At 43.5% G+C, this 144,179-nt stretch overlaps 1 non-coding gene across 1 annotated transcript; it reads right to left on the bottom strand.

Annotated features, from left to right (window-relative positions):
- Nucleotides 1-3,065: 3,065 nt before the first annotated feature.
- Nucleotides 3,066-3,138, bottom strand: Trnae-uuc (transfer RNA glutamic acid (anticodon UUC)). Its single transcript has one exon. It is a non-coding gene; the product is annotated as a tRNA-Glu (tRNA).
- Between the last annotated feature and the right edge of the window lie 141,041 nt (nt 3,139-144,179).

The following is a 144,179-nucleotide window of genomic DNA, read 5'->3' as shown; positions in this document are numbered from 1 at the left end:
ATAAATGTAAGGGACAGAAAGTCTTTTTTGAAGGTGTTTATCTGTAGTATAAATATGGGACTGGAGCGTGGACGATAAGCAGCCCAGACAAGAAGAAGAGAGAAACTTTTGAAGTACAGTGCCGCAGACGAATTCTGAAGATTAGATTGGGAGATCGAATGACAGATGAGGAGATACTAAACCGGACTGGGAAAATGAAAAAAGAATTTTACGGTACAACTTGACTGGAACAATGGATCAGATGGTGGAACACCGAGTGAGGCGTCAAGGAAATTTCTATTTCGTTATGGAAGTAAGTATCGGCGATGAAATTTGTGAGGGACAGTAAGACTTGAAATCACGAATGCAGTAAGCAGGTTGCAATGAATGTAGGTTGTGGTAATTATACAGAGGTGAAGGGGCTGAACAGGACTGTAAGCACAGAGAGCTGCATCAAACCAGTCTTCAGACTGCAGACCATGACATATGTTTCGAAAATCGCGTTGAAAATTTGAAACTGACTAATTGACTAATTGTATACATCTCTATAGTGTGTCTTAGTTCTTCAGTAATCTGCCCTTAATTTTAATTAGAACCAGAGCTACCTTTTTTCATAAATACACGAAATTTTCAAGTTTGGAATGGTTTTCTACATCAAAACTGGCGGGCATAATGCTTTTCTCGGCGGAATTTGGAACAGTGTGATAGGGATGGAAAAAATTAACCGGTTAGAACCGATACCGGTACTTTAGTTCTGAATAACCGGTATTTTTCGGTATTTCTTTGCTTTCGGTTATAACAACTGATTTTATTTTTTTACTAATAACGGGGTAGAGAAAAACGAACTATCCATTAGACGCAGCAGCAGTGCTAAAATTTTTCGCTTTAAATCAACCTTTTATTAGCAGCGAATAATTTTTATCCGAAAAATTAGCACTGCTTTGAAACATTACGTTATTACAGGAAACTGGAAAAGCGATCAGTATTGTTTTAATAAAAATGGTGACAGAAACGAGTAGGAAACGCGTGGCATAAGAATTCGTACAGCACTACTGAGATGGTAATGCATGTGTTACCATGTGGTCCGGCCTATTAGATGGTAGATGCGTACATGTAGGTGCCAGACTCGCCCCATCTGGTCTATACGGCAGTTTGTCACTGCCGTCGCCATACATAACTTCTATGACGGAATGGCACCATACCTAGTCTGGAAGTGTTTTATGAAGTGCGGTGTCAATTGAAGCTCAGTGCTGTACTTGCTTTAAAGGATTGGAACCGGGAGGAGTAAAAACAAACTTGCGCCATAATCTAAGGAGAAAACGTCAAACTTAACAGTTCATTTACAGATTACTAGTTTAGTTTCCTGTGGCTCTGAGTTCAGTTAAACTATTGACAGTTTTCTCGGAAGGCTGAACATGGAATAACACTTCAATCAGATTATTAGTTAGTGTCCCGTTTTTTTCTGAGGTTTCCTCTTGTAGCACTAGCAGACTGATTTCCTTGTAAACTTTCTGATTTTTCCTCCAGTGATTCGTGTAGGACAGTTTCATACTGAACATCCTTTGGACTTGGGTTGCCCTTTCCGGATTTTCCCTTCCCTTGTTTACGAGCTACATTCCCATTTGGTTGCGTTTTTATTTTACTTCGCGGCTAGTCTGGAGCAGCAGCAGACGCGTTCTCAATTTCTGTTGCTGGCGCATGCACTGCGGTGTTGACCGTGGTTTCATTTTGGTCACCACTTCCTTGTTCTTTATTAATATCACTTACTTCCTGATCGAGGGAAACAAATGGAAGCGGCAGTTTTGCAACCTCTCCTCTGCGTTTGTTTACTAACAGATAGCTGCTGATCTTTGCAATCAGCTACTTCACCTGTTTTTTCTTGCAAATCAATACTGACAACACCTCCTTCATTTTCTGGTACCGTATGTTTATTATCCTTCTGTTCATCAGTTTCCATTCGCATTCTGCCGTCCGATTTCTCTGCTTCCTCATCGCACTGTTTTTGCTTGCGAACTGAGGGAGTTGTACAGGACAGCTCGTCCTCTGATCAACCATCTGTTGTCTCCAGACGTCGTTTTTTCAGCTGCATTTCAGTTTCACGAGTAATGGTAACAGGGTTTCCCTTTGTTGTTAACGGGGGAAACTGACTGTTATCGTAAAGGGGGACATCAGCTTGGCTCGCTGCGTTAACATCCTCAACCAGGTGATCCGGGCTATTCTTTGGTAACAGATCATTTAAGTTAAGTTTCTGACACTGTATCAAATTACTTTTAAGAACAACAGTTCTCCGCGGACATTCCTGACTGAAGTGGCCGGTTTCGTTACATATATGACACGTAGTTTCCTGACATGTATAAACAATTTGTGCCTTATACCCACAAACAGTGATGTGAGACGGAATATTTGTCTTAACGTCTATCTCTACACAGCGGACCCCGTTGAAGCATTGCAGTTTAAACTAGGCGACCATCTTTCATTTGCAATTGATTTAACGTCTCCGTAGTGTGAAAGACCTTTCTTAATCTTATCATTTTCAATTTTAAAGGAAAGATTCAAGACACGAACGATTTTGTAATCAGTGTCAGCTCTATAGATGCAAACCTTATTTTTATAACCATTTCTATGCACAAAATCTTCTTCATAGCCCCTTTCGTAACACATTATCAGCAGTCGCAGGACTGATTAACTTGACAAAAACGCAGTAGTTTTTCTGATCCAGCTGCGAGGCATGGACGGTTTCAGAATTGAGACCAGTTACCTGTGTAACCCAGTCATCTATGTCCAGGGATGTCGGCTGAACAGGGCGGGATTCCTTGTCAAAAACAAATAACAGAGTATTCTTCCTGAGGTTTTGTAGCCATGGTTAATCCAGCGACGAAATTTCGGTTAAACAATCTAAATTCCAATTAGCAGCAGCACGACCAGAAGAAGCGATCAGATCACAAGGAATGTGACGGAACACGGATATTAACGGATGGACAGCACTGGCGAAGCACAAGTACAGCGATGTAAACAGGGAAGGGCAGCGCAGCAGTAAACAATGTCGATTTACTAGCGCGGCTGAAACAGAACTGTGTATTAATTTTCGTCCGGACAGGGACATGAACCCGGGACCCATTGGTTGAAAACCTACCACTCTACCAACTGAGCTATCCGGGCCCACAGGCAAGCACAGTATCACTCAGCTAAGAACGCGGAGATGCAACGATGGACGGCCTATGTTTCTTTTATTTGCCTGTATTATTTAATATTTTGATTCTATGTGTCTTGAAACTGAAGGAGTCAAAATTTTTCAGTCTTTGCTCGATTTCTACATTTATTACAGGATCTAACAGGAATAAAACGCTGAAAATGGATGATTTCAGGAACCGGTTTCTTTGAGCGGCTTTAACAGTCCGATTGAACTGATATTGAAAAAAAAAACGATATAACCGAAAACCGGTTGTTTCAGCGATAACCGCCATCACTACAGTGTGGCTGCCAATAATACCAGGTCCCCAACGGCATACGTCGGTTATTCGGGAAGTAAGGAACGGAAACCACAGTGAAAATCCGTTGAAGTTTTGCACAGGTGTGTTGGGCAGTGTCTCTAGTATGCCCGTCGATCGCGTTACGTCGTTCTTTTTAGTTCTGAGCACACAGGAAGCACATAAAGATACCTAGAACAATAGTGTCTCCCGCCAAGTACGAGGGCCTGGTGAGAAATTTCGCCTGAAGCTATGCAACCAACACTACATAATTGTCGTGTGTTTTCTTCTTCAAGACAACTCTCATCTGCATTCTGCAGGGGCAATGAAGGTGCTCCTGCGTCGTTTTCAATTGGAAATGTTTGATTACCCACAATACCGCCCGTAATTGTCTCCCTCTGAGTTTCATCTCTGATCACATGAACCGCTGGCTATGAAGACAACATTTTATCACAGACAACTAACTGTAGGCCAGCATAGAGAATTGGCGGAAAGCACTGTCTTCTATAACGAGGGTATTGGAAAGCTGGTACAACGCTACGACATATATCTAAGTCGGATCGGCGACTATGGAGATAAGTAGCTGGAAGTTGTAGCTAACTGTTGCAAATAAAACAGTTTTGATTTTCATTGTGGTTTCCATTTCACGACCTATCGTTTATTACTTTCCGAACAGCCCTCGTGTTATTGGGGGAGCAGTCCAGATGACTCTCTGTCAAATGCCAGCTGTTTTAAATCTGATTACAGCACCTGTCCAGTTTAAAACAGTTGGCATTTGACAGCGGGCTATGTGCCCCCCTCTCCCCTCCGCTTCCCCTCCTCCCCCCCCCCCCCCCACAATGGACCATGGACCTTGCTGTTGGTGGGGAGGCTTACGTACCTTAGAGATACAGATATCCGTCTCGTAGGTGTAACCACAGAGGGGTATCAGTTGAGAGACCAGACAAATGTGTGGTTCCTGAAGAGGGGCAGCAGCTTTTTCAGTAGTTGCAGTGGACAACAGTCGGGATGATTAAATGTTCTGGCCATGTAACTTAAGCAAAACGGGCTTGCTGTGCTACCACTGCGAATGGCTGAAAGCAAGGAGAAACTACAACCGTGATTTTCCCAAAGGGCATGCTGCTCTACTTTATGGTCGATGAGCAATTGAACGGGATGGACAGTGTCTTGAAAGGAGGATACAAGATGAACATCAACAAAAACAAAACGAGGATAATGGAATGCAGTCGAGTTAAATCAGGTGATGCTGATCGAATCAGTTCAGGCAATGAGACACAGTAGTAAAGGAGTTTTTCCATTTGGGGAGCAAAAATACTGATGATGGTCGAAGTAGGGAGGGTATAAAATGCAGACTGACAATGGCAAGAAATGCTTTTCTGAAGAAGAGAAATTTTTTGAGATCGAGTATAGATTTAAGTGTCAGGAATTACTTTCTGAAAGTATTTGCATGGAGTGTAGCACGTCTGGAAGTGAAACATTAGTCAAGAAGAGAAGAGAAGAGAAGCTTTTGAAATGTGGTGCTACAGAAAAATGTTGAATATTGAATGGGTAGATCACGTAACAAATGAGGAGGTACTGAACAGAAATGGGGAGAAGAGAAATTTGTCGAACAGCCTGACTAAGAGAAGGGATCGGTTGGCACTACACATTCAATTGAACAGCGACATATGCTGGAGATAAGCCTGGAGCGTAAAAATCGTAGAGGGGGGCCAAGAGATGAATACAATAAGCAAATTCCGAAGGATGTAGGCTGCTGTAGTTATTCGGAGACGAAGACGTTTGCACAATTTAGAGTAACATGGAGAGACGCATCAAACCAGTATTTGGACTGAAGACCACAAGAACAACAATAACAGTGCCAGTCATTTTCAGCTGAGATTGGGACGGGCTCTGGACGAGGGCAATGAACAGCTGTGGCAGTAAGGAAATTCACTGTGCCGCAGTGAACACGTGTCTGTAATGAACTGTGTTGATAACAGCTCAATAGCTGGGACCACCCAGAGAAGAGGCGTCGTGGTCGGTCCGAATGCTCACTCACCGCTCGTTAAAATATAATCAAGGCGATTAACATGCTATTAGTGGCTGCGATCTTCGCCTTACAAATTAAAATGTTTACCCCGTCTCAATCTCACTCATAAAAGGATCGTCAATGTCTCTAATTTTTCCGTTAGTGACTAGTGCAGACAACGATTAAGCTCGACGTAATGAGCGCATTGTGCCGACTCTACTGTTTTACCTCGTTTACCGACAGTTTATTTGCTTATAGGACGGTATCAGCTTGCCAAGTACTTGAAAGCGGTTACCATTTTTTCGTCGGAGCCGCCTCTTCCTCCGGACTCCTCTTCCGCTGTACGTGCGGCGAAAATTGGGTTTTAATAAAGGACTTCTTTTGTGCGGCGGCGGACGGCGTACAAAAAACGGCCGGGGCTGGCGAGCGTGCCACACACGAGGCGGCCGTAATGTATTCGCCAGCTGCATAGCTTACGGTTTGTAGACACGGCTTCTTTACATACTGTAACAAATGGCCGCGTGTATCGGGAAATCGAGCGGCCGCCTTATCGAATACAGTTTCCGCGCCGCTCCAAGCCGCTGACGTCCTCACCTGCCGCTGCCGAACTCGCGTCAGACGCCGCCTGTCGACAGATGGTGGACAGTGGCTGGACATCCCGTCTGGTATGCGGGGAACCGTGGCAAGCTCGTTGACACTTTACATGTGTATTCGTTACTGCAGGAAAATAGGACGAAAAGTTGAAACAAATGAAAATATGAGGGGTGTTCAATAAGTAACGCAACGTCTTCTTTTCTCGGCCAAATTTTCTGTTGAAAATATTCGAAATTTGTTATGGGACATCGCGGAATATACCCTAAACGGCTTCTGTAGTTTCATGAAATTCCGACAGGTTGTGGCGCTATACTTAGCCTTCAAAATAGCATCTGTAATGGTGGTGCGTTCCAAGTGGAGGACGATCATTGAGTTTGTTTTGGAAGAAAAACAGAGCACCACCAATACACTACTGGCGATTAAGATTGCTACACCACGAAAATGACGTGCTACAGACGCGAAATTTAACCGCCAGGAAGAAGATGCTGTGATATTCAAATGATTAGCTTTCCAGAGCATTCACACAGGGTTGGCGCCGGTGGCGACACCTACAACGTGCTAACATGAGGAACGTTTCCAACCGATTTCTCGTACACAAACAGCTGTTCACCGGCGTTCCCTGGTGAAACGTTGTTGTGATGCCTCGTGTAAGGAGGAGAAATGCGTACCATCACGTTTCCGACTTAGATAAAGGTCGGATTGCAGCCTATCGCGATTGCGGTTTATCGTATCGCGACATTGGTGCTCGCGTTGGTCGAGATCCAATGACTGTTAGCAGGATATGGAATCGGTGGGTTCAGGAGGGTGATAAGGAACGCATCGTACCACTAGCAGTCGAGATGACAGGCATCTTATCCGCATGGCTGTAACGGATTGTGCTGCCACGTCTCGATCCTTCAGTCAACAGATGGGGACGTTTGCCAGACAACAACCATCTGCACGAACAGTTCGATGACGTTTGCAGCATCATGGACTATCAGCTCGGAGACCATGGCTGCGGTTACCCTTGACGCTGCATCACAGACAGGAGCGCCTGCGATGGAGTACGCAACGACGAACCTGGGTGCACGAATAGCAAAACGTAATTTTTTCGGGTGAATCCAGGTTCTGTTTACAGCATCATGATGGTCGCTTCCGTGTCTGGCGACATCGCGGTGTACGCACATTGGAAGCGTGTATTCGTCATCGCCATACTGGCGTATCACCAGGCGTGATGGTATGCGGTCCCATTGGTTACACGTCTCGGTCTCCTGTTGTTCGCATTGACGGCACTTTGAACAATGGACGTTACATTTCAGATGTGTTACGACCCGTGGCTCTATCGTTCATTCGATCCCAGCGAAACCCTACATTGTAGCAGGATAATGCACGACCGCATGTTGCAGGTCCTGAACGGGCCTTTCTGGATACAGAAAATGTTCGACTGCTGCCCTGGCCAGCACATTCTCCATATCTCTCACCAATTGAAAAGTCTGGTCAATGGTGGCCGAGCAACTGGCTCGTCACAATACGCCAGTCACTACTCTTGATGAACTGTGGTATCGTGTTGGAGCTGCATGGGCAGCTGTACCTGTACACGCCATCCTAGCTCTGTTTGACTCAATGCCCAGGTGTATCAAGGCTGTTATTACGGCCAGAGGTGATTGTTCTGGGTACTGATTTCTCAGGATCTATGCTCCCAAACTGCTAGAAAGTGTAATCACATGTCAGTTCTAGTATAATATGTGTGTCCAATGAATACTCGTTTATCACCTGCATTTTTTCTTGGTGTAGTAATTTTAACGGCCAGTAGTGTATGTGTACATACACTGTCCTTCCGTGATGTTGTTACAGACTTTGTATGATGATGGAGAATCTCAGGAAAGAATCCCTGTACCGGAAACGAATGAGTTGAAAGCTATAAGCGAAAACGGAATTTTAGAAATTTGTGGTAACGTCTTATGGGACCAAACTGTTGAGGTCATCGCTCCCTAGGTTTTGACACTACTTAACCTAACATAAACTGACGCTGAGGATAACAGACACCCGTGTCTGAGCGAGGAGTCGAACCTCCGACGATGGGATCCGCGCGAACCGCGGCAAGAACGCCCAAGACCGCGCGGCTACACAGCGCGGCAAGCGAAAACCTTTCTGATACTTCCAGCAGTGGAATTCATGTACTGGTACTACTGTCGGTAACATTTTAGCCTCGGCATCTTTCAGAGGAGACAGTCTGGGACGAAACAAGGAAAAATGTCCAGTAAACATGGACTCTAAAACACATAGCTGAGGAGCTGTGAGCACTTGTTCGTCTTCGCTATTTTGAAAGACATCTCTCTATTGAAGAAGTGCTCATAACTCTTAAGGTATGCGTTTTGAAACCTATGTATAGGCCTTTTTCTTGGTTTGGTCCATACTACCTCCTCTGAAAGCTGTCAAGCGTACAATCTTAGCAACAACTGTAACGTTACATGTATTCCACTGGATACATTCAGCATCCATCCAGTGTGATAAAGCTGCCAAAAAAGTGACACACTTACAATATTTCCGTTGCTGTCACGGTTGGGCGGGCTTCTTGAATGAATGTGAGCGGGCGACGACCTTATCGTTTCCAGAACGTCGTGCAAGGTACTGAAAACTGATCCGAGACTGATGTTCACTTTTTCCACTATCGCACAAATCAGCTATGCCGATCTTCGGTCCCCACTGTTTTAGCTTTCCTTGCGGTTTCCGGTTCATCACAGAGAGATTGACTGCCACTTCCTCCTCCGTCATTCAGACTTGTTTGACCATACTGGAAGCTTCTGCGTGACCTAACTACTATTTCACATGACAGTAAACTTTGTCATTCACTTTAACCAATTCGACATGGATTGTTCTAGGGTTGTTCTCCTTGAAAAGCAGAAAACGAAGTACCGTACGATATTCCACAAACATTAAGAACAACAGCTCTTGCCTTATGCTTTTCTGCAGGAGAGTATGCTAGCCCAGTGTGGTACAATTCAGTACATGCAAAGCGGTTGATGTAGCCTTAAATGACAGCTGTAGGATTGTTACAGGCTGCCTAAGGCCAGCCCCCATGGACAAACTTCAATGTCTCGCTGGGATTGCTCCATATGACATCAGAAGAGAGGTCGCCGCTAACATTAAGAGTCATAAATCAAATACAGTAACCTCACGTCCAGTCTTTAGACATCAACTTGCCAAGCCAAGACTGAAGTTCGGGAAGAGTTTCCTAACAACTTCAGAGCTTTTAGAAGGATAAAAAAAATGGTTCAAATGGCTCTGAGCACTATGGGACTTAACATCTGAGGTCATCAGTCCCCTAGAACTTAGAACTATTTAAACCTAACTAACCTAAGGACATCACACACATCCATGCCCGAGGCAGGATTCGAATCTGCGACCGTAGCAGTCTTGCGGTTCCGGACTGAAGCGCCTAGAACCCCACGGCCACCGCGGCCGGCTAGAAGGATCAGCTGTGGCTACCCGACTCACCAAGTGGAAAGAAAGATGCCAACAACCGTCAAACTGATGACACCACTAGAATCCCTGCCGCCTGGACACATGGAGAAGTGGGTCATTTGGAAGTCCTTGAACAGACTACAGACCGAAGTCGCAAGACCGAGGGACAATCTTCTTAAATGGAGCTGCCAAATGCCAACACAACACTGGCCGAATGCGGTGAATTGCAGACAACCCGGCATCTCTTCAAATGTAACTCATGCCCAACCAGCTATAGCATGAAGAACTTAACGTCTGCAGCACCCAATGCTATCAAAGTTGCCCAATTCTGGGTGAATACTGTATAGTTTTCTTTGTATGTATCGTATATGTGTTCATTTTAGTGTACCTCTGACACGAATAAAGAAAGATTCCACATTATCGATGGCCTGCGCTATTTTGTTGTGGATCCTCTAATGGTGCGCCACGGTACTGTACCAAGACAACAGATATAGGCCTACATGCAAACAATAAAAAAATTAGCTATACGTAACTTCATGTTTCGAAGAGATTATTAAAACTTTACGACAGCCTCTAGAATACGTATTGTGATGTTTACTTAGTAAGAATGTTTGCTTAGAGGAGGAGAGGGCATCTGGCGGTATGATCGATAGCGCACAGCAAGAGACGTGTGGGCTTGCGGCAGCAGCAGTTTTAGTGAGATCTCCACAGGATTTGTAAGAAGCTTGCGAATGGTGCTTGAAAATGTATCTCCAGGACAACAGACAAAGAAAAAAGGGGGCAGGATAGGAACTAACTGGTCGCCGACATCAACATCATTAACGATGAACCGCCATGTTGGACAACGATGGGGGAACATTTTACGGCATCGGCGGCAGTGAAACCTGCCTTTATTTGTAAGTTTCTTATTTCTTTGGCCAGAGATTTCATAGCTTTTCGCTGCATTTCGGTTCAGTTTACCTGAATGTTTATTTCACTTTGGAGAAAGAGTAGAATGGATGTCCTCTCTTCCTTCATGTTTCGGTCTGGAGGATGAATGATGATACGTTAGTACCTGCCATTTTTAGGAAGCCAACACAGACTAATTAGTGTCGTCCAGCTAATAGGTGTCACCATGCTGCTCAAGATGAAGTGATAATTTGTACATTGTCGTAAGGTCCGAATCATCTCAGACCCTGAAAGTCTGTCAGTTGAGATCGCCCATCTTGAAGTAACTTTTCGCGTGAATGGGTGTACTGAGAGACGAAATACGCTCGTATTGCGCTATCGACTAACCGTGAAAAGGGTGAGTGATGACAACAGTAAGACGCTGTCCAAATCTACAGCTTTAGTGTCTCACGCAGGTAGTGTTACCAGTAAGAATGTTCTTGTTCTGAAGAAATATGGTGTGGGTCCTGGTTTTCACCCACTGTCTAAGATTAGGGCACTTTTATGGTTTGTAAGTGTAGCTGTTTGTGTGTGTACGGCGGCTGTCTACAGTATCCCACGCAGGTGCTGCACGTCACAGGTCTATGGAGGACGACTTTATAGAGCACTGGCGTCACACACGCTTACAACAGCTGAGTAAATCTGCATCTGTAAAACATTGGTGTGGTACCGATCATGCTTTGGATTGTAACAACTCAGAGATTCTGGTGGACATCTGAATTTTCTTGTATAGGAAGCTGTCGAGAGTAAACTGAGAAGTGGCCTTATAAATAGAGAAGGAGGTTTTTGCTTAAATTTTTGGAATCCTGCCCTCTCTCTCTCTCTCTCTCTCTCTCTCTCTCTCCCTGGTCAAACAACATCTGGACAGACTTAGCTCTACATGCTCACCATCTGATATTCATTATCGACTAGCGTAACGCCTGACATTGATCGTCATTCGTTGTGTGGTGGCGCTTTTTCTTTACGGTGTGTGTTGTCTTTCTCCAGACATCCTTTTCTGGTTTCTGCCTTTATCCCTGCACATTCAAAGTCCGAGGACATCGACTTGCCAGAAAGAATAGGTCGTACTGGATTGAAAGAAGTAAAAAGAGTGAATGAATTCTTAATCCACTAGACGGCTTGTTATTCTGATTTAATTTGGTTGATGTGGATTACTGTGGAAGATAAAAGTAGATCATATGTGTTCACTAATACGAAAAAGAAGTGTTATGTTAAAGCGCCAAACTGTTTTGCACCTTGTCAATTATACATTTCAGTCGATATGAATACTTTAACTCTGTGTGCTTCCATCAATTTATCTTCATTTTATATGGGATACTAGTGGAGAAACTCGGCCTTGTCCAGGTATTCATTTACAACAGTGTGTCCACGCGTGTACTACCCAGCGTCTCGCCTTGTGCTTAAGGTTTATGACGTCATCTATCCTGAAATATGTGTCGTAAAATGATAATTTTGTAGGTACATTCAGTGGCATATGTGGATACCGCCTACGGAACGTGTTGCGAATGGAGTTAGTAGCAGCGAAGTAATAAATTTAAACGTCATGAACGATGCGGCAGTTTTTCACGCATCTCAATGTTTATGACTTCATATCTCGTGAACTATGTATCGTTCAGTGATATCATACTGCACTTACATTCAGTGGTATATGTGCATACTGTCTGTATCATACTTCGCGAGTATAGAATGTAGTAAAAAAATATTAAAGTATGCCGTGCCTCATTCGCTACCTTTACCGCATGAACAGCGGAAAAGAAGTGAGCGATAAACATTTTTCCTCTCGTCATTTTTCAGAGGCTTTTTGGCGAGAAAAAAATTCCCGAAGGTTTGAAATTATGTATATTTGTTGCAAGTTGCTAAGTACTCTCATTCTCAGATACTCGGTGAATAAAGTCTGCGAATTCACGAGCCGCAGGCTATGCTTTATATCACCCGCAACCCCACACCTTATGTGTGTGTGTGTGTGTGTGTGTGTGTGTGTGTGTGTGTGTGTGTGTGTGCGTGTGTATGTGTGTGTGAGTGGTGATAGGAAAGTAACGAGGCTGACAACATTGCGAGCGATCCAGCAACGCTGTGTTGTTCTACTAGTGTAGACCGGTATGTTCATCCCTTCCAGATACACCGATCCACCGCCCGAGTTTCAGCTCCTTACAATCATCACGTGCCGGCAAGGGTGGCCGAGCGGTTCTAGGCGCTACAGTCTGGAACCGCGCGACCGCTACGGTCGCAGGTTCGAATCCTCCCTCGGGCATGGATGTGTGTGATGTCCTTAGGTTAGTTAGGTTTAAATAGTTCTAAGTTCTAGGGGACTGATGACCTCATAAAATAAGTCCCATAGTGCTCAGAGCCATTTGAACCAATCATCACGTGATTTTTGAGAGCGCCATCATGAAGTTGTGTGTGTGGTTTAAATACTTTTTCGGCGCGTACTCATCCCCCATCTCAATATTGAAATGTCAGTTATGACGATACGAATGTAAGGGCAACACAGCAACCCGGCCCCTAGGGGAGAAAATCTTCTACCCGGTCAGGAATCGAACCCGGGCAATCCGCCGCGCTGAGCGCGCAGCATGTTGTGTCTCAGCAGCATGTTACGAAAATGGAACAGGGGAATTTAGAGCAACGTTATGCAATCGAGTTTTGTGTTTAACTTTGGGAATCAACGAGTGAGACCTTGGACAAGTCGAAACCGGCCTATGGGTAACGTTCCTTATCAAGAGCACAAGTTTTTCGCTGGCACACGCCCTCTCAGGGACACCTTCAACTACTGGAGCGCACGAAATCATCGAACATGTGCGTGCTCTTGTGTGATCACACCGACGTTTAACAATAAGGATGATGGGTGACCTCTTAAGCGCTCTAACCATACATCAAATTTTAGCCGAAAACTCGCACGTGGGAAAGGTTTGTGCCGAATTGGTGCCGAAAATCCTCACAACTGAGCAGAACGAGTATCGCAGAAATCTGTGCGTTGATCTTTTTGAGAGGACTGCCACTGACCAGGACTGTTTCAGTCACGTTATCACATCCTTGATTTTTGATTATGATCCTGAGAGGAAAGGGCTAAGTGAGGAGTGGCACAGCGAGACATCTCTTCGACCGAAAAAAATATCGAATGAGCAGATCAAAGATCAAAACAATACTTATTTGCTTTTCTTGACGTTTTGGATATCGTGCATTAGAAATTTGATCCTCCAGGGCAAACTGTTTTTACAAAGATGTCCTTGAAAGCTTCAGGAAAATGGTGAATCGAGTGAGACCGGTCATTGCACACACAAGTGGATGCTGCATAATGAGAACGCCCCATGTCGCACGGCAACTTCCATTGCGTAATTTTTGACCTCAAAGGGATTCCTGTTGTTCCACAGCCCCCCGCCCTCCTATTCACCTGATTTGGGCCCTTGTTATTTTTTTCCAGAAACTGAAAAATTTCTTAAAAGGATATCTAAAGGCTGTAGCAGCTGAAGCCTTTTTACACAGCTACCAGGACTGGGAACAACGACTGCGCCGGTGTATAACTGCCGTTGGGAACTAATTGCCAGACTACAATATTGTTAAAATATTGTTTCGCAGGAGAGCTCGTGTGAAGTTTGGAAGTAGGAGACGAGGTACTGGCGCGAGTAAAGCTGTGAGGACGGGTCGTGAGTCGTGCTTGGGTAGCTCAGTTGGTAGCTGGCACAGTATCTCAGCGTGTTCGGTCAGAGAGCTGGCTGGTCTCTGTAATAAAAAAATAAAAATAAAAAAACTGAGTGAAAGGATCAACAAAAACTTCAACGGATGTCATATGACGTCCGCTGTGACAAAATACAACGAACAATACCGAACAAAATTAAAAGAAAAGTTGGTAGAGCAGTTGCCCCCGAAATGCAAAGGTCCCGAGTTCGAGTCTCGGTTCGGCACACAGTTTTAATCTGCCAGGAAGTTTTATTCGACAATATTGTTGTTTGAAAAAATGAAAACTTTGGTGGATGAAAAAATCAGTCTCATTACATTTCTCACACACCTCGTCCAAACATCCATTTTTATTATGCGAAATGGTTCCCAGAGACAGCCATTGTCAGACAATCGAATAGCTCCCTTAACAGCGAGCCGTCGCCATTATAATGTCTCTTACACCCATGAAATGTAGGTAGTCGCTTGGGAAGAGAAATATTTCTTACAGGCAAGGCCTCTGACGGATCTTGGATGAAACGCATATGAGTTCGTAGAACGTAAGTTTTTGGAGGTAAGTGGGGCGGCCAGCAAGCATAATTTGGGAACATTTGATGGTATTACTTACGGCTTATGACGTAGGACTAACTGAAATAAGGAAAGGCTCTTTAATGATAGTGAAGAATTTATCACATTTCTTATAAACATTCGTGTTGCACACTCTCTAGCCCCACAGATCCATCTGCTTATTCGATGTACGGCACGTAACTTGATTGTGACATCTCGTGATATCGTCAGTTCGTGCGGGATGAAAAGCGGAAATTATCAGACGGCTTGTGCAGCAATTCGGGGTTATCTTAGTTGGAGGCATTTTTCCTAGAGAAATTTTCTATGGAATTAAGCACAGTTGATTTAGTGGGCCAATCTAACTGCAGTGGGGTGCCTGAGTCTTCGTCAAACCAGTAACATAGACGTACATTATCATCTTGGAAGACGCAAATGTTTGCAGCATACTCAACACTGAAAGGGCAACATGAAAAGGAAACGCTTGATCAGCGGGAATACTGACGTATACCTTCTCGTTCATGTTCACGGTGACCTAAAGTAGTGGGACCAATTCATGATACAAGAAACAACTGCGGAACCTCAAAATAGCACTTCCGACCTGAACTACATGTTCGATACACTGCAAGTTGTAATGTTACATATCCCTTACTATATAAATGTTCATAGATGTAAAGAAAGTAGATATCCTACGATGAACTAAGTGTTCTGATGTTGTCAACGTTTATGTAATTTCATAAGGGCAGAAACATTATTTTAGCAGATAAGTGTTACTTACCTCGGTATGACTGTCTCATTGTCTAGGGTGTAGGTTCCTGTTTATGCTTTCCAATTAATAGGTCCAAGGTTTCTTGTTTCGGTAAAAGTCGCTGCTTTTTGACATCATCAGTATTTATTTATAAATTCTTGACACTTTCTACGCCACCACTTCTTAAGTAAATGCATTGTGCAACATTTCAACAAAACACGAAGAACTTGATAGTCATTTTGACCATTCTAGATAACAATAATCTTTGGTGTGACGTCATAAGCGAGTGACTGCGTGTGAGATCGCTCTCTAAGTTTTCATATATTTTTAGGTTCCAGATACATATTTTAACGGTTTTTGTGATAATATTTACTATATAAGTGACGTATTAGTGGTTTCTTCATTCAGCTCTGCCTTTCTTCTGTTGTGACGTGATATTTGTGAGTGTTTCGTATCGAGCAACTTAACCTCTTGCCTGTGTTTACATTCCGCGCTGACCAGTTGCAGCTGTAGCGGCGCATCGAAAGCTAAGTACTAATTAATTGTTTGTGCATAGTGATTTATTTAGGAACTTTAGTAGTCTTCAACCGGTGTTCGTGGTGTTTTCTGGTGAAATAATTTCAGAAGAACCTTTTGGGAACTGTTTACAGCTCGTTACTGTGTGATTAGACGTTTGATTCTCTTTCTGTATTAGTCTTTTGTTATATTCACATTTGTTGTTTATTAATACTGTTAATAATAGTAGTTACTTCCCTTGTAGAGTAAGTTTGTGATTATTGTAGTCAGGTTTTTAGCATCTTCTTATTGTAGTAGCGGAACTTAGAAAAAGTAAAATTTTACCATGAGTGAGAAGTGTGGGCTTTGCCGTAGGTTCGTGAGTAGTGGATTGCGGTGTGACACTTGTTCGAAGTATTTTCACTGGGGGGAATGCAGTGGGGAAGCCAGTGGGCATTCTGGTGAGATCCTCTCCTGGAACTGCAGGTTATGTAGCAAGAGTAAACTGATAGAGGAGCAGGAGCGTAAGATCTGTGCCCTTCAGGTGCAGTTGAAAAACGCACAGGAGGAGCTAGATAGGATGAGGAGGGAGAAGGGGGTTGGGGAATGGGAGCTGGCTGTTGGCAAGAGATCTGCTAGGAGAAGAAGATTTTCAGATAGTTTTACTATTGGTGTTTACAATAGATATGACCAACTGTCAGAGTCTAGTGGAGAGGAATCTCTAGTAGCTGTAGATGTAGGAAGTATGCAGCAGACCTCAGTAGTTACTGTGCCTAGAACAGTTGCAAAGTCGAAGAGGAAGAAGAAGGTTCTGCTGTTAGGTAGTTCACATGGCAGAGGTGTAGGCCAGCAGTTGCAGGAAGTGCTGGGAAGTGAGTACCAGGTCACCAGCATTGTGAAGCCTAATGCAGGGTTGGCTCAGGTGACTGTTAACATAGGGGGGTTATGTAGGGATTTTACTAAAGAGGATCAGGTAGTGATTGTGGGTGGGGCTGGTAATAGTATTGGTAGGGATGGGGAGTATAACATAGATGGTGACCTGGAAAAGATAGCCACTCAGACTGGCAACACGAATGTGCATTTCGTGGAACTGTTTCAGCGTCACGATCGGCCTCATCTTAATACAGCCGTCAGGCGTAATAACATGAGACTTGGGGGTGCGCTGATGACAGAAAGCATGGGTCACATTTCAGTGGTGTCGGTGGAGTCTATCAGCAGGACGGGTTTCACTAGACACGGCCTGCACCTCAACAGGTATGGGAAGGGGAGGTTGGCAAAGCTTATAGGTGACAGCATAGGTGGGGTTGGTGGGATCACTCATGGGAAAATTCCTGCAGTAGTGTGTGTTAGAGCTGCACCTTTTTTAGATTGAAGTCAGCTGATAGGTATTCCTGCTTAAGGGAAGTCTCTCTAACAAGGGAATCACTTTTGACAAAGCTTAGGTATCCGAGTAATGAGGGAATTAGTATATTTCATCAAAATATACAAGGTATTAGGGATAAAGTTAGTGAACTGCTTATAGATGTTGACTCTGAAATTATTGGTATATCTGAACACTTCTTAAATAAGGAGATAATTCAGAGGCTTCCTTTACCAGGTTACAGGTTGGCTGGCTGCTTTTCGAGGAGCTCTTTGCGGTGTGGGGGAGTAGCCATGTATGTGAAAAACGGCATCGCATTTGAGTCAATTGATGTTTCAAAGTACTGCACTGAAAAGGTGTTTGAATGTTGTGCAGGTGTGGTTAAATTTAACGGAGTTAAACTTGTAACTGTTGTTATTTATAGATCCCCAGACTCCGATTTCACAGCATTTTTGCTAAAGCTAGAGGAGGTTCTTGGTTCACTTTATAGGAAATACAAAAAGTTAGTTATATGTGGTGACTTCAATATTAATTGTATAAGTGATTGTGCAAGGAAGAGGATGCTGGTAGACCTCTTTAATTCATATAATCTTATGCAAACCGTATTCTTTCCAACGAGAGTGCAAGGGAACAGTAGAACAACCATAGACAACATTTTTGTTCATTCCTCATTACTAGAAGGGCATTCTGTTAGAAAAAAGGTGAATGGCCTTTCAGATCATGATGCGCAAATTTTAACTTTAAAAGATTTTTATGCTGCAACTCGTGTTAAATATAGTCATCAGCTGTTCAGGAAAGCTGATCCGGTTGCTGTAGAGACCTTTGTAAACCTTATAAAGGAACAAGAGTGGCAAGATGTTTATAGCGCTGAGACAGTAAACGATAAATATAATGCTTTTCTAAAGACCTTTCTCATGCTCTTTGAAAGTTGCTTTCCGTTACAACGTTTAAAACAGGGTACTAGCACAAACAGGCAGCCTGGGTGGCTGACTAGAGGGATAAGAATATCTTGTAGAACAAAGTGGCAATTATATCAAAACGTTAGAAACAGTCAAAATCTAAATGCAGCAGCCCATTACAAACAGTATTGTAAGGTGCTTAAAAATGTTATTAGGAAGGCAAAAAGTATGTGGTATGCAGATAGAATAGCTAAGTCTCAGGATAAAATTAAAACCATATGGTCAGTCGTAAAGGAAGTTGCTGGTCTGCAGAGACAGGTCGAGGATATAGAATCAGTGCGTAGTGGGAATGTCCGTGTTACTGATAAGTCGCATATATGTACAGTATTTAATAATCACTTTCTGAATATAGCAGCTGAACTAAATAGAAACCTAATTCCAACAGGGAATCATATAGCGCTCTTAGAAAAAAGTGTTCCGAGACTGTTACCTGAAATGCTCCTCCATGATACTGACAAGAGGGAGATTGAGTTAATAATTAAATCACTAAAGACCAAGAACTCTCATGGATATGACGGGGTATCTAGCAGAATACTGAAGTATTGTTCTATGTATGTTAGCCCAGTACTTAGCCATATCTGTAACTTTTCCTTTAGGAGTGGTCGGTTTCCTGATCGATTAAAATACTCGGTAGTGAAGCCACTTTATAAAAAGGGAGACATTGATAATGTTGACAATTTTAGACCTATTTCTATGCCATCGGTGTTTGCTAAAGTTATCGAGAAGGTTGTATATACAAGGTTACTGGAGCATTTAAATTCACATAATTTGCTGTCAAATGTTCAGTTTGGTTTTAGGAATGGTTTAACAACTGAAAATGCTATATTCTCTTTTCTCTGTGAGGTTTTCGACGGATTAAATAAAAGGTTGCGAACGCTAGGTGTTTTCTTTGATTTAACGAAGGCTTTTGACTGTGTTGACCACAAAATATTACTGCAGAAGTTGGACCATTATGGAGTAAGGGGAGTAGCTTACAATTGGTTCGCCTCTTACTTTAAGAACAGAAAGCAGAGGGTAATTCTCCGCAATATTGAGAGTGGTAGTGATGTTCAGTCCCAATGGGGCACTGTTAAGTGGGGCGTTCCCCAAGGATCGGTGCTGGGGCCACTGCTGTTTCTTATTTATATAAATGATATGCCTTCTAGTATTACAGGTGATTCAAAAATATTTCTGTTTGCTGATGACACCAGCTTGATAGTGAAGGATCTTGTGTGTAATATTGAAACAGTAACAAATAATTTAGTTCATGAAATAAGTTCGTGGCTTGTGGAAAATAATTTGATACTAAATCACAGTAAGACTCAGTTTTTACAGTTTCTAACTCACAATTCAACAAGAACTGACATTTTAATCAGACAGAATGGGCATGTTATAAGCGAGACGGAACAGTTCAAGTTCCTAGGCGTACGGATAGATAGTAAGCTGTTGTGGAAAGCCCATGTTCAGGATCTTGTTCAGAAACTAAATGCTGCTTTATTTACCATTAGAACAGTATCTGAAATAAGTGACACTTCAACACGAAAAGTAGTCTACTTCGCATATTTTCATACGCTTATGTCGTATGGTATTATTTTTTGGGGTAATTCTTCTGATTCAAAAAGGGTATTTTTGGCTCAAAAACGGGCTGTTCGAGCTATATGTGGTGTAAGTTCGAGAACCTCTTGTCGACCCCTATTCAAAAATCTGGGAATTCTGACATTGCCCTCACAGTATATATTTTCTTTAATGTCGTTTGTTGTTAGCAATATTAGCCTATTCCCAAGAGTTAGCAGCTTTCACTCAGTTAATACTAGGCAGAAATCAAATCTGCATGTAGAATGCAGTTCCTTGACTCTTGTGCAGAAAGGAGTGCAGTATTCTGCTGCATCCATTTTCAATAAGCTACCACAAGAACTCAAAAATCTTAGCAGTAGCCCAAACTCTTTTAAGTCTAAACTGAAGAGTTTCCTCATGGCTCACTCCTTCTATTCTGTCGAGGAGCTCCTGGAAGAGCTAAAAAATTAAGCAAATTCCAGTGTTACATTGTTGATTGTCTTCATTTAAACTTATGACTTGTCACCTGAATATGTTTTTTTTTTCTATATTTCATTTTATATGTTTCTAATATCGTGTTATAATTTCATGTATTGACTCGTTCCATGACCACGGAGATTTCTCCTTAATTTGGTCCCACGGAACAATAAATAAATAAATAAATAAAAACCGAAACTATTATGGCGCGTTTGTCTTCTAAAATTTCTAAACTGTTACGTACATAGCATCCAGATGTAGTTGAAAAGAATTTTATTATGACTATGTGAATTGAAATTACTTTTCAGGTGTAATTTACATAATATTTTCTGGAGATAAAGATTTACGTTCGTAATAATTAATAATGACGGTGACAGATTTTGACAATGTAAAAACTTCCTATCTACGTATAGTTGTCGATTGAATTAACGGTAATAAAATTAGAAAAATTAGAAATGAAACAGAAAATTTGCTTATATGAAAACTAAAGAATAATAATATTAGTTGCAATGTAATGTGGTTCTTGACTCATTTAACTTAACCATCGTGATTACTAATTTTCATGGTTCGAGATAGATGTTGCTAAATGGATCGACTTGAAAAATAAAATTATATTAACAGACAAATAGTGTTTTAGATATGAAATATATGCAAAATTATCCTTTAGGTATGGAATATATAATTTAAGGATAAAGATCAAGCCAAGCCGAAATGTATGCAGAATCGAACATTTCAATTTGAAGTACAAAAGTTATGAGGAGGCAAGATTCATTACAAGGTTAAAAGCGACACTGTGCTCTCAACGCCTTGCATCGTTTGACAAGAGGGGGAGTCTCGACTCGTTAAAATACACTACACGCATCTAATCAGCTACGTCCAGTTTCTATGTCATTTGGGCCAGTGATCCAACTTTATGTGCTGCTGTAAGCAAAGGCCTTATGCGAGGAGCTAGACTTCAAATTTTCAATGCATATTTTCCCGGAAACTGCTTAAAATAGTCCTGTATCCGCCGACTGTAGCAACTGCTGTAGTGTCTCAAACCAGCTGTCAGTAATAAGGTGGGACGCCCCTCTCCCCAGCAGGTTAGGATACTTTTTACGACCACTGTCCTTATGCCTTGTTACATAGTTGCTAGTGGTACACCGTTACTTGTAGACACGTTGGATAGTCCGCATAGATTCACCAACAAATCTGGCAAGTACATTCGTAATTTGGTCAAGGGCACGTCCAAACACAACAGGCTACATCTGCCATTCTGTCAAGTTTTCACCACGGTCCATCTTAGTACGTTGATTTCAGACGACCAAGTGGCACATAGAAATGGACGCAAATACGGAAACACCATGAGAAATTCACGCTTGAACGTAAATGCTGATGTTACCCAAGTCTGCGAGTTGAGCTCTTTTTGACTACAAACGGCACCTATAAAATGTCATCATCACCTTGCAAGTGTCAGTTGTGGTCAGAATAGTGTTCTGTGTGGTTGGAAGTACATTACTGTTAAAGCTAAGTAGATTCGATAGTGAGCGAATTGTTGGTGTTCGTATGGTAAGTGCTTCCGTAACCGAGGGAGCCAAACTGTTCGGTATTTCAAGAGGGACCGAATCGAAGATTTTTACCGCATACAAGAAAAGCGGAAGAACATCACGCGGATCAAACTATATGTTAAGTGAGTGTGATGGACGATCATCGACGAGATTTGTCACGAAAAATAAGGTGACAGCTGCAAAATTAACCGTAGGACAAAATGTTGCACCCACGAACCCTGTAAGCAACAAACCATCGCGAAGGGAGCCCCATAAGCAGGAAAATGCAGGGCTAGCTGCAATTCCTTTCTATATATTCGCAATACGTTACATTTGTCTATGTTAAGGGTCAGTTGCCACTCCCTGCACCAAGTGCCTATCCGTTGCAGATATTCCTGCATTTCGCTGCAATTTTCTAATGCTGCAACTTCTCTGTATACTAAAGCATCATCCGCGAAAAGCCGCATGGAACTTCCGACGCTATATACTAGGTCATGTATATATATTGTGAAAAGAAATGGTCCCATAACACTTCCCTGTGGCACGCCAGAGGTTACTTTAACGTCTGTAGACGTCTCTCCATTGAGAACAACATGATGTGTTCTGTTTGCTAAAAACTCTTCAATCCAGCCACACAGCTGGTCTGATATTCCGCAGGCTCTTACTTTGTTTATCAGGCGACAGTTCGGAACTGTATCGAACGCTTCCGGAAGTCAAGGAAAATGGCATCTACCTTGGAGCCTGTATCTAATATTTTCTGGGTCTCATGAACATATAAAGCGAGTTGGGTCTCACACGATCGCTGTTTCCGGAATGTATGTTGATTCCTACAGAGTAGATTCTGGGTTTCCAGAAATGATACGCGAGCTAAAAACATGTTCTAAAATTCTACAACAGATCGACGTCAGAGATATAGGCCTATAGTTTTGCGCATCTGCTCGACGACCCTTCTTGAAAACTGGGACTACCTGTGCTCTTTTCCAATTATTTGGAACCTTCCGTTCCTCTAGAGAATTGCGGTACACGGCTGTTAGAAGGGGGGCAAGTACTTTCGCGTACTCTGTGTAGAATCGAATTGGTATCCCGTCAGGTCCAGTGGACTTTCCTCTGTTGAGTGATTTCAGTTGCTTCTGTATTTCTTGGACACTTATTTCGATGTCAGCCATTTTTTCGTTCGTGCGAGGATTTAGAGAAGGAACTGCAGTGCGGTCTTCCTCTGTGAAACTGCTTTGGAAAAAGGTGTTTAGTATTTCAGCTTTACGCGTGTCATACTCTGTTTCAATGCCATCATCATCCCAGAGTGTCTGGATGTGCTGTTTCGATCCACTTACTGATTTAACGTAAGACCAGAACTTCCTAGGATTTTCTGTCAAGCCGGTACATAGAATTTTACTTTCGAATTTACTGAACGCCTCACGCATAGCCCTCCTTACGCTAACTTTGACATCGTTTAGTTTCTGTTTGTCTGAGAGGTTTTGGCTGCGTTTAAACTTGCAGTGAAGCTCTCTTGATGATGTGTTGCAAGACGAAAGGGCCCCTTTTCTCATTAGGCAGCAGTGGTTTTCTGAGCACGAGGATGAATTGTCGCATCTCCCCTGGCCCCCACAGTGACCAGATTCAATATGGTTGAGAGTTTGCGGTCAACGCTGAAGAGAAGATTGCGTGATCGCTCCATCGTGGTTACCTGAAGTGGCAGGAAGAATGGTAGTAATAAGATTCCCTTGAAGACCACGCAGAACATGTACGTATTCATTCCGAGACGACTGGAGCTATTTTGAATGCCAACTGTTTTCCTACAACTTATTAGGCATGGTAATGTTTTGTGTTTCCATATTTTAGTCCACCCCGTAAACACCACCTCACTGCCTTGACACTTGTCAGCGGTGCTTGGTCGCTACCTGGTATCAGTTCTACACCATTAACAGCCGATAATGTGGCCAGTGTACTTTTTTTTAAAGGAGTGACTGATATTATGTTTGGTGAGCTTACAATTTTTGTGACAGATTAAGTAGGAGAGATGACACTCTTTGGTCGCGGTAAACAAAGTAAACAGTTACGTTCTCGAAATAAATAGAAGCGTTGAAGGTGACTTTTCACTACCAGTGTACAACTTATGGTAAAAAAAATTGAAATCGATAAGCTGGGAATCTAATTGTTGTTGTCGCAATCTAATATTCTATTGTATAGCTGTTTGCCACAGTTCCAACTACGGATTTGATATGATTTGATTTTAACAGGAGAGCTAAAACAGCTTAGGTCCAACCCGCCACTGCCCGCACCGAAACTAGTCCCTCTACCAGTTTTTTGTTAGACACAATTTCCTCGGGTCTAGTTGTTCCGAGGATTCTGTATCTTTTACTCTCCAATGCCATGCATTCAAACATTAGGAGTGGTGCAGTTTCTTCACCCTCATCACAGATCCTACATTTAGGGTCCTCTTCCATTATACCCATTGCGTGTAGGTGTTTTTTGAAGTTCCCATGGCCGGTCATCAGTCCAGTCATGAGTTTGATCTCTTTCCTGTTCAGTCCCAGAATTACAGAGTTTCTTTTAAAACATGGCTTGGGCATCATTACCTTACCATGTTTTTGTTTGTGGACCTTAGTCCAATATCCTATGTGCTGTTTCCTCAGCCAGTTCCGTAGTTCTAATTTGATCATAGCCTTGGTGATTGTCAGGACAGGTTCCGGTCCAATAAATGTAGTTGTTGCCCCCATCCTAGCCAATCTATCGGCTTGTTCAGTGCCACAGATCCCTGAGTGGCCAGGGACCCACACCAGGTACACCCTATTGCTTCCCCCTAGCTCCACCAGCGCCCTGTGGCAATCTGCAACAATCTTACATCTTGTTGCAGGAGCTGCCAATGATTTCAGGGCTGCCTGGCTGCCTGAATAGATGTAGATGCTACGATCATTGTAGCACCTACTCATATTCTCCTCCACACATGCCCTGATTGCAGTAATTGCGGCTTGGAATACAGAGGCCAGTTTCCCTAGAGAGATGCTGCTCTCCAGTCTTGGCTGTCCAACTACGGATACTTTTTCGTAATAAGTAAACGAATAAAATATCAAAATAATAAAGTGCTGGTGTTCCTTCATTTCAGTTTTAGCAAACGTAGCAGCAACATGGGGAACACGTAAATGAAGAAGAACCGATATTTCCTCTGTTTGCGGTCGTCTTTTGAGCCACATAACCTACACATTGGGTTTACTCTGACACATTTCTTAATTTTATACTTGTACAGGGGTAGCACACTTTAAGCAATCTGGTCCCTCATAAACCGACAGCGGTGGTAATACTTCGGTAAGGCATTTTAAATGCGAATGTATTGCGAGAAGTTCAGTATAAACTCTGGCAAATGCGAAGGTTTGTGCACATCACACGCGAGCGACGGCACTTTGAAATTTATCGTCAGCCACACCCAGGTAAAAGGCGGGTAAATCACGCGTCCAGCACGGCACGGAATGAGTTATTCGCTCCAGATAGCTATTACAGGGAACAAAGGGTAATACAATAGCGTAATTACAGCCCTGCTCCAGACGCGACCTGTCGGCCCGATCCTGTGTCAATGCTATTTATTGTTTTATTTATACTATACGTTTTCACCTCCTGATCGGTATCGGCGATATCTCGGCGCCGACATAAAGAAACACGTGTTTTTGGGCTAATTATATTTGTGAGATAAGGTGTTCATAAGCGATCGCAGATACAGGTGCGCGAGTTTTTGTGGCATCTGGAGGAGGTGGAAGCCGATGATTGGTGGCGCCGCGTGCGGACAGCAAGGGGGGTGAGGGGTGCAGGGGGTGAGGCGAAGAACAGCAGCCGGCAGTCGCAGGAGCTGCCGGGGCGCACGCACGCACGCAGGCCGCGTCGCCAAATCGCGTGCGCGTCTCAGCCAATCACTGCTGCTGCAGACACTCTCTAAGAAATACACATTGCTCTGCTGTTACACATGTTCCTGACACAAGTGGTCTACGCGGCTGAGAGAAATGCTATCCGCTTGCTGAAGTCCCTTTTTCGCATCCGCGGTCATTCATCAGCATCTGAGGGTACAGGGTACAGGCAAAATAATGTGAACCGTGGTAGAAATGGGATGGCAGTGTCTGACGGTCAAGGCAGGTAAGACATACGTCGCGCTGGACTGTGCGTGTTCAGTACGGACTAGGCATCAGTGCAGGTTGTTTACGAGTAGTGAACACTTCGTACTTGCATTCAGAGGCCGAGGTCGACGTGCAATGAAAGACCTAACAGAGTCCATGCATCAGCACGGCTTTAGAAAGCATCGCTCCTGCGAAACGCAACTCGCCCTTTTTTCACATGATATCTTGTGAATCATGGATGAAGGGTATCAGACGGATGTCATATTCCTTGACTTCCGGAAAGCGTTTGACTCGGTGCCCCACTGCAGACTCCTAACTAAGGTACGAGCATATGGGATTGATTCCCAAGTATGTGAGTGGCTCGAAGACTTCTTAAGTAATAGAACCCAGTACGTTGTCCTCGATGGTGAGTGTTCATCGGAGGTGAGTGTATCATCTGGACTGCCCCAGGGCAGTGTGGTAGGTCCGCTGTTGTTTTCTGTCTACATGAATGATATTTTGGATAGGGTGGATAGCAATGTGTGGCTGTTTGCTGATGATGCTGTAGTGTACGGGAAGGTGTCATCATTGAGTGACTGTAGGAGGATACAAGATGACTTGGACAGGATTTGTGATTGGTGTAAAGAATGGCAGCTAACTCTAAATATAGATAAATGTAAATTAATGCAGATGAATAGGAAAAAGAATCCTGTAATGTTTGAATACTCCATTAGTAGTCTAGCGCTTGACACAGTCACGTCGATTAAATGGTTGGTTGGTTGGTTGGTTGTTTCGGGGAAGGAGACCAGACAGCGAGGTCATCGGTCTCATCGGATTAGGGAAGGACAGGGAAGGAAGTCGGCCGTGCCCTTTGAAAGGAACCATCCCGGCATTTGCCTGGAGCGATTTAGGGAAATCACGGAAAACCTAAATCAGGATGGCCGGACGCGGGATTGAACCTTCGTCCTCCCGAATGCGAGTCCAGTGTCTAACCACTGTGCCACCTCGCTCGGTCCACGTCGATTAAATATTTGGGCGTAACATTGCAGAGCGATATGAAGTGGGCAAGCATGTAATGGCAGTTGTGGGGAAGGCGGACAGTCGTCTTAGGTTCATTTGTAGAATTTTGGGAAGATGTGGTTCATCTGTAAAGGAGACCGCTTATAAAACACTAATGTGACCTATTCTTGAGTACTGCTCGAGCGTTTGGGATCCCTATCAGGTCGGATTAATGGAGGACATGGAAGCAATTCAGAGGCGGGCTGCTAGATTTGTTACTGGTAGGTTTGATAATCACGCGAGTGTTACGGGAATGCTTCAGGAACTCGGGTGGGAGTCTCTAGAGCAGGGCTTCACAACATACGTGCTCGCGGAGCAAGCTGTGAGCAGCAAGGCGCGAGCACGGAGCAGCGCGAGCACGCTACCCCCACTACCGGATCAGAGCGGAGAGTGGGGAGAGTCATTTGGGGTACACAACAGCTGCCGCCAGTCAATGTAAATCCACGGCTACCTGCAGGGATATCACTAACGAATTATTACTGCGACAAATGAAACAAATAAAGGAGAATGTATATGTGTCACATAATTTTATTAGCTTAGTGTATGCCTCTACCATCTGTAGACACTGAAACTAAAGAATTCCACGACAATCCTATATTTTCAACACTTTCTTCAACACTACTTAAAATATCACCTCCGGTTGTAGTGTTCTTCATGGCTACTACATCGAGGAGCTCCTCCCTCACCTGAAGATTTGTATTAACACCTCTAATAAATATGGCAAGCTGCGCTGTTCCAGTGATATCAACACTTTCGTCCAGAGCTAGAGAATACGCCATAAAATCTTTACAGATATTTGCAAGCTGGCTCTGGACGCCGTCTGCCATGTCCTGTATGCGACGCATAATGGTCATGTTAGATAATGGCACAATCCGAAACTGTTCAACTTGAGATGGACACAAATGTTCCGCTGCAACTTCCAAACATTATTTTATTAAATCGCCATCAGTGAAGGGGCGCAGGGATTTTGCTAAAAGCAAAGCAATTTTGTAACTCACTCTGAGAGCTGCCTCAGTTGATTTTTCTTCGTCGTCCAGATGTTCTTCGGATAGCTTCCTTTTAAGTTTAATAACTTCCTGTGCACGATCTGGTCCATCACATTTTCCACGTCCGTAGTCTTTCGCTTGGTACGACATATAATGTCGCAGCAAATTAAATTTCGTAAAAGAATTCAGCGTTTTGTGACATACTAAACATTTTGCAACACCATCTTTTTCTGTAAACAGATAAAATTCCTCCCAATGGGGGTTGAACTGCGAAAGCATGGTTGGGGTTACACAACGGTCACTTGACATGATTCTTAACCAGCGAAGTGACTGTTAGAGCTGATCGTAGTACTTTAAACGTTACACAGTCGGCGCGAATTCAATAGGCACGCAGCGGCCCTATTCAAACGTGCGCGCGCATTTCCCCTCCCTAGCCTCCCTCCGTACTCCGCGACCATCCACCTGCTCGCGAGCACGCGCCTGAGCAGACGCGAGTACTCGCGCTCAAAACGGGCCAGTTGTTAAGCCCTGCTCTAGAGGAAAGGAGGCGTTCTTGTCGTGGATCGCTACTGAGGAAATTTAGAGAACCAGCATTTGAGGCTGACTGCAGTACAATTTTACTGCCGGCAACTTACATTTCGCGGAAAGACCACAAAGATAAGATATGAGAGATTAGGGCTCGTACAGAGGCATATAGGCGGTCATTTTTCCCTCGTTCTGTTTGGGAGTGGGACAAGGAGAGAAGATAATAGTTGTGGTACGAGGTACCCTCCGCCACGCACCGTATGGTGGATTGCGGAGTATGTATGTAGATGTAGATGTAGCTCCAGAGAGGGCAGATTGTGGGGGGGCCCGATTAGCTGGAGCATCACTAACGGAGACAGCCAACTTATTGAATGTTTCAAGAGCAGCTGTTTCAACAGTCACTACAGCGTACACAAAACATGAGAAGACAGAGACCGTCGCACGCTAACACGAATTGTGTCAAAACAACACAAAACTACGGCGGTTAAAGTGACTGCAGAGCCATCTTCGAAACTCCGTGTCCATCGATACGGTCCGCCGAGAGCTCCATAAAGCGAATATTCATGAACGAGCTGCTATACCGAGACCATTAGTGATCACAACCAACGCAAAGAAGCGTAAAACATGGTGCCAGGAGCATAAAGCGTGGCCGCTGATCAGTCATATGACGAGTCAGTGTTTTCGTTATTTCAAACATCGGGTTATGTTTACGCCAGGATAAGGCCATAAGAAGCCTACAATCCTGATTGCTGGTTCCAGCAGTTAAGCAAGGAGATGGAAGTGTGATGGTGTGGATGGTGTGGACTGCCATATTATGGTATTCCCCTGGGCCCACCATTACTCTCAAAGGCCGTGTTTCAGCCAACAATTATGTGAACATTTTAGGTGATCAGGTGCACCCCATGATTCAAATGTTGTTCCCAAACAATGATCCCATATTTCAGGACGATAATTAACCCATTCACGCAACCAGGACAGTACAATCGTGGTGTGAGGATCATGCAACTGAACTGCAGCTTCTTTCCTGGCCGGCACAGTCCCCAGACTTGAACACTGTCGAACCCTTGTGGGCGGTACTGGAGCGCAGACTCCGGAGCAGATTTCCGCGTCCCTCGTCACTACAGGAATTAGAAGAGGTGACGTAACATTCCACTGGAGACTGTATAATCATTATATGCCAGTATTCCAAGGAGAATCGCAGCTGTATTACAAGCAAATGGGGGTTCACCTCTTTATCAATAAACCATTTCCAAGTAAGTACAGGTGCTCACATTATTTTCTGAATAAGTTTAATCCGTTCTTTACGGCACACTCTTGACGACAGGTTCACACGTGGCCTGAATATTCGGCTGCTGAAACCCACTTTGAAACACTGCTGCTAATTAACTGCCGAAGTTCTTTCAGTACCAGTTGCGGCGTCTTTTTAACTCGAGGTCAACAAACATATCAATTCGGAGTCCCTATACTACTACGTCACAAATCTGTATTATGAATTTCATAGAAAATCCACGAAGAATCAAGTAAATTGGCTGTAGTCCGTTCCAGGAGGTTGGTCCCAGAGTTCACCGTGTTCCTTGTACAAAACAGTAAGTCAAAACCTTTCTCTATATAACGGCATTAATAAGGTGAACAGTTCACAAAGGCCGGCCGGGGTGGCCGAGCGGTTCTGGGTGCTACAGTCTTAGGTTAGTTAGGTTTAAGTAGTTCTACGTTCTAGAGGACTGATGACCTTAGAAGTTAAGTCCCATAGTGCTCAGAGCCATTTGAACCAAGTTCACAAAGATAGTCACAATAACAACAAGCGTCGTCCATGTTTCCTCAGTGGCGCCGTCCTATGGTAGGAAATCACCAAAATAAGGAATAGGTGATGTAAAGACCTACCCCAGCGCCAAACGAGTGTGCCGTCTCTTAAAAATCTACGTATACATAGAGATGTCTGTTCCCACCAATTTAAGTGATGTGAGGTAGCTTCATAGTAGAATTAAACTGCTTGTTGGGTAACAGTATTTTAATTTATGTGAACTTCAAGATAAGAGAATTTGCCTTTTGTATATTAAATTGACCGTAATGTATATTAGTGTGATAGTAACAATACTTGAGTCAATTATTTCTTCCATAAATCGTTGAGCCATCACCTCAAAATGAGATAAAAGTTATTTTTACAAAATTTAAAACGATAGTGATATAACGTGTAAAATGAATCATCATAAAGGTAATTTTGTGCTAATTCCAAAAAAGGTCTTAGATTTTGCGAGTCTCTAATATTTATGAAATTATGGGGAATTTAAATTTATGATTAATATTTTATTGCTGTTAATTCACCTGATGCACTTGGGTTACAGCTGCGTATGTAACATACTGTCTTTTATCCGCTAGCATTAGTTGAATGAACGATAATTTTGAAAACAGCTGTTTAATTGAATTTTAATGTTGTATCCTAAATTCTCTCGTTGATATTTGAAATAATTTTGAAATTAGGCAAACAAATTTGTCCCCCAAGAAACCTATTGTGGTACTCTAATCTTTAGGCGTTATAGATTCGCTGTTCATCACAGTAGACGCTGAGGTGGAGAATTTAACTGGTTTCAATATTCGAAATATGGATTTCTTACATTAACGCTAAAACACAATATCTGAAGGACGCCATGGTATCCATACAATCAGCAAGAATCATCAATGTTGTGCTGATGTTAGAAACAGTTTTTGTAGGAGGGTTGGAACTTCAGTAGTGGCAGCTATTTATTTACAGCTCGTACAAAATAGATACGCGTTTCATAGTTTTACTGACCTTCAAAGTAGTCACCAGCACAGTGTATAACTCGTTGCCAACGATGTGGAAGTCGTAGGATACTCTTAGCAGTGCCAGTTGTGTTGGCAGTTCGAGCGGCGCGGTTCTGAAGCGAATGCCGGGAAGTGTTTCCTTCAGTTTACAAATCGAGTTGAACTCACGAGGGCGTAAGTCAGGGGAGTGCAATAGCTAGTATAGCTCTTAGCAGCCCCATCAGTCAGACAAATCAGTAACAGCTTGCACTGTACGTTCTTGAGCATTGCCCTGCAAAATGATGGTCAGGTCCTGCAGAAAGAGTCATCAGTTCTGTCTCTATGCTGTTCATTTTTGGGACACAGCCTACGACCAGCTTAGAGACAGAAGTGATGACACTTCCTGCAGGACATGACAATCATTTTGCAGGACAATGCTCAAGCACGTACGTACAAGCATTACTAATAGTCACGACCGACTATGTTTTGATAATCGAAAGTCGACTATGCAGTCATGTCTCACAGCCATAAACAATTTAAAAGCCCTTTTTTGTGCACATTATTTACGTTAACGTCCTTTGCTGGGAAGAAATATTGCACATGGCCCTTCGTCCCAGTAAACACGCGGAATGGGAAAGAGACTGTCATCACTGTATGACTGGTGATTTAACGATTCATTGAGCATCTGGTGTTCACATGCTCACTGGAAGACGAAGCTAAGAGAGATGAACCCTCTTAGGACGAAATGATTTTTCTAAATAGGAATGCTAACACATTCAAGTTACTGAACATAGTCAGAAACAGTATATTTCGGAATGAATTAAACAAGTTCAGAGTAGGTATTTGATACAGGAATACACGTATAAGAGACATTGACAGGAGATAGGGGGCGACTGAGAAGGAATATGCAAATGATGAGTAGGTAAGAAGGGACGGCGGTAGTGACGGTGGTGAGGAAATTACGAGGGCACTGAATAGGTAAAGCAACACATCTTTTTATAGACCAGTTCGGTTGAAAAAACGCGGAATTTGTTGTGGACCATCGTGGAATATTCTCGTTTTGTGAAGTTCCGTTAGGTGGTGCTGCTGCTGTAACAGCCTTCAAAATGGCGTGTAATGGAGGTGCGTGTCAAGCAGAGACCTGTCATTGAGTTTCTTCTGCGTAAAACGATGGCATCGCAAATATGCATAGGTGCTTTTAGAATGTTTAGGGAGATCTAGCAGTGAACAAAAACGCGGTGAGTCGTTGAGCGAGGCGTCTGTCGTCATCGCAACACGGTCGCACAAACCTCTCCGATGTCCAGCGCGCCAGTCGGCTGCACACAGCTGTTAACTCCTGCAGTGTTGGAACGTCCGGACACACTCATTCGAGGTGATCGACAGATCAGAATCAAATACCTCGCTGCCCAACTGGAGGTTTGTATTGGTAGTGCTTATACACTCGCCCTCCCTCATGGTGCAACGATAAACTCTGAAACGTATTGTGCTACCCTGAGGAAATTGAAGAAACGAATTCAGCGTGTACCTGACAATGCGACCTTCTCCATGACAACACAAGGCCACACACAAGTGTGCGTATTCGAGAGGAGTTCGCAAAACTTTGCTGGACCGTTCTTCCTAATCCACTCTTCATTAAGGATCCCGCACCTGCCGACTTCCACCTGTTTGGCCGAATGAAGGATGCACTCCACGGGAAGAAGTATGTGGATGATGGGAAGTTTATTGATGCTGCAAGACGTTGGCTCTGATGTCGACTAGTAGAGTGGCGGCATGTGCACATTCAAATGGTTCAAATGGCTCTGAGCACTATGGTACTTAACATCTATGGTCATCAGTTCCCTACAACTTAGAACTACTTAAACCTAACTAACCTAAGGACATCACACAACACCCAGCCATCACGAGGCAGAGAAAATCCCTGACCCCGCCGGGAATAGAACCCGGGAACCCGGGCGTGGGAAGCGAGAACGCTACCGCACGACCACGAGATGCGGGCGTGCACATTCAGGTTCTCAAAGTAAGGTGGTGCAAGGCCATCGCACTGAACGGAGATTGTGTTTAAAATAGGGTTTTGCAGCAGAAAGACTAGGAAATAATACAGTGTATTGGAATCCTGAATAAAACCAACCAGCTTTCAGAAAAAAAGCGTTGCATTATTTACTGAAGGGCACAAGCAGCGTAAAAATATTGTGTGAGCAATGCAATTATGTGTTGCGTTGCTTAATAAGAGTGTATGACCTGTAATAAGCGTTGTTTCTGCCAAGTCACTGAACAGCCGGAGAATAAAATGTAGCAAATTTACCAACTCAGTGCAGGCAAAACTCGAAGATGCATCGAGGTAGCCGCAAACCGAAGATCAGCTAGAGACGTTTACGTATAAAGTAAAGAAATACATTTATTTATTTTGTTTTACTTCATTACTTACCTTCGTTTTGTGTTTATTGTAACTAATTATGTCTTCTTTATACATATGAGATCTGTTCCAATAATTCCGCAACTTTATCCACAAAATTTTTCTACGCTTATCTTTTGCATACTGTGCATGGTCTCCTTCGAAATATTTTCTTCTACAATTGAAACACTGCTCCCAACGCCGTTTCCAAATGGCTCTGAGCATTATGCGACTTAACATCTGAGGTCATCAATCGCCTAGAACTTAGAACTAATTAAACGTAACTAACCTAAGGACATCACACACACCCATGCCCGAGGCAGGATTCGAACTTGCGACCGTAGCGGTCGCTCGGTTCCAGACTGTAGCGCCTAGAACCGCTCGGCCACCCCGGCCGGCCGCCGTTTCCACTTCCGGAATCAGTCTTGGTACGCCTCCTGCTGGATCGCATGAAGCGCCGCCTGCCCACTTTCTTTATCTCGTCTATCGTTGCAAATCTTCGTCCTTTCAATGGGGTTTTCAACTTTGGAAATAAAAACAAATCCGCTGGCTCCAGGCCTGGAGAGTATGGAGGATGAGGCAGTACAGTGATTTTGTGCAATAGTCACGCACCAACAGGGATGCATGTGCGGATGCGTTATCATGATGCAACAGCCATGAATTGTCTCGCCACATTTCAGGCCATTTCCTTCTCACATTTTCTCGAAGACGTAGCAGCACGTCCCGATAGTACCATCGATTAACAGTTTGTGTCTGTCGCGCAATTCATGAAGATTCAGTCCTCCAGAGTCAAAGAAAACTATCAGCATGGCTTTGACATTTGACCTGACCTGACCTGACGAGATTTTTTCGCTCTTGGAGAACATTTTCCGACTCATTGTGAAGATTGAATCCTGGTTTCAACATCATAACCATAGACCCACGTCTCATCACCAGGAATATCTCGTTATCATTCAAATATTGCGGGGCCAAGGTCTTTCTGGTCCTGACTCATGAGCAGTGGGACGAACTAGGCGTCGACACGATGCATCCCGAGACGCTGTGTCATGATGTCATGACATGATCCAACTGAAGTGGTACATTCTTCTCCACTCTCTCGGACACTGAGTCATCGACTGGCACGCACAATTTCGGTGACGTTCCTGACATGAGCGTCGTCGGTAGACGTCGAAGGGCGTCTTCAACGAGGGTCACCTTCATCTTCCGTCTAGCCACGTAAACGTGTGACCCATTCGTAACCCCGATTACGGCTTAAGTACTCATGACCCTAGACTTCCTGCACCTTTTGGTGTCTCTCTGTAAAGGTTTCCATGAGTTTCACGCAAAACTTAATGCACACATGTTGCTCCTCTAAGTGTGCCATCTCGAAATCTGCAAATTGTGCGACAAAGCGTTCTGCTCAACACAGCAGTGAACAATAACTAACAGCTATACAACAATGAAACTTCCGGCAGTTACACATTAAACACAGGCATGTGCGGGGATGCCAACCGCATTTCGCTCCAACACATCATTAGTGCGAAATTACAAGTGTTCCGGAATTTTCGGAACAGACCTCGTCACCTCTAAAGTCAGCCCAGTTACTGCCTGCAGAATGAAAATAGAGGGTGCACAGACAGGCTACAGAGCGCCGTCTAATCGCCGATGACCGTGACAAATGAGTCACTAATCTTATAACGCCTCTCTACGCACCTATTATACCCTGGTACCACAGAAGAGGGTCCGTGGGGGTATTGCATTTCTTTTTTCCAGCAGAGTATAACAGGTAGTGTTTTAATATTATTTTAAGTTATTACATGTTATGATTGATTGCAAACTTATATCTCTGCATAATAATAGAAATAATAACATTATTAATAATAAGATTAATAAGTTACAAAATCCTAGGCAGTTAACGAGGAATCTGAGGATAACCATCACTTTACTGCACATAGTAATCTCTACTTTAATTCTGACACCATATTAGGATCCGTCGAATGTTTGCTGCTATACGTTTTAGTTTATGAGTGCCCCCATAGTCGAATGTTACCTTCGTCGCAGAAGGACCCGGGTTCACTCCTGGTACCTCCTCAGATTTTGTTTGAGGTAGGGAAAACTGGTACGAGGTCCACACAGGCCCGTGAGGCCATGTGAGGATCTGCTTGAATCCAGGAACAGAGGTACCACGAGGATGCATCTACTGGCAGTAAAGGCTACAGGGACTGGCAACATACTGGTCACGGGTTCCAGAGTCATAGATCACTCGTCTGTAAATGCCTTGAAGGCAACAGTCGGAACAAGCCTAAGGCCTAATCGGTGAGTGGTGTTTACGTTTACAGTTTACATTGTACTTTTCGTTTTTTAAATTTTTTGTTCTAGGAAACTGTCAACTTTATCAATACACTTGGAGAAATGCCTGATACACATGGTACTGTTTTACAATATATTTATTCACTACCGTTTACGATCATGGACCATCTTTACAGTGGAAAAATATCTATTGTGACAACTTCACGTGGCATAAATGATATTTAACCAGAAAAGTGCCGGCCGGAATGGCCATGCGGTTATAGGCGCTACAGTCTGGAACCGCGCGTCCACTACGATCGCAGGTTTGAATCCTGCCTCGGGCATGGATGTGTGTGATGTCCTTATGTTAGTTAGGTTTAAGTAGTTCTAAGTTCTAGGGGACTGATGACCTAAGAAGTTAAGTCCCATAGTGCTCAGAGCCATTTGAACCATTTTGGACCAGAAAAGTACACACCATCGCTGACCTGGAAACGAAAAAAAATTAATCCTTAACGCAACAGTACCAGCTGAACCAAGCAAAAACCACGTTGAAATCATGAGAACATGTAAGAGCAGTAATTGCCCAGCACCATTTCTCGGGTATACTTTCCTGGTTAAATACAATGTGTGATATTTGAAGGTATCACAGTAGATATTGTTCACTGTGAAGATTGTCCGTGATCGAAACCGGTAGCGAATAAACATATCGCAAGACAGCACAGTGTATATGATTCATTTCTCCAAGTTACGTTTTTTTGTATGCGACCAGTGCGTCTGGGTGTGTCTCAAGGTGTCTGCGTACATTTTTCGTTGGTGAAACAAGAAGTACGTCTACTGTGTTACGTGAGGTCAGTTGAGGCTTTTCTGAAACGAGGAATGGTGGTGGTAGTTTCAAAATCTGACATTAACGGACGTGCCACTCAGTACCGCTGTCCAGCTTTACTTCAGGCGGTGATTCTCGGTAGACCAACGTCCTAGAGTGCTAGGTTGCTTGGTTCGTTATCAGGTAATCAGCGCTAGTTGAGTGAAGAGCGTAAAACCAAATCTTTGAGGAGTAATTGTGAAGAGCCCGTCAGGTTAGCCTTGCAGTCTAACGCACGGCTTTCCGGATTGGGAAGGAGCGCCTGGTCCCCGGCACGAATCCGCCCGGCGGAATTGTGCCGAGGTCCGGTGAGCCGGCCACTCTGTGGATGGTTTCTAGGCGGTTTTCCATCTTCCTCGGCGAATGCGGCCTGGTTCCCCTCATTCCGTCTCAGCTACACTATGTTGGCGATTGCTGCGTAAACAAGTTCTCCATGTACGCGTACACCACCATTACTCTACCACGCAAGCATAGGGGTTACAGTCGTCTGGTGTGAGGCGTTCCCTGGGGGGGGGGGGGGGGGTTACACCGGCTGCCGAACCTCACAGTAACTCTGAAAGAGTGGTTCGGTGTGGGGCGGTGGAGGGGTGAAGTGGACTGCGGTAGTCGTCGTGTGGTTGTGGACCACTGCGGCTGCAGAGGGGACGGAGCCTCTCTGTCGTTTCTACGCCTCCGGTTAACATACAATACAATACAATAGAATTCTGAAGAAGCAGTAGCAATATTAGCGTACTCGACTGCCGAGCGGGTAGCGCTTTGGTTAGCACACTGGATTCGCATTCGGGGTTCAAAAACACGTCCGGCTATCCTGATTTTGGTATACCGCGATTTCCCTACAGCGTTTAAGGCAAATGCCTGGCAGGTTCCTTCGAAAGGGCACGTCCGCTTTCCTTCTCCGTCCTTCCCCAATGTAAGCTTGTGCTCAGTCTCTAATGACCTCGTCGTCGACGGGACGTTAAACAATAATCTCATCCTCCTACTCGACTCTGGGAAATGGAAATTTCGGTATCAGACGTCATCAGGTTCCCCGTCTCGAGAGTCGCATACAGCGCACAGCTCGACTGGCGCCAGAGATCTGATTTTACGCTCTTCACTTAACTAAGACTGATTAGCTGATAACGAACCAGGCAACCTAGCGCTCTACCGCGCGCGGTCCTCGGCAGTCGGCCCCTCGCCGCGGGGAGCCGCCCGTCCTAGCCGGCGCCCATGTGCGCTGACGTGTGACGCAGTGCGTGATCGATTCGTGTTCCCGGAAATGGCGGGCGGCCGCAGCGGGGCGCACGTACACGCGAACCAAAATAATCAACACTTTGGCTCCGCGGTTTTGTGGCCCGCCTTGTCATTAGCGCGTAAATAAAGCAGCGGACACGGTCGGCGCCAACTGATTTACGTCTCCGTGTCCGGGCAACCCTTTGTTTACCGCTCGCCCGCCGTGTCACACGCAGCAGCGCCGCGCACCCGCCGCCTAACTAAGCCCGGGGTGCGTTCCGAGCCTTAAACGGTTTCCCAGCTCGGCTGCCGACACTGCTGACCGACTCGAGGGAAAGTTGGTCAGCGTCCCGCGATGTCGTTGGAAGGCGGAGCGGCAGCAGACTTGGACACGCAGTTTCAACTCTACGGTTCCTGTGCTGCGGAAACACTGGTGAAAATAGGAAAAGAGTGTCATCTAATGATACGAAACAGGGAAGCAGAGAGTGGAGAGTGAAAACCGTCTTGGAGACAGAGTAGACGGTACATACAGAATGTAATGAGAGACAAAAGTTGGAATAATGCAACAGAACCTAGGGACGCTGGGTGTAAGTGCTGCTAAGAGATGAAGAGAACTGTCACAGTAGAGTCGTGGCGGATAACATCAAGCCTGTCGGGATACTGATGACTACCTGCCGCCCCCCTCCCCCCCCCCCCCTTCCCCGCCGCAGCTGAAAAAAGAAATACCAATTTTGCATGGGGAAAACGTAAGATGCGGTCTCGAAATCTGCATCTGCATACATACTCCAGTGCCAATACTAGTCATCCCCTTTCCGACGCTACTCACAAACAGAACTAGGGAAAACGACTGTCTGTATGCCTCCGTATAAGCCCTAATTTCTCACATCGTATCTTCATGGTTGTGGTGTCACCGCTAGACACCACACTTGCTAGGTGGTAGCTTTAAATCGGCCGCGGTCCATTAGTACATGTCGGACCCGCGTGTCGCCACTGTGTGATCGCAGACCGAGCGCCACCACACGGCAGGTCTAGAGAGAGACGGACTAGCACTCGCCCAGTTGTACGGACGACATTGCTAGCGACTACACGTACGAAGCCTTTCTCTCATTTGCCGAGAGACAGTTAGAATAGCCTTCAGCTAAGTCCATGGCTACGACCATTAACCATATCTGGAGAGAGTCTCACTTGTATTATCAAGAGCGATGTACTGCAGAAGTGAATAAAAGTTAAGTATACGAGAAGCTCCGTTCTTTTCTTTCTCACATTCATTACGAATCCTGTTCCAGACTTCGCGCCAGTCGGCGTGTGTGTACGTGTGCCCTTTCGGCTACCCGTCACTGTGGACTGGCTGCCTTGTCAGTCCACTACAATGGTCCTTACGCGAAATGTATGTTAGTGTCAGTACAATCGTTCTGCAGTCAACTACAAATGCCGATTCTCTAACTTGTCTTAGTAGTGTGCCTCGTACAGAACGTCGCCTTCCCTCCAGGGCTTCTCATTGGAATTCCCGAAGCGTCTCCGTAACACTTGGATGTTGTTGAACCTACCGGTAACAAATAAAGCAGCCCGCCTCTCAATTGCTTCTATGTCTTCCTTTACTCGGAACTGGTGGGGATCCCAAACACACGAGCAGCACTCAAGAATAGGTCGCATCGGCGTCCTATACACAACCTACTTTACAGATGAACCACATACCTCCAAAATTCCCCCCCCCCCTCCCTGCTCCTCTTCCAAAAGAAAAAAAAAAGCTCGACCATTCGCATTTGCTACAACAATCGTCACACGCTCGTTCCATTTCATATCGCTTTGCTGTGGTACGCCCAAGTATTTAATCGACGTGACTGTATCCTATCATTACGGGTTTGATTTTCCTATTCATGGGCATTAACATACGTTTTCCTACATTTAGCACTAGCTGCCATTCATCACACCAAGTAGAATTCTTTCTAAGTCACCTTGTATCCTTCTACAGTCACTGAACGACGACGTCTTTCCATACACCAAAGCATCATCAGCAAACAATCGCTGATTGTTGCTCACCCTGTCGGCCAGATCCTTTATGTATACAGAAAATAAGAGCCGTGCTACCACATTTACCTGGGTTACTCCTTACGATACCCTTGTCTCTGGCGAAAATTCGCCATTGAGGACGACGTACTGGGTCCTATTACTTAAGAAGTCTTCGAGGAATCAAAGTATCTGTGAACCTATTCCATATCCCCGTACCTTCGTTAACAGCCTGCAGTGGGGAGCCGTGTTAAATGATTTCCGGAAACCTAGAAATATGGAATCTGCCTGTTGCCCTTCATCCGTAGTTCGCAGAGTATCATGTGAGGAAATGGCAAGCTGAGTTTAGCACAAGTGATGCTTTCTAAAACCATGATGTTTCGTGAACATAAGCTTCTTAGTCCCAAGAAGGTTTATTATATTCGAACTGGTAATACACTCCTGGAAATTGAAATAAGAACACCGTGAATTCATTGTCCCAGGAAGTGGAAACTTGATTGACACATTCCTGGGGTCAGATACATCACATGATCACACTGACAGAACCACAGGCACATAGACACAGGCAACAGAGCATGCACAATGTCGGCACTAGTACAGTGTATATCCACCTTTCGAAGCAATGCAGGCTGCTATTCTCCCATGGAGACGATCGTAGAGATGCTGGATGTAGTCCTGTGGAACGGCTTGCCATGCCATTTCCACCTGGCGCCTCAGTTGGACCAGCGTTCGTGCTGGACGTGCAGACCGCGTGAGACGACGCTTCATCCAGTCCCAAACATGCTCAATGGGGGACAGATCCGTAGATCTTGCTGGCCAGGGTAGTTGACTTACACCTTCTAGAGCACGTTGGGTGGCACGGGATACATGCGGACGTGCATTGTCCTGTTGGAACAGCAAGTTCCCTTGCCGGTCTAGGAATGGTAGAACGATTGGTTCGATGACGGTTTGGATGTACCGTGCACTATTCAGTGTCCCCTCGACGATCACCAGTGGTGTACGGCCAGTGTAGGAGATCGCTCCCCACACCATGATGCCGGGTGTTGGCCCTGTGTGCCTCGGTCGTATGCAGTCCTGATTGTGGCGCTCACCTGCACGGCGCCAAACACGCATACGACCATCATTGGCACCAAGGCAGAAGCGACTCTCATCGCTGAAGACGACACGTCTCCATTCGTCCCTCCATTCACGCCTGTCGCGACACCACTGGAGGCGGGCTGCACGATGTTGGGGCGAGAGCGGAAGACGGCCTAACGGTGTGCGGGACCGTAGCCCAGCTTCATGGAGACGGTTGCGAATGGTCCTCGCCGATACCCCAGGAGCAACAGTGTCCCTAATTTGCTGGGAAGTGGCGGTGCGGTCCCCTACTGCACTGCGTAGGATCCTACGGTCTTGGCGTGCATCCGTGCGTCGCTGCGGTCCGGTCCCAGGTCGACGGGCACGTGCACCTTCCGCCGACCACTGGCGACAACATCGATGTACTGTGGAGACCTCACGCCCCACGTGTTGAGCAATTCGGCGGTACGTCCACCCGGCCTCCCGCATGCCCACTATACGCCCTCGCTCAAAGTCCGTCAACTGCACATACGGTTCACGTCCACGCTGTCGCGGCATGCTACCAGTGTTAAAGACTGCGATGGAGCTCCGTATGCCACGGCAAACTGGCTGACACTGACGGCGGCGGTACACAAATGCTGCGTAGCTAGCGCCATTCGACGGCCAACACCGCGGTTCCTGGTGTGTCCGCTGTGCCGTGCGTGTGATCATTGCTTGTACAGCCCTCTCGCAGTGTCCGGAGCAAGTATGGTGGGTCTGACACACCGGTGTCAATGTGTTCTTTTTTCCATATCCAGGAGTGTATATACAAGGATTCTGCAGCAAAAGGAAGTCAGGGAAATTGGCCTGTAATTTTGCTGATCCGTTCCTTCACCCTTCTTATGTACTGGAGTGACCAGAGCTTTTTTCCAGTTGCTTGGGACTTTGCGCTTGGCGAGAGATTCACGATAAATACAAGCTAGGGGACAATGCTGTAGAGCACTCTTTGTAAAATCGAATTGGGATTCCACCCGGACCTGGTGATATATAGGATTTCGAATCTTTCAGATGTTTCTCTACACCAGGATGCTTATTACTATGTCATCCATGCGGGAGCCCGTCCGATGTTCAAATAACGGTATGTCTATACTATTCTCCTGCGTGAACGGTTTTTTGAACGTGAAATTTAAAACTTCGGCTTTCGTTTTGCTGTGTTCAACTGCCACACCAGACTGGTCGACAAGGGACTGAGTGGAAGTCTTAGATTCGCTTAGCGATTTTACGTAAGACCAGAATTTTCTCGGGTTCTGTGCCAGATCTTGCGCTAAGGTGTGACGGCAGTAGTTGTATGCTTCGCGCTTACATCTTTTCGCAGACGCACGAATCGCTACTAACCTTCGCTAGTCATCATTTGTACGTTCCCTTTCGAACCGAGGGTGGAATAGCCTCTGCTGCTTCATCGTCTTAAATAAGGATCCACGATCATGTACTGAATTTGAAGACAGGAAAGTCAAACATTTATGGCAGATTAGAAGTGCATGCAGGACACGGATCTGAATTTGGACTGTCACATGTTTGGGCAGTGGTCTTGCCGGCTGAGATATCCAGGCAGGAATGACAGATTACCCTCGCAGTCTGACTTCTGCCAGTACCTAAAAAATGGTTCAAATGGCTCTGAGCACTACGGGACTTAATTTCTAAGGTCATCAGTCCGCTAGAACTTAGAACTACTTAAACCTAACTAACCTAAGGACATCACACACATCCATGCCCGAGGCAGGATTCGACCCTGCGACCGTAGCGGTCGCGCGGTTCCAGACTGCAGCGCCTAGAACCGCTCGACCACCCCGGCCGGCTGCCAGTACCTCTTTCCTACTTTTCAAACACCAAATAAGCTCTACTCCATACCTTAAAAGCCGGTCGTTGTGGCCGAGCGGGTCTAGGCGCTTCAGTCCTGAACCGCACTGCTGCTATGATCGCAGGTTCGAATCCTGCCTCGGGCATGGATGTGTGTGATGTCCTTAGGTTAGTTAGGCTGAAGTAGTTCTAAGTCTAGGGGACTGATGACCTTAGAAATTAAGTCCCATAGCGCTCAGAGTTGTAGCATACCTTAAAACGCAGCAATGCATAGTGGTGGACTAGATTGCTCCATGTTGTAGCATACAGCAACATTTCACAGCGATCTGCGTCACGAGAGCCGAGCTTCTGTCACAACATACACAGCCAAAGCGAGTATAAATACTCCCCGCTAAGCTGGCAGCATGTCTTCCGTTGGCGCCATGCATCCGTCCGGCGCAGACTCATCGCCACTTATCAGTCAAATGTGCAGCCAGGAAGTTACAGTTTCACCGAGCAACACCATTTCCCAGAAGAAGCCGCTTTCCTACGAGACATCCCAAGAAAGGAAGTGTACTGTGACTATAGCGGCCGGCCGCGGTGGTCTAGCGGTTCCGGTGCTGCAGTCCGGAACCGCGGGACTGCTACGGTCGCAGGTTCGAATCCTGCCTCGGGCATGGGTGTGTGTGATGTCCTTAGGTTAGTTAGGTTTAAGTAGTTCTAAGTTCTAGGGGACTTATGACCTAAGATGTTGAGTCCCATAGTGCTCAGAGCCATTTGAACCATTTTTTTTTGTGACTATAGCGGGCTGTGGTTTTTGTTTTTTGAGGGTTGAGGGTTTTTTGAGGGAATTAGAAGCGGATCACCTGATGAGAGCGAGCATTTCAGGAATTCGGTAGTACGTAAACTCATGTTGTAGCGTCAATTTGCGTGAAAGATGTAGAAAATAAATCTCGCCAAGTTCGACTCACGTGCTGTGATACGCTTCATGGTAGCGGAAGGAATAATACCTACCGCGAATAAAACCGGTTTACAGTGAAGGTGTTATGAACAGAACGATTGTGTTTAAACTGGAGGGGAGAGGATAGTGGAGTCACAATAAATATTCGTGATGAACAGAGGAGTAGAAGAACTTCCATTTTGACTGATGATAAGCTGCAAAAAATAGAGGAAACTGTTATGAAGACCACGAACTGACAGTGGACCAAATTTCTGCGAAATTTCAACATCTCTCCAGAACTCTCCCATACAAGACACCGGAAACTGTGGGCTAGATGGGCTCCAAAACAGCAGACGGACGAGCATAAGAAAAAATCGGCTGAACAGCGCCCGCGAGTTTCTCGAGGGACTCGAACTGGAAGGTGAGGATTTTCTGAGCTCAGTTGTGACTTGAAATGATACGTAGGTGGCTCATTAGACACCTGAGACAGTCCTAGCTGAAGCGAGACACCAATCCTCCATCTGCTAAAAAATTCAAAATCACAATCTCGGGCAAAAGGGATCATGGCCTTAATGTTTTGGGATCGAAAAACCATACTTTTTGTCGTATTTATGCGCCAGAGGAAGACTAACAATACACAAAGATACTGTGAGACCCTATAAAACTCAAAAGGAGCATTCAAAACAAAGGTAGGGCAGTGGTGACGAGACGAGCGTGCTTATTGGACGACAGCACCTGTCCTCACACAGCCTTGCCACCAAGGCGTGCTTGGACTCATTTGGTTGGGATGTTTTGAATCCCCCACCTCTGGAGGCATCAAACGATCATCTTTTAACTTCCCTGAAGACAAATATGAGTGGAATTAAATTTTAAACTTACGAGCAGGTGCAGAAAGAGGTTCTGAAATGGGAGAAGGAGCTTTCGGGTGACTTATTCGAGGAAGGCATAAAGAGCTATTGCCACGGCTCACCAGATGCGTTGGACAGGATGGCGATTATGTGGAAAAGTAATCAACAATGTATCTATAGTATCATGAATTTTTTTCATATATATTTTTTTCTGAAAAATATATAAAATTCTAGGGAACTTACTTTCTCAACATGCCTCGTATGAGTCTTCAGTTAGCCCTAACAGTTCTGTGCTTCCAACTGGATCCTCCAAGGGGACACCGCCCACTGAACCCCATCACCCGATACTCCAGCCAGTCTTCGAGATTCGCAGAGTTGGCTCGGTGCATCTGATCGCTCCTGCCAGCCGCCTGGGACTGTGCCCATTTTACGCCATTCCAGCTGTAAGCTCGCTGTTCTGCGCAACTGACCACTCGTCTTGCCGTCAGAAATGCCACATCGCCGCCAATTGGGGTTACGCCGTCTCAGCACTGTGAGCCAGACTACAATATAATCAGAAATATTTCCAGGACTGTGTCCACTGTAATTTCTTCTGTTATCCTGAATATTATTTTTTCAGATGTATGACATGCCTCATTCCTTCTTCCTTCAGTGCTCTAAGATATTTACCTTGGTTACCTATGTAGCAGCTAACTGATTTCTTATTATATTACTCCTACAGCCATTGTTTTATTAAATTTATTCTACTGTATGAGAAACGACGAATTTTAAAGAATGTTTTATTGAACCACCATTGTTGACTTCTCGCTCGCCGCGGTACTGGAATATCATCCCATTCCCACAGCCTCCTGCACAGGGTGTTCTGGGGCCAGAAGTGGCCACCCAACAGCACTGATGGTATTTTTACGGTCAATGAAAACATATCACTATTAAGCGTACCACCAACAATTTAGCCGTGTTCAAGGTACATTGTACATTATGTTATTTCTTTGATATGTATTACGAAGTATTTGTTTCATGTGTGCTGGTAGTCATCTCGAGAGAAAGGACGGCTAAACTTACGCGGATTGAGCATCAGATGTCACTGAATACAAATCATGGGTAGTCGACAGGAAGAAGCTGAAGCTACACCAGATCTCCTGCGGCCATTGTGGTGTAACTATATGAAAATTGGTCATGGCCGTAGAGAATGTTGATAATTTTAATTACATGTCAGGTCAGAAAATATATTAGATCATAACAAGAAGCGAGCACAGGGTTTCAAGCAGATGGAAGGGATGGGTGACAAACAGGATGAGATAAGTTCCGAAGCAACAGAAAGCTCAGCGATTGGTCATAAACGCCCGTGGATGTTAGTCTTTACGGTTCACCTTGGTAACGAGGGTCAAGGTCACAGATGTAACCTTCCGAAGCAAGCAGTAGGAGAAATTCGAGTGGGATTTAGAATGTTGGCGAAACATTAAGACGATCATATGTCGAGGAAAGCTTCCTATGGAATATTCGCAATAGGTATTGCAGAGGCCCTTGTGCACACAGAATCGATAAAGAGCGAAATAAAACTCAAAGAGGGACAGTGACATTTGTAGTAGAGTACAGGAGAAATTTGGCGAGTAATCAGAGCGGTTGAAGTGCAATGATGCTCCTCAGCATGTAACGCCGGAAATGCATATCCTCCTATTTCCATGTATTGCACTGCAAAATTTCTTCCTTATTTTGCTACCTGAAGATATAACATTTATGTGTCTTTGTATATTGTAATTGTTTTACTATTTGTATATATATGCATTTATGTCGATGTATAATTGGTTTGTTTTGTGAATATTATTTGTATTTATACGCTGGGTCTAGGGAAAACTATGCTATCGAACGAATACATCGATAGGTCGTGTGGAGAACGAAAGTGTTTAGGATCTTTGGTAGTGTTAACTCTGCCGCGTGGAGCGCGGGCTGAGCAGAAGAGTCTGGCTGGAGTAGTGCGGTGGAGCAGGTGTGTTGTGTGACGCTCCCGCGAGTTGCCGCGCTTTCGGGGTTGGGCAGCATGTAATTGCGCTTGACTTGCTATGTTAGTTTCTGACACGGTGTCGCGGACGGGAAGCATTAGCTGCCGCGCATCAAGAGCCCGTTTCGTCTGGTGACCGTGTCGAGAAGAAGGCGCGCCAACATCCAGCTTCTGCAACAGCGACGGCCGACAATGAGTGACTGTCGCCACCTCCTCGATCGACGGCTTCAAACCTTCAGTCAACCAACAAGGAAGACTGAAAGCACTTAAAGTTTTAGAACTGTATGGCAGACCTCAGCTTTTATAATTGTTGCATCACAAAGTTACAGCAACTTAGCATGAACCTTTGTTGCTCATTGTCCCAATTGCATTGCCAAGCAGGGTCCCTTCCTTTTCCGAAATGAACCCGAGTGTCGTTGAAATTCAAACGCCAGCATTAAAATAATATAATTCAATTTCACTGCCTTAATTTCAAAGTTCAGTTAAAGTATTCATAGCTGGCTACAATATTTAGATTACACGAGCACAAATTAAGAGTGCGAGTTTTGTTAGCATATTTTAGCTTACCTGTGACTGCAGCTCAGCTTGGTACGTACTAAATTTTACTATTGTTAATTGTTCAGAATCATTTAATCAAGTTCGAAGTTAAATCTCTTATTTCTAAATTGCGTAGATTCAAGTAGCTTTTGAAATGATTGTTGAGGTAGCCCAAGACTAACTGTATTTTACTGAATTTCGATATGCTTCAGAAACAAAGTTCACTATTAACTTCAGTCACTAAATTAACTTTCAATTTTCCAGTTTTATTAATTCTTTTGCTAAATTATGTCAGGGTGTAGCGAAATTTATTACTTCTGACAAACTTTCAGTTTTCACACTACACGTGTCAACCTTCAGTTGCCACGCTTCTAGTGCTAATTATATGTGTAATAACCTTTCTTTTTCAGTTACTATAGTAATTGTCCTTAGGACTGGCGACCGTAATTTCCCCCAAATCTCAAATATCTAATTAGCGCCAGTTAATTGTTAACGTGACGACCGCACATTTACTTTCTTTATTAACTTTACCCCTTTTCAAAATTAATTTCCACCAGTTGCATTTGCATTTTTCCTTTCATTTAGATGTAACCCTTTCCTCCCTCTTTACCGACAGATTAACTTCGGTGACGATTGCTTTTCCCAAATTTCCATTAGGTACACGCGGTTTAATTTTTCACTGTCATTAAGGTCGATAAGTGAGGGGGAGGTTACAAGCAGCACCTGATGGAGAAATAGGCACTTCAGCTACGAGAAGACGGTGATAGACTCTGGTGGACACACGGCAACTGCAAGCTAAGTAGTAATTTCCAGTATTTCTTGGATTAGGATTGAACAGATACAGCCTATTTCCGTCTCAAAGAATTAAGATACAGGAGTTTCAGTGAACACTAGGAACAAGCTATTGAATGTTACTTGTCTCTTGTACTATATGGCAGCTGGCTCTTGACTGATAGTGACATATTTCAAAGTGTTGATGATTTACGAACTAGGCCAAATGACCAGTAGTTAGTTGACCGAATAGCAGTGATAGCACTCTTCTCTGATAAAGACCTTTCTTAGTGGTTAAAAGCACTTGATCTTCTGTTCAGGGGTTTTGGTCTGACTCCCCAATAAACAAATGGTTTTGTAGGACAATAAACGAATTGACTAAAGAAAATAACTTTTTGCTTCAGCAAATCAATCCTGCCAACACCACGGGAATTACAAACTTGTTGTAATCGAAAACCCGTTTCAACCAATAAGAGTTCCCCCTTTCGTCTCTGCTATAAAGGCTAACAAAGGTAAGTAAATCTATATTGTCGTTAACGTCCTAACTGCGGCATGCAGATAACAAGAAAACTGGTGTAGGAAAACTGTGCCGAGACGCGACAAATGATTTGCTTTGCAAGAAATTTTATGGCTGTAAAACTGTAGTCTGGGTCGTTTTGACTCTTGTATTGCATAGACGTTTATTTTTTGGAGTACTCTTTCCGACATTTAATATTTCACAGTTGATTGTGTTCTACTGCTGAGGCCGAGTGCATCTGTAGAGTACGGTGAATAAACAGAGTCATTGTGATTCATTGAAAACTTATCAGCTGATTTATATGTGTCGCATGGATTTATAAGAGGAAAACACACTAACGGAAAAAGGTCGCAACACCAAGAAGGTGTTGTGCGACATAAACGAAAATTGGCAGGCGTGTTTCTACATCTGAAAGAATTTGTCTATTCGAGTTACTCATCAGTCGCATAAAAGTGGCGCTGATAGCACCACTATGAGGATGCAAATCAGGTCCGTCTTAAATACACGCTGTAACGTTTGTGACCGTTAGTTACCTCTGAGATTGGTAGTGGCGAGTTGATGATAGTCCAGGATGTTTGTGAGGCTACAAAGACGCCATTATCGGCACCTCACTGGGTTTGAACGAGTTGGTGTAAGAGGGCTACGTTAAGATGTATGTTTATTGCGTGATATTGCGGAAAGACTTGGCAGGAAGCTAGTCACTGTACATGATTGCTGGCAGCGGTGTCCCGAGAACGTACGGTCGCAAGAAGACCAGGCTCACAAGGGGAGGCCGCCAATTGTGAAATTCAGATTCGATTCATACTGCGCATAATAATAGCTCATGGCCAGAGGTGTAATGTGGCAAAGCACCAAGATGCACTTCTCAGCCGTTGTCGAGAAAATCGACAGTTAAAAGAAACCGTTGCGGTGAAATGCTCTCTACGATTAATAATGTTCTACAGCGTCGTGGCGCAGCGGTAGGCGCTGGGGTTCGTAATCCGAAGGTCGCCGGATCGAATCTCGCACCCTGCAACTTTTTTTTGGTATTTGTTTTTTGTAATTCAAATGTGTATATATATATATACACACACACACACACGCGTGTATATATATATATATATATATATATATATATATATATATATAATTCCCGGCAATCAGTTGCAACAATTATGCATATAATAAGTTGTTGAAAGTCGTTTCTCGTGGAAAAACTGGCGACTTCGAACATCATTACGTTTTCCGCAAACAAAGTTGTATTTCACAAATGTTATTAATTGTCTTCATAATGTTAACCACGTATAGTTAACGGAAGACGTAGAAACGAATACGTATAGCGTAAGTCAAACGTTCGAATTAGAACAGAGACCCCACGAACACAAATTTGCTGTGGCAGGTATGAAATATAAACTCCGTTACTCGCTCGTTACACTTGAAGGACAGATGTTGAATGGGCCGAAACGAGCAGCCGCATAACAGCGTAGTTGCCTGCTAACTTCGAAAGAAGGTAGATGCGGTCCCTAGCGCAACTTATGACATCGTCGAAAATCAGTGCGGACGGGAGAGCTTTGGTACACCCTGAAACAAACGGAAAAATGGAGGCGGTACAATTGGAGAGCGATCCGCCTTCACCAACATGCATAAGCAATTCATTAATAGTATATATATATATATATATATATATATATATATATATATATATATATTTGAATTACAATAAACTAATAAAAAAAAGTTGCATGGCGCGAGATTTGATCCGGCGACCTTCGGATTAATAACCCGGGCGCTTACCGCTGCGCCACGACGCTGTAGGACATTATTAATCGTAGAGAGTATTACACGGCAACGGTTTCTTTTAACTGTCGATTTTCTCGACAACGGCTGAGAAGTGCATCTTGGTGCTTTGCCACATTACACCTCTGGCCATGAGCTTTTATTATGCGCAGTATGAATCGAATCTGAATTTCACAATTGGCGGCCTCCCCTTGTCAGTACGACCAAGTGCCACTACGGAGAGGGAAGACCATCGTGTTCGGCGTATGGCTCTGGCGCATCATACTACATGTGTAGCAGCAGTTTGAGCAGCAGTTGGCGCCACAGCGACACAACAAACTGTTACCAATCGGTTACTTCAAGGGTAGCTGCGAGCCAGACGCCCTGTAACGTGCTTTCTACTGACCCCAAACCACCGCCGCTTGCGACTTCAGTGGTGTGAAGTGAGAGCTTACTGGAGGGCAAAGTGGAGGTCTGTTGCTTCCGACGAAAGCTGGTTCCGCCTCGGTGCCAGTGATGGCCGTATGTTGGTTAGATGGTCGCCAGCTGACGGTTTGCAACCAACCTGCCTGCGCGTTAGACACATTGGACCAGGCAGCAGGGCACTCCATCTTCAGTTGAAGATGAAGAAGATCGCAAGGTTTCGACGAGTTTCCTATGTTCAAGCGAAAATGAAGAAGATTTTCGCCTGAGGATGACGAGTAGTAAATTCGTCGAAATGTTGCCGTAACACAATGCCACGTCTCGACTGATAACCAGAGAATATTTCATCAATGAAATTTATCGTGAAAGCCTGCATTCCCTGATTACTTATTTTCAGTCGAAACTGATGTATTCGATGTTTCTTGAAGCATCAGTTACATTCCTAGAGCTTTGTCCAGGGACCAATAAAGTTCACGATCCTGTGACACACCAAGATCTTCAAGATTCTGGGAGAAATACTGGCAAAGAAAGCGGTACTCTAGAATGCTTCCTGAGGGAACATTTTTGAGAAAGAGTCTATTTTTGCGCGAAGAAAGAAAGCGTTACACAAGAGCAAAGAAGTATCCTAACAAGTAAGTTCCATTTTTTGAGGAAGCTCCTAGGCAAGGCAATAAATGTAAGGACAAACCGAGGACGAAGTTTAGTAGAACGCGAGTGGAGAAAGCGGGCCTGTTTGTACTTCTGGCAGGAGAACACTTTCCTTCTACACCTGGTGTCACACGTCGACTTCTTATGCAAGGTCGGTCAAAGATTGCCTCGTGAGCGCTAGTGATAGAAGGTTAGTCAGTCGTTGCTGTTAGAGCATATTGTGCCTTCTCACGTCCACGAGATGAATGACGAGTCACCAGATTCCGTCAATGCACATATCATCTTCTTGGAATAACATTCGCTAAAGCATCTCAGTAGACTCTCGTCTCATTGTTTCATTTGTCTCAAAGTAGTTGATAATGAACATTAAGAAAGTGACACTGAGATTACTATTAACAGATTTTCTAGATTTGAGATGGAGGGAAATTTACACTCCTGGAAATTGAAATAAGAACACCGTGAATTCATTGTCCCAGGAAGGGGACACTTTATTGACACATTCCTGGGGTCAGATACATCACATGATCACACTGACAGAACCACAGGCACATAGACACAGGCAACAGAGCATGCACAATGTCGGCACTAGTACAGTGTATATCCACCTTTCGCAGCAATGCAGGCTGCTATTCTCCCATGGAGACGATCGTAGAGATGCTGGATGTAGTCCTGTGGAACGGCTTGCCATGCCATTTCCACCTGGCGCCTCAGTTGGACCAGCGTTCGTGCTGGACGTGCAGACCGCGTGAGACGACGCTTCATCCAGTCCCAAACATGCTCAATGGGGGACAGATCCGGAGATCTTGCTGGCCAGGGTAGTTGACTTCACCTTCTAGAGCACGTTGGGTGGCACGGGATACATGCGGACGTGCATTGTCCTGTTGGAACAGCAAGTTCCCTTGCCGGTCTAGGAATGGTAGAACGATGGGTTCGATGACGGTTTGGATGTACCGTGCACTATTCAGTGTCCCCTCGACGATCAGCAGTGGTGTACGGCCAGTGTAGGAGATCGCTCCCCACACCATGATGCCGGGTGTTGGCCCTGTGTGTCTCGGTCGTATGCAGTCCTGATTGTGGCGCTCACCTGCACGGCGCCAAACACGCATACGACCATCATTGGCACCAAGGCAGAAGCGACTCTCATCGCTGAAGACGACACGTCTCCATTCGTCCCTCCATTCACGCTTGTCGCGACACCACTGGAGGCGGGCTGCACGATGTTGGGGCGTGAGCGGAAGACGGCCTAACGGTGTGCGGGACCGTAGCCCAGCTTCATGGAGACGGTTGCGAATGGTTCTCGCCGATACCCCAGGAGCAACAGTGTCCCTAATTTGCTGGGAAGTGGCGGTGCGGTCCCCTACGGCACTGCGTAGGATCCTACGGTCTTGGCGTGCATCCGTGCGTCGCTGCGGTCCGGTCCCAGGTCGACGGGCACGTGCACCTTCCGCCGACCACTGGCGACAACATCGATGTACTGTGGAGACCTCACGCCCCACGTGTTGAGCAATTCGGCGGTACGTCCACCCGGCCTCCCGCATGCCCACTATACGCCCTCGCTCAAAGTCCGTCAACTGCACATACGGTTCACGTCCACGCTGTCGCGGCATGCTACCAGTGTTAAAGACTGCGATGGAGCTCCGTATGCCACGGCAAACTGGCTGACACTGACGGCGGCGGTGCACAAATGCTGCGCAGCTAGCGCCATTCGACGGCCAACACCGCGGTTCCTGGTGTGTCCGCTGTGCCGTGCGTGTGATCATTGCTTGTACAGCCCTCTCGCAGTGTCCGGAGCAAGTATGGTGGGTCTGACACACCGGTGTCAATGTGTTCATTTTTCCATTTCCAGGAGTGTATTTTCTGATTTTACCTTCGAAAGTTAGATGTTCCTTAAGTTCAGAATGAATAAATATCATCCCCGGCTTCCGTAGCTGCGTTCACTATCGCACCACAATGCAGCAAAGTTGGACTTGGAGGTAACCGGTTCGTGTGTTGGTGATGGATGGAATTTTCGTCGGTAGTGTTTGGTCGAGAAGAGACAGGAGGATGGAGCACAATTCTCGATTACCGGTCTTTGTGACAAATATCTGCACGCTCTCATGGAGTGAGTGCATTGACATTGTTGAGGGTGATACTTCAGTCTGATTGGGATGTTACGCACGCCGGAACCGTTGATGCTATTCGAGAGGAGTAGGCTGTGTGCGGAAAATAGGTTTTACACCCTCCTTTCCATTCATCAATAAGAACGCAAACACAGCTCCCATCAAAATCTTGCACACATATACATACTTGACACTCCAGAAGAGGTAGGTAGCAGGTAAAGCGTCCGCCCCTGGTAGCTGAGTGGTCGGCGCGACGGAATGCCATACCTAACGGCCCGGGTTCGATTCCCGGCTGGATCGGAGATTTTCTCCGTTCAGGGACTGGGCGTTGTGTTGTCCTTATCATCATCATTTCATCCCCACCGACACGCAAGTCGCCGAAGTGGCGTCAACTCGAAAGACTTGATCCAGGCGAACGGTCTACCCGACGGGAGGCCCTAGCCACACAGCATCACAGCAGGTAAAGCAAAACAACATGTACTACAACTGTGGCCCTGTGATGTGGGTCTCTCTTAGCTGTAACTATCATGAAATTAACCTTTGCTCAAAATCGATTGTTTTGTTAATAAAAGTAACATCATTACATTTCTGCAACTTGTGCTCCTGTTCTTGTTATTCTGTATTGAATATGTATGCTGTACTTAAGTGTACTACCTCTATTATTCCGTCTGATTGGAATTACCACTCTGAAGTGCTTTATGTATATCCAACAAATACACCTAGTTCCATAAGCGCGCTAACATAATGAATCCACCCTCACGATAAATTGTTTCTCCAACGTGTATGTAACAATATCACATTACGAACATGTTGCGCTAGTTTCAGTTTTAATTCTCCATCTGAATTACGAGGGCAGTTCAATAAGTAATGCAACACATTTTTTTTCTGAAACAGGGGTTGTTTTATTGAGCATTGAAATACACCAGGTTATTCCCCAATCTTTTAGCTCCACAACACTATTTTTCAACGTAATCTCCATTCAATGCTACGGCCTTACGCCACCTTGAAATGAGGGCCTGTATGCCTGCACGGTACCATTCCACTGGTCGATGTCGGAGCCAACGTCGTACTGCATCAATAACTTCTTCATCATCCGCGTAGTGCCTCCCACGGATTGCGTCCTTCATTGGGCCAAACATATGGAAATCCGACGGTGCGAGATCGGGGCTGTAGGGTGCATGAGGAATAACAGTCCACTGAAGTTTTGTGAGCTCCTCTCGGGTGCGAAGACCTGTGTGAGGTCTTGCGTTGTCATGAAGAAGGACAAGTTCGTTCAGATTTTTGTGCCTATGAACACGCTGGAGTCGTTTCTTCAATTTCTGAAGAGTAGCACAATACACTTCAGAGTTGATCGTTTGACCATGGGGAAGGACATCGAACAGAATAACCCCTTCAGTGTCCCAGAAGACCGTAACCATGACTTTACCGGCTGAGGGTATGGCTTTAAACTTTTTCTTGGTAGGGGAGTGGGTGTGGCGCCACTCCATTGATTGCCGTTTTGTTTCAGGTTCGAAGTGATGAACCCATGTTTCAACGCCTGTAACAATCTTTGACAAGAAATTTTCACCCTCAGCCACATGACGAGCAAGCAATTCCGCACAGATGGTTCTCCTTTGCTCTTTATGGTGTTCGGTTAGACAACGAGGGACCCAGCGGGAACAAACCTTTGAATATCCCAACTGGTGAACAATTGTGACAGCACTACCAACAGAGATGTCAAGTTGAGCACTGAGCTATTTGATGGTGATCCGTCGATCATCTCGAACGAGTGTGTTCGCACGCTCCGCCATTGCAGGAGTCACAGCTGTGCACGGCCGGCCCTCACGCGGGAGATCAGACAGTCTCGCTTGACCTTGCGGCGATGATGACACACGCTTTGCCCAACGACTCACCGTGCTTTTGTCCACTGCCAGATCACCGTAGACATTCTGCAAGCGCCTATGAATATCTGAGATGCCCTGGTTTTCCGCCAAAAGAAACTCGATCACTGCCCGTTGTTTGCAACGCACATCCGTTACAGACGTCATTTTAACAGCTCCGTACAGCGCTGCCACCTGTCGGATGTCAATGAAACTATACGAGACGAAGCGGGAATGTTTGAAAATATTCCACAAGAAATTTCCGGTTTTTTCAACCAAAATTGGCCGAGAAAAAAAATGTGTTGCATTACTTATTGAACTGCCCTCGTACATTTCATAGGCCATGTTGCTTAGATGTGACACGAATACTGGGAACAAAACAACATTCATACAGTTTGTAGACGATCCCAAGCGAACGTTTATAAGTTATTCTTCATTTCGGAAGCCATCGTATTGTACTGTCGAATAAAGATAATAGAATTTCCATTACAACGGGCATAGACGTTCATCGTGGGGCACATTCCGCATTCGATAACAGAGCAGCTCGTGCGTGATTTACGTCACAGTTATTGTTGATTTCGGTCGGCGATGCTCATAAACGCTATTAAAGGAAGTCAGTTCATCAGAGTGGCCGGGCAAAAGTCGATAAACGAGGCTGGCGTGCTGATGAATAATTTATCATACTTAATTAATAACTGTGATTTCTTCAGCTGCGCTTTGTACTGGACACTTCCGTGAAACGCTGCACCTTAACAATAACGCAACGAGTGCCACTGAAACTAAGCGATGCAAAAGAGAACGGAGAACGCCTGAGTTCCATGCAAGCCATCATAATATGAAACATTTCATGACTTTACTACGACGTTATAACGACACTTCTTTACATATACCTGGAAACGGCGGCATATTGATCATACGTGAAGTGAAACGCTAACTTACAGGCACGCAAGTTACTTGAATACGATAAACTTATGTCGACTCCATCGGCTTCACAGTGTGCACATACCACATTATATCGATTTACAGTTGAAGTGCCCACAATTTATCATAATGGCAAAACACATTATCTCATTTATTTAGTGGCCTATCTGTATCTATCCATGACACAGAGTGATTCACAATAGCCTTCTGCAAGGCATCTATCACCTTACATGTAATTTAACATACTGTTTCATTAAGACACCGCTGGAACAGTTAATTTTAACAACCTCATAACAATCCCACAAAAATTAAATATACAGTATAACATTCTACCGCCAAGTTTTTCAGGACCATAGGGCCTCTCTTAAGCCGCACCAAAACTGGTGAGAACGTCCCTAAAGCCAGACAGGTGCGAAGTTCAACTGGAATGTACGTATTTACAGTGGAGGGGCACTAACGAGCCCCAAATGCCTAGGGACACTTGTGCGTACACAGGAACATTCCCACTGCTAGCAAACGAGTTTGTCGTTGCATAGCAGCCTTATTCACAACTCAGTAATGCAGACAAACACTTGAAGTAATTCTTGGCGGTATTCAAGAAAAGCCGATATGGAAGCATTATACGGAACCCACAGCCCACAATTCTGCAAGATGCAACAGAGTGAGAACAATTGGAGAGTTCCCAGCGACTTTTCTTCGTAGAAGATCTGAATTGTTTTAACCCTGTACATAGACGAGGAGTTGGGATTACACCTTTCGTTGGGCGAGATTCTGTATTGAACCAGACAATGACAAAGACGGTACGGTGACAAATTTAGCTCCCTGGAGACTAGAGCGGGAAAAAAATTTACGAAACTGTTGAGTATTGGCAAGCGAGGGAGGAAAGAAGACGGGAGAACAAGCACTAAGTAAGAGATGAGACAGTCATTGTGAAACCAGATAGCCAGTGGTCAGTTAGTGAGTGAAAGGACGACCCAACGCCTAGGGTGAAATGATTTTTGGATTCTACTTCGCACAAAGCATTCTAATTTTGCCTTCTGGAGGTATGGTAGCCTATTTTGTCGATTCATTTTCCAGAGTTTGAGTTCCATCTCTGCGTTAATTCTGATGTCTATTGTTAGTTTGTGACATATTGGTTTCCACTCCATGTCGCATGGGCTTAATTGCGGTCCGATGCTTGAATCTCCAAGCTTCGACTGTGTCTTCGTTGCCTGATCTCAGCTTCCAAAAGGATGAAGCCACCTTGCATCCTGTAAAGAGCCATCTTCTTAGTACAGTATGATCATCATGGAGAGCGACATTGCATGGGTGCAAAAAGCTACCCCCACTAGTAGCACATATTAAAAGTTAGAGGGCATGAAACGAAAGGGAATAAAATCATGACAAAGGGCCAGGTAACCCTAACCGTGATAGACAGAAATGAAAACATAACCGCCGGCCGGGGTGGCCGAGCGGTTCTAGGCGCTACAGTCTGGAACTGCGCGACCGCTACGGTCGCAGGTTCGAATCCTGCCTCGGGCATGGATGTGTGTGATGTACTTAGGTTAGTTAGGTTTTAAGTAGCCCTAAGTTCTAGGGGACTGATGACCTCAGAAGTTAAGTCCTATAGTGCTCAGAGCCATTTGAACCATTTTTGAAAACATGATTGAGAACTGGCAAAAGTCTCCGCTAATCGCCGAGCCAGGCCAGCGATAGGGTGGACATAGCAAACAGCCCGAGCTCTGACGAAGTAATGGCTTTTGCACTCGTTTTCTGCAACGAGCACCGCTTCCGTAATTGCCTAATAGTCGGTCTTGTTTGGTCCAAGAGCACTGAATTGCCTATGTAAGTGGTTGCACTCAAGCCAAAGCTGGGATTCTTTCTTCTGAAGGAATTAACTGAATCATTGTGGCAACAAGCCAATAAGAGGAATCCTTTCTAAATTAACCACAACGGTGTGGGCTTTCGTTTCGTTAACCTTGGAAATCGGCAGACATGATTTACATGTTCAGACAAAGAAATGATTACAGTTTCAGAGAAATTAGATGACGTATTCAAGAGAAAGAGCTTCACAAATTGACCAAGACAGTAAAATGTTGGCCCACCTCTGGCTCTTATGCAAGCAGTTATTCTGATTGGCATTAATTGATAGAGTTGTTGGTTGTCTTCCTGGGGGATATCATGCCAAATTCTGTCCAACAGATGCGTCAGATGGTCAAAATCCCGAGCTGGTCGGAGTGTCCTGCCATAATGCTCCAAAAGTCATTCTGATCACACGTCCATTTGCCATCAGCATGATGCATTTCTGTGCCACACACGGTGTGTTTTATAGTGGCACGCCAAGTGTTCAAAGAGTAGACTTGCTGACAATCACATAATAAAAAGTTTATTTCTGCGTGTATGTGACCTCTGTAAACATCTGTTCGGCGTAAGTGCATAACAACTTTTTAGACATCCCTTTGTTATATTGTGCTGTACAGGACGTACTCAAGCTGATTGCCGAATTGGTCAAATGCAGCTTCGTGTTGATTTGTAGTAACGCATGTTTGGAATATGGTGCACTGATAATACTACATGAACTGCTGAAGGGTCAGTCTGTCGCATACGTTTACTGTCTGTCTCCAAGCTCAGAATAAGGCCATTGAAATTTTTTACCGCCCTGGCGATTTTAAACGGAGCTGGTAACAAGAGTTCTGTTGATCTACGTAGTGGATCTGAGCACTATGGGACTTAATTGCTGAGGTCATCAGTCCCCTAGAACTCAGAACTACTTAAACCTAACTAACCTAAGGACATCACACACATCCATGCCCTAGGCAGGATTCGAACCTGCGACCGTAGCGGTCGCGCATCCAGACTGTAGCGCCTAGAACCGCTCGGCCACTCCAGCCGGCCTGTTGATCTACGTAAGACACAACTGAGGCCGTCGTGTGCGGAGTTGAAATATGCAACACACTGTGGGGCATTACGTCGGATGTGTATCAGTAGTCTGTCGGTGAGCTGTATTGTGGATCACGGCTCGTTAATCACACGCATCGGCGAACGAGACGTTTTTTCACTGCAGTTACAACTGACGTGCATAGTTCTGCTCGAACGAGACTCAGTGTTTATTGAGAAAACGGTCTGGCCTGCCATTAAAGACACATAGTACTTTTTGTGTCACATTGCCCCTCCGTTTCTTTCACGTCTTTTTAATTCGCCAAAAGTGTATCATTAATGGGTGAGTGATTTTAGGATATGCTGAAATGACACAGGTCTGGCAAATTATAAAAATTCTATCCTAGTCATTCTTTCTTTTTAGACATAACTTACAGTTTTTATCGAGTAATTCGGCGGAATTTTATCTCACTTTTAACCTCAATCGGCTCTATCGTATTCATGTCTTGTGCTGGTATATTTGTGTTACGAAACGGAAACAAAGTTCGTGTCACGTAACTACAAGTTTAAGAGCTTCCGATGAACTGTTCTTCTCGGAAAGTGCATTTTAGTCTACGGTACCGTTTGGATATGTTTCATGTATAGAAATTCCAGTCTTTTCTCTGACATTCTGTCGTTCAACAGTGACATCCTGCATTTAATCCATGAAATACTACAATTTGTTGAATGCCCGATTGACATTTTACATGTACAGAGGAGGCTGCAGAATTCGAACTCCAGATTTGCTGAGCAAATACTGAGTGAGGGCCGCCGCTGCCAGGCAGAGTCCCATCACTTAGCAAACAAAGGCTTAAATGACCAGGCACAGCTTAATATCATTTCCCATCCCCCTAAAAAAAAAGCACTCCGTCTTCAGGCCACGAGAGGCCTTCCGGGACCATCCGACCGCCGAGTCATCCTCAGAGGAGGATGCAGATAGGAGGGGCGTGGGGTCAGCACACTGTTCTCCCGGTCGTTATGATGGTATTCTTGACCGAAGCCGCTACTATTCAGTCGAGTAGCTCCTCAATTGGCATCACGAGACTGAGTGCACCCCGATAAACGGCAACAGCGTAAGGCGGCACGGATGGTCACTCATCCAAGTGCCGACCACACCCGACAGCGCTTAACTTCGGTGATCTCACGGGAACCGGTGTATCCACTACGGCAAGGCCGTTGCCTCTCCTCTCCTAAACTTCACATAATCCCATCTGTTTTTCATTACTTCCCACACTGTAAGTTCCTTCACATTCACCCGTTTCCCTGTATTCATTGAGTTCTTTTATTTATTTTATTGACATTACCAATGTGATCCATATAGTCCGTGGTTACAATTGTTAAGTCTTTCTTTTAATTGGTGCTTGTATTACTTTCCATGTTCAATACCTCTTGAAATTGTCCCATGATGTACTGTTTTTATTTTTCTTTTACTTGGTCCATTTATTGAATGAAAACTATTACAGAGCCACAGGTTTGATTATAGTGTTAATGTTTTTGCTGTTTGATCCTTTATATTTTTAAATTTTTGCAAAAATGCACTCCCACCATACCCTCAAGGATGGCATTTACTGTATGTTCCCAAACATTCCTCCATATTCCTGCATCTATTCATTTCTGTTTACCTTATTGATATTGCTTAAGTTTTTCATATATTCTGTAGTTACAGTGATAATGCTTACTTTTAACTGGTCTGTGTATCACTCTCCATGTTTTATACCTCCTGAAGTAACGTTGTCAACTACTAATTTTATTTTATTTTATTGATTTTGTTTATCGATATAAACTGTTATGTAGGTAGTACCAGTTTTGTGTTAAAAGTTTTTCCCTGTTTACTCCGTTTATATTTATTTACTGTACGTTTCTGCTTCAATCGGAACGTGTGACTTCTTTTCCAATGTCGTTGACAAACATTGTACACTACTGGCCATTAAACTTGCTACACCAAGAAGAAATGCAGATGATAAACGGATATTGATTGGACAAATATATTATACTAGAACTGATACGTGATTACATTTTCACGCAATTTGGGTGCATAGATCCTGAGAAATCAGTACCCAGAACCACCACCTCTGGCCGTAATAACGGCCTTGATACGACTGGGCACTGGGTCAAATAGATCTTGGATGGCGTGTACAGGTACAGCTGCCCATGCAGCTTCAACACGATACCACAGTTAATCAAGAGTAGTGACTGGCGTATTGTGACGAGACAGTTGCTCGGCCACCATTGACCAGACGTTTTCATTTGGTGAGAGATCTGGAGAATGTGCTGGCTAGGGCAGCAGTCGAACATTTTCTGTATCCTGTCAGGCTTGTACAGGACGTGCAACATGCGGTCTTGCATTAACCTGCTGAAACGTAGGATTTGGCAAGGATCGAATGAAGGGTAGAGCTACGGGCCGTAACACATCCGAAATGTAACGTCTACTGTTCAAAGTGTCGTCAATGCGAACAAGAGGTGACCGAGACGTGTAACCAATGGCACCCCATACCATCACGCCGGGTGATACGCCAGTATGGAGATGACGAACACACGCTTCCAATGTGCGTTCACCGCGATGTCGCCAAACATGGACCCGACCATCATGATGTTGTAAACAGAACCTGGATTCATCCGAAAAAATTAGGTTTTGCCATTCTTGCACCCATGTTCGTCATTGAGTACACCATCGCAGGCGCTCCTGTCTGTGATGCAGCGTCGAACTGTTAGTGCAGATGGATGTTGTCTTTTAAACGTCCCCATCTGCTGACTCAGGGATCTAGACGTGGCTGCACGATCCGTTACAGCCATGCGGATAAGATGCCTGTCATCTCGACTGCTAGTGATACGAGGCCGTTGGGATCCAGCACGGCGTTCCGTATTACCCTCCTGAACCCATCGATTTCATATTCTGCTAACAGTGATTGGATCTCGACCAACGCGAGCAGCAATGTGGCGATACGGTAAACCGCAATCGCGATAGGCTACAATCCGACCTTTATCAAAGTCGGAAACGTGACGGTACGCATTTCTCGTCCTTACGAGAAATCGGTTGGAAACTTTCCTCATGTCAGCACGTTGTAGGTGTCGCCACCGGCGCCAACCCTGTGTGAATGCTCTGAAAAGCTAATCATTTGCATATCAAAGCATCTTCTTCCTGTCGGTTAAATTTCGCGTCTGTAGCACGTCATCTTCGTGGTGCAGATTAGATTAGATTTACTTTGATTCCAATTGATCCGTAGTGAGGAGGTCCTCCAGGATGTGGAACATGTCAGAAAAACAACAATACATGACAAATATTTACAACTAAAACAAATAAGCTAATGTACCATTCCACAGGTCCCAAGTGGAATGATCGTCATGTTTTAATGAACACTAAGAGTCATTTTACAAATAATAATGCACTAAATTTAAAATAAAAAAGTTTTTTATTTATTTATAAGGTAATACAACTACTGTAATACTTATTTACAGTGAACACATTACTGCACTGAAATGGTGCAGAAGTTAGATTATACTAACACACACACACACACACACACACACACACACACACACACACACACAAATTTTCAATGAACACATTACTGCACTGAAATTGTGCAGAAGTTATGTTGTACTTATATACAAATCAGTTGGTTTTACTAAGAAATTCATCAATGGAGTAGAAGGAGTTGGCCACCAATAAATCCTTTAGGCTTCTTTTAAACTGAATTTCATTGGTTGTTAAGCTTTTTATGGCTGCTGGCAAGTTATTGAAAATGTGTGTTCCTGAATAATGCACACCTTTTTGTACAAGACTAAGTGACTTTAAATCCTTGTGAAGATTATTCTTATTTCTAGTATTGATTCCATGAATTGAGCTGTTGGTTTGAAAAAGTGATATATTTTTAATGACAAATTTCATTAAGGAATAAATATATTGGGAAGCAGTAGTTAGTGTCCCTAGTTCCCTAAACAGGCTTCTGCAGGATCTTCTTGAGTTCACACCACATATAACTCTCCCTGCACGCCTTTGTGCCCGGAAAACTTTAGCTTGGCTTGATGAATTACCCCAAAAAATAATCCCATATGACATTATGGAATGAAAGTAAGCATAGTATGCCAGCTTTTTCATTTTTATATCCCCCATGTCTGACAAAATTCGCATTGCAAACAGAGATTTGTTAAGACGCTTCAGCAGTTCTGTGGTGTGCTCCTCCCAGTTGAATTTATTATCAAGCTGTAATCCCAAGAATTTAACACTGTCCACTTCTTCTATCTTCTTGTCATCGTATGTTAGACATATACTCTTGGGACACCCCTTACAAGTTCTGAACTGCATGTAGTGTGTTTTTTCAAAGTTTAGTGACAAAGAATTGGCTAGGAACCAGTGATTAATGTCCACAAATATTTTATTGGCTGATCTTTCTAAGACTACACTTGATTTGCTATTTATTGCAATGTTTGTATCATCGGCAAACAAAACAAACTTGGCATCTGGTAATGTTACTGATGAAAGGTCATTGATATACACAAGAAAAAGTAAGGGCCCCAAAATGGAACCTTGTGGGACCCCACATGTAATTAGTTCCCAGTTGGATGATGCCCGATAGCTTGATACATGTCTCTTTCCTAATAACACCCTTTGTTTCCTGCCAGAGATATAAGATTTGAACCATTTTGCTGCATTTCCTGTTATACTATAATATTCTAGTTTACTTAAAAGGATATTGTGATTTACATAGTCAAATGCCTTTGACAGATCACAAAATATACCAGTTGCTTGCAATTTTTTGTCTAATGAATTAAGCACATTTTCACTGTATGTGTAGATAGTCTTCTCAATATCAGAACCTTTTAGAAATCCAAACTGTGGCTTTGACAGTATGTTATTTGAGATAAGATGGTTATAAAGACGACTGTACATTACTTTTTCGAAAATTTTTGCGAATGCTGGCAACAGTGAAATTGGACGGAAATTTGATGCTATTTCTTTATCTCCCTTCTTAAACAGTGGCTTAACTTCAGCATATTTAGGCCATTCAGGAAATATTCCACTAATAAACGACTGGTTACACAGATAGCTTAATATGTTACTTAGCTCAGAATCACATTCTTTAATTAACTTCGTTGATATTTCATCATACCCACTAGATGTTTTTGACTTTAAAGATTTTATGATGGACATTATTTCTGTTGGGGTAGTGAGGGTCAAATTCGTATTATGGAAGTTACTTGAAATTTCTGGTCTAAGGTAATCCATAGCAGCATCTATCGAACCTGACAACCCCATCTTTTCAGTAACAGTTATAAAATGTTTGTTAAAAAGTTCTGCAACACTATACACATGTCACCAATGTATCATTTACTCTTAATGCTATTTGTTCCTCTTCATGTCTGGTTCTACCGGTAGCAATTTTAATGGCCAGTAGTGTAACTTCTTTGGTGACAACAGTCAGTAAATGTCTGAAGATGGCCTTGTAAATCAAAAACCGGTTAACACAATAAAAGCAGTGCTGTAGAACCACACAAAACTAGCTCTTTTCATTTATTAGTACGTACTTTTAAGCACTTGAGTTTTCGGTTTCACTTTTTATTTAGAATTGTTTCTCAGGTGTAACAGTGTGTACTAAGTATGCTTGTGATTTAACCGCCTTGAAGTTGAAGTTATTGGCTGCAAGAAACTGATCGACGGAGGAAAAATAAATGGAATGTTCTGAGATTTCATTGATGCATGTGACTGAGACCAGTGTTTTGTGCGAACGTCCACCTTCAGTAGAGCAGGGAACATACGTGACTGCACTGCACAGCTGTTCCCCCCACATTCCGTAGGCACAGCAAGGAAATGCTGCATCAGTGCTTCGTATAGATTTTAACATACTGTCGAGAATTATTCACTTTGAAGGTGAACAAAGTTATTTTGTTCTTCGTTCCGTTTCTTGTTTGTCTATACGTGCATACCTTTCATCTCTATTTCATTTATGCCACCATCCACCTCAACTTTTTCATGTACGTACGAGGCTCATTCAGTAACAAAACAGTCAAATAACACTACAGGATTTTTTTTAAATTAAACAAATGCAATTTTTTGTCTGTTCTTGCACGTAATCCCCACCAACTTCTACGCACTCCTCCCTCTTCTCATAAGTCTTATTATCTTCTTGGTGAACAGTCCTTTGCCTTGATTTCGAGATCGAATTTGTATTTTTTTTTTCTTTACCTCTTTGTTCGCATTGAGCTTAATTTCGCCCAAATCTTCTTTCATTGGAAGATATAGATAAAAATCAGAAGGAGATTCAGGTAGGAGATCCCAGAACAACTGTGTCTATAGTTGCCAGGGTCAGCTGTGCCGTATGAAGTCGAGCACTGTCTTGAAAGGAAAATAGGACCATGAGCACTTCAAAAGATGATTAACATGACGCTCCATGCTAATGGTTGAGTTTTGTAATTTTTACACACGCGCGATTCAGGGTTTTTCCACTCCATGCACTGCCACTTGGACTCCAGTTCAAAATGATGTATTCAGGTTTCACCAAATGTTAAAATGCTGTCCAGAAATGCCTCAGGTTAGCTACTGAAACGACTATTGAGCTCGGCGCAAATACGAAATCTCTGTTCTTTGGGATGAACGGTAAGCACTCTTGTAATCTAGCAGTAGTTCAGTTTGTTTTGAACGATGGAATGAGTTGTGTCACCACTTACGCGACTGTTTCATCAGTTTGTTTAGCTAGAAGTTACTGGTTTTCTAGGATAGGTGAAATCAATTCGAGCTAGCAACGCCCAGGTAGATGCTGCTACTGCGCGCTGGAAGCGATGCTCGTCGGTTACGCTGTTGCGATCATTTTTTAACTTTTCCACCAACGCGTAAAAACTCGCAAGGCTGGTGCATCTTTATTTGATGTACAGTTTGTTCGTCTCAGAGAATATATCTGGCGGTTGTACACTTTTAGAAAATAAAAGTCGTATCACGGAACGAATATCGATATATTCCTCCCTGAATGTAAGGACATATCTATTATACTCGATACATCGATATCGAAGTCGCAAAATCGAGTGTAAATGTTTTTATGTTATTTTTTTGTTTCGCAATTTTTGGTCAATATTTGAAACTGTTCTTCTGAAATTATAGTAGAACATACTTTACTTTCATTGTGTGAAGGAGTTTTACCACTTTTTGAGCGTTATCACGTCCAGTTTTTCTCTTTGACTTTGCAAAGCAAGTGCAGATGGCACAAAGCCAATTACACTGGACTGTGCGAGGGGAGGGGGGGAGGGGGAAGGGGGTTGGCTGTGTGAATGAAATAAGAAGCCGATGTGAAGAAACAGCACACCTGCGTTAAAAGACAGTTTTCAACGCAACTATTGTGCTATTTCTTAGCATTGGCATTCTTCAAAAAGGTTTCAGAAAATCATGAACAAATATCTAAGTGACAAGATTGGTCCTTGCGGTGGGTGGAGACGCATGACGGGAAATCCTGACGTAATCGGCGATGATGAAACTTATTTAAATATCGATCTATCGGATTCCCGATATTTTTAAAAGTATCGACAGTCCTACTTCAGATGTACTTTATTCAAGCGGACACGCAGTCGTAACTAATATATTAATGTTATTTTTATGTAAATTATAATCGAATGTACGACAAACACTTTTCGCAATGTTGAAATTCAACAATTAACAAAAAATCGAATTGCCTGCAGTAGGAGTTGCATTCAATGTGCATGTTTGTGTGCGTAATTACCGAATTACCCTCATACCTTGCGTTATTATTTTAATAAGTCTGAATTGTGTAATGTTATTTTTAGGAGAAATGAGCAGCTTAACGTTTCATTCGAAAAATTATTCAGAATTAACTTTGACAGGGTAGACCAATAACATAACTCCCTGGAGTGGATAGGCATTTTCAAATTTTCAAAACGTATTGGGAGGGACGTAGGAGTGGTTCCCACCTCGCTGCTCATATGTGCACATTGTAAATATTTCACATACACTGCTTTATTTGCACAAAATGTCAGAAGAAATTACGTACAACTTACCGAATTCTCTCATTTTGAAAGTACTGAATGGCGATCTGTTTTAATTGTAAAAAACCGTTCAACAGCCAAGATCGCATAAAATATTGCTTTATTTAAGACAAACTGTTTCAACACACTATGCTGTGATCTTCAGGTCTGTAAGAAAGTGCATACACAGGGCCTATGTCTCATAAGTTAAGATGTAGCATTTGATATAAAAGTTTTAGTTTGGTATTATAAAAACCGGAAGTGGACATGTACATTTGCATATCTTCAAATCTTTTGTTGTAAAACATACTCGTTTTGCACTTAACCTCACCCACAAATTTTAATAGCAAATCAATGGGAAAGACGTCGTAGAGCAACTGCACGTATCTTGACATAATCTACGATTGAAATAAAATGTAGTGTATTAACAGTAGTTTGAAGATATATGTGGTACAGTTTTCTTGATTTATGTATTAACTGGGCGTCTGTCCTTGCGACGCAAGTAACAAGAGCAAATTCTGAATACACTAAAATTAAAATAATTCTAAAACAGTATGCAATTATATATTAACAAATACACAGTAAAAAAATTATAAGTATAATAAATATACAGTAGAATGATTTACTTCATTTTGCAAGTCTTAATAACAGCAAGGAGTGGGGTACAGGACGTCCATGACTATTTGAGAGAAAAAATCGTGGTATTCAACAGGAATGATGTGGAAAACCATGTAAAACCCAAATACTGCAAAATTCAAGAAAAAGTCGAAGAAAGAATCAAAAAGTCTGCAGGAAAATGATGCAGTACATTACATTACATTTATCGTTTCCCATGGATCGCTTGGAGAGAAGTCTCTGGTATGTGGAAAGAGTCAAAGTTTTTTTTTTCTTTTACTCAGATACATGGATATTGTACAATTGTAATGCAGACAGAGTTATGAGCTATAATCCTGGTAAAGATATTCATCGATGGAGTAGAAAGAGTTGGCCAACAGGAAGTTCTTTAATTCACTCTAAAACCGATCTTTATCACTTACAAGACCTTTGATACGCTCTAGTAAGTTATTGACTGTATGAGTACCCATGTATTTGACTCCTTTTTGTACTAATGTTTTATAGTCCTTATGCAGGTCGTTTTTGGTTCTGGTATTATAATCATGATTTGCACTATTTTGTGTAAAAAGAGACATGTTGGAAATGACAAAGGACATCAATGAGTATATGTGCTGACAAGGGAACCTCCCCATCGCACCACCCTCAGATTTAGTTAAAAGTTGGCTCAGTGGATAGGCATTGAAAAACCGAACACACATCAATCGAGAAAACAGGAAGAAGTTGTGTGGAACTATGAAAAGAATAAGCAAAATACACAAACTGAGTAGTCTATGTGTAAGATTAGCAACATCAAGGACATTGTGAGCGCAGGAGCGCCGTGGTCCCGTGGTTAGCGTGAGCAGCTGCAGAACGAGAGGTCCTTCGTTCAAGTCTTCCCTCGAGTGAAAAGTTTAATTTTTTTAGTTTCAGACAGTTATTATCTGTCCGTCCGTCCGTCCGATGCGAGGTAACTGCGCCGTAGTATGGGGACGCTACACCTAAACAAACATCGAAACACACGACGTCAGTCGACTACAGTGCACGGAAGAGAGAGTATTCCTGCTAACGAGGCTCCCTGGTTGGCAGTTGACTGTTCGCTTCTTTGGACGAGAGTGAGATGTATTCCGTGGGCAATATGAATCCAGCAAATATAGCTCGCGACGTCAATAACTTTGCGAAAATAAACTTTTCACTCGAGGGAAGACTTGAACCAAGGACCTTCCGTTCCGCAGCTGCTCACGCTAACCACGAGACCACGGTGCTCCTGAGCTCACATTATCCGTGATGTTGCCTATCTTGCACATAGACTACTCAGTTTGTATATTTTACTTATTTTTTTCATAGTTCCACACAACTTCTTCCTGTTTTCTCAATTGATCTGTGTTCAGTTTTTCAAGGTCTATCCACTGTGCCAACTTATAACTAAATCTGAGGGGGGTTGCGATGGGGAGGTTCCCTTGTGAGAAGTAGTAGTTACAATACGAAGTTTCTTAAAGAGGTCTCTGCATGATGATCTAAGACTGACACGAGATATAATTTGATGACTCGTTTCTGAATTTTGAAAATGTTCACTTTGTGAGAGGAGTTTCCCCAAAAGATGATTCCATAACACATTAGCGAATTTTTAAATTACCTATTTCTGCTATCATGCGTACTGCAAATGTAGCTGAACTAAGGCGTTTCATTAAGTCTAGAATGTGAGTTCTCCAATTTAGGTTTTGGTCAATTTGTAGCCCTAAAAATTTGACACTGTCTACAGCTTTAATATCATTGTTTGAATACATTATACTTATCGGGTCAGGTATTCTTTGTAAGGTACTTAACTGTATATGCTGGGTCTTGTCAAAACGTAAACTCTCAAAAAGGAAATCGAAACATACAGGTAGCTACATGGGAAGTTGTGCAAACAGGCATAGGTGCAATTGACCGGGATAACTTAGGTACATGCCTAGATCTCTGTGCATACACCCCTTTCAGATCACAACAAAATAAACATTTCGGAAACTGGACGGCTAAAAACTACGTCAGTGCAGTAATTACATAGGTAACTTGAACTAACAGTTGCAAACAACAGATATGTATTCGACCAGTCAGTTGTATGCAGGCAATGTTAATGTAACAATATAGGGCAGAAATAACATGAAGGTTCAACGCTTTGACGACATAACCGATTTCAACAGCATCCAAAAGAAGGCATTTTCTGGTCGTTTCACATGATTGTGTGAACGTTGTTTGCGTTGTACTCAAGTGGGGAGGGGGTAGAGACTTTGTAGAACACCTGAATCATTAAAGCACTATCTTAACGTTTCTCTGTTTTATATCAATCCAGTCTCGGGACTTTATGGACTGACGAAATACTTCATTTCTACCCTTAATGATAGGATGGGTTCTTTGATTTCAGAACCTTATAGAGTTAGGATCACTTCATACAAATACTAGGCGATCTGGTAGTGGGGCAAAGGGAGTCCTGATTCGATGTACAGTGGGAGAGGATTTCGATGTCAAGGTTGGTTGGTTGATTTTTTTGGGGAGGGGGGGGGAGTGGGGGACAGGAGCAAACAGTGAGGTCATCGGTCCCATGGGATTAGGGAAGAATGGGGAAGGAAGTCGGCCGTGCCCTTTCAAAGAAACCATCCCGGCATTTGCCTGAAACTATTTAGGGAAATCACAGATAACTAAATAGAATGGTCGGACGCGGGTTTGAACCATCGTTCTCCCAAGTGCGTGTACAGTGTGCTAACCACTGCGCCACCTCGCTCGGTTCCATTTCAGACATTTGTCTTGTAACCAAGGGATATCTCCCGAAAACTGCCGTCAGTAGGCCTAGACCTGGATCTAAGTTTTAATTTAATTCTGGACAAACAAAGAAAATATGAATCCCTAGTGGATTTAATTATGTGTGTATGGAGCAGAGCGTATGTCACGTTCATTACATAACACTTTCTACACACCAGGAACAGCACTAGAAATACTTATTTGCCAAATCCGGTTTTTGGGTTTATAACCCAACATCAGCGGCATCTGATACGGAGGAAGCAACTGTATGTACATCGATATGTAGAAAATAACAGCTGTTTGTATGGTAGCAGTAGTTCATTTACATTATGTATCTCTATGACGGTGATGTGGGTAGCAGTTAATATCGTAGGATGAACTGTGTCCTGTCACTTAGTATACAAGTTGTCATGTATGTGACTGCGTTTCAAACTCATTACTTGTGAAAGCTTCTATGGGACCAAACTGGTGAGGTCATCCGTTCCTACACTTACACACTACTTAATCTAACTTTAACTTACAACACACACACACACACACACACACACACACACACACACACACACACACACACACACACACACACACACATGCCGGAGGAAGGACTCTAACGTACGACGGGGTGAGCCTCGCGAACCGTGGCAAGGCGCCTTAGACCGCGAGGCTATCCCGCGCGTCATCAAAATCTTTAGCAGTGACAATTCTTGATAATGTTTGACATTACTTTGGGACAGTGTAAACATGGAACTGACAGGCCAAATAGTCTACATTACATATCTTTTGTTATGTTTGACATCTGTGACATGTATTCGTATATGTAAGTTACAAGTTTCCGAAAACTGGTATACGAAGGTGAAATACACAAAAGATATAAAATTGCAAAATAATCCAACATATCACGTCAAACTGGACAGTTTTGCAATAACACGTAGCCTCCAAAACTAAATTCTTTGGTAAAAGCATTGTCGAAACTTTGTATATACAACGTGTTCCATATCTCCGTTCGTTCGTTAGGTGTGTTGTTTTGTTGTTTTGTCACAAGTGATCGTTGGGAGAAGGCTGTAACTCGAGGACAACGTACCTAGGAACACATGATGTTCCATGTTCGGTGTTTGAATCTAGTGGCCGACTTTTACTGGCATGTACGACAGCACACTAGAGGCCTTCATTAGCAGATTCCGGCATGTCTTGCTGCTTTTGTTGATTTCAGACCTGAGTTTGTGTTTTGTGCAGCGTTTGAAAATATTACGAGTTCTACATATCTAAGTGCTGTATAATATATTAAAACTGTTTTGAGGATAGTGTTAATTCTTCGGTTACAGTGTTTTATGGCGAGTAAAACTCTGAATACATCTGAAACTAGTTAAAAAGTGTGTGGACGGCCTAAAGCGCCTTGCCACGGTTCGAGGTTCGAGTCCTCCCTCGGGCATATGTGTGTGTGTGTGTGTGTGTGTGTGTGTGTGTGTGTGTGTGTGTGTGTGTGTGTGTTGTCCTTAGCGTAAGTTAGTTTAAGTTAGATTAAGTAGGGTGTAAGACTAGGGAGCGATGACCTCAGCAGTTTGGTCTCATAGGAACGTACCACAATTTCCAATCTTTGTGTGGACGGTGAAGCCTTATTTCGTCATTCATGTACTTTCTTTACCTTAAAACTGAAGGTCTTTTATTATGTAACACGTAATATCTGCACATGAAATGAGTTTCTTTAATGTCTCAACAGTTTCCCCCGTCTCGAAAGTGGAAATTTGTGTTAGTAGATAGAAGAAATAGAGACGATGCAAAGAAGAGCAGCACGTTTCGTTACAGGTTCATTTAGCAAGCACGAAAGCGTCACGGAGATGCACAGACAAGTGCAGTGGCAGACGTTGCAAGAGAGGCGTTCAGCATCACGGTATGGTGTAATGTTAAAATTCCGACAGCGTACGTTCCTAGAGTCAAGAAATATACTGCTTCCTCCTACAGACACCTAGCGAACAGATCATGAAGATAAAAGTAGAGATATTCGAACCCACACAGAGGCTTACCAGCAATCGCTTTTCCCGCGAACCATACGTGACTCCAACAGGAGAAAGGGGAAGTGATACTGGTACATGAAGTATACTCCACCACGCACCATATGGTGGTTTGCGGAATATAGACGTAGATGAAGATGTCGATGTTACTTGCCGATAGCTTCTATTTCAAACAGTTTTTAACTTTTAACTGGTATCTGATAATCTTCTTAATCTGTCTTCACTTACTAATTACTGGTCTGTAGTAGAGTAATATTGCAACACGTATACCACTAAATACAATATTGACAAGATTTTCTCGATTGCAACGCGTTTAAATTTGAATAGAATATTTTTTGCTAGGTACCTGACCATCTTCTGACTTAGAACAGTTTTCTACATGTGGAAAACTCTTACTTTTCCAGATAATATTTTTGTAATTTTAGAGAAAGACTGCAGCACATATAAAGCGAACGCTATCATTTCAAAATACATTAAGAAAATATGTTGAACTTCTGTTACAGGGCTGGACAGAGGCGAAAGTCTGAAAAGTGTCCCACGATACAACATTCTCCCCCAGATAGTTCCTTCTTAATTCATGCTTTTTAGAATTTATCGTTCACGTTACTATAGAATGCTTCGCATGCGGCTAAAGTGTTGCAAGGTTGGTAAGATGATGGCCGTACATGTCGATGAACAAACGCCTGTCCTCACTACTTGGGCTGAAGTGTCTTACAAATTTTCCTGCGTGCGGCTCTAAAAGCACGGAAAAGTTAAGAATTTATTAGTTATTCTGGGCAATCCGACTTATCTTAAGCACTTCGATAATATTTAAAACACAAGGCAACACTTCTATTTGCATCACAGACTTCCTAGTCAAAGCATTTTAAAGTTCATTTAAGAAGTTTTATTCTGTAAGGGGGAAAATAAAAACCTTTTTATACCGCCTAAACGGACGCTTCGTCGCCCAGTTCGCATTTCGGAGTCGAAGTTCACTCGTTTCTCCGCAGTTATAACTTCCGCTCCGCTGATCACCTCCGAGGTGGTTTCGACATTGTATGTAAATTTTTCGTAGCGCGTAATTGCAGCTCGGAGGAAGAAAAAAAAAAAAAAAGCTCCGCTTCACTCGGAAGAAGATAAAACGCTAAGGTTTCACCGGCGGTGAACATGCATTTCACGACGAAAATGGCTACCTCCCGTGCTGCTTACTTATTCACGTGGCCAAAAAGGCGCATCACGCAATTGGCCAGTTTCCTTTGTACGCTCCGGCGACCATACATAAATAAACCGGGCTGGGCGCAACCCCCTTCGCTTTGGCCACTGCGTTTCTCCCCTCCCCCTGCCACCCCACGCGGGCACACCGACGCTCGCTTCTCACCGACCAATGGGAAGCCGCCGCGACAACGCCGCCTAATGACACCCCTCGAGGCCGCCACGCAGTTTCGACAGTACATTCATTACACAAAATGGAGATTGCTCCTGTGTTCTTCAGGTAAGCAATAATCAATAACGTTCGCTCTTTCTTTTACCCGCGGCCCTCCGTTCTCCCCACCACCACTGCTATACCATTTCCTTTTCGCCGAGTCACCAGCCGGCCGGCCTGCCGCGCTCGCTCCCCGTGTCCGTGGCTGGAAATTATTGAAATTTTCGGAGCCCCGAGTAGTAGGGGAAGACGCTGCAGCGGCCCGGCGATCGAGCGTTGCATGCTGGGAGCGGCGCCGGGGCGGTGGCTAAACTTGCGCAGCGCGTTGCGTGGGAGGCGGTGGCATTACGCAGTCCACGTGAAGTGGCGTCCATTATACATGGCGCCCCCCCGCCGGGCACACGTGTCCCCCGATGAACTATTCACACGCTCGCCGCTTGGCAGATTGCGCAAAAGATACGCCACGGCGCTGAAACATTGAAGCGCTACCGCCTTCCCGCTGAGCTATATAATGTTAATGTCCACGCTCGGAGCGCCTGCTGTCGAGGCGGGGCCAATGACGGGTTTCGCGCGGATTAATCTGTAATAATTCGAGATTCAGAACGAGCCACGTCCGGTCTGTTCCGGTGTACGCGCTCTGGCGATTCGCCTCGCTCGACGTCGGGTGCGGTGAATAATGGACGTTACAATCCGTTCTCTAGGATGCCTAGCGGCAATTCGTTGGCGGAAGCGAACGTTAACGCCGGGTTTGTTTCGGAGAGGTGCTAGAGGTTCGTAGCCGTTTGCATTATAAATGAGCGACGTAGCAGATAACGTCAGTAAGTGTGTAAGACTGGTCGCAGGCGGTACTGTTGTTCAGGCCATGATCTAGATTGCGTAATGCTTGACGCACATACCTGATCTGTACTAGTACTCATTTGATTTCCTTGAGCCATATAGGACAAAACCCGCATCATATCAGGGGTAATTGTAAAGCTTTAATTACCACCTCTTAAAAATACGATTACGTGATTTTAACTGGTATGATTACCGAGTTTCATTCGCATTCTACGTGCAGTTTGACCAATAAGAAACACTGATACTTTTCTTAGCAGCCAAACGAAATCATATTTTAAGTTAAATGAGTGGGAATTTCGAGGGACCCCAAATGTCTAATTTTGGACAAAATTGAGATACGTATGATTTTCTGCTTTAAAAATAAGCCTATCGTGATGTAGAGGATCCTCAGATTTTTGACATTTTCTGTGTTGTTATGTGCCCATTGTATCACCTAAATCAAAGAGAAACCTCTACACGCTCAGAAGATATGGGTTTTCTCAAAAATCTATTTGCACTGTTTTAAACAGAGAGAAAAATCGTTACGTGCCTATAAATGACAAGAGAATCCATGACCAAAGGCGATCACTTCCATTCCTACCAAAAGCAGAAATCATCTACAATTTCTACACCAGAGTTTTCCAAACTTTTCCTGTGACGGAACACTGAGAATCCTTCGATTGACACCTTGTTTATAATAAACTTTTAAAATAAATCTTAATAAAAGTAAAGACATTTTTAAAAATTAGAAAACTTGTTTTATTCAGTGATTACTTCAATTTTAAACCATAACTAATAAGACAGAAATCACGAAAAAAATTTTAAAAAATAAGAAAAATATCGAAAAATCTCCATGTTATTAATAGTTTTTCGCGCAGCGCTTATTCAGTTCCCGCGGATCAACAGCGTAGTGCGGAGCACAGTATGCGAAACCCTGCAATCTACTCTGATGTATACAGTTTGCCACCATGTGTCAAAGAATGAACTACACTCCTGGAAATTGAAATAAGAACACCGTGAATTCATTGTCCCAGGAAGGGGAAACTTTATTGACACATTCCTGGGGTCAGATACATCACATGATCACACTGACAGAACCACAGGCACATAGACACAGGCAACAGAGCATGCACAATGTCGGCACTAGTACAGTGTATATCCACCTTTCGCAGCAATGCAGGCTGCTATTCTCCCATGGAGACGATCGTAGAGATGCTGGATGTAGTCCTGTGGAACGGCTTGCCATGCCATTTCCACCTGGCGCCTCAGTTGGACCAGCGTTCGTGCTGGACGTGCAGACCGCGTGAGACGACGCTTCATCCAGTCCCAAACATGCTCAATGGGGGACAGATCCGGAGATCTTGCTGGCCAGGGTAGTTGACTTACACCTTCTAGAGCACGTTGGGTGGCACGGGATACATGCGGACGTGCATTGTCCTGTTGGAACAGCAAGTTCCCTTGCCGGTCTAGGAATGGTAGAACGATGGGTTCGATGACGGTTTGGATGTACCGTGCACTATTCAGTGTCCCCTCGACGATCACCAGTGGTGTACGGCCAGTGTAGGAGATCGCTCCCCACACCATGATGCCGGGTGTTGGCCCTGTGTGCCTCGGTCGTATGCAGTCCTGATTGTGGCGCTCGCCTGCACGGCGCCAAACACGCATACGACCATCATTGGCACCAAGGCAGAAGCGACTCTCATCGCTGAAGACGACACGTCTCCATTCGTCCCTCCATTCACGCCTGTCGCGACACCACTGGAGGCGGGCTGCACGATGTTGGGGCGTGAGCGGAAGACGGCCTAACGGTGTGCGGGACCGTAGCCCAGCTTCATGGAGACGGTTGCGAATGGTCCTCGCCGATACCCCAGGAGCAACAGTGTCCCTAATTTGCTGGGAAGTGGCGGTGCGGTCCCCTACGGCACTGCGTAGGATCCTACGGTCTTGGCGTGCATCCGTGCGTCGCTGCGGTCCGGTCCCAGGTCGACGGGCACGTGCACCTTCCGCCGACCACTGGCGACAACATCGATGTACTGTGGAGACCTCACGCCCCACGTGTTGAGCAATTCGGCGGTACGTCCACCCGGCCTCCCGCATGCCCACTATACGCCCTCGCTCAAAGTCCGTCAACTGCACATACGGTTCACGTCCACGCTGTCGCGGCATGCTACCAGTGTTAAAGACTGCGATGGAGCTCCGTATGCCACGGCAAACTGGCTGACACTGACGGCGGCGGTGCACAAATGCTGCGCAGCTAGCGCTATTCGACGGCCAACACCGCGGTTCCTGGTGTGTCCGCTGTGCCGTGCGTGTGATCATTGCTTGTACAGCCCTCTCGCAGTGTCCGGAGCAAGTATGGTGGGTCTGACACACCGGTGTCAATGTGTTCTTTTTTCCATTTCCAGGAGTGTACATGTGGAGTATAATTCCAAAGAGAATGGGAAAAAGCATAATTTTTTTGATTTTTGCCCCTGGTGATAAAGTATGAGTTAATTAATAATTCATGCTTATTTATTACAAAATACTGAGAAAGCCCAGATGTTCACTAAATAAATTTTAAGTGAGAGTTGCGAAATCGCATCACGATTTTCTACAGTACACTGGCATTATTCTCTCTACATTGATTTTAACGAAAACTGAGAATAAAACCGGAACTTCAGCATAACTAAGACGTGGAATATTTTTTATGTAACCCAAAGAGTTTAGTTTTTTGGACATGTGTTGTTTCTCAGTATTTTCGTTAAATGCCTTTTGAACTATGTTGAAAACGAGGACGTTATAGTCAATTGTTAGTCTTTTACTTTCTCATGTCACAACAATCGTTTGTTACAGGCTCTGCAGCAAAACATTCTCAGCGAAAGACGAGGCAAGTGGCATCTCGCTGTTAAAGGAAAACTGGAATAAAATCTGTGACGAGGCTAGTACCATGTGGGAATGAAATATGAGATGTATTTAGAAAATCAGTGACAGACGTCGTGAATGTCATCTGTGAAAGAACTTGGAAAAAGTCAGAGAGCATTTTAAATATACAGCACCTGTGTAGTAGCAAAAAATACAAGGTTCTTTGTTTTAGATGAGTGGGAATATTATTATATATTTTCTGTGCTTCTGGGATAAGAGAGATATTAGCAGGTGGAAAATGAAAAGATTGTTCCGCGAACGACGAGATGTTAAAAAAACGATGGGACTGAAAAAATATTGTTTGATGCTGTAAAGAGAGACAGGTATTGTATTTTGTTGGATATTTTACAGCTTTCAAGAGAGAAATAATTTGTTGAGTCTGCTACCGTAAATGAAGTAATTAATTCGAAATCGGGCCACCATACTCCACTTACATTGAGTCGTTTGCGACTCTCTTTACAGGATGCGATGTACCTTCACGCCTTAAAATGAATAAAATAAAAATAAAAAATTTCATAAGCTCTGACTGCTCATGTGTGTTACGTATTGTGGCAGTGTTCATGTACACAGGGTGTCCCTCATGAGATTCGTCAGGAGCATTTGAAACGTCCCCTTAGAAAAATGATTGAATTACTGTGCTGGTAAGCCCCTTACGTTATTTGATTTTCAAACAGCTGAGCAGAACTGAACGTACTCAGACATTTCGCTCTTTACTTATTCTGATCAACACTAAGCTGACACATAATATTTTTAGCGCAACGCAATCTGACATTCAATAATCCCTGCAAAAGAATGGCCCTGACTAACAATAACCTATACCTTTCATGAATCACTTACCTCACAAAAATCTTCGTTACTCGAACTACTGTAATACAGCGAGCACCACTACTGCCAGCTAAATAAAACATTCAAACTACTGAAGGCACTAACTGCTGATAGGCACAGTTAGGAAATGAAAGATTTTGATAGAGGACAATTTATTTACCTTAATAATGTTCAAAAGTCATAATATATATAGCAGTTCATGACATCCAGTCTTACAAATTTACTGTCTCTGATGGACACACGTCCAGATCATCCGTTCACAAAACTCCGCCGTTTCTCTCCCCACATCCACCACTACTGGTGGCTCACCTCCGACTGCGCAACGCTAAGCGCTGTTCACATCCAACTGCCCAACACTAGAATATTCCAACAATGCAAACCAGCCACAGGCTGCACACAGCACAGTCAGTGATTTTCATACAGAGCGCTACGTAACGTTACCAACATAAAAACCTAAACAGTCTACTTACACACTTTCACTGGTGTTTCGGCACTTGTTTACAATTTTCATTTTTGCAGTGTTTACATGGAGTCAACAGAAACAAATACTCATCTTTCATGCGCCTTCCAGTGTCGACGGAAAGTGTCACTTTCTTTCCCGTTATGATACAAATGATCTTTAAAGTGGAATTTTACGTGGCCATTCGATAGAACGCTCCAGGATCAGCCTAGTGTGATATTCGCTTTATCGATAGGTATTAGCAGTGACAGTGAAACACCGTGACTGTCCAATATTCCAACAGTGAGTCGCGCGCCGTTCTCGCCCGCACTGACTGCTACCGCCATGCAGCAGCGCTGCTCAGTCGCTGCTGGGGTCCCGGCTATTCGTCGTGTTTTACTGCCCCTGTTAGTACGTATCGATGAAACGAAATTTACACTAGACTAATTTTGAACCACTCTGTCCAATGGTAACGCAAAATTCCGCTTTAAAAAATCGTTTTATTCGTAACGGGAATGAAACCGACACTTTCCGTCGACAACTAGAAGTTGCACGAAAGATTAGTAGTATGTCAAAGTTTTAATTAAAGTTTGAATCTAACCCAAAAAAATATATCTCTATTCCTTTCGTGGGGCCCATCTCCTAGCAGATCAAACGCCTTCTTCGTAATAAATACAACTGCAACGTTGCATTTTCTACCAGTAATAATTTGAAAAAAGTCATCATTCATAATTTAAAATCAATTCGTTCCCCTTGTCTGCGATACCTGCTTTTCTTACTACACTACTGGCCATTAATATTGCTACACCACGAAGATGACGTGCTACAGACGCGAAATTTAACCGACAGGAAGAAGATGCTGTGATATGCAAATGATAAGCTTTTCAGAGCATTCACACAGGGTTGGCGCCGATGGCGACTCCTACAACGTGCTGACATGAGGAAAGTTTTCAACCGATTTCTCATACAAAAACAGCAGTTGACCGGCGTTGCCTGGTGAAACGTTGTTGTGATGCCTCGTTTAAGGAGGAGAAATGCGTACCATCACGATTCCGACTTTGATAAGGGTCGGATTGTAGCCTATAGCTATTGCGGTTTATCGTGTAGCGACATTGCTGCCTGCGATGGTCGAGATCCAATGACTGTTAGCAGAATATTGAATCGGTGGGTTCAGGAGGGTAAAACGGAACGCCGTGCAGGATCCCAACGGCCTCGTATCACTAGCAGTCGAGATGACAGGCGAATTATCCGCATGGCTGTAATGGATCGTGCAGCCACATCTCGATCACTGAGTCAACAGATGGGGACGTTTGCAAGACAACAACCATCTGCACGAACAGTTCGACGACGTTTGTAGCAGCATGGGCTATCAGCTCGGAGACCATGGCTGCTGTTACCTTTCGCGCTGCATCACAGACAGGAACGCCTGCGATGGTGTACTCAACGACGAACCTGGGTGCACGAATGGCAAAACGTCATTTTTTTGGGTGAATCCAGGTTCTGTATACAGCATCATGATGGTCGCATCCGTGTTTGGCGACATCGGGGCACATTGGAAGCGTGTATTCGTCATCACCATACTGGCGTATCACCCGGCGTGATGGTATGGGGTGCCATTGGTTACACGCCTGGGTCACTTCTTGTTCGCATTGACGGCACTTTGAACAGTGGACGTTACCTTTCAGATGTGTTACGACCCGTGGCTCTACCCTTCATCTCTCACCAATTGAAAACATCTGGTCAATGGTGGCCGAGCAACTGGCTCGTCACAATACGCCAGTCACTACTCTTGATGAACTGTGGTATCGTGTTGAAGTTGCATGTATACGCCAATCCAAGCTCTGTTTGACTCAACTCCAAGGCGTATCAAGGCCGTAATTACGGCCGGAGGTGGTTGTTCTGGATCCTGATTTTGCAGAATCTATGCACCCAAATTGCGTGAAAATGTAATCACATGTCAGTTCTAGTATACTATATTTTTCCTACGAATACGAGTTTATCATCTGCATTTCTTCATTGTATAGCAATTTTAACGGCCAGTAGTGTACATAGGATAAACAGGAGGAGCCTTTACAACCGGATATAGAGAACACCTTCTAAGAAAAAAATGGCTCTAGCCCCCAAAATTTGTCTTTTGCCGACCATCTTCTAAATACAGGTCACGCATCTAAAGCTATTTGCGATATCAACATTTTGCACATCGAGAAGAAAGGACGTAAATTAGATATTCTGGAAGAATTAGAGATTTTTAAACATGTTTCTCGAAGTGATAGTCTCATTCTCAATCAACAGCTGCAGTTGCGTAATAAAAATTTCTTCAACTGTCTAAAAGCGTTACTTGATATTTAATTTCAGGTCTCCTTTTTCAGTTTACCCAAATGTTATTTTTTCCGTCTAAGTTAACTCATAATTTTTCGTTTATTGAAGGTTTACTGGCTGTATTTCATGTTATATCGCTTTCTACAAGCTGTGTCATTCAGCCCTTCCTGTATTTTCTGTAATGACGTTTTTATGCTTCAAATTGTACTGTTAAGCTCTGATGCACAGAAAGTGTTACTTTATCTGTCGCTGTTATACGAAATATTACTTTTTACATATGTACTGAACAATACACATTATAATTTTCGTCTGTCCACACTAGAATGTTAAGTAGCCAAGTTGGACCTGCGGCTACTAGATGGCACTCTAGATGCAACGTCATGTTCACCTGCCCGCACTTGTTAATGCGGGCGCTGCAGTCTATTGCAATCTGTGGCTGTACAAGTACGAGCAGCCCATAATGGCTCTCTTTCACGCATTCCTTTTTATATATTTTGTGACTAAAGCCCTTCTGGCCTGATAATTATTTTATATGTGACATGTAAGTAATGCCTCTGTCTTTTATTGTTAGTCAGTACTTACACTTTTTATATAAAAATGTCTTTTCCTATGAATTTGTAGCCGGCCGCGGTGGCCGTGCGGTTCTAGGCGCTGCAGTCCGAAACCGCGGGACTGCTACGGTCGCAGGTTCGAATCCTGCCTCGGGCATGGATGTGTGTGATGTCCTTAGGTTAGTGAGGTTTAAGTAGTTCTACGTTCTAGGGGACTGATGACCTAAGATGTTAAGTCCCATAGTGCTCAGAGCCATTTGAACCATTTTTATTAATTTGTAACTATGTTATAGGCCATTTTAATTGTTTTAATTCTGACGAAGATACTCTTAGAAGTGTTGAAATAAGACTAAAAATAATTGTGACCGAGGGCTCCTTCGTTTTAATTTTAATTTGAGTAGTATGTGTTTGTGTTGACTCGAGCGACATATTGCAAAAATTAAAATTGTAAACAAGTGCCGAAACACCAGTGATAATGCTCCTGACGATTTTCAGGAGACACACACTGTATAAGGTAATAATTATTTCCTAGAGTGTGACGCAGCCGATGAAAGAACTTTTCTAAAACTTTGGTACATTTTGCTTTACCATCTTCGGGCCGCAGCTTGTTAATCTCGAAGTTACGACGTCAACATTACACCAAAGCGTGTTTCTCGTGAAATACTGATAGTAACTTCGATGATAATTGATTCATTAACACCAACACGCCTTGGTTGTCGGATTCAACACTTTTGGTCGAGACTACTCGTGACTGAATTTCCCACATTTTTATTGCATGCAGTACTTCGTTCGCTTTTAGGAAGAAGTCCGATTTATACGAATGCAACTGCTGGTGTTTCACTTTTACAAACATATCAGTTCCTCTGTACAATCGTGCCACAAGTTAAAAGCCTCACATCGCAGCACAGTACGTGTCGCTGGTTGAGCCAAAATAGAATCACGCAAGCTGCTGACGAAGAAAAACACGCGGTGCGGCGTTTTGTTCGGCTCATCTAGCGGCCTGCTACGGTGTTGAGGTGTGGGGCTTTCAGTGTGTACCATAACTTCACACATTTTCCTGCAAACAAACAAGAAATTAATCAGGCTACTTTATTACGATGTCGTAATGAAAACTGTGTGACCATACTTCGTGCTACACGTATCATTCTTATTTTGTAAAAATTAAACAATAAAATAATTTTGTATTATTTATGGAGAAACAAGTTTGCCAAGATCGCTAGCAATTCTATTTACTACTGTGACCGATTTCGACCGATCTAGGCTGTCATAATCGGATCTTATAACGTTATTAGATACACATGCCTGTTACAACACTGAAAGTCACATAGTGATGTAGCGTTAAATTGTAATAAAATATAGCAGGGAACATCAGCATGTCACAAAAAAACCTCACAATTAAATCATACAACACGTTGTGCTGATGTTACAGCATATATTTCCTACAACCTTTTATTATAATTTGATACAACGTCACCAACTGATTTTCCATGTTGTAACAGGAATGTACCTCTAGTAATGTTACAAGATCCGATGATGACAGCTTAGATCTTTCGAAACCGGTCTTAATAATAAAAAGAATTGCTAGTGATCCTGGCAAACTTGATTCTTTAAGAAACATATACCTTTCAGATCGCCCCCAACGACTGACACAATGTCGAACATATATAAAGTAATTTCACGTGTTCTACTTATATACTAAAATGATTTCTTCGCTTGCAGTTCCAGTCTCGCAACTATTCGATCGTTAAGTGGTGACGAAATAACTTGTTACACTTGTCCGTCGCCCGAACAGTTCCAGTCTCAGTCAACCAATCAGGTACAATGAACATAACAATTTGAGTGCTCAGTGTTCCACACCTGTCAGATGTTTATCTCTGATACACCATGATCTACCTCTATAGCAGTGACATTAGTGTCAGTTAATACGATAGGATCTGAAACCTGTCGTGTCACGTAGTATACAGGTTCAAATGGCTCTGAGCACTATGGGACTTCACAGCTGAGGTCATCAGTCCCCCAGAACTTAGAACTACTTAAACCTAACTAACCTAAGGACATCACACACATCCATGCCCGAGGCAGGATTCGAACCTGCGACCGTAGCAGTCGCGCGGTTCCGGACTGGGCGCCTAGAACCGCTAGACCACCGCGGCCGGCAGTATACAGGTTGTCATGTATCTAACTGCTGTCAAAATCTTAGTCAGTGAGATTTCTTGGTAACGTTTGACATAACTTTGGTATAGTTTAAATATGGTACACACGTCAAGGTGTCTACATTATCTGTCTTTTCTTACTTCTAAGATCATATTTATAAATTTCTGTAACATGCATCCATATATGTAAATTACAACTTTTCGACAATTGGTATTTGAAGGTGAATATACAAAATGTATAAAATTGCGGATTAATCCAACATATCACTGTCAAGTTGGACAATTTTACAACTGGATATAGACTCCAAACTAAAATTGTTCTGTTGTAGATATTATGAAAGATGACTCTGTTTCAAAGATATGGTAATGCGTACTATTTCTCTCCGCCACACGTTTTAAGCAAATAATATGTTGCCCCATGAAGCACACCTTGGGAAGATATATGCGAGCAGTATAAAACGGAAATCTATTCCACTATTTCATCTCTGCAGGATGGAGGGTACAGAAACTGATAGCCTATACACTGTCCATGTGTACCGAAGTCCTTGTTAGCTATCTGGGCCGACTGAGATGAGCTGAGTGTAAAACACTGGAGGCTAGTACGCATGGAGGGAGACTCTAACCATCAAAACAGCTGATGGTTTCCCTAACTCACTGCGGGAGAATACCTCCCCCCCTCATCCCCCCTTTCCCCCCCTCCTCTCTCTCTCTCTCTCTCTCTCTCTCTCTCTCTCTCTCTCTCTCTGCATCCGACAAACTCGTCGTCCACTCTCCGTTAAATTTTCCGTTAAATTCTATTCCTCCTTCCTTTAGTTTTATGGAAACAAACTGCAAATGTTTCTGACAGACAGTGCAGCCTTTCCGTCATAGTGTCTTGCAGTGACGTCGATATTTTAGTAGACAGCCTTTACAGATGTCTTCGATAATTACATCGGCATGACTCTGATATTGAGATTCGTTAAGACCAAAAATATTCTCAGCACTCCTAGAGGAAGTTTTGATATCCTTGAGCTGGAAAACTGAAGAAGGAATACTTGTTAGTGGAACGTATCTCGTGCACTTATCACTTGCGCAGATTTGTACCAACATCGAACAGAATAAATTTAGCAGAGGAAGTTTGTAAGTAGTTCTCTAATAAACTACAATAAGGAGAAAGTGATGTATTACAAAAAATTTAAAACGAAATTATGCAAATTAACAAGTGTGTAACAAAATTAGTAGACGGTTGTTTTTTTCTGGCAGGCGAGAACAGTCACTCAGAGGGAAGCAAAACAATCAGAAGGCTACAAACGGCCTTAATTAAACAGTTTTCAATGCTTAGCTTCTGATGTGCCTCAAACGTGTGAATTATCAGCTGTGACTCGTGGTGTGAGACATGGAATTTTTATACGAACACAGAAAATTGATGACGATTACTATGGGTTCAAAGAACTAAAAATCTCATTCACCTCCGGAACGGAATCGCTATAGACCCTACCCCATCTGTCTGTGTCTAGAGTAAACCAGGTGCAATGGTGAGAACGTTTTCTCAATGTGTGCGTAGCGTGTACCCGAAGCGCGACTTGGGTACCTGTAGGTAAGTGGCTGGCAAGAACTGTGTTGGCCAAGGCACTAACACTTTGGAAAGACATTTAAGGATGTAATGAGATACTGACGGGATGAAGCTGTCGAGGAAGTATGTGAGACGGACCAGTGTGCCAGAATTCAATTTTGTTTTGAAGAAAAGAAAAAAAAAACTTTTACCTGAAAAATTGCATGTCGCAGTCGAGTACTTTTCCGAGTAGTAATTATGTGGCTTTTCACATTTAATCAACTCTGGCAAGAGTAAAATACTTGCACCTCAAAACCAATTATAATCAACAGAGGCAGAATTTTGATTGTGTTTATAACACGACAAGAAAGACCCGACACTAAATTCAGAAATTTATCAAATTTTCATATCAAAGGATGTGATAATCCTTTCCTGGAGATGCATCGTCACAGGCTTTTGTCCGCTGCAATAAAACAGCGCGGCACACTTTGTTGCTCGTTGTATGAAGTGACTATCAAATGTAATTGATCGATTGAAGTAGCTGATTAATATTAAAGTCGATAGGCATATAAAAGCGCATTTCTGAGTAGCACCGGCTTTATGAATCGCCACTGGAGTCTCTCCAAGAACGATAAAGAGCCCAGGCTTTCATGCAAAGGCTAGTCATTAACGGGACTTCCCATGCTACCGGCAGGCACGCTACATTCTTGGCTCACGAAGAGGGGCTGGAAAGCCTTAAGCGGCGGAAACTTTAGAGGGAAAGTTTTCGAAGCATTTAGACGGTGTTCTCATTTGTTTGCTCCTTTTTATTTTGAGGGACTGTCGGTAAAATATCAGGGTATCACAATTCGCAATACTGTTGTCATGTACGTTCGAGAAAGTGTTAATTTTGCTTATCAAAAAAGGAACTGGTTGGATTGTTAACGTATGTGCATTTACTCTATTATGTTATGTAAAGAGCAGATGTGCCCTAGGGCTTACGTTTGTTAGAAAAATAAACTGCACAGCTTACAGCAGAAAACCTTTCTTACTTCTAATCACAGGTGCACCAGTTGGAAGACACGTTCCGTTAGCGTCATAATGCCGTCCGCAAATGAATCATTAAATAGATGTTCTAATTTGTCTTAACACGTTGTCATTTTAATTAAGCGTTACGTTGATTAAACAAATTATTCATCTGATCGTGCTGAAACATGGGTACGTCGTTATTGAAACAATTACGAATGACACCACTGAAATTTGAAATAAATTAACATTATAGACTGAGTTTCTCCTTCACGAATGCAATCTGAAGTAATCAATACTAACTGACTCAGGTCGGGAAAGAGTGAAATAAATGACTATAAATGGTTTTATTACACATTTCAGACACCAGTACGACTGTCTTATACCTCTTATACTAGAAATGCCTTTATATAATACCAAATCGGTAGGTGGAGCGAGGACTGGGCAAACTGACACTTTAAGTACTTATTAAAACCAAACAATCACAAGCTAAACACAGAGTATTAAATTATCGATCATCAATAGTAAGTAGTTTTAAACCCCAGTGGACGAATTAAGGAAATGTCAGATTAAAACGGTTCACAAAGATCTTGAAGCCAGATCTATAGCTGATTCCTTTAAGTTTTCAAGTTTCTGAAAACTGAGTTTGTTCATAGCTGCAGTTCAACAGCTGCAGAATATTTCCACAAGGATAAAAAGTCACTTGTCAGCTGCACAAGGAAACCTTTATTTGCATCACCTTATCTGTTTCAACAGTTTATACTGTGAACTTCAGAACTGAAATAGGATCAGATCATTGGTAAGCCAACTTCAAAATAAGAATTGGACGGTACTGTCTTTTGGTACAAAATCAAGCAGAGTGACAACTCTAAAAATATATGATACGTGCGATGAGTGGCAAACAACTGTCAAATTTCACATCCTACATAGTATGTGTGGGGAAAAGTCAACAGCCAGTTGATGCAAAACTCACTAAGTCCGATTCTTATTTTGTCGTTGGCTTACCAATGATTTGAGCCTATTTCACTTTTGAAGATGGCACTATAAACTGTCGAAATTGGAAAGTGAACCAAATAAAGGTTTTCTTGTGCAGCTGACGACTGACTTTTTATCTTTGTAACTTATTAGAAATTCCTTGGTAAGGAGAATTTAAAAACAATAATAACCTTTTAAGCAACTCGGTCAGTATGGCAGACATGAAGTTCTGTAAACATGGAGATCTTAATTAAAATCAAGAAATTAATAACACTATTTACACAGTTTGCACACAAGGTGTAAGTAGGCTGTTTAGGTTTTTATATTGGTAACGCCACGTAGTGCTCTGTATGAAAATCACTGGCTGTGCTGTGTGCAGTCTGTGGCTGGTTGCCATTGTTGTAATATATGCTGTTGTAGTGTTGGGCAGTTGGCTGTTAACAGCGCGTAGCGTTGCGCAGTTGGAGGTGAGCCGCCAGGTGTGGTGGATGTGGGGAGAGAGATGGCAGAGTTTTGAGAGCGGATGATCTGGACGTGTGTCCATCAGAAAGAGTAAATGTGCAATACTGGATATCATGAGCTGATATATATATATTATGACTTTTGAACACTATTAAGGTAAATACATTGTTTGTTCTCTATCAAAATCTTTCATTTGCTAACTATGCCTATCATTAGTTAGTGCCTTCAGTAATTTGAATGTTTTATTTAGATGGCAGTAGTGGCGCTCGCTGTATTGCAGAAGTTCAATAAACGAAGATTTTTGTGAGGTAATTGATTCATGAACGGTATAGGTTATTGTTAGTCAAGGCCATTCTTTTGTAGGGATATTTGAAAGTCGGATTGCGTTGTGCTAAAAATATTGTGTGTCTGTTTAAGCACAGTCATTTATAATTTTTCTAAGGGGACGTTTCAAAGGGAGGCAAATGTTTTTAAGTTATCCTACAGTCAAATAATAGTGGTGGCAATTAAAAGTTTTCAATAAAATGCTAGAAGCCCAACAATCGGTAATGTAGTTTTTATGACCGAAGCTCTTCCAAAACAATCGAGAGGCCCCAGTCAGCTGCATAGCTGGCAACTTTAGCTGCCGTCATTCACCATACAGTGCCAAAGGGCGTCGGGCTCATTCTAATGACAACAGTTTTTGAACATCCGACGCCCATCCAATAACGTCATATATCAGACATTTTTTAGGTGGTATGGAATAAACCATAATTAGTTACTGGAAAGCAACACGGAAATTCCCAAAGTCGCAAGACAGTCGAGGTGACGGCGTTAACAAGGATAACCTCTTTCTTAAGTTAATTTCCTATAGTAACAACACAGCAGTGTCACATCGTAAGGTAGGCAGTCACATTAAATCACGAGTTTTACGTGAGGTCCTACGCATCAGCATGCAGAGTTTAATCAAAAAGAATCAGATGCTAATAGCAATCACTTCAGTAAATTTATACGTAATTTAATGGTGAAGATACGTATTTTGTGAACTAAAAAACAGTTTTCTGTTTACATCTGCATGGTATGTTTGCCAATGTAAACCGAGCTTTCAGACTCGCGATGCTATGGTACAAACAAACTACGCACGCCGTATCAATCCACCAAGGCGCGGCCTGTGACGATCATAACACTCAGAAAGACTATGGCGGAATGAGAAATTGTCCGAGCTAGCACACGAATAACACCTGCTACTAATACAGTGAATTCCGCGGTACAGTCACAACTGTTCGAAGGCAAGTATCTTAAAAAGTGGAATAATGTGTCCACTACCAGCACACACCGTGCCTTGAGTAACCGGAAATGCAGATCGCTGTTGAATACAGCAGAAGTATAACGCTTAGGAACACACAAGTTGACGTATTGCATCAGTTCCATGCTGGACGTAGGTCTGTCACCACAGTATTTCCCAAGGAAGTCCAATAATATCCGCCCCAAGCCACAGCTATGATATCTCCACACACAAATTACGCCTTCAAATCCGGGTAAGCACTGACGTATCCCAAAATGAACTCAGCGCTGTTCGCCAGACAAGACTTCGAAACCGCCAGCACTGCGTGCCACACCGAGAGCCGCAAACTGACTCCCACTCCATGCTCCTCCGGTTTCGGCCAGCGAGGGCGCCAGCGCCGAGCGTCAAAGAAGCACAAAGCGGCAGATGTGCCTGTAATCGGCACAATAGTGAAGTTAAAGCTGTTGTGTTCAACAATGCCAGAGTTACAGAAAAGTTGCCCGCCCGGTTAGCCGTGCGGTATAACGCACGGCTTTCCGGATTGGGAAGGAGCGCCTGGTCCCCGGCACGAATCCGCCAGGCGGACTTGTGTCGAGGTCCGGTGAGCCGGCCAGTCTGGGATGGCTTTTAGGCGGTTTTCCATCTGCCTCGGCGAATGCGGGCTGCTTCCCCTTATTCCGCCTCAGCTACACTACGTCGGCGATTGCTGCGCAAACAAGTTCTCCACGTACGCGTACACCACCATTACTCCACCACTCAAACATAGGAGTGACACTCGTCTGGTGTGAGACGTTCCCTGGGGGGATCCACCGGTGGCCGAACCGCAGAATAACCCTCAAAGAGTGGTTCGGTGTGGGGCGGCGGTGGGATGAAGTTGACTACGGTAGTCGTCGTGGTGTTATCGACCACTGCGGCTGCGGCGAGGACGGAGCCTCTCCGTCGTTTCTAGACACCCCGTTAACATAGAATACAATACAGTAAAGTTCATGGGAGGATGCACCTGGGTAAAGGAAAACACTCGTCAATGTTAGTATGAACACTGCAGTGCGTTTACTGAGAACGACTATTTAGGAGGTGCTCTGCTCTTGCGTATATCTGACCTGAAAAATGGCTCACACAGCCAGTTGTTGTCGGAACGTGGAGTCTGAACTGTGATGCGGCGTGATTTGTTCGACACACACAAATGCAAGCTCCATTGAGAGAATATTAGTCTGCCCATTAAAAGGGCAGACAGGTGGCACTGAAGCGCTGTAGATCGTGTGAAACCGCTACCAGGTGGTCACGTGACGCTGCACCGCAGACGTAAGTTCAGGGTCCTTGACGGAAGGGTAGAAAGGTTAAGTGCTACACTCATTCTAATTACCTAGGTTTATTTACATATCAAAATTTAGATCCTTAACAATTAAGGCAAAATTATATTTAAATACTCTCATTAATAATTAATTCTGCATAGACAATGGTGGCAACTTCTTAATAATATTTAATTATGGCAACCTGTGCGAACGGAAATCGTAAGAGTCTAACATGAGGATCAGGGGAGAACAGAGGATACATAGCGCAAGTACTAAATGACTGTCACAAAACTAGTTAGCATAGAATACAACTACTGAAGGTAATATGTTATTGAAGGTAACACGTGTCGTGGATTGTGGAAGCAAGCTCTTCATGACTTTGCAGTGTAAATCTTCGGAATGAGGCTCTGAGATTGCCCAGTTATAAATTAACTCGAAATTCCCTAAATCTCACATGGTAGTGGTTCAGTCTCACCACGTATAGTTGCCGATGACTGAAGTACTGCGACTTCAGTCAGTGGCAGCGCCTGTGGCCCTCTCCTGCGGCTAAGGGCTGGATGGACTGAAAATTTTCTAAGTCCCCCAAAAGCAACAAATCAGGTGGTCACAGAAACTGAAAAGATTGCGGAGTGGTAGCAGTATCTGTGACTAGAGGTGACATCTGAAGCTGATTCAGAAACAAGAAGAATAAAGGGAGTGAAGTGATTCCTGTGCGAGGACATCCGACAAGGAAACCTCGCTTTACCACATTTTCAATACGATTGGCTCGGTTATGAATCTTCCAAGCTCCTATCAATTAAAATGTCCCCACAGAGTGCGGGTCTCCTTCTCTGGGCTATGATTTGCTTGGTTAAGCAATGATTCCCTGCCTACCATTCACCTCTGAAAAAAGCACTCCTTCGCTATTGCTATCTCTTTCCTCAGACAATGGGGCGGCTGTTATCCTGCACTGTCGTGCTTCTCTGCCCCTCTGGAAAAAGTTTAGATGAATTAATGTCCATAGGTCATCCGTAGTTAAAGTTTTTTGTAAAACGTACATGTTCGGTGGCATCTTATGGTTATCAAAAGCCTATACTACTGCTCGTTAAAACTGCTACCTAGCATATAAGGCTTGTAAATGGTCTTGACTGAGTGGTGGTTGACCAAATATCCTCAGTATCTAATGCTTGTAGTCAATAACCGTTTCCTTCATGCACATGTGGCAACTAAGCTGTAAGTCCGAATACACTACTGGCCATTAAAATTGCTTCACCAAGAAGAAATGCAGGTGATAAACGGGTAATCATTGGACAAATATATTATACTAGAACTGACATGTGGCTACATTTTCACGCAATTTGGGTGCATAGATCCTGAGAAATCAGTACCCACAACCACCACCTCTGGCCATAATAGCGGCCTTGATACGCCTGGGCATTGAGTCAAACAGAGCTTGGATGGCGCGTACAGGTACAGCTGTCTATGCAGCTTCAACACTATACCACAGTTCATCAAGAGTAGTGAGTGGCATATTGTGACAAGCCAGTTGCTCGGCCACCATTGACCAGACGTTTTCAGTTGGTGAGAGATCTGGAGAATGTGCTGGCTAGGGCAGCAGTCGAACATTGTCTGTTACCAGAAAGGCCCATACAGGACCTGCTACATGCGGTCGTGCATTATCCCGCTGAAATGTAGGGTTTCTCCGGGATCGAATGAAGGGTAGAGCCACGGATCGTTACATATCTGAAATGTAACGTCCACTGTTCAAAGTGCCGTCAATGCGAACAAGAGGTGACCGAGAGTTGTAACCAATGGCACACCATACCATGATGACGAATACACGCGTCCCATGTGCGTTCACCGCGATGTCGCCAAACACGGGTGCGACTATCATGATGCTGTAAACAGAACCTGGATTCATCCGAAAAAATGACGTTTTGCCATTCGTGCACCCAGGTTGGTCGTTGAGTACATCATTGCAGGCGCTCCTGTCTGTGATGCAGCGTCAAGGGTAACCGCAGCCATAGTCTCCGAGCTGATAGTCCATGCTGCTAAAAACGTCGTCGAACTGTTCGTGCAGATGGTTGTTGTCTTGCTAATGTCCCCATTTGTTGACTCAGGAATCGAGACGTGGCTGCACGATCTGTTATAGCCATGGGGATAAGACGACTGTCATCTCGACTGCTAGTGATACGAGGCCGTTGGGATCCAGCACGGCGTTCCGTCTTACCCTCCTGAACCCACCGATTCCATATTCTGCTAACAGTCATTGGATGTCGACCAACGCGAGCAGCAATGTCGCGATACTATAAACCGCAATCGCGATAGGCTACAATCCGACCTTTATCAAAGTCGGAAACGTGATGGTTCGCATTTCTCCTCCTTACACGAGGCATCACAACAACGTTTCACCAGGCAACACCGGTCAACTGCTGTTTGTGTATGAGAAATCGGTTGGAAACTTTCCTCCTGTCAGCACTTTGTAGGTGTCGCCACCGGCGCCAACCTTGTGTGTATGCTCTGAATAGCAAATCATTTGCAGGGTGACCAGACGTCCGGATTAATCTGCACATGTCCTCCTTTTTAGCTCTTTGTCCGGGATCGGGGCGTAATTTTACAGTGTCCGGCATTTTCGCAAAGTTGAGCGTAAAAAAGTAAAATTTACAATTCGTCCCGTTCTATTGCTCTTTTCTTAAATACTGTAACTACTGGCACAGCCTTCGTGATAAACACACACGAAGGCGGTCTTAGTAGGTGGCACCAGGATCGTCGATGTTATCGTTTGTCGACCTATAAGCGAATGCAAATATCGAATATTTACAATTTTCGTTTCGTATCTTCGCTTTGTATTGGCTTGGCTTCCTGTAGTGCAGTTGTGAGTTGTGAGTGTAATTGTTAACCGCGTGAGTTACGTAAAATATTTGGCTATGCCTAAAGGAAAGTGTACATTTTCTGATGTCCTTTTCTGCAAATATTCAGCTTTTAAGAAAGGGAGAAATGAATTTGAAGCGGAATGTAAGATATGTGGAGCTGGAACGTGCGTCTTAGTGAGTGGCCAATAAAGGTAAGAAATAACTCGACAGATTAACTGTCATGGTTTTATTTCATTGTTTCACAGTCGTTACATTAATTTGTATTCGGAAGGTTAAAGTGCAGTTTACATGTCGTCAGCTGCTGCTTGAATTGTAAATGTTGGTAGCGGTGCGTCGAATGAAAGGAGGTGAATGGTCTTACGTTTTTCGCTTTGTAAACAATTCGTGTTGTTGACATAACAAAACAATTGACGCCACACTGTCACCATAATCGATGTTTTTAATTTTTTTGTATTGCTCAGTTAACCACTAGCTGACCATCAGTAACAAATAACTACTAGTTTTACCGGTAATTACCGGCAGTCACGTGACTGGTTCAAAGCTGACGGGTGGTGTCCTCATCTGTAGTTGACCCGTTTGATGTGTCCTCTTTTTTCTTCCATTGTCCTCCTTTTTGACGCTGTTTGTCCTCCTTTTTAAACAACTACATCTGGTCACCCTAATCATTTGCATATCACAGCATCTTCTTCCTGTCGGTTAAATTTCGCGTCTGTAGTACGTCATCTTCGTGGTGTAGTTTGGGAACCTCTTTCCACTTAAAAAATGGCGATCTCCAGCATCCGTCTAACAAGGGAACCTCCCCATCGCACCCCCCTCAGATTTAGTTATAAGTTGGCACAGTGGATAGGCCTTGAAAAACTGAACACAGATCAGTCGAGAAAACAGGAAGAAGTTGTGTGGAAGTATGAAAAAATAAACAAAATATACAAACTGAGTTGTCCATGTGGAAGATATACAACATCAAGGAGAGCGTGAGCTCAGCTGCGCCGTGGTCCCGTGGTTAGTGTGAGCAGCTGTGGTTCAAATGCGCAGGATTAGCCGAGCAGTCTAAGGCGCTGCAGTCATGGACTGTGCGGCTGGTCCCGGCGGAGGTTCGAGTCCTCCCTCGGGCGTGGGTGTGTGTGTTTGTCCTTAGAATAATTTACGTTAAGTAGTGTGTAAGCTTAGGGACTGATGACCTTAGCAGTTAAGTCCCATAAGATTTCACACACATTTGAACATTTTTTTGTGGTTCAAATGGCTCTAAGCACTATGCGACTCAACTGCTGAGGTCATCAGTCGCCTAGAACTTAGAACTAATTAAACCTAACCAACCTAAGGACATCACACACATCCATGCCCGACGCAGGATTCGAACCTGCGACCGTAGCGGTCACGCGGTTCCAGACTGAAGCGCCTTTAACCGCACGGCCACACCGGCCGGCAGCAGCTGTGGAATAAGAGGTCCTTGATTCAAGTCCTCCCTCGTGTGAAAATTTTAATTTCTTTATTTTCGCAAAGTTATGATCTGTCCGTTCGTTGATTGACGTCTCTGTTCATTGCAATAAAGTTAGTGTCTGTGTTTTGCGACCGCACCGCAAAACTGTGCGATTAGTAGACGAAAGGACGTGCCTCTCCAATGGGAACCGGAAACATTTGATCGCTAGGTCATAAGTCAACCGATTCCTCGACAGGAAAACACGTCTGATATAGTCTATAAGACACTGGTGACGGCATGTGCGTCACATTACAGGAATATGTTGTCGACCCACCTAACTTGCACACTTGGCGAATGGGTAAAAAGATTCTTCTACTTTTCCCGATTTGGGTTTTCTTGTGGATGTGATAATCACTCCCAAAAAGGGATGAAAACGTAAGAGTTTGTCACAGACTGAAAATAAAAATTTACAGTTTTCGCAAGTCTTGAACCAAGGACCTCTCGTTCTGCAGCTGCCCACGCTAACCACCGGACCACGGCGCTCCTTACCATCCATTCCCATGATGTTGCCTATCTTACACATGGACTACTCAGTTTGTATATTTTGTTTACTTTTTCATAGTTCCACACAACTTCTTCCTGTTTTCTCGACTGATGTGTGTTCAGTTTTTCAAGGCCTATCCACTGTGCCAACTTATAACTAAATCTGAGGGGTGTGCGATGGGGAGGTTCCCTTGTAAGAAGTAGTATTTCTAAATTCGGCTGACAGCAGTGCCTTTCACTAAAAATCTTGCTCACGCCACCTCATAAAAACATTTGCACAAGCGGTCGCTACAGGATGTCCCAGGTGTTGTTCATCTGCTTGGTGACGTTGTGGTGTGCCACAAAGGTGTGTGCTGTCCCCAGCTATGGCAATGACCGCCTCCCCTTGCTGTCCGTCTAAGAAGGTCTTCGCAGGGCCCTGGCTATTCCAGTGATCCGTATCCACCAGCGTCGCCAGTGTGCTTCCGAAACATTCCCTTATTTGCAATGAGAATCCAGATTTGTTTTAGATTACTACGCAAACTGACAGTCATACATACAGTTCGTTTCTCCAACTGGAACTCACTATTTGGGTCGAGGGAGGGTTTCTGTTATGAGGGCTATCCAGAAAGTGTCAGATGTTTTGCTCTGTCGTGGTGGTGGGCGGGGCTACAGTCGCCATCTCGGTGCCATAGCGTTCCAACACTCAGATCGCATCTGGTGGTGGTAGCGTGTGGTCTGAGTATGTGCTACTTTCCTTTCTGTGATGTGTTAAAATGTGCGCAGCGATAGAAAATCCCACCAATGAGGTGCATTCCGTGATTAGGTTTTTGTTGGCCAAATACTGCACACCAATTGAACTTTATCGCAACCTTTCTGATGTGCACGAAAAAACCGAGCGAGGAAATGGTGCATTGATTTTAAAAATGGCCGCAGCACTCTTCACTATAAGCACTGCAGGGATAGGTGTAGTCTACTAACTGACGAAATGGTCATGCAAATCAACGACAAAATTCGTGAAAATCGTCGTTTCATGATTACATTTTCTTCCAATTTCACAGAGTTTGGTGCTTGGAAATGTGACGGAGACTCTTGTTATCACAAATTTTATGCTAGGTGGGTTCCCAAAATCAAATCACAAGCAGCATATTTCTACAGAGAAGTTACTGGAAGATTTGTATCACGGTATGGTAAGTGCCACAACTTGAATGGCAGTTATTGTTTGTTTGTTTTGTTTTAGAGCGCAAAAAGAACTGGGGTCATACGCACCCAAGTCAAAACTATACAATACGAAGACAGAGAGGAGTTAAAAAAAATACGATTATATGTCAATCACAACTGGCGTAGGAGAAGACTGCTTAAAACATTGACGTTGAGAAAGAGCTTCAAAAGACAACATACAGAAACGGAGGTCCAGAACTAAAAATTGAGTGACCTTCACCATACTGCTACCACAGATAAAATGTAAAACTCGGTCGGCACAGCCCGCGTGTCATTTGCTAAAACGGCTAATAATTCAGAAGGCATACCAAAGCGGGTCCGTAAACGATTAAAAATGGGCGTAATGTGTACAAAGTGGTGGGGGAGCGCCACTTAACAAATGACTATGGCTAAAAGGGCAGTACCCAACACGCAACTTGGTTAAAATGACCTACTCCGGGCGGGAGGGTGAATGGCAGTTATTTAGAAGGATAGCTTAAGGGAGTACCTTTAAGATGAATATAATAATCTACATTTTTTCCATAATGTTGATTTTTTTCTTTCAAAACGTCTGTTAATTTCTGGACAGCCCTCGTATATTAATTTACATATATTGCGTGACAAAAATGGAAATGATCGTATGGCATTGTTGGTCGGGAGTCCCCATTCGGGGATGTTCGGCCGCCGTATTGCAAATCCTTTTTAGTTGACGCCACTTCGGTGACTTGCGGGTCAATGATGATGAAAATGATGACGACGGACACATAACACCCAGTCCCCTGCCGGGAATCGAACCCGGGCCCCCTGCGCGGTGGGCGGTAACGCTACCGCTACACTACGGAGGCGGACATATTGCGTGACTATCCCATAGCGTACATGCCGGCCGGAGTGGCCGAGCGGTTCTAGGCGCTACAGTCTGGAACCGCGCGACCCCTACGGTCGCAGGTTCGAATCCTGCCTCGGGCATCAATGTGTGTGATGTCCTTAGGTTAGTTAGGTTTAAGTAGTTCTAAGTTCTAGGGGACTGATGACCTGAGAAGTTAAGTCCCATAGAGCTCAGAGCCATTTGAACCATAGCAGAAAACATGGCGGTGGTGTGGTATGTATGTGCCAGTTGGTTGTATGACATCAGTGCAGTAAGATGAGTCGATAAAGAGATATGACACTATGACAGAAAGAATTATGACGTGTGGTCGTTCTCATGACCACCCCGGGAATGTACTTATCCGATTTGTTGATTTAAGAACGCGGTCAGTCCAACATGTTTACAAGATATGGTGTATAACTCGTAGCCGTGAAACAGAGCGTAAGAACAGTGGTCGGAAGAACGACGTAACTCACAGGTATGGAAGATAAGTGTCACGTCATGTGAATGAGAAACTGTTGCAAACCGGACATTAGTAGGAGTAATAATACACTCCTGGAAATGGAAAAAAGAACACATTGACACCGGTGTGTCAGACCCACCATACTTGCTCCGGACACTGCGAGAGGGCTGTACAAGCAATGATCACACGCACGGCACAGCGGACACACCAGGAACCGCGGTGTTGGCCGTCGAATGGCGCTAGCTGCGCAGCATTTGTGCACCGCCGCCGTCAGTGTCAGCCAGTTTGCCGTGGCATACGGAGCTCCATCGCAGTCTTTAACACTGGTAGCATGCCGCGACAGCGTGGACGTGAACCGTATGTGCAATTGACGGACTTTGAGCGAGGGCGTATAGTGGGCATGCGGGAGGCCGGGTGGACGTACCGCCGAATTGCTCAACACGTGGGGCGTGAGGTCTCCACAGTACATCGATGTTGTCGCCAGTGGTCGGCGGAAGGTGCACGTGCCCGTCGACCTGGGACCGGACCGCAGCGACGCACGGATGCACGCCAAGACCGTAGGATCCTACGCAGTGCCGTAGGGGACCGCACCGCCACTTCCCAGCAAATTATGGACACTGTTGCTCCTGGGGTATCGGCGAGGACCATTCGCAACCGTCTCCATGAAGCTGGGCTACGGTCCCGCACACCGTTAGGCCGTCTTCCGCTCACGCCCCAACATCGTGCAGCCCGCCTCCAGTGGTGTCGCGACAGGCGTGAATGGAGGGACGAATGGAGACGTGTCGTCTTCAGCGATGAGAGTCGCTTCTGCCTTGGTGCCAATGATGGTCGTATGCGTGTTTGGCGCCGTGCAGGTGAGCGCCACAATCAGGACTGCATACGACCGAGGAACACAGGGCCAACACCCGGCATCATGGTGTGGGGAACGATCTCCTATACTGGCCGTACACCACTGGTGATCGTCGAGGGGCACTGATTAGTGCACGGTACATCCAAACCGTCATCGAACCCATCGTTCTACCATTCCTAGACCGGCAAGGGAACTTGCTGTTCCAACAGGACAATGCACGTCCGCACGTATCCCGTGCCACCCAACGTGCTCTAGAAGGTGTAAGTCAACTACACTGGCCAGCAAGATCTCCGGATCTGTCCCCCATTGAGCATGTTTGGGACTGGATGAAGCGTCGTCTCACGCGGTCTGCACGTCCAGCACGAACGCTGGTCCAACTGAGGCGCCAGGTGGAAATGGCATGGCAAGCCGTTCCACAGGACTACATCCAGCATCTCTACGATCGTCTCCATGGGAGAATAGCAGCCTGCATTGCTGCGAAAGGTGGATATACACTGTACTAGTGCCGACATTGTGCATGCTCTGTTGCCTGTGTCTATGTGCCTGTGGTTCTGTCAGTGTGATCATGTGATGTATCTGACCCCAGGAATGTGTCAATAAAGTTTCCCCTTCCTGGGACAATGAATTCACGGTGTTCTTATTTCAATTTCCAGGAGTGTAGATGAAAATCTAAACTGGACTGTGCACGTAACTGCGATCTGCAAGAGGGCACCAGTATCTCACCATGCCGTACGAAACTATAAAAAGTTGTTCTATTTTTACCTCAAAATAAAAAAAAGCGTTATGTAAACATTTATACTTCCAAATTTTGATTGCAGCAATGTTATTCTGCAAGGCCTATCCCGGGAAAGCTCATGGAGTTTGGAGCTGGTTATGAATGCATGTGTTTGTTGTATCTGTCATGTTCGACTATTTGGTCACATTTCACCATCATAAGCGCAGTATGCTGGCTGCGTGCAGACAAGCGCAGAGATCTCCATGCCCTCTGTTTCTCTACTGTCTTATCAGCGTATGCTGTCCCTCGTAGTTCTTCTCGACCTTAACCTGTTTTATCTAAACAACGTTGCAGAAATACCCGTTCCAATCAGAGCAAAATCCTTTCTGTCGCACTCTCTCGTTCAGCAACTTTCTTGAAGTCCTCAGTAGCAGGTAACCGACTCTGGAATAACCTCCCGCATTATATTAGCGAATTGAACAAAATCTTCAGCTTTGGAACACAGTTAATGACATATCTCCTCAAACAACAATAAGGATTACCATTGTCACTATATGCACTCGTTCCCCCTGTACATCCTTCTTTCCAGCAACATTTTCATCATTTTTCAGTATTCCCAGATGGTGCAGTGTCCTTAAATTTCGTTTTCCCAAAACTCGCTATATCGGAAAACATACCTCTTGTACGAAACTTCCTCGCAGATTAAAACTGTGTGCCTGACCGAGACTCGAACTCGGGACCTTTGCCTTTCGCGCGCAAGTGCTCTATTGAGCTATCCAAGCACGACTTACGATCCATCCTCACAGCTTTACTTCTGCCAGTATCCCGTCTCCTACCGTCCAAACATTACAGAAGCTCTCCTGCGAACCTTGCAGAACTAGCACTCCTGAAAGAAAGGATATTGCGGAGACATGGCTTAGCCACAGCCTGGGGGATGTTTCTAGAATGAGATTTTCACTCTGCAGCGGAGTGTGCGCTGATATGAAACTTCCTGGCAGATTAAAACTGTGTGCCGGACCGAGACTCGAACTCGGGACCTTTGCCTTTTGCGGGCAAGTGCTCTAGTTGGTAGAGCACTTGTCCGCGAAAGGCAAAGGTCCCGAGTTCGAGTCTCGGTCCGGCACACAGTTTTAATCTGCCAGGAAGTTTCATATCAGCGCACACTCCGCTGCAGAGTGAAAATCTCACTCTGGAAATAGCTCTTGTACATTTATAAATTCCCTTTATATATCTGCCTCTATCATTGTTGATATTATTGTCATTATTATTATTATTATTATTATTATTATTATTGTATTACGATGGGGCGATCAATAAGTAAAGCAACACATTTGTTTCTGAAAGCAGGTCGGTATTATTCAGGGTTCCAATAGACTTTATTATTCCCCACACTTTTGGATACGAAACCCTGGGTTTTCAACATTATCTCCGTTCGTTGCGACGACCTTAGTCCACCTCAGGCTTGGGCTTGCATGCCTGCATGGTACCACTCTACTGGCCGACGTTGCAGCAAACGTCTTGCTGCATTAATAACTTACCCATCGTCCACGTACTGCTTCCCACAGCGTGTGTTTGTCATTGGGCGGAACAGATGGAAGTCGGAAGAAGCGAGATCTGGGCTGTAGGGTAGATGAGAAAGAATAGTCGAATGAAGTATCGTGAAATCCTCTTGGGTGCGTGGACTTTTGTGAGGTCTTGCATTGTCTTGGAGAAGGAGAAGTTCGTTTGCTTTTGTGTGGCGACGAACACGTTGAAGTCGTTTCTTCAGTTACCTGAAGGTGTATGTGGTAGGTTGGCACGCGGGAGATAGGACAGGTTTTGCGCGACCTCCTTCTGATGGTGATGGACGCCTCACCCAACGATTCACCGTGCTTTTGTTCACTGCCATGTCTCCGCTGACATTCTGCAAGCGCGTAAGCTCTGGTTTTCGACCAAAATAAGCTCAATGACATCTCACTGCTTGAAACGTACCTCCGTTACAGACAACATTTTGAATGCTACGTAACTTGATGAAACTATAAGAGCTGAAACCGGAATGCTCCGCGATGTCCCACAAAATATTCGGCTGTTTTCAATCGACATTGGTCGAGTGAAGAAAATGTATTGCATCACTTAATGAACGCCCCTCATACGACGTATTATCACTATTATTGACAGCTGCAGTAGCAGAGGTACTGCTACTATTTCCTTTATTAGTTCACAGTATTATTTACCCACATTGCCACTTTAGACACTAAAATCATTGTAATACTATTTGTCATACCAAAAGCGTTATTTCTTACGAAATTATGATGTAATAAAGGGTATTGTATGTGCGAAACCCTTGTCCGATGAAAGTGATAGCCTGATGACCCTAATCAGATCGGACTGCATAAATAAATAAATAAAATGAAAATGGCTGCTGCCCTGAATGCACGTCCAATTCAACATGTTTTAGGCTGAACACTACGAAGAGAACTGCATGCAATTGACATTTGGAGTAGGGTACCTCACAAAAAGGGCACTGCTCACTGCGGTATATTAAAATCCACGTATTCAGCAGACTAGACAACATAGTATCTGGACGGTAGGTGAGAGGGGTGGGAGGAGGAGGGGTGGGAGGGGGGTTGCGGGCCGCGTACTGTGGTCCGCGGAGTTGCGATTTTGCCTCTTTTGAAATGGTGCAAGGCGTCGACTGCAATGACCGGATGTGGTTGTCTGACGTTTCACGTAGTGTGACTTGGGCCTAATCTTGAGGTTGCCGTCAACATAGAGCAGAATGTCTATTTTGACATTCTCAGTGATCTAGTGTTTCTTGTTCCTCTGCATTTACAGTAATGAGTATGTTGTGGAAACTTTCGGTTTCGAAGGGTTGCACGCAAGCGCTCCCGGTCTGACGAACACTCGAGCACCCTGTTGCACCTCCAGTGCTCCCCTAAATCACCCATTCTTAAGCCTACAGGAAATGTCTGTGACTATTTGAAACATCGAAACAATCCTCACAATCTGATAGCAATTCGAGGTGAAATAATTAGTGAGAGGTGTAAACTTGTGGACTCTCCGCCTCGCCGAATTGAAGCGACTACCATAGCTAGAGGCATTGTTACACGGTGTCGCGTAATGTCTCCTTGGGGGGGAGTAAGTTTTTTTTTCCTGTGTGCTTAAATGCAAAAGTTTTTATATAGAGTGTTAGTAATATAGGTACAGATATTTTTAGTGGTGACTGAGGACTGTATACTGAACATTACATCAGTATTTACTTCATTTGAAAACTAATAATTATTGGTATTAGCAGCACTATGTTTTCAGGTTGGTTAGTAACTCCAAGTACATGTGTCAGGTGTGAAGTATGTACCCGTGGACGCAAAACGGTTAGTCTATACTCACGGGCGTAGTCCACTTGGTGCAGTTACGACTGTGCAGAAAACATCTGATAGTAAACTATGTGAAGTGTTTGCCGTAAGACTGTTAGATGCAGAGAAAAAACAACAAACACACTGAAGTGGGTGCATATTAGGGTAAGAATGATCACAGTATCTGCACATATCGACCTAACACCCTGTATATGGTTTGTGGTTCTGTGCTGTACGGAAGCCACGCTACACATAATAAAATGTATCATCAGTTAAGACTTACGTAATCTTAATTGTCCACCAAGATGCGTGATATGACCATCAGAAGGTAACTAACGTCTCATAGACTCGTGACTATTATGTCATTCCAAATTATGAAAACCTGAAATCATCAGATAATAAACCGATCACCTAAAAGAAGAATCAAAAACCTTAATTGAAATTATCTGAAAACAGGAATTATCGAATTGATACGAGTTTAAGTGGCATGTGAGATATAAGGGCCTTTCAGTGCGTGGCGTCCTCAAAAACTCCGTAAGGGCAAATAATTGTTCCCCTGGAACGGGCTTATCTGGCTTACGTTATTGTATTGTACGTCTACTATTACTATTTGTTTAGAGTACTGTAAAACATTAGTGAAGTCAGTATGTATTTCTTTCTTTTTATTTCTCTTTTTTCCTTTTCTTTGTTGACGATGCTTATCTTAGATTATAAAGTCTTCGTGTTTACAGACGCTGTGTAACGTATTATGTAAAATCCGTATCGTTATTTATAGTGTAATGTTATTTCCAAGTATGTATGTCATATCGTTGTGATTTTAGTACCTTCAGTCCATTAGGACAATTAATATCTGTGAATAATGCTACGACGAAACAGTTGAGGAGTGATGGTGAACTATGTTGCGTTGCAACTATGAGTGAAGCCGAATACTACGATCGAAACGGACTGTTGTTAGTATTTGGGGCAGTGAACTGTCTATGGTCTGGTTTAGCATGTTCAAAACTTTATTGAAATCTGTGTGATGACCGGAGTCATGAACAGTTTTAATTTTGGTAATGTGAATAATAAACGGGCGGACTGCACGTCAGAGTGGATATTCGGCCAGCCATCCGCTGTTATTTAATCATCTTATGTTCTTAATACTGAATTAACTCGGTTGGTCTATCCCGTCTTGCTTTTAAACCAGTGAAAGTTTAATTACGGCGTGTTCAGGCAGACCAGCAAACAACGAGACAACGGAGAGTCGGCATCAGAGATCCTAAACCACTCGTGTCAGGTAGGAAGCTGCAGCATGCTCATCTCTGCAATCACACTGTTGACTGTCAACTGATTTTCATTGCTGCAGGTTGTCAATACGAGCTGCAATCGATAAATATTATTGAATTCTATTACCTAGATTCAAGCAATTTTCGATCGACCGTTCAACAGTTCTTCTTCAGTAACAGCTCAGTTTAAAATTGCATTTGTGCTGTTACGATTATTTTAATGTCAGAACTTGACGCAGTTTTCACATAAAAATTTGTGTTAACATAGCTATCATGCTGAGGACACTAGTCTTCCATTATTTCGTTAATTTGTGGTAATGCTAAAGCCATAATTAAACTTGCGATGTTTTGAAGACACTGAGGATAAAGACCGAAAAAGTTTTCCTCCACGTTATTTAAAGCTAGTGCTCGACAAGCAGCAGAGGCATTTATAGTCAGTTAACAACGACTTGAAAGTCGAAATTATTCACAGCTGCGTAATTTAATGCCAGGTCGTCACTCATTCTTTTTTGCTGACATTATTTTTATTCCAGTCAGGAATCATTTTCTTGTTTTTTGACTGCGCTGCTTAGTCTTCCATCAAAGACATTCTGAGTACTAACAGAGCTAAGTTACTAATATTGCTAATATAATAAGCTAATAGGCGAATAACCATCAAATTAACTAGACTGATGAAAAACGTTTTTGTATAACAAAGCTGTACTACCTACACTGCCTGCCCGCATAACCATGTTCGATTATTCGATACTAAAGAGTAATCCAGAGTTATTTATTGTTACAGCACCTCTTGCTACAAAATATTTGTGAATATTTTATGTTTTTTTATGACTCATTTAGATATATTTATTATGTAGATGATCGAAGTATGCTTGTGTTCCGTATTAGACAATCTTTCTTAGAAACTGATGCTGTCTGTATCAGTCACACATTAGTTCAAGATAGAAACAGTATCTTTAGGGATTCGATTAAGTGGATAGGTGTATGGTTCTTTAATCTCAACAGTTTATGAAGTGTTTTGGTGATCGTTTTCGTACACAATCTTTACGTGCTATGGGCAGTAAGGCACTTCTAGTGTTACAAGCTAATTGTCAAGCTGGGGGAAGGTATCAGCTGCTTATTTACTCGTAGGACACTGTGCACGTAATTATATGGTTCAAATGGCTCTGAGCACTATGCGACTTAACATCTATGGTCATCAGTCCCCTAGAACTTAGAACTACTTAAACCTAACTAACCTAAGGACAGCACACAACACCCAGTCATCACGAGGCAGAGAAAATCCCTGACCCCGCCGGGAAGCGAACCCGGGAACCCGGGCGTGGGAAGTGAGAACGCTACCGCACGACCACGAGATGCGGACACACGTAATTATAGAAAACATAGTAGTTGAATGACACTCCCGGCAACGTTTCATAAGCAGTCTTAAACGAACGACAGTAGTAACTCGGAATGAGTGACAGTAAAAAAGAAGTTAGGGCCATCTTATCCCATCTTACAACACAGTACAGGTGTCACATGCGACGCAACGGTCATTAATAAAATAACCAGTGGGACTAAAGAAAGATTTAACCCTAGGAACAAGTCAGGTTGAATAAGAATCGGCGTCATTAAACGCGGGAGAAAAGCACGCCGTCTTCAGGCCACAAGTGGCCCGTCGGGACCATCCGACCGCCGTGCCATCCTCAGTTGAGGATGCGGGTAGGAGGGGTGTGTGGCCAGCTCACCACTCTCTCGGTCGTTATGATGGTTTTCTGTGACCAGAGCCGCTACTATTCGATCGAGTAGCTTCTCAATTGGCATCACGAGGCTGAGTGCATCCCGAAAAGTGGCAGCAGCTCATGGCGGCCCGGATGGTCACCCGTCCAAGTGCCAGCCACGCCCGACAGCGCTTAACTTCGGTGAACGGACGGGAACCGGTGTATCCATTGCGGCAAGTCCGTTGCCAAACGCGGAAACGAAGCCCCAATTTATAAGAGCTTACCGGATTCACGTAGTACTCGTTCTCAGGCAAAGCGGCCAGCAACACTAGTGCAACCTGGACATAATAACCAGGCCCTATCCTAGACAGACTGCATAACAGCGCATGCGCAGAACCAGGCGAATCCGAGATGGCGGGCAGAGGCCGCAAATAAACGCGAGAAGCAACGGCAAAATGTAAATCAAACCCATGAACTTTTATGTGGCCTGCATTGTTGGAGGGACGGAAGCATTTTCAAAAAGCGTGGTGAGTCTATGTGTAAAAGACTTTTATTACATTATATATATATATATATATATATATATATATATATATATATATATATATATATATATATATTCTGTGTAATCACTTACATTCTACGAAATAAATGTCATGTGACTAGGGCCTCCCGTCGGTTAGACAGTTCGCCGTGTGCAAGTCTTTCGATTTGACGCCACTTCGGCGACTTGCGCGTTGATGGGGATGAAATTATGATTAGGACAACACAATACCCAGTCCCTGAGGGGAGTAAATCTCCGACGCAGCCGCGAATCGAACCCGGACCCTTAGGATTAACATTCCGTCGCGCTGACCACTCAGCTACCGGGGACGGACTACATTCTACTTATTTATATGAATGCATGGTGTTTGTTCTTCCGGACACCATCCGGAATCCGCAGTTATGATATATACTACACCAACTGAAGGAGGAGGGAAAGAAAGGAAAGGAACTAATGATATCAGCTGCAACAAGAATTTATGCGGAGTCAGCGGCGACGAGTGAAAATATGTGCCGGACTAGGACTCGAATGCAGTATCTCCTCCTTCAAGGCAGTTGCGTTAACCACTGTGCCAACCGGACGCTGTGCTTATCGCAAGTGCGCGGTCTGTCTCGACACGCTCTCGGTTGACGCACATTCCCACCTTTTCCTCCCTTTTCCTTTCTCCCTCTTCGCATTCAGTTTACATAGTAGGTAGCACAGCAGCCGATTCCGCGTGGTGTCTGTTATTTCGAACATCTCCAAATAACAGACAACACTCATTTATATATTTTATTCATCCCGATGGGCAATGAACTCACGACCTTCAGTGCGGATGCACATTTACGTTCGACCTCCAGCGGGAATCTAAAATTAGCTAGCATGGAGGATATGGAGGTGGGACTGCTGATAGGTGGCGGTATGTGGGAATGTGAGTCGGCCGGAGAACGTGCCGAGAGAGTCCTCGCACTTGTGACAGACGCAAACTATGGGTGGCGCAATAGTTGACGCAACTGCCCAGCAAGCAGGAGATCCCGGGTTTGAGTCCCGGTCCGGCACACATCTTCACTCGTCGCCACTGATTCCACACAAAGTTCCGTGCAGCTGGTATCTATCGTTAGTTCCTTCCGTTTCCTTTCCTTTCTTCCCCCTCTCCCTTCATTTTATATAATTATACTTTACCGTTAGCGCTGGAGTAATATGAGTGATCACCGTCGTGGACGACTGCCTAATTTTGTCTCCCCAATACTCATACAAGCATTTCACCAAGTTTCGATAAGCCTGTAAATGCCATATCCGATTATTAAGTTGAGATTTTTAAAAACGACAGGAAAAAGTGTGGCAAAAGAACTGAGAGGACTAAAGCCATGATTGGTAAAGAGCCGTTTTCTTGCAAGTCAAAAGCAGTATGTTCAAAATTTGTGATTGTAGTTCCAGCGTGACACTTGCGGGATTCTCTGCAAACGAAGTCTCCTCTCTTTTCAAAAAATGAACTACTGTGTTTTTAGTTTTGTATACCGATATAATAATACCGGCAATTAATGTAGTATATGGGCAAAAGCTATTGAATATGCCCTAGAGTTACAGACTTTGATGAACATATAAACTGGAAGGACCAACATTGAACTTCTAAAAAGCTACCGCCGGAACTATTTATTCACTCTCCAATCGAAACCTGCCTCCATGATTTCTTTGCTGAGTTTGCCTGTTTGGCTTCACCACAAGTCGATGGCTCCAAAAAATGTCAGTGATTTAGGTTTCTGCGGACTACATTTTAATTACTTATACCCTGTAATTTCTAGTTCACATCTACTGTACATATTGTACAAGTCTAACATTTTTATAATTTCCTGCAATGAGGATGACTTAATCTCTGGGCAGTAAATAATCACAAACACTTAGCTCTTTTTCTGTGGCCACAGTGACCGTTGCTAGCAGTACGAGTAACTGATTTTGCCTAGCATATAAGGCTTGTAAATGGTCTTGACTGAGTGGTGGTTGACCAGATGTCCTCAGTGTCTAATGCTTGTAGTCAATAACCGTTTCCTTCATGCACATGTGGCAACTAAGCTGTAAGTCCGAATACAATACTGGCCATTAAAATTGCTACACCAAGAAGAAATGCAGATGATAAACGGGTACTCTTTGGACAAATATATTATACTAGAACTGACATGTGGTTACATTTTCACGCAATTTGGGTGCATAGATCCTGAGAAATCAGTACCCACAACCACCACCTCTGGCCATAAAAACGGCCTTGATACGCCTGGGCATTGAGTCAAACAGAGCTTGGATGGCGTGTACAGGTACAGCTGTCTATGCAGCTTCAACACTATACCACAGTTCATCAAGAGTAGTGAGTGGCATATTGTGACAAGCCAGTTGCTCGGCCACCATTGACCAGACGTTTTCAATTGGTGAGAGATCTGAAGAATGTGCTGGCCAGGGCAGCAGCCGAACATTTTCTGCATCCAGAAAGGCCCGTACAGGACCTGCAACATGCGGTCATGCATTATCCTGCTGAAATGTAGGGTTTCGCTGGGATCGAATGAAGGGCAGAGCCACGAGTCGTAACACATCTGAAATGTAACGTCCACTGTTCAAAGTGCCGCCATTGCGAACAAGAGGTCACCGACACGTGTTGCCAATGGCACCACATACCATCACGCCGGGTGATACGCCAGTATGGCGATGACGAATTCACGCGTCCCATGTGCGTTCACCGCGATGTCGTCAAACACGGATGCGACCATCATGATGCTGTAAACAGAACCTGGATTCATCCGAAAAAAATGACATTTTGCCATTCGTGCTCACTGGTTCGTCCTTGAGTACACCATCGCAGGCGCTCATGCCTGTGCTGCAGCATCAAGAGTAACCGCAGCCATGGTCTCCGAGCTGATAGTCCATGCTGCTGCAAACGTCGTCGAACTGTTCGTGCAGATTGTTGTGGTCTTGCAAACGTCCCCATCTGTTGACTCAGGGATCGAGACGTGGCAGCACGATCCGTTACAGCCATAAGGATAAGATGCCTGTCATCTCAACTGCTAGTGATACGAGGCCGTTGGGATCCAGCACGGCGTTCCGTATTACCCTCCTGTACCCACCGATTCCATATTCTGCTAACAGACATGGGATTTCGACCAATGCGAGCAGCAATGTCGCGATACGATAAACCGCAGTCGCGATAGGCTACACTCCGACCATTATCAAAGCCGGAAAAGTGATGGTACGCGTTTCTCCTCCTTACACGAGGCATCACAACAACGTTTCACCAGGTAACGCCGGTCAACTGCTGTTTGTGTGTGAGTAATCGGTTTGAAACTTTCCTCATGTCAGCACGTTGTAGGTGTCGCCACCGGCGCCAACCTTGTGTGAATGCTCTTAAAAGCTAATCATTCGCATATCACATCGTCTTCTTCCTGTCGGTTAAATTTCGCGTTTGTAGCACATCTTCATTGTGTAGCAATTTTAATGGCCAGTAGTGTAGTTTCGAGACTGGATCAATACAAAAGTATATAGCAGTTCAGATGGTGATCGTAATACTTCAAGTATTCTACGAAGTTTCATACCACTTATTTACTACGCACGGAACGTGTAGTACAACCTGGTTCTTCTTTGGGATGTGGTTCTACTCGCTCTTTACTTATGTTTTGTCGTCTTAACGTTGACCCTTCACGTGAATTTCTCAACTTCGTCGTTTCGTGGTAGATTCGTATTGGTAACATCAAAACTCTTCACACTTCATGATTTGTTCCAGCAAAAAATAATTGACCGCGTTTTACGTTTCAGTGTAGTCGCGGCAGGCATCCACTTTCGTTTTTTTTTTGTTTCGGAGTCACAAAGTATGTGGAACAAACTTCGTACACTTTTTGGCTTGTTCAAAACGTTCTGGAGGATCTCTCGGACAGTTCATTTACACATGTTAATCAGTTGCGATTTGTGACAACAATGTTGGCGCTCTACGGCCGCACGTCCACTGCTTAACACTGCCTGCTCATAACTGACCGGTCGAACGCACATCTCTTTTTTGCTGACGCTAATTGAAGCTGCCACTGTATTTACTGCGCTGACGACGCTTATAAAACCAGCCTTGGAGTTTTTTGGACGGTCGGTATATGCTCATAATGAGTTTGTTTTATTACAGATCTGTTCTGAGTCAGTGTCTGCTGTGCCTACAGATGTGCTAAATTATCACGTAGGAAAAAGTAGAAGGATATAAAATCCCACCCAGATGAACAACCATTCGTGAATGTTGCAAGAATTCTGTGTAGTTGTTTTCCATGCTGACGTTCAGTGGTTAAGGCTCCAGACATTTGTACAGGTAAAACAACGTTAACACTGAAATGCAAAGCATACAATGGGAAGACAGATGTATAACTCATTGGAAATAAATTTCACTTTACGTCGACAAGTATGACAAGAGTATGTACAAGATCTGTAAAAACGTACGTAGTAAAAAACGTTGCGGTTGATTTAAGGAAGTTTCACACCCTTTGTGTTCACAATGGTGCCGAGTGAAGCTTTAAACCTTTAAGGTGTTGCTATCGAGGTAATGAACATTGAAAGATTGCGTCTAATGAGCTCAACTACACTTATGTTCAGAAAAAACAGAACTCCTTGAACAACTAGAGCTAGAATGTTCATATTCACAGGACATGTACATTAGTATGTTCTGCAGAAATGATTAGCCTTTCAGTCACCTCAGTTCAGCATGTGTTATGTTGCCTAGTAGGCACAGGGGCCTCCCATGAGCCCTGATAACTTGTTCCACGCGAGATGGCAACGACGCGTGTAGTGTGCGAATGGCATCCTGCGATATAGCCATCTATGCTGCATTATCCTGGTTCCAAAGTTCATCTGTGATGATTGGCACTAGATCACAGCGCTGCACCCGTCGTTTCACCGTATCCCACACATTTTCGATTGGCAAAAGGTCTGATGACATGCAGGACCAGGCAAAAAGCTGACATCCTGTGACACTTAGAAGGTACGTGTGGTTGTCCATTGTCGTGCTGAAAATTGGCGTCTGGGGTGTTGTGCAAAAAGTTTATGGCTACGGATCGCCGCGTCTCATTCACGTAGGTCATACAGATCGCAGTGCTCTGGACACGCACCAACTATTATTTGCTGTTGTACCCAACAGCACCCCACACCATAAGGGCTTGAGTTGGCGCTGTATGTCTTGTGCGAATGCAGTCACAGTGATGCCGCTCCCCCTGTCCGCGGCGAACCAAAATGCGGCCATCATTTTCAAACAAATACAACCCTGATTCGTCCGTAAACACTGTCTGATGCCATTCGTGTCTCCAGTGACATAGTTGCATACACCATTGCCGTCTAGCACATCTAGTCGTGTTCAACGGCATTCCGTGAACCATTCTGCACACACACGATGCGCTGCGTAAACACTTCGTCTCTCAACAGCAGGAACTTCCCGGGTGGTTGCATCACATTCTCTGAAGCCAATAACGTGCCTTCTTTCAATACCACTGTTTTGACGGTACGGTTCGCGCATACGTCTGCGAGATCTCCTGCACGTCTGCTCTAGTCACTGTGATCCATTACCTTCGACTTATAGCGACAACTAGAGCTGCAGCCACATTTTGCCGGTAGGTGGAAGCGCCGGGATTTCGATGTTGGCATTGAACACGCGGGCCGACATGGTTCAAATGCTAATCGTTTCTGCAGAACATACTGATGTACAAGTCCCTTGAATATGTACGTCCTATCTATAGTCGTTCAAGGTGTTTTCAGAACATGAATCTAGTAATAAATTAAATAATAGCCGACTTGGGTCCTTTGATCTGAAATTTAATTATGTAAACGACTTCACGTTTACTGAACACTGATGTTGCCGCACTTTATATACTGAACAGTGGAAAAATTTGAAAGCTTGGCAACTACGCGCATAACAAGTAAAAGTATCTGGGATACTTACCGCGCATCCACGAGACATTACCAATCGTTGAATTTTGGAAAGCGAAGTTATAAGGTGTCAGGCGAATCCAACACCTTCCATGAAAACCCTGACATGATAAGCAAATCCAGTAGTATGTCACATAGCTCCGAATAAATCGTGACATTAAATTAACCACAGTAATACGAGTAACGAGTGAGCAAATGGAATACCACAGACTAACATAAGATTCCCTAAATCCATGTCATACCTTCCCACCGTGAGACAGACGCAGTTCCGAGGGGAGAAACGAGAACAGAAGCCGAGAGCAGAACCGTGTTAAGCTGAAAGGCCCTACGATAAGGGACGGACACCCACGTCGCCAGCTAACCGCTAGGACCACACCCCAGCCGCAAGTTTTAGCGTGAGACTTTTTCGCGTCTCTGTTACATCAGGACCACCCCCAGCCCATGTTAAAAGATAGAGCCCTCCAGAAGAACAGTATAGATCTTACGATAACACTAAAAGGACCACACCAGCTGCAAGTTTTAGCGTGAGACTTTTTCGCGTCTCTGTTACGTTGTAAACTTTAAAAACATTGCCCCACCACGAGAAGTATAACGTTTCTCATTGGATAGACAGAAGTTTTGTAGGCGGAGCTTAAGGTTAACATCGAGACCCTGATTGGTCAGATGAAAACACAGCCAGATAGTTTTTTTAAACCAACTTCGGTAAATTGTAGTAAGGAGAAGTTAAGCGAGAGTTGCTTCCGAGACTGCAAGGTGAGTGGAGCTGTGCTGCCCGCCGCCCCCTGACGAACACCGACAAGGTAATGAAAGCACGCGATGCCGCATAACAGCGCATAGAGCTTCACTCAGAACTGCAGAAGTCTCATCTGTTACACCCCCTTTTTGCGTAATACTAGTGTCGATCGTCAATTAAAGCTCATGGTGTTCACATTTGCCACTTGAAGTAAAAATCTGAAACGCGATGATTTTTCTGTTATATAGTTATGGAGAAGCCACATCAGCCACTGTAATTTACGACAAGTTAGATAAGTAATTAAAGATAATTGAGGATCACTGTAGACCATTTTGATAGTTTTCTCTTGTGTGAAACTTAATTTAAACCTAGATTATAGATGTGATATGGCATAGGTCATCCTTCGATCCATTGTAGAACTTGGGAACCCATTCAGGGAATATTCGTCCACATTTTTGTTGAACGCAGTTGGTTTTTACCATACTGTATTAAAACATTTCCTTTTATCAATAGTGCAATTTATAAGCAATGTTTTGTGAGTAGAATAAAATTTCCAATGGTAAACTTAACTGCTTTTTCGACGTTATTTTACCAGCTAACTAAAAATAGGAAAGCCTTGAACGCCTTCCACTAAATTTAGTTAGTATTAAGATTCTTTTACAGGGAGTGCAGTGGAGCTGACGCTGAAATCATTAAGTATTTGGTTATATCATCGCTAGTCTCACTAAACTCCTCTGAACTCTACATGTCATGTGTGGTCTGACGTCTCCTTACCAGCAACAGGTCCCAGGTTCAAACTAGTCAATTCCCTAAAAAAACACGCTCAGAGCGTCGTTGCGCGAAAGTGGTAGGGAGACACGACTTAGAACAGACACCATGCAAAATGTTAGAAAATGGCGACCCTGCCAGGATGGTAAAATACCATGATTGAAGGTCGACCACATGCCTAACTAGGTCAGAAAAATATCCTGTTGAAAAATTTTAGTAATAAAAAAAATTTTTTTGAACGTTATATATAGTCGAAAACAGTAGCTGCAGCGATAGATAGTAAGAAAGTATTCAATAAAAGTGAGACCTTCTGGCAAAGACTATAGCATAATTAAGTTATGAATTTTAGTATTGTTAGAATTAAGTTTTCTCTCCAATGCAAGCGCACAGGTGGCGGTTACATCGTTGACAAGTTGGTTCTGACCCAACAAGTAAGTGCATGGTTTGTCAAGTCGTGTGAACAAAAAGTTTATGAAACGCGTGAGATCGTATGAGCGCATGTTGACTCGAAGTAGGGCGCGTGAATTGCTTTTAAAACAGAAAATAAGGGATTCGGAAAGATTAGCAATGGCAAATCGAGACCTTCACTGAATTGAGGTAGAGACCCAGCATGTAAATGGACAGAGAATAGAGGAAAGTACAACAGACGATGCAGTATCGCGAGAAATAGGACATATAACGCACCATAACGAGGATAATGTACGTCAAGGCATAGAAAACATAAGTCAGCATACGGCAGAGGAGCAGGAAAGTAGAGAGACAGTCGATGAGGATTCAAACTTGCGTCTTGAATACGTAGAACCCATAGTACAAGTAATCAGAGCTCCCTCAACACAGAGACAAGGAATGCGAGCAGAAACGTGTCACACCACAGTTCAATGCAATCGGTTGCGAACATCACTTGGGCGAAAACACAGAGCGTAGGACGTCGGAAGAAAACGCAATAGGACCCACCAATCTGTCAGAATTATTACAACAAATTACGGAAACCATGACAAGGCAAAATAAAGAAATTGCGAACCAAATTAAAATTCAGAATGCAGAAACCACGAGACAAATGCGTGAGATTAAAGAACAAAACAAAAAAATTAAGTTACACCTAAGTCATATTGAAGACGAGGCAAAAGAATCTCGAGAAGTGATAGGAAACTTAATAACAGGTCAAAATCAATTGAGAACAGGCATTGACAAGGTACAAGTGGACGTACAAACATTGCGTAATGACATTCAGGACGAGATAAAAACATTACGTAACAACACCCAGGAAGAAGTCAAGAAACTAGAGAAACAGATAAACGTAATTACTAGACAAGCAGCAGGTACAGCGAGTGAAATTGTTGAAAACAGTGTGTTACACCAACGTATCACAAAAGCAGCGCTGAAAAGATATGATAACCGCATAGTCAAAATATAAGCGCAAACGAAGCGACAATTTCAGAAATTGCGAACAGAGTTGTTGCAAACCATTGAAGAGCGTAGTGAACAGGATCGAACAAGCACTGAGGCTGCAACCACATCCGTATCTGTAACAGCACCGGAAAAACAAGCAATTAACGAAGATATTACGCATTTGCGATTCCAGTCACAGGCGGAAAGTAACATACGTGAAATCAGACAGCCTGCACCGCGGGTACGCGAAAGTTACAGTGGACAATATCCAATGGATCTACCACAACCGGAAAGAACGACGGGAGAAATGATCAGAAACAAAAGTGGCGAAGAATCGCGAATTTCATATGGAACTATGACGAAGTACGACAACACTTTAGAGAAGGAAACTCATTACATCCACTAACTTTTATTGATCAATTCCGAATAGGATTACCAGAACACTGGACGCTAGCACACAAATTAGACTTTATATGAGCACACATGTCAGGAACAGTCGCAGAAACCATGCAGAATGTTGCAGCGACATGCCGATCGTACGAAGATTTCAGAGAGAAGTTTCTCTCACGATATAGGTCCAGCGAAGCACAGAACAGGGTGAAGTACGAATTATTACAGAACCCATATTTTGAAAGTTCAGGAGAGAAGAGTCCCGTGAAATTTTTCGAATTAATGGCAAAGAAAAATCAATGCGTAGATGTACCATACAGTGACGGAGAGTTGATTAAATTATGCGCGATGAAGCTACCATTGAAATACCAGCAATCATTAGTAGGTCGCGGAGGCAATGACGTCGAAGCATTTAAAGGTATTCTAAGGGAACTAGAGTTCATATTTTCAGAAGATGACGCAAGAAAAAGACGAAACGCACGTGAAAACGAAAGCAAAAAGCAGTGGAATCCACAAGACACAGTACGAAGAAACAATAATTACGAACCATGTGATAACTTCGCTCCAAGAAACGACAATAGATTTCAACAAAGAACCGGTTATGGATTTAGAAGAGAATATGGCAATAACTATAATTCACCCAGGAAAGGCAACAACTATTACAGAGGGAATAACGACAACCGGAACGGGTACTGGAGAACCAATAGACCGACAAATTATCAACAAAGAAACCACTATCAAAAAGTTGAACAAGAAAAGAGAATACAGATAGAAGAGGTGGAGGTAAGACCACCAAACCCCGATAAACGTTAGAATTGACAGCTAAGCGCCCATGCCCAAGAGAATGACGCACCGACCCAGGAATATTGCAGCACCTTGAACAGAGAAGTAAATATCTTATCACGAGAAGAGACGAAGGAAGAAACAAATCCGCAGGAACCAGATGAAAACGAAGACAAGAAAATAACAATATCGTGTTGGGACGAAATTAATTGGGAGAATACTGACAAGGAAGATGAATTACCAGAGGCATGCACAACGAATGTAGGAGGAAAGGACGAAGTAATGAGTATTGCAGAGCTATTTGAGATGGAAACCAGGGAAAGCGAATTCAATGAGGATAATGCGCAGTCGACAGAAGTTGAAAATAAGTTACAAGTGGGCACACAACCCAACGTATATAATGAAGGAAGTTATGGATTGATAATTAGAGCATTTAGAAGCGATTATGTGGAAGTAGCGACGAAGAAGGAGAATATAGACGAGGATGAGGAAAAAGTAGAGGATGTTGAAGAAAGCATAAATGAAGGAAGAAATAGAGGAGAGGAAATAAAAGAGAGTGAAGTAGCAGCCGAAGCTTATCTTACAGAAAGTTCAAATTCACAAGGGAAATTCCTAAAAAGACTCATGTATGATTCAGTGGATGATTCGTTGATGCAAGAAGAAGAAGAAGAACAGAAACAACCCTTTCAAATTCAACCAATTGTGAAGGCCATGATAAAGCACATCCCAGTCAATATCGTAATTGACAGCGGAAGCGAACTGAGTGCGATCTCAGAAAATTTATTCATGCAGTGTAATGCCAATGACGAATTGCCAGTTCTGAAAACACGTAAGATTAAAGTAAGAGGTTTTATTAGAAACAATGCTGCGGAAGTTACGAGACAAACAAGGTTAACTCTTTCGTGTCAAGGTCAAGAGATCGAAGCCAACTTCGTGATTATACCTAAACTAACTGTAGATTTGATTATAGGTGCAGATTTTTTAAATGAGAGACAAGCGATAATAGATATGGGGAAAGGCAGCGTAACATTCAGGAATGTCACACTTCTCTTTGAGCAAAAGCTAAAATTAGAAGAAATACCAGTCATAAGCAAACAATTAAGAATGATGCGAGATAAAGAGGATGAAGATTTAGAATGGTATGCACAAAAGGGGGAATCGCCTCAACTCACGTTAGAAGTCCATAAAGAAATCGACGAAAAATTGCAAGAAGTTCAAGGTATTTCAGAACACAGTAAAAAAGAATTAGAGGGTATTTTACGAGATAAAGCAGAGGTATTTTTACCTAAGACTGGCAGTATTAAACACTTTCAGTACAAGTTTGAAGATTAATTTTATTACTGGTAAATAATCAGCACAATATTTCAAGATCGTCAGGAGAAAGAAGAATGAAGAGAGAGGAAGGCGGGAAAAAGAAAGTAGTTTCAATAAAAACAAAAACAAAAATAACACCAATAGTACCATAGATTAAGGTGAAGGGATAAAGCGTAGATAGTCTAACAGCATGAAATACTAAAATGCTATACACCACGACACTACACTAAAATAAAAAAACGAATTTGAGGATTTTTGTAGAAGTTAAGACTCAAAATATCTTAGAATTGTAACATGGAAAGGGCACCGAAATTTGTAAAGCTTTTTAAGAAGGCATAAAACAATGTAGGTACTAGACATATGTTAGATGAATATAAGTAAAACGTTTTTTAAGAACAATTGTAAAAACTCCAGCTAAGACCAGATGCAATGACCCACAAGTTGCAATGCGAGGAGTATCAAGAAAGAAAAGGACGTAATTAGCAAGACACAATTCCTACAAGGCAGAAGCATTGAGAGAAGGGAAAGGACAGCGAGACCAACACAGGGCTCTTGTATCGGAAGTGGGCAATAAATCTGCCCGTGAAGCAGAACCCTGCTGGGACAGAACACAGAACCACACAGTTACGGAACCGTGCAGAGACATGACAGGACACCGAACGCCAGAAGGGACCGGTGCAGGGACTGACAAGCAAACACCGCTCGTAAACCCCGGGACGCCGGAAGGCCCGACTCAGCGGAGCGAGCAAAAAACGGCGTGACGGGAAGACTGCTTGGGCATGCCAAGACTGGCAAAAAAAAAATGTGTAAAAGTCACATTACTGCTATTAAACAGCACGTTGATGCACAAAACTGAAGAAAACTTCCACAAAGTAAAAATGACATGCCCAAACAATTTATCAAACTGTTACTAAGAGGAGAACTTCAAAGCGACTGGTTAACAATAAATATTTCCATATCCTGCCCAGAGAAGAACCAAGAAGCAAGTAACAAGCAGAGAAAAAGCAGTGTTGAACAGAAGTTGAAGATTCGCAAGATTGAGACCAAGAAAGAAGATGGGTGAAGAGTAGACGACATACCTTCCCAAATCCCTATCCTATAGTAAACTAGTCATCTGGGAAGTATTACAACGAAAAACGACCGCTTTCAGCGACACATAACAATGACTTTCACGCATACAAAGCCAGTAAACCACGAGATTCTGCACGCACAGCTCCATTCCATTATGGGACCTCCATAACAGCAACACACACTTACAAAGCCAACAAGGAACGACGAACGAAGCTGTACATCAAATACTTGTCGACATCCATCTCATTCAAGTCCATCACCTTCGTGCAAAAAAAAAAAAAAAAAAAAAAAAAGGATTGTGTGAATGTGTGAAATCAAATTATGTGATGTAGGAATTGTGCAAAAGAAACGTGTGAAAAACTAAATAAGTTAAGCACACCAGACAGCTAATTAACTACAAAATAACAGTCATTGACTATGGACTTAAGTAAAAAATAAACTATCGATGAAAATAAGTCATTAGTTCTGAAATGGACAGTATATAAACAACAAAAGTAAGGCATAATAAACACTAAAACTATATGCCACTTATTTTCTCCCCATAAAAATAAAAGAATATCTATATTTTACTTATTTTATCCTTATAAAAACAAAGAATAAAAAATTATCTTGTTGGATGTTTTCCCTTTCTTTTTAACATTTGTACCATTTCTTAGGATAATATCTCAATACTTGTGTATGTATACTTCTTTGTCAAAGCAGTTCTTGGAAATAATTTTTATTTGTTAGTGTAACAATGTTGAAATGAGTGTCTAGAAACAAAAACATTTTACTTATACATGATATTTAGAAAATGTGTTAGGAATAGATTTTACTTAATAACTACATTAATAAAAAATATATATTTCTAAGAAAATCGATGTGAAAGACCCCTCACTTTCGATAACAAACTTCTTAAAAAACTAACTTCACACTTAAATAAAGAAAGAAAATAATTAAAAATTAATAATAGCATAAAAATATTCTTCTCTTGTCATTTTTGCGAATAATGTGGAAGAATATAAAAATATAAATTAGTAATACAAACGAGTGAGCAAATGGAATACCACAGACTAACACAAGAATGCCTAAATCCGTGTCATACCTTCCCACCGTGAGACAGATGCAGTTCCGAGGAAGGAAACGAGAACAGAAGCCGAGAGCAGAACCGTATTAAGCTGGAAGGCACTACGATAAGGGACAGACACCCACGTCGCCAGCTAACTGCTAGGACCACACCCCACCGCAAGTTTTAGCGTGAGACTTTTTCGCGTCTCTGTTACGTCAGGACCACCCCCCAGCCCATGTTAAAAGATAGAGCCCTCCAGAAGAACAGTATAGACCTTACAATAACACTAAAAGGACTACATCAGCTGCAAGTTTTAGTGTGAGACTTTTTGCGTCTCTGTTACGTTGCAAACTTTAAAAACATTGCCCCACCACGAGAAGTATAACGTTTCTCATTGGATAGACAGAAGTTTTGTAAGCATAGCTTAAGGTTAACATTGAGACCCTGATTGGTCAGATGAAAACACAGCCAGATAGTTTTTTTAAACCAACTTTGGTAAATCGTAGTAAGGAGAAGTTAAGCGAGAGTTGCTTCCGAGACTGCAAGGTGAGCGGAGCTGTGCTGCCCGCCACCCCCTGACGAACACCGACAAGGTAATGAAAGCACGCGATGCCGCATAACAGCGCATAGAGCTTCACTCAGAACTGTAGAAGTCTCATCTGTTACACCCCCTTTTTGCGTAATACTAGTGTCGATCGTCAATTAAAGCTCATGGTGTTCACATTTGCCACTTGAAGTAAAAATCTGAAACGCGATGATTTTTCTGTTATATAGTTATGGAGAAGCCACATCAGCCACTGTAATTTACGACAAGTTAGATAAGTAATTAAAGATAATTGAGGGTCACTGCAGACCATTTTGATAGTTTTCTCTTTTGTGAAACTTAATTTAAACCTAGATTATAGATGTGATATGGCATAGGTCATCCTTCGATCCATTGTAGAACTTGGGAACCCATTCAGGGAATATTCGTTCACATTTTTGTTGAACGCAGTTGGTTTTTACCATCCTGTATTAAAACATTTCCTTTTATCAATAGTGCAATTTATAAACAATGTTTTGTGAGTAGAATAGAATTTCCGATGGTAAACTTAACTGCTTTTTCGACGTTATTTTACCAGCTAACTAAAAATAGGAAAGCCTTGAACCCCTTCCACTAAATTTAGTTAGTATTAAGATTCTTTTACAGGGAGTGCAGTGGAGCTGACGCTGAAATCATTAAGTATTTGGTTATATCATCGCTAGTCTCACTAAACTCTTCTTAACTCTACATGTCATGTGTGGTCTGGCGTCTCCTTACCAGCAACAGGTCCCAGGTTCAAATTAGTCAATTCCCTAAAAAAACACGCTCAGAGCGTCGTTGCGCGAAAGTGGTAGGGAGACACGACTTAGAACAAACAGACACCACGCAGAATGTTAGAAAGTAACACTTTCGATAGGTCAACAGTTGAAGCGTATCACTGCATTACCGCTTTGCTGCTCCTCTTTACGCGAAGACGATTGACATAGACAAATAACAATCTTGAAGTCACATTCAAAGATGTGTCTGGGTAGGGAAAACATCAGTGGGTAATATATGACTCATCGGGTTTGTCCGCTTCACGGCCGGAATGCATAGACTAGGTTTTACTACACCATGATTTTCACATGATAAAGGAATCTATAAATTTCAGCTACGTGAAATCCTTGGACAAACGTGTCAGACTCGGAATAACAGTGACAGTTCTAAATGAGACGCATGCATAACGGCGGTGTTCGCAGTTGACTTGAAATTAATGACGCGCTGAACATGTATCCCTCTCCCTTAGTGTTTTGTTAGACAGCGGGGCCACAGCGGAAGTTCTGCCGTGGCATCGTTACACTGTTGTCAGGAGCAATACAATGCACTTCCGAATATTAATGGCAGAACGCCGCCCGTCCGCCTAAGACGTTATCTTCGCTTGTGATGGCAGGTGGCTGGAATACCGTTACAATTTTATTAGCGTATCTTTATCAGAGCGTACGTCGCTGTGATATACAGATACCTTGCTGATTAATGATACTGGATGCCCTCATATAACTTTTAGGAACCGGTTGAAGGAATCACCTCGTTCCTTTCTCTATATGATTGCCTTTATGCGTCCCTCAAGCAAGTTAAAGATAAAATCTTTCAAATAAGTTGCTGGTTAACGTAATCCACACCAAAATTCAGATTACGACTTCTAAATTAAGCACCGAGAAGGGGAGGAGGAAACCAATTGGAACTTCACGGATTGAGAGAGAATATGATGTTATTTCAGTGATTAGAGAATAGAATCAGATTTAAAAAGAACTTGACCATATGAGTCTACTAATTAATATCATGTGACACCTCCGTTGCCGTGGACGCATGCACTGATTCTATTGAGAATGATGTCATGAAGCCGTTGTAGCGTCTTCTGAGGCAAGATGGCGCACAACTGTTGTAGCTGTTAGTTGATGTCAGCGGTCTGACAACGGGACAGAGATGACGTCAGTCCTGTACCCACACGTGCTCTTATCACGGACAGATCTGGGAATCTTCCCGGCCACGGAATTACCTCAACATCATGTAGAGAATTCAAAGAGACACGTGCCATGTGTGGATAAGCATTGTCCTCTCAAGAATCAGCACACGATACAGTCACATGAGAGGTAACACATGATTACGCATGATGACATATCGTTGTGCAGTCAGTCACTGCCATCTGCGATCTGAAGCGATACCCGATGGTTTCTCACACCAAGATCCCAGGAGTACCTGCGCTGTGTATCTCCAAAACATTCCAGAAATGGGACTTCTCCGAAGGTGACTGCAATACTCGACGTCGATAGTCACCAGGGGTAGTGCAGGACCACGATGCGTCATTGAACACAGTGCGATATCATTCATCAGCAATTCAAGCTACTCGGCCACGGCATCGCTTCAAACGCAGCCGATTGTGGTGTAGCGTTAACGGCAGCCTCCGCATGGGACGGTAATTACCTAGTGCGATTGATTTTAATCTTCGATCGATGGTGCGGAATGACGCAAAATGTTGCAGCGAGACCATTACTAGCTCTCCGATGGCAGGCGCAGTTGCGAAGGGGTTACGATCTGCTTGGTGCCCAATACTTCGGCCCTGCCTTGTGGTGCTCAGACGGGACCGACGAGATTCTTGACGACTACTATGGCTGCTCTCGTGTTCCCATGAAGTCAAACATCGGGAAACTGTCGCTTATGAATGCCCCACCGATCTGGATGTTGCACGATTCGTCCAGCCGGCCAAATGGAGACCCAGAATGAGGGCTCTTTCAAACTTTTGCATGTTCTGGTAACACTGTTTCACACGGGTACACAGCATTTGCATGTCCTTCACAGTGGTCACTCAACATCTGTCTCTGTTTACACCCCTTATAATGGGTGTATCAAAAAGAATTATCCGATTTGGCACGTCTGTGTTTCCGAAACTAATAAACATATACAATGAATTCCGTTTTTTGACGAACGGGAGAGTCAAAAAGTGTTTTTAGTACCTTTTCGTAGGTGTTCAATAAGCCCCCCTTGAGATGCACGGCATATGTCAATGCGGTATTCAAATTGTTCCCACGCTGCAGCGAGCATGTCTTTAGTTACAGCTTCCACAGCTGCTGTTATGCGATGTCTCAGTGCATTCATTGTTTACTTTTGAATACATCGTGGGAGCAGACAGTGATCAAAGTTATTACTAATAGTAACTATTAAAATCAGTCTTGTTGACAAATTTATTTATTCTGGTAACCAGTTTCGACCACGCCTGTGGTCATCTTCAGACCAAAATGCTGTATGAGCAGGAGCCTCCTTCTGGTAGTGGTCGAAACAGGTTATCAGAATAAATAAATTTGTGATCAAGACTGATTTTAATAGGATTCTTACCAGCAGCTGCGTAGCAGCGCCATCTAATGAGGTGATTCTGTAGCACGCGTCAGTATTAGCACACGACACTGTGGTGCATTATACTAACTACTTAAGCCCCATCTTATTCTATTATTTGCTCCTGTGAACGTGTATGCGTTATGCAGGTCTGGAAGTCACTCACGTCCACCTAAAAACTATTTACTGCGGTTAACGAAGGCGATGTTGGCCTGATGTACTCGACGATGCCATTTTGCTACACTGTCTAAAGGATCGTCCTAAGAAATACCAAATTAAGATCAGCCTGAAGATGCCTAAATAAGGTGAAACGCGTAGTTGATAAATAAAAAAAAACTAAAATTGCAACGAAGAGTGTTTTCAACTAATACTATTAAACACTAATTTGCTGATTCATGCCACAGATGGTTTGGAAGAATTTCACTGATTTTAATAGTAACTATCATTCATTGTTGTTGGTAACGGAGACGCATAAACAGTCTTTTATAAACCCTTACAAGAAATTATCACACACAGCGAGGTCCGGTGACCTTGGAGGCCAGTAATATAAGGCTGCATCATTTAGGCCAGTGCGACCGACCATCGTTCAGTAATCCTTTGATTTAAAAATTCTGGCACTTCCTGATAGAAGTGAGGCGGTGCCCCAGCCTGTTGGTAAATGAAGTCGTTCGAATCAGTCTCAAACTGTGGGAAAAGAAAGTTCTCAAGCGTACTGAGATATGTGCTTCCTGTAACAGTGTTCACGCTTAAGAAAAATGGACCATACACCTTCTCCAGTGAAACTGCACAGAACGCATTAAATTTTGGAGAGTCCCTCTTATGTTGTACAACTTCATGTGGTTGTTCCGTACTCCATATTCTCACACTGTGACGGTCGACTTTTCCATTTAATTGGAATGTTGCCTCGTCACTAAACACTAAGCTTGGAAGAAAATTGTCATTCCCCATCTTGCCAATATCGAAATTACGGAATTCCACATGTTGTTGTTCGTTAACTTCACGAAGAGCTTACCGTAGCAGAATTTGTGTGGTTTAATATGTAAACGTCGACGCAACACACGCCAGACGGATATCTTGGGCATGTTGAGCTGCAGTGCTGCACGGCTACTGGATTTCTGCGGTCTCCTTGTGGAACTACGGTGGATGCGTTCGACGTCTGTGTCAGAGACTCGGGGACGGCCCAGCGATTTGCCTCCAGCCTGTTTCTCGGAATTGTTCATGCCATCGTCTAATGCTCTGTGCTGTAAGAGGATCCACACCGTACCTAGTACGAAATTCACGCTGAACAGTTATTACTGACCCGCACTGGGCAAAACGTAGAACACAAAACGTTTTCCGTTGTCGCGATACCATTTTTGCTAGAACTGAAGTAGGCGCACACTGCTGCTACCTAGCGGGAACCATGTAAAACTCGAGAGTTTGCTCTTTCCAAAAGTACGTTGTTCACGCACGTATCTCAAATAACACAAGAGTTATGATTCTTTTTAAATCGGATGATTCATTTTGATACACCCTTCATATCCCACCCGGCCTGGTAACAACACGAAAAACACTAATGCACTCTACTGACCATTCTGCCTCTCACAGAGAATTTACATACCCAGAGATGGTGTGTACGTGTGTGAGGTTACAATGGAATCCGACAATGTCTTGTGGGTGTCCCCCACTTTTAGAACAATGTACGTCCGTCTCTACAGTTTAGTTTAGTTTAAGGAAACTGAAAATGAGACGGTAGCAGAGATAGCATCGCTCAAGTCTAACCGATGGTAAAGGATACTTGACGAGGAAAATAAAGGCGTCAACGCTACATAAAGCCACGAAAGTGAACAGGAGCAGTTATGTCGTAGCCAGGTGAGATGTGAAATATTACAATATATTTGCTAAATCATTGACATTGTAGTAGTTATTGTTGCTTGAGGACAAACTCGAATACGAGTTGTAAGGACAATAAACACAGAACACAGATTGTGGTAAGGATTCGTTAACTACGGGTATGAGGCAAAATTTGAATTTCCAATAGGCAATTGCCAAGATCTAGGAATTAATCCCATCGCTCTGAGAGGTTCCTAATTCCATTAATAAATAATTATGAACCCTGGTGCCTGTCCAGTTCTATTCAGGTTTCTTCACAGCGTTGTTGTCTCCGAATTTAGTGCTGCTTTCCAAGATCGGTGCCTTAAAACGGATATGGTAATACTTGTGCTTCCAGAACTTCAACTGCTGTGTTTCCTGGGTACTATGGCAACGAGCGCTATCACACCTTTTAACAGAACACCGTGGCGTTTTCTTACCATCGTGGGCTTCGCTTTCACGTTGAAGTATGTTACAGCGGTATTTACTGTGTACATTGTCCTTCTAAGCAGAGAAATGGGCCCTGAGTATTTCTTAAACCCGTTTAGATCGCTTCAGCGAAAATGTTTTCTTTGTGAGCGAATCCGATTGATTCCATTCAGGACTTTACTACATGGATCGAAATTGAAGAAGGTGAAACCACGTTTCATCGCAGATTATAACTTTACAGGTAAAGTCGATAAAACCTTTTAAAATTGTTGTTTGAGTTCAGATGAAATGCGAAGACGAGTGTCTCGATAGACTTCATTCAACATGCTGGAACGCTCCTCGAACACGTTTAGCGATAATGAAGTTGATATGAATGATTTAATTCACAGTTCCAGCCCAAAAATTACACAAATCAGTAACTGCCATGAATTTTATACGTCTGTCGGAACGAATCAGACCATTTGCGCGATTTCAGAGAGGGTCGGTCGAGACTTCAACAGATCGTCCAGTGCCATGGATTTCGGTGAGACTTAGTCTAACACTTTAAACTGTTTAGTACACTTACACACTTCACGTGGCTTAAAAGCGTTTCACTGTGCTATCTGAACATTGTAGAGAGAATTCGGTTTAGCGCCTTCAAATATGGTTCAAAATGGTTCAAATGGTTCTCAGCACTATGGGACTTAACATCTGAGGTCATCAATCCCCTAGAACTTAGAACTACTTAAACCTAACTAACCTAAGGACATCACACACATCCATGCCCGAGGCCGGATTCGAACCTGCGACCGTAGCGGTCGCGCGGTTCCGCCTTCAAATATCAAGAACCTTTGCATCGCACATTGTTCGTCTGACTTTCACGTTTCGAGATGGGTCTACATTTTGAAATGCTGAAAAAAGATTCTGTTCGTTTTTATTACTTTCAACTAGCTTACTGAATTTATCCTTTAGGTTGCTGCTATAGCCTATAGAAATTTTAATCTAGTATTAATCAATACATTTCCCGGTAACACGGTTTGTCTCGTTTTTACTGAAAAGCATTCGCACAGACAGGAAGTTATGTTCTGAATTCGTTGAGAACGTAATACTTAATTCTAGAATATTAACGAACTCAAGTATACTTTTTCAGGAGTAGTCACACATTTTACTATTAGCAACTTTATTTTTTATCTATTTGTTTTTTAAAGCGTATTTCGACTACTGATTCTCCCATTATAGCAAATATCTCACACGAAAAATAAATAAAAAGCATTTTCTGCATTTCATTAAAACTTCATGAACAGACATTCGGACTGTATGATATTCATGTTGTGACCTGATAAAATTAGAAAAAGAAACAGATTGTTGCTGTGTTGGAAACACTGTACCGTTACACATCAGCAACGTTTCCAATTTAAAAATCCGTTGTAAAGGCAGACTTTGATCACTGATTTCTTTGATCAGCATATGCCTGGTTTGTTGATAGCTCTTATTGTTAACTTAATAACACACTAATCAAAATTCTACCAAGAGCTCATGCTTTTATTGTTAACTTAATAACACACTAATCAAAATTCTACCAAGAGCTCATTACACCAAAAACACTACCCGTATTGTGAAGTATGAAACAGAGAAACTTAGAACTAGCAAAGATTTTAAGGCAAGCTTGAAACAGAAAAACTATCGAGGTTGGGAACAGTTGAAAATGCAATGACTGACAGAGCAAAGGAAACAGTTGGCCTAGAGAAGAGGAAGAAGCATGCATGGTGGTCGGTAGAAGGAGATAAAGCAATCGAAAAGCGTCGGAAAGGGTGAGTTGATTGGTGCTCTCATAAAACACCAGCAAATCTGAAGAACTTCCAAGCAGTAAGGAAAGTGACTGCTAAAACTACCACAAATCTCAAGAGGAAATACAAGAACGTTTAACTCAAACAACACGCGAGACTTCTATAGAACATTGAAGACCAACTTAAGTAGATAAGTTCCTCCAAACGTCAGCTTCAAGAATAAAGGAGGAAAGACAGTGTATGGAAACATGGAAAACAGTCAGATCTTGGCGGAATACTTTGAAGACCTACTGAATTGTGAAGCGCCATCCGAGACATTCAATTACAATGAGAAAGAACCAAACCTCGACTCGGAAACACCAACTGTAGAAGAGGTTAAGAACATTATAAGAACCTTGAAAAATACAAAGCCCCTGGGGAAGACGGGATCTTCGCAGAACTCTTAAAGTACGCTAACGAGAATGTGATCATAGAATTATACTAAAAATCTGCGAGGAAGAGCAACTTCCAGAAGGTTGGACAACGGCACTAATACATCCTATACACAAGAAAGGCGATAAGACGGAAAATGGGAACTACAGGGGAATTTCTTTAATACCTGTGACCTATAAGGTATTCTAAAAAGCACTGCTAAGTAGAGTGGAAGAACAGCTAAATCCACAAACTGATGAGTACCAAGGAGGCTTAGGAAAGGAGAGATCATGCACAGATTCTGTATCTAAAACTGATTATCACTTATCAAAAGCAGAGGAGCAAAAAGTTCGTGCTTACATTTATAGACTTCAAGAAAACCTATGATTCTGTAGACAGACACACAATGTTCCAAATTTTAGAGGAGATGATTTTGGATAGAAAATCCAGTGAACTGGTGAAACAGATCCCAAGCAACACAATATTCAAGGTCAAGTTCAGAGGAAAGCTGTCGGAGGCCTTTAAGATCAAAACTGGGGTGAGACAAGGAGACATACTCTCCCCTTTGCTCTTTAATTGCGTCCTCGATAAGGTGATCAGAGAGTGGCGACAAGGAATGAAAGGACTGGGTGGAATACAACTGGGGTGCAAGAATAAAGGAGTGTAGGTAGATTCCCTAGTATCCGCGGATGACATTGTGATCTTATCTGAATCACTAGAATAGGCAGTTAACCAAACCACAGATCTGCAGAGACAGGCAGCTAAAGCAGGCCTACAGATCTGTATCGAGAAGACACAATGTATGACGAACATCACGACATCTCCTAAATGGTTGGTTCGAATGGCTCTGAGCACTATGCGACCTAACTTCTGAGGTCATCAGTCGCCTAGAACTTAGAACTAATTAAACCTAACTAACCTAAGGACATCACACACATCCATGCCCGAGGCAGGATTCGAACCTGTGACTGTAGCGGTCGCTCGGTTCCAGACTGTAGCGCCTAGAACATCACGGCCACTCCGGCCGGTGACAGCTCCAAGATGGATGACAATAGGAGGAGGGAAAATTCAGAAGGTGGAGGGGTGGAGAGATTCAAATACTTTGGAGATTGGTTAGACACTGGACTGACAGAAAAAGAAGCAATAGGAGCACGAATAACAAAACGAACTTAGCACATAAACTAACTATCAATAAGAAAATATTTCGATAAATGCAAAACTGAAATATTACCAAACAGTGATCCTCCCAAAATCTGTATATGCAGCAGAAACTCTCAATTTAGCAAGAGGCGGAGTGATCAAGAGACTAGAATTGATAGAACGAAAGATTCTCATGAGAATATTAGGACCTCGAAGAACAAGAGATGGTCAATTTAGAAACCGAGCCAACCAGGAACTGTATACAAAGATATAAAAAATTACTAACATCATCAGGAAAAGGAGCACGTTCTTCGGACACATCCTCAGAATAGACCAGGGGCGGTTAACACGGCGAATCACACAGTTTGTGATGGACAAGAAAACCAAAGTGCGATGGATCCAAGAGATACAAAGAGATCTAGAAGAAATGAATACAGGAACCAGATATATACAACAGAGTGATTTTTAAATAAAAAATTCAGCCTTCAAAGCTTTCTAGGACATAACGAGACGGGGAACAAAATTATCGTGGACAGAATGACGAAGAAGAATGCAAAGTATAAGAATGAAAGAATACTGGGAAAGAAGAAAGACAAGCAGAAATGGAGCTGTAGTGAATTAGTGTGGTCCTAAGATGGGGAAAACGAAAGAAGAAGACTAAGGAAACTGGAGGCTGATTTGGTTACAAGTCGTTGAATGTCATGTTGCGTACATCATCATCTACTATCACAAAATAGAAATAATCATACTGTATCATCAGTAGGGCAGAAAGAAGGAGACTACAGAAGTGCAAAGTAGAAGAAAAATGGCGACCATTAAAAAATGGAACTGGAAGGAAGACCGAAACGCAGAATCATGGGAACAAGCAGTCACAAACAGTAGACAGCTGACTGACTAACATTACTATTAACAAACATGTTTACCGTGACATGCACCGGATGCGGCTAACACTGAAAATCTCGCGACAAATGAGGGGAAAAAAAAACATGTGAAGATTAATATTCTGTGTCATAGGTAGCTGTAAATCTATATCAAATGGCTTATGCACATCTCGTATCGTTCTTAATGGAATTTGTTGCACTGTGGTCGATGCAGCTTCTTGGAGGTTCGTCGGTAATCCGCGGAATGGGCAACTGAGTGGAAGCCCGACACGGGCGCCAAGTCAGAATATGCTACAACAACCAGCACCAGCACCATACTTACCTGACATTCAACATCACTACACGAAATCTTCGAACGGCACCAAGCGATGGACTTCGTAGCGTGTGATTCCTCCACACTGCAACATTTCTGCACACTGCGACCGAGTCACCGACAGCGAGTGGAGCCCGCACCACACCACGATGCGCTGTCATTGTTTTGACGTGACGTCAGACGCAGGCGGCTTCCCGCTTCCCGCTTTCCGCCGGCTGTCTGTCAGATTCGGTCCCTCCCGCCGACCGCCCCCTTAATGGACACCTGTGGATGGCGCAACGTGGCGCACATGGCCCGCAAGCGGACGTCGCGGCGGCATGCGCCCCCCTGCCGATCCTATCTGCGCCGGCGGTAGCCGTCCGTTAGTACGTGTTTCCGTTGACGAAGTGTTTGCTTTCAGCAAATATTAAAATAGGACGCGTACCCCACACCATGCATCACTTATGAAATACGAAACATGCAAATTCGCCCATTACCATATCCTTTGTACTATTTTTTGCCCATTACTTCTTAAGTGACCGTCAGAGGAGTGAATCTATTAACTGCCCTAAATGAAAATTTCTATCACAATTACCTCAGTTGTAAATGACCAGCTATTACGTTTGAGATCCTGTGGTTCTACCTTCAAGTTCCCTAACTTCAGCTGCAAAGCGTGATAAAGACGGAACAGTTTTGATAGTATCGTTTGTTCTTTCTTTCGCCCATTCCTTCGTTGATGGTGCTTGGAAAAATCTGCTATTAGTACTGAGTGTAAGATACTGTTAGGGGGAGGTGGGGTAAAGTGGCCACTCTAAATGAATTTGAATTTTCATGAAACAATGCTTTGAACTGAAACTTATGGCATGTAAATCTCGAATGTACCTACTGTAGGGTATTACACAAAATATTTATAGCTAATATTCATCATCTCGATTTGCAACTCTTTGTGTTTACCGTGTTTGCAGTTAAAGTTGTAGGATGTAAGGCCCGCCAGTGTGCAAAACACCGTTTCTTCCAAGTTCCCAAACATGTTTCAGAACCACTGTGACTTCATCAACGGATTTCTGTTCATTTAATCTTTACAACTGGTATGCATGATTTATCAGGATCACTTGTGTATTATTTATTGCAGGTAGCTGTTCATGTTATCGTTCAAAAATGGTTCAAATGGCTCTGAGCACTATGGGACTTAACATCTATGGTCATCAGTCCCCTAGAACTTATAACTACTTAAACCTAACTTAACCTAAGGACAGCACACAACACCCAGTCATCACGAGGCAGAGAAAATCCCTGACCCCGCCGGGAATCGAACCCGGGAACCCGGGCGTGGGAAGCGAGAACGCTACCGCACGACCACGAGCTGCGGACTGTGTTATCGTTTGGTAAGCCCTTTTATTGTCAGCATCATGCATCATGGTGAGGTTTCGTGATGCACACGTAAATATAACACATATTTTTCACAAATAAGGTCATAAAAGCACTTTGCACTTCACCAAAACACAGCGTAATTGTCGTCGTTGTGTGCCCAGCACACCAAATGTAAAGATTAAATAAACGGAAGCCCATTGATGATGGCATAGTGGTACTGAAACATGTTTGGGAACTTGGAAAAAACGGTGTTTTGCATAACTGTCGGACCTTACGTCCTACAATTTACAGCTAAGTATGTGTGTATTTTATACGATATATAAACTTTTTTCTGAATGCTTACATAGTGGTCACTTTTCCCTACCAAACGGGGTAAAGTGGCCAAACCTTTGCCACCATTCCTAAATAGACGGTTTAGTTCCCAAAAATGGGTAGGCTTGTAGTTTTTATTTCACTGTTGATTATTATTAGGAGAACAATAATAAAAATGAGAAAGAAACTTGTTTCATTACAATAGTGGGGCATAAAGGTCATCTGTTCGTAATGATATAAATAGAGAAATTAAGCATTAATTATGGGTTACTATGTCAGTGTATGTCATACGCAGCTCATCCGCTCAGAAGCAATATTAAGTCATGTACAAAATTCGCTCGTGAAATTATCATGGTCCTTATCACATCCAGCGCACAGTTCGTGAACCCAGAGTTTACAGCTCCGTCATCTCATCCATTTGCCTGCCATTTCACACTGTTTGTTGAAACGGTGTGGTATTTGGTTGTGCTCTGCCAATTGGAATGCTAATCGCTGCAGGTCCTTTACTGTAATTCCATAAAATTGCTTTTCATCAAAAATGTAATTAAAGATCTTTTACTCTTCTTCGTCACTAGACACGGCCCTTAAGCTGCTCTTGTCTTTTTACTGCCAAATGCACATTATTTTTCCCCATAACTCTTCCTTTTAGCGTATTACTTGGATTGTTGGATTGTTTTGCTGCTGCTGAAAAAGACATGTTATCATTGTTTAATGCTTCCATTACTTTTTGCATAGCAATAGGATCCCATGTTTGTTGCTCTGTTTTGTGGATGTATTTTCTTGGCATCCTGAAGCTCTTGTAAATGCTTGCAGGAGAGCAGTATAATGGATATTAGTTTTGTGAGTAAAAACGATTACAAGTGTTTCAATTTAAATTGTTATACTATGCATAAAATATATTAGCTACTTCTCATTGGCACAAACAGACTGAAAATGAATTGTCTGGACTAGTGGCCATCTGGCGGGAAAAGTGGCCACCTTGGTCGCTTTTTCCTACGTGTAGCGTGGCCAGTTTTTCCGATCGGACGCCATGTCTATATTAGTGGCTCACACGCAAAACGGTGCAACCGAAGCAAATGGCATTGGCTCATATTTGTAAGCTAAAAGGCATTGCGTGAACGGTGATATCGCAAAAACCTATTGTTGTACAGTGAAGTAGCTAAATTAATAACAGTGAGATACCTTACATCAAACGATCGAAAAACCTGAATGTTTTCACAGAAACATAACAGAGAAAGCTACCTTTTTCAGCGTCACTGACAACACTAATGGTGTCGATTACTGCCAGTTTGGCCATTTCTCGGTAGAAAACACCAATGGTGAAGACATGAAGTAAACAGTGACCACTTCTCCTAACCTGGGCACTTAACCCTCCTTTATCCTACACTGCTTGACAAAAAAATGAAGCGCCCAGATGGTATGGTGGGTATGTAAATGGTAAGAGTTGGAATTCTCTGTGACAGGTAAAACGGCTACCTAAGTGCATTAGTGTTATTCGCTTTTAGCGTTGTTACCAGGCGTGATAGGGTGTGCGAAGAACGTGAACAGCGTCTAATTTTGAATCATCACTATGAAGGACACGGAATTGTCGCGTACTAGAGCGAGGCAGTGTTGTCAGGACCTGACAGAATGTGAAAGAGGCCATACTGTGGACCTCCATTTGGTCGGCTGGTCGAATCGTGCTACATCCTGATTCGTGGAGCATTCGGATATGACAGTGGCCCGATGTTAGCCTGCATGGGAACGTGAAGGAAGTCTTCCCCATCGTCAATGTTCCGGTCGATCACATGTGAGCACCACAATGGGGGATCATCGTATTATGCACCAAATACAACGTAATCCCTTCACATCGGTTCCTGCCATCCGAGCCAGGTGATGCGCTCCCGACTGCATTCTGTGTCATCTGCAGCACTGGTCACAGAACAGCCACAGCCGGACTAGAGAATTACCATCCTATGAGTAGGCTGCCGTTAAAACCACAACACATTTGTATTTGGAACGGTGCTGATCTGCATCTATATCTACACCTACATACATACTCCGCAATCCACCATACGGTGCGTGGCGGAGGATACCTCGTACCACAACTAGCATCTTCTCTTTCTGTTCCAATCCCAGACAGAACGAGGGAAAAATAACTGCCTATATGCCTCTGTACGAGCCCTAATCTCTCTTATCTTGTCTTTGTGGTCTTTCCGCGAAATGTAAGTTGGCGGCAGTAAAATTGTACTGCAGTCAACCTCAAATGCTGGTTCCCTAAATTTCCTCAGTAGCGATTCACGAAAAGAACGCCTCCTTTCCTCTAGAGACTCCCACCCGAGTTCCTGAAGCATTTCCGTAACACTCGCGTGATTATCAAACCTACCAGTAACAAATCTAGCAGCCCGCCTCTGAATTGCTTCTATGTTCTCCCTCAATCCGACCTGATAGGGATCCCAAACGTTCAAGCAGTACTCAAGAGTAGGTCGTATTAGTGTTTTATAAGCAGTCTCCTTTACAGATGAACCACATATTCCCAAAATTCTACCAATGAACCGAAGACGACAACAGCGGACCCACCACAATTCCGTGGGGCAGTCCAGATGATACCCTCCCCTCCGATGAACACTCACCATCTAGGACAACGTAATGGGTTCTATTACTTAAGAAGTCTTCGAGCCACTCACATACTTGGGAACCAATCCCATTTGCTCGTACCTTAGTTAGTAGTCTGCAGTGGGGCACAGAGTCAAACGCTTTCCGGAAGTCATGGAATATGGTATGCATCTGATACTCTTCATCTATGGTTCGCAAGATATCATGAAAAAAGGGCGAGTTGCATTTCGCAGGAGCGATGCTTTCTAAAGCCGCGCTGATGCATGGACAGCAACTTCTCTGTCTCAAGGAAATTCATTATATTTGAACTGAGAATATGTTCGAGAATCCTGCAACAAACCGATGTTAAGGATATTGGTCTGTAATTTTGAGGATCCGTCCTTCTACCTTTCTTATATACAGGCGTCACCTGCGATTTTTTCCAGTCGCTCGGGACTTTACGTTGGGCAAGAGATTCGCGATAAATGCAAACTAAGTAAGGAGACATTGCAGTAGAGTACTCTCTGTAAAACCGAATTGGAATCCCATCAGAACCTGTCAATTTATTTATTTTCAACCCATTCAGCTGCTTCACAACCCCAGGGATGTCTATCACTATGTCCTCCATACGGGAATCTGTACGAGACTCAAAGGGCGGTATGTTTGTACGATCCTCCTGCGTGAAAGGTTTCTCAAATGCTAAATTTAAAATTTCAGCTTTCGTTTTGTTGTCTTCCGTTGCCAGGCCAGACTGATCAGTGAGTGACTGGATGGAAGCCTTCGACCCACTTACCGATTTTACGTCCGCAGCTCGTGGTCGTGCGGTAGCGTTCTCGCTTCCCAAGTCCGGGTTCCCGAGTTCGATTCCCGGCGGGGTCAGGGATTTTCTCTGCCTCGTGATGACTGGGTGTTGTGTGATGTCCTTAGGTTAGTTAGGTTTAAGTAGTTCTAAGCTCTAGGGGACTGATGACCATAGATGTTAAGTCCCATAGTGCTCAGAGCCATTTGAACCGATTTTACGTAAGACCAGAATTTCCTTGGGTTTTCAGAAGAAATTTTGATAAGGTATGACGGTGGTAGTGGTTGTATGCTTCGCGCATCGCTCTTTTACAGCAGCACGAATCTCTACTAACTTTTGCCTGTCCTCATTCTACCGATCTTTCTTGTACCGCGAGTGCAACTGTCTTTGCTTCCTGAGCATTCTCCGAATTGCGCTGTTAAACCACGGTGGGTCTTTTCCGTCCGTAACCCACTTTTTCGGCACATACTTGTCCAATGCGTGATTTACAATGTGTTTAAAATTTGCCCATAATTCTTCCACGTCCATCGTACCGGAAGTAAATGAAGTCGATTCATTTACTAAGCGGGATGCTAACAACTGCTTATCTGCTCTTTCTAGTAAGAATACTCTCCTAGCCCTCTTGACCGACTTTTTAGCTTTTGTAACCATAGTCGTAATGACAACATCATGATCACTAATCCCTGTCTCAACACTGACACCGTCGATGAGGTCTGGTCTGTTCGTGGCTACCAGATCTAAAATATTTCCATTACGCGTTGGCTGTCGATTTAGCTGCTGAAGACAGTTTTCGGATAATGTGTTCAAAAGTAATTCACACGACGGTTTGTCTGTACCACCTGTAATGAATCCATAGACATCCCAGTCTATACTAGGTAGGTTGAAGTCGCCTGCGACTAATATAGCATGATCCGGGTATTTCTGCAATACAAACTGTAGACTCCCTTTGAATGATTGTAGAACTGTCACGGTGGAACCTGATGCCCGGTAATAACACCCAACAATTAACTTTATTTCTCCTAGCCCTGTTAAACGTGTCCAGATAACTGCACAATCACACTATACTTTGACCTCAGTAGACACAATATTTTTGTCAAAATGCTGTGACCGGAAAGCATGGTTTGCTGACGAAAGGCGTTCCGTTGTGTCGAGCGAGAATCGTGGTTCTGCATTAACTCGAATCATCATCGTCAGCGACCTGCGGAGAGCCACCATTTTTCCGACGCTTTGCAGACCGACGGCGGTGTTACTCCTAGCCTCATGATGTGGAACCATCGAGTATAGCTTCTTGTCACCTCTGGCAGTGATTAAGGCTACTGTGATGTCACGACGGTACGTCACGGACAACCTGCCTCCTCACGTGCTATGTCTCACGCGACTGTCCCGCGTCGCCGTTTTTCAAAACGGCAATCCTCGTCCACTGATCGCACCTGTCTCTATGAGCTACCTGTGCTGAGGTGCTTCTGTGGCCAGCAACTTCCCTAGATATATAACCGATAGAATATGTGTGAAACCGGCTCCGACGTCAACTCCACTCAGTGCCGCGTCCGGGATAACAAGGGCCAGTGACAACAGTTACAAGCCATCTTCTCTCAGTAGAGGCTATAACGGATTTATAACGCTGTCCCTGTCCATTGACTCCATGTTCGCTACCCTGAGGTTCCACAAGAGGTCGGACGTATTCGTGCATCCGCACTGAAGAAGGTGGATCCATTGCCCAGCTAAGTGTATCAGTTATGTATGATTGCATGGTTTCTGTTCTTTCTGACATGTCTGAAAGAACAGACACCACGCAGTCATATGTAAATTTTATTTAGTTTCCTCCTTCCCTACTGGGTGCTTAACATTTTGGGTCAGTCGAGTTCGTTATATATTAGGCTCACTTCCAAGTTAATGTGTGGAATGGTATGAAGGGAGGCCAGGAAGCGGTCTAGATTCCAGTTTGAGAAGGAATGTTTTGAGTTTTTCAAGTAAGTTTCTTCCTGGTAATGATTTGTTAATGTGAAAAACGCTTTGTTGCAGTAGTGTTCGGAGTATATGATGAATTATAGGTCTCTCTATTACTGTAAGCAAGTTCAAAAGTCAGAGGAAGGTAAGGAAATTTTAAATGGTTCAAATGGCGCTGAGCACTATGCGACTTAACTTCTGAAGTCATCAGTCGCCTAGAATTTAGAACTACTTAAACCTAACTAACCTAAGGACATCACACACATCCATGCCCGTAGCAGGATTCGAACCTGCGACCGTAGCGGTCGCTCGGCTCCAGACTGTAGCGCCCAGAACCGCACCACGCCGGCCGGCAAGGAAATATTACTTCCAATTTGACAATGCATAATAAAGCACTGTGTTGTCTCAAATCACTCTTCGGGCTGGAGACATCTTTTCATTTTGAAACAGATTTTCCTTAAATTTTAGAGATTTTGTTGTAGTACGTGGACACGCAAGGACACACACACACACACACACACGCACACACACACAGACACACACACACACACACACACACACACACACAAACACACACACACACACACACACACACACGGACGGACGGGCGTGCAGATTTGCGCACGCATACACGGTAAAGCCCGTTCTAAAAGGGACGTGTGAGCTCGCAAGATTACCCATGATGCAACGGTTCCGCCGGCCTCTTCCGTGTAGATGGGACCACTTGTACAAGACTCACGCGTACGATCGCGTTTGGACGGAATACGATGGCTGTTGTTCTAACGCGAACGAAGATGCTTCGCTCATGCGCAGACGGCCGAGTGGGGGGGGGGGGGGGGGCAGCTGACAAACAGCGCGAAGTTTTCTGTGAATTGTCTCTCCTGTTCAGCGAAACCTTGTAGTTTGTTCACATGTAGCTAACGGATGAAACATCTGCTATAACACTCACTGAAATTTAAATGATAAGACGATCGTGCGAAGAAATGAATGTAATTCTGTTGTTGTTCACTTATACATGCATTTAAGATTTAATTAGAGGTGAGCCACAATGGCCGGCCGCGGTGGCCGTGCGGTTCTAGACGCTGCAGTCCGGAACCGTGGGACTGCTACGGTCGCAGCTTCGAGTCCTGCCTCGGGCATGGATGTGTGTGATGTCCTTAGGTTAGTTAGGTTTAAGTAGTTCTAAGTTCTAGGGGACTGATGACCTAAGATGTTAAGTCCCATAGTGCTCAGAGGCATTTGAACCATTTGAGCCACAATGTGTCTTCTCATTACATAAAGAACTTGACTTAATCGAGTAACGTAATACTGGCAACGGAAAATCAACATTTATGTTGGTCTGTCCATGATTCCTTACTTTGTTACAGGATAATTTACACATGTAAGCGACTTAGTTTCACTTGAATTGCATGGAAAACATTAAATACAGCGTCACGGCGACCGTGTAAAATAAAAATAAATACTACAAAGGCACATACAGTACTTGATAGTCTCGAAAAGTGAATTGAAGCCGTCGATTCACTTGTTGGAACAACAAAACCGTCGATTCACTTGCTTGACAACAAACGTAAAAGACACGAAGAGCTGGGAGGAGACATGTGCCGTTTAAACGTTTTTTCGTATTTGGACCGTGTATCGCGCGGAGTGCTGCATTGGAAGGGACTTCCTTCTTGATCATGTCACTCGTTCCGTGTAAACCAGACTTAACGCAATGCTCTTCAGTGACAGCTGTTGGCTGCGCGTGGCGCGCCAACAACACAGATGTTATGAATATTTACTGCCAATTGAAAGTATGCATCTCCATCTATACCTCCAAAGCGACCTTCTAGTTGTTGGTCGGAGGTAGTCTCTGTTTGCTACCATCGCTTCTCCCGTTTCTTATGTCAGCAGTGAGTACCGCTTAGGAAGAACGATCGTTTGTAAATCTCCGTGTGAGTCCGAATCACTCTAATTTTTCCTTCATGTTCTCTTGGCGATACATACGTCAGACGAATCAATATATTGATTAATCTTCTACGAATGTGTGCTCTCGGAATTTTAACGGTTAACCACTCCGTGATGGCCAGCCGTAATCAGACTGACTATTATTGATTACCTTGAGATGGAAAAAAAAATGTGCAAATGTGTGTAAAATCTTACGGGACTTAACTGCTAACGGCATCAGTCCCTAAGCTTAGACACTACTTAACCTAAATTATCCTAAGGACAAACACACACACCCATGCCCGAGGGAGGACTCGAACCTCCGCCGGGACCAGCCGCACAGTCCATGACTGCAGCGCCTAAGATCGCTCGGCTAATCCCGCACTCCCTTGAGATGGAGATCGTCAGTCAAAAACATTATAATCTTTCCGGTGCCGACTGTGGTTCTGACCATCAGTTTCTGTGTATAGAACTGAGAACGAAACTGTTGAAACGTAAGGACACAATTCCAAAGGCAAGAAGATTAGAGCAAAAGCCTGATATTGAAACTGCTTTCAACAGATCAGTCAGATAATATGAAAATTTTAGGAATCGAGTCCAAGAAACACTTTCGACAGATCAGTCAGATAATATAACATCTGCAGAGCAATGAAATTTAATAAAGGAGACGTTAGCTAAAACAGCTGAGGAAGTAGTCAAGGATAGCAAAAAAAAATGAAGAACAAAAATAACTGACTTACTAACGAAACCATACAAATCATTGACGACAGAGTCCGCCTGCTTAGCTAAGTGGTAACGTGTTTGTCTACCATGCAGCGGGCCCGGGTTCGATTCCCGGCCGGGTGGGGGATTTTCTCTCCTCGTGGACTGAGTGTTGTGTTGTTCTCATCATCACCGACACGCATGTCGCCCAATCCGGCGTCACCTGAAATAAGACGTGCAAACCGGCGGCCGAACTTCTACGGATGCGGCCTCCCGGTCATCAATGCCACACAATCATTTCATTTGATTGAGAACAGAAAATTACTGAAGATAAGAGGATTACGGGGAACTCAGCAGTACCGCAAGTGACCGGCGCTAATACAGAGAAGCTGCCGAAGAGACAAAAATAATTACATCAGTGAAACAGCCGAGAGAAGTGACAAACTCTGGATTGCAATGAAACCAGGTGCATGTTTCATGAAATTGAAAAACTAACAGGGTCCTTCAAACCAAAAACATGGGCTACAGAAGACGAAGACCGGCCACCTCTAACCTACATATAAGTAGCTGCTGCGAACATTCCAGTAGGAAGAAGTCCGGAAACCTATAGATAAATGGAAAAATTACAGAGCGCCTGGACCTGACGTTATTACTGTTGAAATGATCAAAGCATCTGGAGATTTTAGTCTGTAAATCATGCATGAAATATGGAACAGCATATGGAAAACGAAACATGGATAGAAGACTGGAGCAGGTTGGTAGTGATTCCGTTTCATAGAAAGAAAATGCACAACGTTCTGAGGACTACAGAATCGTTTCGTTAATTTCACACGACAGAAAGATTGTACTAAATATCGTTAAGAACGCCAGAGAACGCACTTAGGTAAAGAAATACCACCAGAGGTACCTGGGTTTGTGCGAAATAAACGAACACGAGAGCAGATCCTTAATGTCAGACAGCCAACTGAAAAACGTAGAGAATTCAGCCTCCATTAGTTCTTTGTTTCTTGGCTTCCGACTGTGTTATAGAAAGAATTGTGAAGCATGCTAACAGAAACTGGCGTTCCTGATCATCTTATTACCCTTATCACAAATCTGTACTCTGATTATAAGGCAATAATCATACTAAATAGAACTATTTCAAGATCATTTGAAACGTGTAAAGGAGTTAGACAGTGGTGCAGTATATCACCGGTTCTATTCAACATCTATCGATAATATGCTATAAGAAAATTTCTTCGTAGCTGGACTGGTCGGATCCGAATTAGAGGACAAAGAACCAGTAATTTAAGATTTGCTGATGACACCACAATGTGCGCAGAATCACTAGTGGAAATGAAGAAACTGCTCGACAGAGTAAAGAGAGAAAGTGAGAAACTTGGATTGTTAGTTAATAAGAAAAAGACCAACCCCGTGATAACTGACAGAGGAGAGTCACTAATGACGTATTATAAGAATACGAAGAAGTTGATATCTTTGTCTATCAGAGCTCAGTGATTCAGAGAGAGGGTGGCTATATACAGGAAGTACGATGTAGGATTGTTCTGCGTAGGGATGCTGTATCGAAGTTGTCAGTGATTTGGAAAGATCGAGACCTAATCAGACGTAATGAATTGAGAGTGTGAAACCTCTGGCGTTCCCAGTTTTCCTTTGTGGCGCTGAAACATGGACAATAAGTGAAAAGGACCTTAAAAGAATCAATGCCTTTGAGATATGGACGTAAAGGAAGTTGGTAAGAATATCATGGATGGAGAAACAGACCAGCAAATCAATCCTTCAAGAACTCACGGTGGAAAGATGGCGTCCAGTATATGTTTCCAGCGAATCCTGCTGTTCCTTGGTCACATAATTTGACGAAAGGAGAATAAGCTGGTAAAGATGATCATCCAAGTCAATGCCGAAGGGAAAAGACTGCAGTGCAAACCCCCGAGACAATGGATAGACGAGATAAAGGAGAAGATAAACCAAACATGAGGCTAGCTACTCCGAGATGCACAAGATTGGGAAAATGAAGATAGATTATTAATTACGAAAGACTGTATGAAGATGATGATGATGATGATGATGATGATGGTGATGGACGATGCCTCTCTTGTACCGTCTGCCACTTGAGCTAGCTGAGCATCTTCGTGACACTTACTCACTTAGTAAACGAACCAGTGACGCATGCGTTGCTCTTCTGTGGATTTCCTCTCTTTACTGGATGAATTCTTCCTAGTAAGCGTCTCAGAATAAGGAGCAATAAAAGAGTATAGGTGGAACCAGGGTACGCTACACATAGAGTTTTTTTCCAGTGAATCTCAGTCTGTCATCTGCGTTTCTTGCAACTAGATTTATGAGGCCGTTCCGCTGTAAGTCGTTCCATATGCAAACAAGTAGATACTTAATGGGTATGACTGCTTCCAGCGATTGCTGGTCAATCATGCAATCGTGCAATAATTGTTTTGTCTGCGTGTTTATGCTCAATAAGTTACAGTGGTGTGTGTTGAAAACATATCTTGCTAACTGCAGTGGTCCTATAACAATCCCTTGGGTACGTTTGCGCCTGATGATTTCTCTCCCTTCCGAATGCCATGCTGTCTTCTATTCGCTGCCGGCCGGTGTGGCCGAGCTGTTCTAGACGCTTCAGTCTGGGACCGCGAGACCGCTATGGTCGCAGGTTCGAATCGTGCCTCGGGCATGGATGTGTGTGTTGTCCTTAGGTTAATTAGGTTTAAGTAGTTCTAAGTTGTAGGGGACTAATGACCTCAGATGTTAAGTCCCATAGTGGTCAGAGCCATTTGAACCATTTTTTTTTTCTATTTGCTAGGTGCTCTTCAATCCAGTCATACAGCTGTCTGATATTCCTCTGAACTACTGTTTTGTTCACTGGACCGTATGGCAGAACTGCTCCAAATGCATTCTGAAGTCAATGTACTCGACATCAGCTGGGCGCCGGTACATATTTTCTTCCGGGTTTCGTCGACGAACAGATTGATCGTTGTTTGCGGAATCCATATTGAGGCGGCCTTACCGTTAAATAATGCTCAAGTGGGTGTTGTTTATTGTAACGTGTGATAAGCATTTCGTTAGAAAAATGGGAAACATTTTACCAGCCGATACCACATGTGTGCTTTGACTCGTTATGTAATCAGAAAATGCCCACATATTATTAATGAAAATCAAATATGCATAAAATATTCATCATATGAACAATGATATTTCTTTTCATGAAATGACATTCGTTGGCTTCTTTAACTCGCAAACCAACTGTCTAATATCAACCTAACCTAGACCTAGAACTAAGCTATATTTCATTTTGTTCCCACAGCTTCAGTTCGTCGTCTCTTCATTGTAGAAACAGGTGTGTACTATTTAGGAGTTTTCATTTTAATAGGTCTCTGCTTCAACTGAAAAAAGTGATAAACCCGACGACTTCAAATCTAAATTGAAATGTTTCATTCTGGCACACATTCTATTTTCTACAGAAATTGAGAACTTTCGTCTATAATTTGATACTGAGTATACTAACTCAGAATGCTAACTCTTTAGGTCTTTTGTCTACACATTTTTTAGTTTAATCGGCGTTTTGTAAACTGACTACTGACTTCTTTCATGGTCAGGTAACATAGGCTCACATGGTCGCACAGAACGTGATAACAAAGGAACTGAATTAAACAAAAATAAACAGCCGAAGTGCCGCTTTTCATTCCAACGATGACCTCGGGCTACGCAAGGGATAATTAGTGAAACAAATATTAAGTGAAACTATGTGGTTCCAGAGACCATTTCACGTCTCAAACAGCTATGACGTATACAGGGTGAATGTTAATAAAATCGACAAAATGCAGGGACGGATTCCTGAATGGAAATGGAGGAAAAAAGGTCATATGAACAATTGTCTGGAAACGCATCGCTGCCACGGTAGATGGCGCTGACGAATGAAAGTTCCTCTGACCACGTGCCGTGTGTTCCTTGTGCGTTACAGGCTGTGTGATTGATGCAGCATACTGAAAGGAGCAGAATCATCCATCAGTCATGTTGGGGACAAGACGAGTTGGTTATTGCGTACGACTATGCATATGGAAACGGTCGAGAGACAGCACGGCTATGCTGAAACAAGTATTCTCAGAGCCACCAACAGCATCACAAAGCATTTCAAGCCCTTTTTGAACGCATGTGTCATCATGGGCTCTTTCAGACAGACGAACGTGCAGGGAGGCGGAGGATTGTCGTACACCAGATTCGGAGGACCATATCTAAAGGATACTGAGACGAACCCCAGTACAAGCACCAGACAAGTGGCCCGTCAACGTAGTGTAAACCGAAGTAAGATTTTGTGTATCCTGCACGACACCCGTTGCTATCCCTCTGCGATGCAGCTCTGTACCGTGTTTCCAGACGATTTGCTGTCGTTGGACGCACACCGTTCTTTTCCGGAGGCATGTTCAGAGGACTTGTTCTCTTCCATCCCTTTAGTTCGTCGTTCTCCCTTTATATGCAGACTGAAGTGACGAATGGAAATTTGCGCTGAGGCTAGGA

This window comes from Schistocerca nitens, chromosome 4 (genome assembly GCF_023898315.1).
Source record: "Schistocerca nitens isolate TAMUIC-IGC-003100 chromosome 4, iqSchNite1.1, whole genome shotgun sequence".
NCBI lineage: Eukaryota > Metazoa > Arthropoda > Insecta > Orthoptera > Acrididae > Schistocerca > Schistocerca nitens.
This window is presented reverse-complemented; position numbering and strand designations above follow the sequence as displayed.